This window comes from Carassius carassius, chromosome 2, assembly GCF_963082965.1.
Source record: "Carassius carassius chromosome 2, fCarCar2.1, whole genome shotgun sequence".
NCBI classification, from domain to species: domain Eukaryota; kingdom Metazoa; phylum Chordata; class Actinopteri; order Cypriniformes; family Cyprinidae; genus Carassius; species Carassius carassius.
The window spans coordinates 10,303,934-10,437,259 of record NC_081756.1 but is presented as its reverse complement, the minus strand read 5'-3'; the positions used below and the strand labels follow the sequence as shown (position 1 = coordinate 10,437,259).

The window sequence follows — 133,326 nt, the reverse complement described above, 5'->3', positions numbered from 1 at the left end:
GTGTATGCATTTCTCATTGCTGCCTAATTCAGATATTAAACCTAACTTACAAGACATGAGTTTGATAAAGGTAAATGCCACGGTAGTTTTGTATTGCTCTGAGAATCAAAAACAAACATGGTTCGACATTGGACAGTTTATTTCTAATATAAAAAAAAATTACGTTACATGACACAAAAGTTAATAGGTTCAAATTATGTCTTTTTTTATCATGCTTTGCTACATATGTTATATTATCGTTAAAATAAAACATTACGTTACATGACACAAAAGTTAAATGCATGACATAAAAGTGACTTAAACATGACATAAAAGTTCAAATTATGTCTTTGTTTATCATGTTTTGTTACATATTATGGATGATCAGAAGCTGATTTCTTCAACAGACCTGGTCTTCCTTCTGGTTGGGACTGTCTATCTTAGAAAGCAATGGCAGCTGGAGAGCAGCCATCTTTTGAATTTCTTTTTGAATTGATGCAGTACCAAAAAGTAATTGTGGCAACAGTAATTAAAAGAAGGAATGTTCTAACAATGGAAAGAATTACAAAAGTCATCATCTGTTCTGCTAAATCAGCACCTGAAATAGACAAAATTATGGATATAATGTAAACACACCATAAAAGTGATACATTTTTAAACAATTCTTTCTTGAAGAACATACCTATAATGTCCAGTTTGGTGTCATTCCAAAACAGCATCTCCCCACATGCAGCAACAGTGCAGTTGTAAGTCCCAGAATCAAAAAGTTTGAGGTCTTTCCTAGAGAAGCTGTAAATGCATCTATAGGCTCTAAAATCAGCTTTGGAGCTCAACTCACAATGACCCATACTCGTTCCATGTGCAGCAACGAATGTTTGGTGAGATTCTTCTGATTCCTTTATGATCCAGTACACACTGTTGTTCCCCACACATTTCTTATTTAGGACCGTGCAGTTAAGACTCACTGAATCTCCATGATGTGATGGAATTAAAGCAGGTTGTTTTATATCAGTCTGGCTTTTCAACCCTGCATGAAAAATTCCATTATTGAGTGAGTTTTATGTAAGATATATAATACTCATGTATATTTCATTCCAATATTGCACTTAAAATTAATAGCATAGCTTTACCACCACTATACACTCTTAAACATATGGTTCTTTTCCCTTCCACAAAAGGCTATTTAAAATTGAAAAGAGTTCTTTAGATTTACACCAAGAGAAAAAGGCTTCTTTTTTTTAAGTATTGTTCACTGAAAGGTTCTGTTGTGAACCCAAATATATATATATCTTTATTGCATTGCTGCCAAAACACCCTTTTGAAACCTAAAATAACTACATTTTATACTTCAAATGTTAAAAAGAACTCAATTACTCAAAATTATAATTACCTTCAACTATCAATTCTGTTCCTCCGACAAATTCCATTACATTGGAATAAGCACTTCCACAGTAGTATGTAGCAGAGTCTGAGAGCTGTATGTTTCTTATCACCAAATGATGCAAACCCTTGTCATTCAGCAAAGAGAAGCGTGAACTATTCTGGAAATCATGGTAAAACCGGGCTTTGTTTTCATACTTGTAAATGGTGGAGATGAGCCTGGGATTCTCTCCAAGTTTATGCTTGTACCATGAGAAGTGCATGGCCATTTGGCTTTGGTAAAAGCAAGACATATTAACGATTTCCCCCAGTTTGGCAAACACGGGTGGTTTATTCAGGTGTGATGCAGTAAGGCCTAAACAAAAATATTAAAAGTAATAAACAAAAATAGTTTAGCATAAATTAATGTAAATACAGTTTAGTTATGACATAAAAAAAACTCACTCACCGATTAGAAAGAGAAGCAAAGATCCAAAGTATATCATATCTGGATGGATTTATCCTAAAATAGAAAGAAACAGGTGAGCATTGACAAAATGAACATCACCAGAGATGCAATGACCGATGTGAGGAACCAGTAGGGTGTGTTTGTCAAAAAGTGCTGTATCATATATTTTTTCCCCCCACTGATCTTTTCTTTCAGAGATAATTTCACAATCTACTTTTAATTTTTCAGACAAATAATTGCACGTAAGTACAGCACCTACCATCAGTAAATACTAATATGCATGCAGTTTTTAAAATAAGTATTTTAGGGAAAAATATTTCTTAAAACATAGACATAAAGGCAATGTGCTAGTTGTGGTTTCTGCTGGTCATGTGGTAACTTGACCTTCTTAAGTTCTTAGTAAGTGTTTCTTGACTGCATACATAGCAGATAAAGGGAAATCAACATGTGATCATTAAACTGTGCAGTCATCAAAATTGCAGTCTTTTTGTGAAGAAAGCTGACAATAAATGTGTCGGAAATCTCTCTCGACAGGTGGGAGACTGGTATTGAAGGATGGACTGAACTCAATTCTGTGATGACCACAATAAAATCACAACAACATGTTCTAGACCATTAGCCTTGTGGCTTCACAGATACACATCACGTATTACTGTGTAGTATAATTTCTTTGGGTGAACTGACTTTAAATAACACAAAAAGACACTTGACAAAATTCCTTCTATCTTTTGAAATACCCGAAACATCATCACTTGAGTAATGCAAATTTCTGCATTGTACCTGCAATATATGACAGCTTCATAGGCTGTCACTGTTACTGTGAGGGGCTATATAATATGATAAAATTGAAGGTTTTAATATGCTAAATAACTCTGCTAAATAATATACAATTCAATTCTTTATTTACTGTGCAGAGAGGAGTGTTACACCACTTAAAAAATGAAACAGAAAAAAAAAAATATAATAATAATAAAAAGAAATTCTCATAACATTCATTTGTAATAATGCCTTTATCTAATCTGTGGTTTATTAGAGTACAATTTTATTTCATTTGAATACTGTAGATCTGAAGAAGAGTTCGATTTCTGCAAGAGACTGTTCTGAAAACATCTTTTATAACCTGAACTTTATTTTTGGTGGTATTATTGTTATACTCATCATCATTCCATTCATAATGCTCATTTTTAGATACAGGACAGAAACACACAGGTTACAGTACATCTTGTCACGATCATCAGCTTGAGTGCCCATGAACTCCAGTAGAGGGCAATCCACTCAGGACTCTGGCATCTTGTATTTCCATTCCCAGCTCCGTTTCCTATAATCCTGTGCCCAGGGCTAATCACCACTAGTTGTTCCCCATTACCACTCCCATATATATATATATATTGTGTTTGGACTCTCAATCATTGTGAAGTCTTGTTTAGTTCTCTTACGAGAGTTCTCTCGTACTGCGTCTTAGCTAAGACGCTACGGGAAAAGTCTCTTTTCACGAAATACTGAAGCAAAAAATTATCCTTAATTTTGAATTTTTGTAAAGCGCATTTGCAGCAGTACACAGCCATAGGCGAGACGGCTCGCTCGCTCATTGGCTGCTTCTGCAGCAAGTGCACAGCCTATCGAGCACAGGCTGATACAATATCAGACCAATTAGGACGCTTCGCGCCCATCACGCCACTTCCCGCCGAAACGGGTGTGGCCCAACCCTATAAAAGGAGCTCGAAAAGGCTGACTCACCTGATTTTTCATCTCTTCAGCGAAGCTCACGCATTGCTGGATCACGGAGGAAGCAAGCGCCGTCTGAGAGGCATATCAGCGGGACGAGCCATTCGGAAGCTGCTGGCCTCGCCGCCTTCTACTGCCGTTCCTGCTGCGCTGTCCGGCGCCCATATCCTTTAAATATCCTTATATCCTTGTGTGAGTTCGCTCTGCGACATACACTCTAAAAGAGCCCCGCTCAGCGAAGGAGATCGTCACGTCATCTGCGTCTCCTGCCTGGGTGAGGACCATGCAGCGCTCGCGCTCGCTGACGGCGGATGCCCTCATTTCGAGTTAATGCCTATGGTGACTCTGGGGACTCGCCGGGCGTTCTTCTCGAAGCCTGCATCATCCGCTGCGCCGCAGCGCCTTCCGGAACCGCCTCCAGCCCTGCCGAGCTCGCCAGTTCCCTCCGCTTCACCGGCCTCCCCTGCATCGCTTCCCGATGGTCAGCGTCCGCTGTCTGCCGCCGCGTCATCGGAGGAAGTGGATCTCAGGGCCGCGTCGGAGGAAGAGGACACATGCTCTCTGCTTGCTTCGGGCAGTGAGGGTTGGGCAAGCTCTGTGGATCTCGCGCCCTCTGCTCAGAGGCCCAGCAGACTGGCGGATATCGATAAGGAGCTGATGCGAGTGCTCTCGTTGGCCGCGGCGAGCCTCGGCCTCAAGTGGTCTGCTCCAGCGCCTCCTTCTCGTTCCCGGCTGGATGGTAGCTTTCTCCCGGATGAGCGTTTTTCTCCCAGCTCAAAGCACGCCCCCTTTCTTCCTGAGCTCCACGAAGAAATGGCGAAAGCTTGGAACGCTCCTTTCTCGGCGAGAGTTCGGTCATCTGTTTCGCCAGCATTCTCCACACTGGACGATGCTAAGAGCAGAGGCTACCTGTCACTTCCGCCGGTGGAACAGGCTATTGCAGCGCACCTTTGCCCGCCCTCTGCTGGATGGCGGACTAAGGCGGCGTTGCCATCCAAAGCCTGCCGCATGACGTCATCGCTGCTCGCACGGATCTTCTCTGCTGCTGGGCAGGCTGCGTCTGCGCTGCACACCATGGCCACTCTGCAGATCTTCCAGGGCGATCTCCTCCGCAAGCTGGATGAGATGGGGCCTGAAGCGATCTGTCTCGCGGATCTGAGGAGCGCTTCGGATCTCTCCCTCCGCGCTACTAAGTCCGCTGCACAGGCCATGGGACGGGTTATGGCTTCCGCTACGGTGGCTGAGAGGCATTTGTGGCTGACGCTCTCTGACATCAAGGAGTCTGAGCGCGCTGCATTCCTCGACGCGCCACTGACTCCTGCTGGCCTCTTCGGATCATCTGTCAGCGAGTTTGTGGAGAGATTCGCCGAGGACCAGAAAGCGTCGCAGGCGTTCAAGCACTTCTTGCCGAAGCGCTCCGGTCCTGCAGCTGGCCGCGATAGACCGGCCCCACAGAGCCCTCAGTCACGCCCACCGCCAACTGCATCATCGCGACAGCGTCAGCACCGCAGCTAGGGACCCCGTTTTCGCTCTTCCAGCCGTCGCCCCACACCGCGGGAGCCGCGGCAGAGGATTGCGGTGAAGCCAGAAGCCCCGAAAGCATCCTAGCACCGCTAGGAAAGCGCCGGTGTATGAGTTCCACTGCGGCCGAACTCTCGTCCAAGCGCACCGCTGTTACAGTTCCAAGAATTGTGACTGTCTCAGCGTCTTCTGCAATGCGCAAGCCTGCACGAGTGCCCGCTTGCCTGCAAACAAAAGCCGTTAGCACGGCTACCCAGATATTTCCCGAAAAGAGTGTTATTTCTGGTGTTCCGGCCACGGCCGATGGTGCTATAAAGGTTGTGACGATGCCCACTCCTCAGTGCCCATCTCCGCATATAAGCACAACCCTGCACACATGGCTCGCGCCTATAAGATCGACTCAGATCAGTCACGTGCACCACATAGTAAACGTGCCCACTCCTCAGTGCCCACAAACACTATGTCACACATGGCACGTGGTTTCTGTAAAAACGAAGCCCGTGCTCGTACGATCTGCCCAGGCAGACAGCGAGTCAAAAGCAGTAAATGTGCACATTTGCAACCCACAGCTACTCGCAGACATCATGAGTCCCATGGGACCCGCTCAGCCCTCCCTCGATCGGTTAAGCGCCGAGACGGGGTCGAGGAGGATCGATCTGCCGGCTGTGATCAGCGCGCTCCCCGCCTCAAATGCCACAGACGCTACGCCCATGTTGCAGCACACCGAAGCGCCGCCGTTGCCCAGGCAACAAAGCGCGCTTCGCTTCCAGCCCTTAGCCATTCATGCGGATGCATGGTCAGCGCTTACAGGGGTTTCGGATTGGGTGCTAGGCATTATAAAGAGAGGCTACTCGCTACAGTTTTCTCGACGCCCTCCGCGCTTTTTAGCGCGCTTCGAAACCACGGTAAAAACAGAAGTAGCACACCTACTTCGGGCCGAAATATCAAAACTGTTGAGCAAAGGGGCTATAGAGCCTGTGTCTCAAGCTCAAAGCGAGGGGGGGCTGTACAGCAGATATTTTCTGGTGCCCAAGAGAGACGGGGGTCTCAGGCCCATACTGGATCTAAGACAGCTGAACAGGGCATTGATGAAACGCAGTTTCAGAATGCTTACGACCAGGAAGCTCCTCGCGCATTTTCGCAGAGGAGACTGGTTCATGTCAATAGATCTGAAGGACGCGTATTTTCAAATAAAGATAGCGTCAAATCACAGGCGATATTTGAGATTCGCCTTCGAGGGCCAGGCATACCAGTTTACAGTCCTGCCGTTCGGCTTGTGAGGTGACGGAGGTTCTCTCCTTCCTGCAGGAGCTGTTGGATAAGGGCAGAGCCCCATCCACGCTCAAAGTCTATGTGGCGGCCATCGCAGCGTTTTCTGAAACGGCGCTGGGTCAGTCAATAGGAAGGAACGATTTGGTCATCCGCTTCCTTAGAGGAGCTAGGAGGCTGAATCCTCCCAGACCTCCGTCAGTCCCTGTATGGGACCTCGCAACGGTTTTGGAGGCCATGAAGGGTTCCCCCTTTGAGGCTATCCAATCAATTAGCCTCCAGCATCTGTCGTTCAAGACGGTATTCTTGTTGGCTCTCGCTTCAGTGAAGCATGTGGGTGACCTGCACACGCTCTCGGTGAGCCAGTCGTGCTTGGAGTTTGGGCCTAATGACTCTAAGGTCATACTCAAACCTAGGCACGGTTATGTGCCAAAGTCCCTCAACACGCCGTTTCGGACCCAGGTTATTGCCCTGTCTGCCCTGTCGGTGTCAGGAGAGGATGGAGACTCGAGTCTTCTTTGCCCTGTTAGGGTTTTAAGAGCTTATGTGTCTCGCTCTGCTGTTTTTCGACAGACTGAGCAGCTGTTTGTCTCGTTCAGTGGACGTTCCAAGGGAATGGCTGTTTCGAAACAGACTCTATCCAGATGGATAGTCGACGCCATAGCGTTAGCTTACGCTTCCAAGGGCCTTCAGTGCCCGCTGGGCATCAGAGCACACTCCACAAGAGGCGTCGCTTCGTCGTGGGCGTGGTCTACTGGGGTCTCCTTGCAGGATATTTGTATGGCGGCAGGTTGGGCCTCGCCGTCTACATTTATCAGGTTTTATAACCTGGAGGTTCCCGCCTTGCAAGCAAGGCTGCTGTCGGTGTAGCCGAATCAGGGCTCTGATGGGAATTCTGAGTTCGTGAGCGTTATGCGCTACCGACTGTTATATGGGCAGTATTGTGTAAGACCCGTATTGCCACATTGGTCAGGCCTTGCCTCGACTGTGTGATGGTTGTATTGCCGCATCTACGGGTGCCGCTAGATATGGGACGGAAGGCTTTCCCCCCCTCTCCTGTCCTGGGCTCTCTGTGAGTCCCTCTGGTGACTGTGCACTGTAAATCCTGGGCGTTGCTTCAGGTTTATTGGTGTGTGATCCCTGCGCGCACGGCGTTTTACATGGGGTTCCCGTAGCGTCTTAGCTAAGACGCAGTACGAGAGAACTCTCGTAAGAGAACGTACTCGGTTACTTACGAAACCTCGGTTCTCTCTAGAAGAGGGAACGAGTACTGCGTTCTCTGCCGTGCGTACGATTCACTCTGGTTCGCTTCGGCAATGAAATAAATCAGGTGAGTCAGCCTTTTCGAGCTCCTTTTATAGGGTTGGGCCACACCCGTTTCGGCGGGAAGTGGCGTGATGGGCGCGAAGCGTCCTAATTGGTCTGATATTGCATCAGCCTGTGCTCGATAGGCTGTGCACTTGCTGCAGAAGCAGCCAATGAGCGAGCGAGCCGTCTCGCCTATGGCTGTGTACTGCTGCAAATTAAGGATAATTTGTTGCTTCAGTATTTCGTGAAAAGAGACTTTTCCCGTAGCGTCTTAGCTATGACGCAGTACTCGTTCCCTCTTCTAGAGAGAACCGAGGTTACGTAAGTAACCGAGTACGTTCTGTCTGGCATTTCCGAGCATTTTCTCTGTGTTTGTTCCTTCCGTGTTTGATCTTGGATTGTGTATACCGACTGTGATTCTCTGCTGCCTGCCCCGACCTCTGCTTGTTTCTGTTGCTGATTTTGGACATCTCCTGACATACCTGATGCTGTTCTCTCATCTCTGCCTGTTTGACCATTCTTGAAAATAAAATACATACTGCATATGGATCCGAACGTCTCTGACTCATCGTTACACATCTATTAAATGCAAAATATTTTCTTTGGCAAATAACTGTGAAATAATTGTTAAAAAGTTAAACCTCCTTTCCCATTTCCTGTTTTTTTTTTTTTTTTTTTTTTTTTTTTTTTTTTTTTTTTACTTTCTTTTGCAGCAGATGCTGATAGCCTTGTAACACAACATGAGGTAAACTTATCATTCAAATAAAAATGAACATTCCCTAAACATGGGAAACAATTGCAAATCCAAAAAGCTTTTTTTTGTTGTTCTTTTCTTACAACACCTCTAAGGTCTGCAACATGTATATGAAGAATTTGTATTAGCAATACAATACCAGGCTTACTTTTTTACAAAAAAAAATATTTAAATACACAATCCTTTGCTGTTAAAGGAGTTATAATGAGAACATTCCTAAGCTATAAAAATAAATATCAGTGTTTTCAACTTTTATGTCTAACATTATTTAGGTGAAATAGAGTGGGTTTCTTGAGATTGTTATGCATATGGTCTGTGGGCCTGCTTCTCTTTTCTGTTTAGCTCATGTTGGTAAAAAGGACAGCAGGGTTGAAATCATTTTGTGAGAATCCAACTCTTGAGCAGAATATCGCTCTGTGTTGGGGAAATTTAATATGGTTCATTAAAAGTAAAATAAGGCAAAAAAATAAAATAAAATACAAACCAGAAACAATGTCAGCTAAAAATCTTTCATGACTACTGGACTCAGCTTCGCCCACGGTGAAAGCCGATCCGGCGATCAACAGCGTGAAGTTGATGTATTTCCTCAGCGACCAGCACGGATCAGCTCTAGGCAAGACAAAGCAGATATCGTCCTCTTTAGGAAGGCCAAAAAAACTATGGTCACAACAGACTGATGTTGTGTACAATGTTTTGAAAATGTGACTACAGATTGGACAAAAGGATGTTAGCAATTGAAAAAAACTGTAATTAGTGTTAGAACCAAAAAAAAAAAAAAAGAACCTGTATTTTCTGTAGCCTATTTCTTATCTAGGTTAACAAATGAAAAATAAATGGATGCAAAAGTTCATGGACGGAACAGAATGCTACTTTCTCAAAAAATATTTTTATCTCATTGTGTGGTACAAGCAACTATTAGGAAGGAAGCTGCATCCCATAGCAATGTCCTGTTATAGGATCAATGTCCATTTTCTAAAAGGCTTTGATGATGCACACCTCAGACAATTGAGAATGGAACTTATCATCGAAACATTTTCCGAATGATATATAGCAACTTATTATTGTGAATGATTACATTCACTGCATTGTATTTCAGTCCTGGAACATTTCTGATGATAACAAGTATTTAGCTGTATTACTGCAAAGCACTGAATTAATTTAGTCTGTGGTCTAAAACAATTCAATTTAAGGAAGGCGTTCAAATAAGCGGAGAATTCTACAGAAACCTGATTTAAAGGTGCTCTAAGTGATGCTGCGAGTCGTAACTTCTTGTTGACGTTCAAATTGTTGTCAAACAAAACGGAGGCTAGCTAGACCCTCCCTCCTCCTCATCCGTGCACTAACCCCCCAAACCCCACCCCCAAATCTTTCTTGTCGGTTATTGGCTGGAACAGTTTGTTATGTTTTGTGGTGCGGGTGAGACCAGGGGGGTATTCCAGAAAGCAGGTTATGTGACATACCTGGGTATGTTTAAGGGTAAGTTCGTGGATAACCTCAACGTTCGGTTCCAAAAACAGAGGTAACTTTCTGGGTATGTATGTAACCATAGCAACTGACTCTCTGAAGATAACCTGCTCGAGAGCAGGTTATGTTTCAGTGTAACTTCGTTTCAGAAGGTTGGTGAGCATGGCGTGCCCTTTTGACGAGGATCCTGTGGACGTAGAAGCACAAATTATACAAGGTTTTTTTCGTCGGGAGAGGGTTATAAGACCGCGTATTGATGTGTTTGCATACCCTAATGAATATTTAAACGAGCGTTATCGTTTTTCAAAAGATTCATTAGTTTATTTAACACGTCTTTTAAAACCGCATATCGCAAATGTGACAAACCGCGGCTCTGCTCTTAGCACAGAAAACGTACTCGGTTACTAATGTAACCTCGGTTCTCTCTAGAAGAGGGAATGAGTACTGCGTCTTAGCTAAGACGCTACGGGAAAAGTCTCTTTTCACGATACACTGAAGCAAAAAATTATCCTTAATTTTGAATTATTGTAAAGCGCATTTGCAGCAGCACACAGCCATAGGCGAGACGGCTCGCTCGCTCATTGGCTGCTCTGCGGCAACTGCATAAGCCTATCGAGCGCAGGCTGATGCAACATCAGACCATTCGCGCCCTCCATGCCACTTCCCGCCGAAACGGGTGTGGCCTAGCCCTATAAAGGGAGCTCCAAAAGGCTGACTCACCTGATTTATTTCATCGCCGAAGCGAACCAGAGTGAATCGTACGCACGGCAGAGAACGAAGTACTAGTTCCCTCTTCTAGAGAGAACCGAGGTTATGTTAGTAACCGAGTACGTTCTCTTACGAGAGTTCTCTCGTACTGCGTCTTAGCTAAGACGCTACGGGAACCCAATGTAAAGCGCCGTGCGTGCAGAGATCACACACCAATAAACCTGGAAGCGACGCCCAGGATTTACAGTGCACAATCACCCGAGGGACTCACAGAGAGTCCTAGAACAGGAGTGGGAGACCCTCCGTCCCATATCTAGCAGCGTCCGTAGACGCGGCAATATGACATCACATAATCAAGGCAAGGCCTGACCAATGTGGTAATGTTGGTCTTAAGCAATACTGCCCATATAACAGTCGGCAGCGCATAGCGCTTGCGATCTCAGAGTTCCAATCAGGACCCTGATTCAACTATACCGACAATAGCTTTGCTTGCAGGGCGGGAACCTCTAGGTTATAGAACCTGATAAATGTAGACGGCGAGGCCCATCCTGCCGCCATACATATATCCTGTAAGGAGATCCCACTAGACCACGACGAGGCGACGCCTCTTGTGGAGTGTGCTCTGACGCCCAGTGGGCACTGAAGGCCCCTGGAAGCGTAAGCTAACGCTATAGCGTCAACAATCCATCTGGATAGGCTCTGTCTCGAAACAGCCATTCCCTTGGAACGTTCACTGAACGAGACAAACAGCAGCTCAGTCTGTCTAAAGACAGCAGAGCGAGACACATAAGTTCTTAAAACCCTAACGGGGCAAAGAAGACTCGAGTCTCCATCTTCTTCTGACACCGACAGGGCAGACAGGGAAATAACCTGAGCCCGAAACGGTGTGTTGAGGGATTTCGAGGCTAATATTTGAGATATTTGAGGCTAATCATTTGGATAGGCTCGAAAGGGGAACCTTTCATGGCCTCCAAAACCGTCGAGAGGTCCCATACAGGGACTGACGGAGGTCTGGGAGGATTCAGCCTCCTAGCTCCTCTAAGGAAGCGGATGACCAAATCGTTCCTTCCTATTGACTGACCGAGCGTTGTCTCAGAAAACGCTGCGATAGCCGCCACGTAAACTTTGAGCGTGGAGGGGGCTCTGCCCTTATCCAACAGCTCCTGTAGGAAGGAGAGAACCTCCGTCACCTCACAACCAAGGGATGAACGTCCCCGAGCTGTGCACCAGCTGGAGAATACTGACCACTTCGAGGCATATAGCCGTCGAGTCGACGGAGCTCTAGCCTGAGTGATAGTATTTAGCACTCCCACTGAGAGATCAGCGGGTAACCGTTGAGCACCCACACATGGAGGGACCACAACTCCGGTTGAGGGTGCCAAATCGAGCCCCTGGCCTGCGAGAGGAGGTCCCTCCTCAATGGCACTGGCCACGGGGCAGTGTCTGCTAACTGCATCAAATCTGGAAACCATGGTTGGTTCTTCCAAAGTGGTGCTACAAGCAGTACTGAGCATCTTGTTTCCCTCACCCGTTCTATCACCTGCGGAAGGAGGGAGACGGGGGGAAAAGCATAGAGCGGGCAGCGTGGCCTCCTTTGTGACAGCGCGCTTTCGTTCTTGGAAAAGAAAGCGGGGCAGTGAGCGTTTTCGTGGGACGCGAAAAGGTCCACTTCCGCCCTGCCAAATCTCTCCCACAGCAGCTGGACTGTCTGTGGGTGTAGAGACCATTCGCCCGTGGGAATGTTGTTTCTGGACAGTCTGTCTGGACCCAGATTCTGTAGCCCAGGCACATGAACTGCTCTTAGCGAGCGCAAGTTGCGCTGCGCCCAAACCAGGAGGCGTTCCGCCAACCTGTACAGGTTTGGGGACCTGAGACCGCCCTGGCGATTTATGTAGGACACTACATAACACAGGATTTATGCGGTACTCGCGCTTTCAGCCAGAACTGCAAGGGGCGTATGCGGAGCAGGCCCAACTAAAGAACTGGCGATGCTGAGGCCATGAGAACTAGCATCTTCTGAAATTCTCTGAGCGAGAAGGTCGCGCCGCAGCGGAGAGAGCTCCCTGCACACTGAATGCCCGACGCGCGCTGTGGCGACAGCCGCGCCGTCATGGAGCGTGAGTCCAGAGCTATACCCAAAAACATCTGACTGGGGTTCAGCGAAATCTTCGTCCAGTTGACACTGAGACCAAGTTTCTCGAGGTGATCGAGTAAAATGGCCCTGTGTTCCACGAGCTCTGATCGTGATTGAGCCAGAATCAGCCAGTCGTCCAAATAGTTCAGCACTCGCATGCCTCTGAGTCTGAGAGGAGCGAGCGCTGCGTCCATGCACTTCGTAAACGTACGAGGAGCCATGGACAAGCCGAACGGCAGGACTGTATACTGGTATGTCTGGCCCTCGATGGCGAATCTCAAATATCGCCTGTGATGTGACGCTATCTATATTTGAAAATACGCGTCCTTCAGATCTATCGACATGAACCAGTCTCCTCTGCGAATATGCGCGAGGAGTCTCCTGGTTGTAAGCTTTTTGAAACTGCGTTTCGCCAATGCTTTGTTCAGCTGTCTTAGATCCAGTATGGGTCTGAAACCTCCGTCTTTCTTGGGCACTAGAAAGTATGTGCTGTACAGCCCCCCTTCGCTTTGAGCTTGAGATACAGGCTCCACAGCCCCTTTGCTCAACAGTTTTGATATTTCGGCTCGAAGTAGGTGTGCTACTTCTGTTTTGACCGTAGTTTCGACGCGCGCTAAAAAGCGCGGAGGGCGTCGAAAAAACTGTAGCGAGTAGCCTCTCTTTATAATGTCTAGCACCCAATCCGAAACACCTGGAAGCGCTGACCATGTGTCTGCATGAATGGCTAAGGGTTGGATGCGAAGCGCGCTCTGTTGGCTGGGCAACGGCAGCGCTTCGATGTGCTGCAACATGGGCGTTAAGCCTGTGACATTTGAGGCGGGGAGCGCGCTGATCACAGCGGGCAGATCGCTCGTCCTCGACCCCTCCACGGTGCTTAACCGAGTGAGGGAGGGCTGAGTGGGTCCCATGGGACTCGTGCTGTCTGTGAGTAATTGTGGGCTGTAAGCGTGCACATTTACTGCTTTTGACTCGCTGTCTGCCTGGTTTCGTTTTTACAGAAACCACATGACGTGTGTGACATACTGTTTGTGGGCACTGAGGAGTGGGCACGTTTACTATGTAGTGCGCCCGATCGACCTGAGTCGCTTTTATGGGCGCCAGCCCTGTGTGAAGGGCTGTGCTTATATGTGGAGATGGGCACTGAGCAGTGGGCATCGTCACTACATTTATAGCACCATTGGCCGTGGCCGGGACACCAGAAATTACACCTTTTTCGGGAAATATCTGGGTAGCCGTGATAACGGTTTTTGTGTGCAGGCAAGCAGGCAACTGTACAGGCTTGCGCCTTGCAAAAGACGCTGAGACAGTCACAATCCCTGGAACTGAAAGAGCGGCGCGCTTGGGTGAGGGTTCGGCCGCGGCGGGACTCGTACACCGGCGCTTACCTAGGAGTGCTAGGATGGCTTCGGGGCTTCCGGCCTCAACGTAATCGTCTGCCGTGGTCCCCGCGGCACGGGGCGACGGCCGGTAGAGCGAGAACGGGGTCTCGAGCTGTGTTGCTGACGCTGTTGCGATGAAGCAGCAGGAGGCGGGGGTGTGGCTGAGAACTTTGCGGGGCCGGTCTAGCACGACTCGCTGCAGAACCGGAGCGCTTCGGGAGGAAGTGCTTGAATGCTTGCGACCCTTTCTGGTCCTTGACGAATCTCTCAACGAACTCATTGACAGAAGATCCGAATAGGCCAGCGGGAGTCAGCGGGGCATCGAGGAACACAGTGCGTTCAGACTCTGCCATGTCTGAGAGCGTCAGCCATAGATGCCTCTCAGCCACCGTAGCGGAAGCCATAACTCGTCCCATGGCCTGTGCAGCAGATTTAGTAGCGCGAAGAGAGAGATCCGAAGCACTCCTCAAATCCGCGAGACAGATAGCCTCAGGTCCCATCTCGTCCAGCTTACGGAGGAGATCACCCTGGAATATCTGCAGCATGGCCATGGTGTGTAGTGCAGACGCAGCCTGCCCAGCAGCAGAAAAGATCCGCGCGAGCAGAGATGACGTCATGCGGCAGGCTTTAGATGGAAACACCGCTTGCGTTCGCCGTCCAGCAGAGGGCGGGCAAAGGTGCGTCGCTATCGCCTGTTCCACCGGCGGAAGTGACTGGTAGTTCCTGTGTTTAGCATCATCCAGTGTGGAGAATGCTAGTGAGACAGACGAACGAGTTCGCGCTGAATATGGAGCGTTCCAAGCCTTTGCCACCTCTTCGTGAAGCTCAGGAAGAAATGAGGCGGGCTTTGAGTTCGGAGAAGTACGCTCATCCGAAAGGAAACTACCATCCAGCCGGGAACGAGAGGGGGGCGCTGGTGCAGACCACTCGAGGCCGAGGCTCGTCGCGGCCAGCGTGAGCACTCGCATCAGCTCCTTCTCGATGTCAGCTCGTCTGCTGGGCTTCTGAGCAGAAGGCGCGAGATCCCCGGAGCTCGCCCAGCCCTCACTGCCCGAAGCTAGCAGAGAGCACGTGTCCTCTTCCCCCGACGCAGCCCTGAGATCGACTTCCTTGGAAGACGCGGCGGCAGACAGTGGGCTCTGAGCATTGGGAAGCGATGCAGGGGAGGCCGGTGAAGCAGGGCTATTTGTATGGCGCCGCAGCGCAGCGGAGAATGCAGGCTCAGAGAAAAATGCCAGGCGAGTCCTCAGAGTCACCATTGGCAACAGCTCGCAGTGAGGGCATCCGCCATCAGCGAGCGCGAGCGCGAGCGCTGCATGATCTTCACCCAGGCAGGAGACACAGATGACGTGACGGTCTCCCTCGCTGAGTGGGGCTCTGCACGAGCCGCAAGAAGGCATCTTTAAAAAGACGCAGCTCTTTTACGATAAAAGGAATAAAAGGAATTGAAAAGGATATGGGCGCCGGAGAGCGCAGCAGGAACGGCAGTGGAAGGCGGCGTTGGCCAGGAGCTTCAGGAGTGGCTCGTCCCGCTGAGATGCTTATCAGACGACGTGTTGCTTCTTCTCATGATCAACGATGCGTGAGCTTCGCTGAAGAGATGAAAAATCAGGTGAGTCAGCCTTTTCGAGCTACCTTTATAGGGCTAGGCTACACCCGTTTCGGCGGGAAGTGGCATGGAGGGCGCGAAGCCTATCATGCCTGCGCTCGATAGGCTTATGCAGTTGCCGCAGAGCAGCCAATGAGCGAGCGAGCCGTCTCGCCTATGGCTGTGTGCTGCTGCAAATGCGCTTTACAATAATTCAAATTAAGGATAATTTTTTGCTTCAGTGTATCGGGAAAAGAGACTTTTCCCGTAGCGTCTTAGCTAAGACGCAGTACGAGAGAACTCTCGTAAGAGAACATTCTGTGCATAGCACTTAGGTTTTTTGCGTCTGGCCATTTTTTGTACAGTGTGGGCGATTCAGAGCATGTGGGAAAGGCAACTGTGTGTAGAGCCGTTCGTACAGTGTGTCTTGCACTTAAACAGTTGTTACCCACGTTTGTACAGTTCCCTGGCCATAAACCTCTGCTTGTTATTAAAGACGAATTCCACAGAGTGGCAGGTTTGTCCTTTGTAGTAAAATATATGACGCATATTTAATATTTAGTCATATTATTAATATCTATACATGTATTCATTATGCACACACTTCATACTTCCATAACTTTCTGTTTCAGGGTTTCCAAATGTAATTGGGTGCATTGATGGCACTCACATTCCTATTAAAGCTCCATCAATAAATGAGGGAGACTATGTTAATAGGAAATCTATTCATAGTATCAATGTGCAGGTAACAACTTAATTTTTTCCCCTTCTTAAAATCATCAAAGTCATTACTTTTTCCACTAACTATAGGTAATATGTGAGGCAACCCAAATCATCACCAATGTCGAGGCAAAATGGCCAGGATCTGTGCATGATGCCAGAATTTTCCGCGAGTCATCATTATGCCAGACATTTCAGCAGGTTTTTCTATATTTGTGTTGTACACTTCAATCATTACAGGACAGTATAATGGTTACTTGCTGGGGGACAGAGGATACCCTTGTCTGCCCTATTTAATGACACCCTACCCTGAACCTGAGCCTGGACCACAGACACGGTTTAACCTGGCTCACAGCCGAACACGGGCCAAGGTGGAGATGATTATAGGGATCCTCAAATCTCGGTTTCAGTGTCTGCGTGGGCTCCGGGTTAGTCCAGAGAGGGCATGCGACATTATTGTGGCTTGTGTTGTGCTTCACAATATTGCCACTATAAGAGGAGAGAGCCACCCTCCTTGTATTGAGGAAGATGGCCCAGAGGAACACCGACAGATTTCAGAGGCCAACAGAGATGGAAGACTTTTGAGAGACAGGATTTGTCAAAATTACTTTTATTAGTTTTTTTTTGCACTGGTCTGCCAGGCAGTTTATTTCTATTATTTATTTCTAAAAAATGTGTGACATCACTTAGAGCACCTTTAAAATAGAGAAAAACTGAGAAAAACTGTAAAATCACTTACAGAGAAAGTTTGGTCCCATCAGTCTAATGACAGTCACGACTCATGCCGCTGTATGTATTTTATTTTTGTTCAGTTGTCACTCACAAACTTTACAACACATTGCATAACTTATTTCTTGGCACACTCGTTTTATGAGTTTTTAGCGCCACCTATTGTCGTGAGTGTATTATGTGGGTTGTTTTTGGTGAGGCGGCAGAATAACAATGCGCTACATATTTCTTTTCCCCTCATTTTTTCCACTTGACAGAAATCCTGGCATTTAATACAACGCTGGCATTTTATCCAGGTTTTTTATGATTGTAAATAAATCTTTTAAATTTAAACTGTATATGAGAAGGTGTAAAATAATAAATATTTTCTGCATACTTTATTTTACTTTCAAAGTGCATTAGCAAGCCTACTGTACAGACTTTGGATAGGTCCAATGCCCATCACTAAGTGTAACATCATATATAGTCCAGCAGATGTGCAACCTTTTTAGAAGATACATAATAGGTTGAATAGGCTTCTCAAAGCAAATGTGTAACAATCTAATTTAAATGCAATATAAAAATATAGATTACAGATAATGAGCTGATAATACAACAGATGGCCAAGCACGTATTGTAGATATTAATAGACGTCTTAATAAAAATACCAAAAAAAACTCCAAGCCTCCTTCCAAATATACAATAAAAGCCTACTACACTTCTAATTTATAAACACTGTACATGCATATACACACACACAAAACAATGTTACAATTAATGCACACAGAGGTATGCATTCACAAGAAGAAGAAAAAATAGTTAATGCTTCCATTTGCTAGACTAATTCATTTATAAAGTGGCAAACATTTTCAGAGCACTGAAGAAGAAAAAAATAAACACTAACTAAACAGTATAGTGCAGTGAGCATATTTTGTATTGCAGCTATATCACATACAGGTCTGACGATGACTGGTCTTTTTATTTGATAGGTCTACCATAGTTTGACTGTGCCAAAAGCCACTCCTCCTTATATAAAAAACATCTATATCGCCCACTTAATTTCCTCTTCAGCTCTGTTTCGACTCAGAAATGCAGTAATGTTACATATTTCAGTTGCGGCTTTATTGCTCTTTGAGACAGGTAAGAATTATTTTACACTGTGGACTATATATAATACTATAAGAAATATAATACTATAAGAAATATTTTAGAAATGTAAAATGAGGTGTTATAGAAATATGCAGACACTTATTTTTTTTTAATTAATGATATTAATTTTTGGTGTGCTATTGTTTTATTTTTCTTGTTTAATGGTTTTCAGGTTTTCTCAGAGTTATGTTTTTAACAGCAAGTACACAGACTCATCCAGGAGAGAGAGTCACTATGTGGTGTTCACACAATATCCATGTTTCTGGATATCTATACTGGTTCAAACAATCAGACGGTGCTGTACCCATTACTATTGTGCACATGTTATACACCGAAAGTCTTCAGAAGGTTGAGCCAAAATATTTCAACAATTTTACAAAAGATCACGTGGTTATGGATCTGTTCATCAAAGTCACCACCCTAACAATTAAGCAAGTGAAATTTTCTGATTCTGGCTTCTACTTTTGTGGTGCTACAGGTAATGATGTGAAATTTGGCAATGGAACCAGGCTTGAAGTAAAAGGTAATGTTTTTGAACCTCTCTCACTATACTCTAGTTTTTATTTAGTGTTTATATCTCTTTTTTCTCACTTTGTCATTAATAGCAAATGTTGAAAAACACCACAATTTAAATACAATTGTAAATCCCACAATGATAAATGACTTGCCAGCTGTTTTCATAACAGAAAAAAATTACACAGGAACCTCAAAAAAGGGTATGTTATTTTACTTTCAATATTAAAGTTAAAACTGCAGGTTTTTAATATATGAATGTTCTTGTTTAATCTCTAATCAAATTATGGATAAAATGTGATCTTTGTAGCATCACTTTAAATGTTTCATTAAAATGATATCCACTCCTTTACAGATCATGAGCAATCACCCGTGTCTGAGGAGTGTTCTAGAGACATCTATTTCAAACTGACCCTTCTATTTGGTGGAATAATTTCTTTTACATGCATCGTTTCTCTTATTTTGGGGATTATCAGGGAACACAGAAGACAGAAGCAAAAAAAAGGTAAACTCTTTTAACGTGGTTAAAAAGATCAAGTTAAATTACAAATGTGGAATAAATTATTATTATTATTAAATTAAAATTATTATTAAAAAAGTGGCTTTGTACATAATTTTTAAATCTCACATTATCTTCGGAGTAACTGCTTTTCTTTTTCTCTGCTTTGTGTCAGTCGCTGAAAGTCAAGCACAACAGAATGATGACAAGGTAAATTACACAGATTTATTTTTTCTCTAAGAGCTAAGAAAAACTATTAAAAAACTATCCAAGTTTCACTATAGACATGAAAACAAGTAAAGTTTTGTTTTATACCAGATCACACTTTTTTTTTGGTTATCATGAACAAAATATTGAATTACTTTATTACTTAATTACTGCTATATAAGGGTTTTTATGTGTGTGTGTGTGTGTGTGTGTGTGTGTGTGTGTGTGTGTGGTATCAACTGTTATCTTATGATTGTGATTGAACAATATTATTTCTCAGTTAACTTTGTTGGCTGCTAAGGATGTGAATAGTTGCATTTTCTACTTTTGAAGTAGAATATATTTTGGAGGCTCTAAAAAAAATAAATGTTGTTATATGAGCACCTGGATTCAAATCTTGCCAATACATTTTTGTACTTCTTTGCAGGAAAACGATTCAGTATATACTGCTGTGTATTTCTCAAAGCAAAGATCCAAAAGAGCAGGACGACATACTGAGGACCCAATTGCTGTGTACATTGATACAACTTGAAAAATAAAACAAACTCAAACAAATTATTAATTTATTACCTATGGTTTATTTTTAACAGCAAAATAGTAAACCTGTTTAAAGAAATGTAATTATTGAGGCGATCAGAGATCTGTCTTTTCTTTGCATTGTTATACATAATGGTGAAGTTTATTAAAATTGCATTGCAGTTTACTTTGACTCCTGAAATTAATTTAATCTGACTCTAGATCACAAAGACCTTAAAGTTATATTGCAAATAAACATCAGTTTTTTTTTTTAATATTGAATCTCAATTCGGATGCAGCTTAACACTGGCCTTTATATATTTTCATGGTCCCAAACATACCAGTTTTGATAATAAAATTAAAAATTGTTCTTGCTCATAACCAATAGTAGATCTGCTTAGTCACTTTCATACACTTCCGTCAAACGGTCATGAAGAAAGCTACAGAAAGCCCGACTGAATGTCACATCCTTCATTAAACCCTGGATCTTCAGAGAATTAAAATCAGGATAAAATCAAGTTTAATAATTTGTGGTCCAGGTAAAATGTCTGTCAATAATAGAATTTAAAAATTATCAATAAAAGACATGTTCAAAGATACAATAAAGTCAAAAATGCATTTTAGTTCTTTGTAAACCTGCTTTTGACCAGTTTATTCATAAAAGTACTATGGAGAAACGATGGGGTGATAAAGCAGTAAAAAAAACAAAAAAAAAATCACATTATCAATATCAGATCATTAATTATACTTCTTATTTTGAACTGGAAATACTATCCTTGGACTCGTCTGCTGATTGACAAGTTTGTCATACTCTGATGTAAGTGTAAGCCACACCCCCTCACATAAAAAAGCACATTGATTTCCTCATCTTAATTTCCTTTTTGTTTCTAGTCTGATTCAGTGCAGCAATGGTTGGTTTAATCATTTCAGCGCTGTTGATCTATGGCATTGGTAAGCATTACTTCACTATAATTACTCCAATTATACAAGATTAATGAATAATTAATTAAAAAATCTAGTAAATATTAGGTGTGAGACAGTTCTATATGCTTTAAAAGTGTTTTGGTACTTTTTGGGAGCATTTTATTGTATGTTATCAGAGTTTAAAATATAAATATTAAAACATTTTTATTCCTCTGTTGGTTTTAGGCTCGTTTACAGCTGTTAAATCATCTCAGATAGTCAATTTATCAGCTCAACCAGGAGAGAACGTCACTATTTGGTGTCAGCACACCTCAGTAACGGGAAAGAACGTGCACTGGCTCAAGCAAACAAACAATTCTGTACCTATTGCCATTGTATACATGATGATAAAATACCAGCTTAAGGAACTACATGCTAATTATTTAAATGATTTTCAACAAGATCATATTCTGATGACTCTGGACATCAAAAACACCTCCCTGAGAATTTTGAATGTGGATGTTTCTGATTCTGGTCTGTACTTCTGTGGTTGGGACAACTGGGTGATGACATTTGGTGATGGAACAAGTCTATACATCAACGGTAATCTGTCCTTATCAGTAACACTCTTGTAGTGGAATTTTTTGCTTCATGTCTAGCAGCAAAATGTTAAAAATACATAATACAAATACATGTGGATAAGTTTTAATATGCTAAATGACTCTTGACTTTTATTGTGCAGAGAGGAGTGTTACACCACTACGAAATGAAACATAAATAACAAATAAAGGTGTTTATTATCTGACTTCTTTAACATTCATTTGCATTAATGCGTTTTTCTAATATGGTGAAATTTGGTGATGGAACAAATCTAGACATTAAAGGGTTAGTTCACCCAATAATCAAAATTATGTTATTAATAACTCACCCTCATGTCGTTCCAAACCCGTGAGACCTCCATTTATCTTCGGAACACTGTTTAAGATATTTTAGATTTAGTCCGAGAGCTCTCAATCCCTCCATTGAAACTGTGTGAATGGTATACGGTCCATGTCCAGAAAGGTAAGAAAAAAGGGGGTCACTTAGAATTTTTGAAGCATCGAAAATACATTTTGGTCCAAAAATAGCAAAAACTACGACTTTAGTCAGAATTGTCTTCTCTTCCGTGTCTGTTGTGAGAGAGTTCGAAAAAAAACAGTTTGTGATATCCGGTTCGCGAATGAATCATTCTATGTAACCAGATCTTCTTGAACCAGTTCACAAAATCGAACTAAATCGTTTTAAACGGTTCGTGTCTCCAATACGCATTAATCCATAAATGACTTAAGCTGTTAACTTTTTTAATGTGGCTGACACTCCCTCTTATGGAGGGATTATTTGGTCAGATTATAAACCAAAAGTCTAAAACAAAGTCTTAAACTAAAACTAAAAATCTAAATTTGAAACAAAGTCCAAGCCGAAAATTAATTTGGTATTTAGGATTAGGCATTTTGTATTTAGGATAGGGTATTTTGTATTTAGGATTGGGCATTTTCTATTTTGGGGTTGGGCAGTTGGTCATTTAGCCATTTAGGATTTAGGATTGGGCATTTAATCATTTAGCAATTTAGGATTGAGGATTGGGGATTTGTGGATTTAGGATTGGGCATTTGAAGATTGAGGATTGGGCATTTGAGGATTGAGGATTGAGGGGTGTATGCAAATTAGGAGGCGTGGCCCAAATATTGGAGGCTGGGTTTGAAATGGAACGACTTGAGGGTGAGTTATTAATGACATAATTTTGATTTTTGGGTGAACTAACCCTTTAAAGGTAATCTGTAGACTATTGTAGAGGTATATTTTGCTTCATGTCTACAAGCAAAATGTAAAAAATACATAATACAAATACATGTGGATAAGTTTTAATATGCTAAATGACTCTTGACTTTTATTGTGCAGAGAGGAGTGTTACACCACTACGAAATGAAACAGAAATAACAAATAAAGGTGTTTATTATCTGACTTTCTTTAACATTCATTTGCATTAATGCGTTTTTCTAATCTGTGGTTGGTTAAAGTAAAATGTGATTTAATTTGAACAGATCTCAAGAAAAGCCCGATTTCTACAAGAGACTGTTCTGAAAACATCTTTTATAAACTGACCTTTATTTTTGGTGGTATTGTTGTTTTACTCATCATCATTCTGCTCACCATGCTCATTATTAAGATACAGGAGAGAAACACGCAGGAAAAGGGTAACATTCTATTTAATTCAAAAGATTTACTTGGCAAATGACTGTGAAATAATTGTAATAAATAAATTAAAAAGAAAAACTTTTTTTTTTTGTCTCTGTTTCTGGTGCCGCAGATGCTGATCGTCATGTAACACAACATCATGAGGTAAACTTTTCATTAATATAAAAATGTTCATTTTTAGCTTTTTTAGATGTCATCTAAGGTCTGCAACATGTATAGGAAGAGTATGTAAAATGGCAAAAAATACTTGAACAGCTGAAATTAAAGACTAGGCTGACTGGTGTGCAAAAATATTTGAATTCACTAATCTCTGCTATTTAAAGTTATAATGAGAACAGTTTTTATAAACTATAAAAAATATATTTTTTCTACTAACAGTGTTTTTCAATATTACTGTAATACACATTACATTCTTAAGTGAAATATAATGTGTTTTGATATTGTTTTGCATATGGTTTATGGGCCTGCTTCTATTTTCTGTTTAGCTCACCATGTCTTTAAAAAGGGCTGCGTGGTTGAAATACAACCATTGAGCAAAATATAGCTCTGTCTTAGGAAAATTAAATATGGTTTATTCTTAAAAGTAAAAATAAAGCAAAAAAGTAATAAAGTAAAGCTTGGGTATAAAGTATGTTGCATTCTGTATGTGTTGGGTAAAAACCAGCAACAACATCAGCAAGAAATAAAATATTCCACATGCCCAGACTATTTCTTAGCTATCCCCAACATCAGAATTAACAATGAACTGTAAATTCTAACACCAGAAAAAGTATTTGGATGCTAATAAGTCCATATTCATGAGTATACAGAGTATATTGTTTTTTGTTTTTTGAGTTTCTTTTTATGATTTACTTCTGTACATATTTGAATTCAATTTAGGGTGCTTTCACACTAGCATTTTTTTGTGTGCACCAGATTCAGCTGACATCAGAGTTGAGTTCAGTATGTTTGAATAATGTGAATGCTGTATTCCGAACTCAGGTGCACAAAGGGTTGTTTCAAGTGAATTCCAGTAAGGTTTGCTGCCAATTTGAACACAATCATACCGAATCGCAGAAGATAACCATTAATAATGACGTATTATTTGATAAATCGAACTCGGGTTCAGACCAGGCTATTAAAACAAGTGTGAAAGCACCCTAAATGTCATTACAGTCATTTTTCAATCTATTGCAGGAGCCTCATTCATCAGTCTATGCTGCTCTACAGTTCTCAAAACACCAGAAAAAAAACAGAAGAGCAGCCAGAAATACAGAGGATACAGATGTTGTGTATTCTGCTACTAGATAGTCCAACAATGGCACAAGGTCAAATATTGTACTGTAATGTTTAAAAGCCACATGTTCATAAAGACTCTAATATTGAAACACTATTACTAATGCCATACATTTAAAGTGTATGTGAGCTCTGCAATGTTTAGTATTTTCGATGCAATAGAATTTGTGAAGATCAAATGCATTCGAAAGTTCTAAGAAGTTTAATTTAGATCTGTTTATATTTCCTGTCATTAAGATAAAAGCAGGCCCTTTCTCAAGAGGAGGGGGTTGTGAATGATATCATTTCCCTGAAAGGAAGAAGCTGTTCAGTGTAGAATGAGACGTGCTGAAACGAACTTCAGTGGTCCAGATTACAAAGCTGCAAATATACACACTGAAACACAGATGTGCAAATTATTAAAATTATTATTAACTATGCAAACATTTGTCAACAATTTAGTACTGAGCAGCAGCAGTATAGCCTGATCATTATGAATATTGATATTACTCATGACAATTTAAAGAAAATGTTAATAAAACAATGTTTAAAATTGATTAAATGTGTGTGAACTATGTTTTAAAAAATCACATAAGGGCTTTCTTAAATGTCTGTGTGCCAGTGTGTGGACCTGTTAGCACCAGAGCATCACAGTTTGACTGTTTTCCACCAACCAGTCTGCCCCCAGCTCATCACTCACAGCCCTCACTGCAACTCAACCACACAAACACCACACTACATGCCTTTCACACTACGTTCTATAACCACAAACAAAATAACCCTTGTTTTTAAGTGAGGTGATAAGTCACAGATGACAATAACTTGAATAAAATAATATAATAATGAAACAAAATACATGCTGAATATTTATCCTTAAACAATCAACAATTATGCCTACACTTGCACACCTGAAGGTAACCAGGTGCGCAAGGAGAAAAATAAATTAATGCAAATTTACAACTAAAAGAAGAAAAATAAATCCTGCACACTATCCTCACTTGCAAATATATAAAAATATATTTAATCATACACCGAAACAAAACAAAACAAAACAGAAATGTCAGACATTACAATATGCTAAATGTGTGTGTGTGTGTGTGTGTGTGTGTGTGTGTGTGTGTGTGTGTGTGTGTGTGTGTGTGTGTGTGTGTGTGTGTGTGTGTGTGTGTGTGTGTGTGTGTGTGTGTGTGTGTGTGTGTGTGTGTGAAAATAAATAAATGCAACTTTCAAGAGTAGCATTTTCCAGGCCAGACTCATTAATAAAATCACCACTGTGCTCCACAGAAACTTGACATCTTTAATTCTAAGAAAGAATTTGACTCTTGACTCTCATTAATTGTTTAACTAATTAATGTTGTTCAGTTGCTTTGACACAATCTGTTTTGTTTAGTGCTATATAAATAAAGGTTGACTTGATCGTCATATGGTGATCTAATATAGTAATATGTCTTTTCTCTAGTATGGTGTTTCGAAGTCTCTCTGTCAATGCAATTTTGTCACAATGCAAAAATGCCCTGTTAAAGTGTGCAACTGCATGAATACCATGTTAGGTCCTTTCACACATTGACTAATGTTTTCAGAAACAGACTTAATGTCACTAAATACATATAAGACAATGAACTGATGATGAAGAGATGATGCACAGCGCTTAGGTTGCGGTTAACCTTTTGTTTCTGAAAGTAACAGAATAAACAAGCAGCCTTAAGCTTGCTTAGGTCTCTGTGGGTAAAAGTTTCCATACACTGTCCTATTGCAGTTAAACACAAGTGTCAAATTGAAGTGCAAACTATATATCTGGCTATATTTAGAGGTTCTCCTCCAGCTTTACCAAGCAACCGTCTAGAAATAGTGAATATTCAATAACTTTTTTTAATATAATGAATCACCATGATGTGTTTTTTTTTTTTCTGTTTTTTTTTTTTTGCATTTGGCAGAATATGCCTCATGCAAATAGGATATGTATTTTCACACACTAACAGCAGGCGTGAGTTTAAAAGTCACGCAATTTCATATTTCTCAAAGCAAAATTATTGCTAAAGCCCATTTGTAATATCAAATGTTAATATTTATTCAATCCCATAATGCACCGCATTAACAAATGTACAGCTGATGTACACTTAGTGGCTTGAGAATATCCATGATACACTGTGATTGAATTCCTCTCTCACTAGAAGATGGTGATTGCAGATGGGTCAACCATTCATCCATTATTCAAATGGCTTATCCAATGTGGGCACAGTGTAATATCATACAGGTATAAATGTATTTATTTATTGATTTTTAAATAGCTTAATTAAGGCGAGACACTGCAGGTGAATAGGGCAAAAAAAATAACTAATAGTAATCACCTTACTTACCCAGTTGATTGATTACACTGATTATTGCAAACATTTTTTGTATTATAAGTTTTCAAAAATGTTATGTTTAAATATGCAAATGAGGCATTATTTAATGAAATATGTGCTAATTTGCATAAATGTCTAGTACAAAAATCTGAACATTAGATGAAGTCAGTTTCAAATTTTTTGTTTAATTTTTTTGACAAATTAGAGTCAAATGTTTTTACAGAGGGAATTCTGGTTATCCATAATTCAGAAAATACTTTGAACAGCCAGAAAACAATATATTTTCACAATTTTGGGGGGAATAAAATGTTGTATATAATCAAGGAAAATATATATGAACAAATCCCTCTATAAAAACCTTCAGAATATAGACAGGAATAAAAATGTCAAGTTTGGTGTGTGTAAGTGCTACTGAAGTGGAGATTTACGGCTCAGTGTTGAAGAAAAAACTCATTTTGAGAAAACGGCCTTTAAAAATATGTATTTTAATTGAAATCTATTGACACAAACAGATAAAGTGCTATAAAAGAAACACTTAACAGTGTCTTTTGGATGTTTTCCTTCCACTAGTTTGAAAAAGCACTTTATGAAAAACCAAAAAGCCCAAAATCTCAAAATTGACAGGTGCTTGAAAAAACAGTGTTTTTGCCTGCAGTGTCTCACCTTAAGGTTTATGCTAGTTTCCATGAAAGAATTCAATATAAATATTTTCATTACTATAGGAGCTGTCTGTTTGCTAAGTTTCAAATGATTATTAAACAGCAAGCACAAACTATGCAAAACAGCAGCCCTTCTGACAAACTCAGTGTCTGAATATGCTTACAAGTTTTCATTCCCTCCTTAAACCAGACTATTAGTGCACTAATAGTGAATGAGGCTAAAGGTGGGTGATTTCAAACACAACACTTAATTACTATTGTTCAGGTGTGTTTAATTAGGGCTGGAGCTAAACTTTGCAGGACAGTGGCCCTCCAGGAACAGGTCTGGACCCCCTGACCTACAGTAATACTGTATATGTTATTAGACTGAGTGAACAACTACATCATCTCTTAAGTTTACAAAATATGCTTTTATTTGCATTAAAATAGTATTATTGATAATATTATTTTATTGCATTCAAATAAATTTGAGGGATTCTTATATTTTGAGGGAAACTGACAGATCAAAGCACTGGATGACAGTTGCTCTGTAGTGGCTTGACAGAAAGGAGGTGTTTCTCCAATGACTGCACATAGGGGGCACCAGTTCATAAATTGACATGTTTTACAGGATATTATTGTTAGTGCTTATGTGAGTGAACATGTTCTGATGGTTAAATAATAGTTTAGGCATCAAAAAGCATTCAAAGCGTGTCCAACAGCCACGGGAGACTTAATTATCTAGAACAGCTCATTACTGGTTGAGTTACTGTACAATATTTAAACATTCTCTGTATTTCTAGACTACATACTACAGTATATATAAACTTAATTTTGTGAGTATAATATTATTAAAACAATGACTGTTTATCAATAAGGTTGATTAAATAACACAGGACCTGTTTTATCTTATTTTAATTTTATTTATTTCATTCTGAACTTACTATGTAGCAAGGAAATACAGAAAATAAAAGTTTAAATACGACTGAAAATGAGAGTTCACAAGAATGAGAAATTGTCAGTTGATATTAGGAGACACCAGAACCAGATTCACATATCTTACAAACACTCCATAAGATGTTGCCAAATGCACAGAGGACCACAACTATGTTTAAAGTACTTCTGATATTTTTTCTACCCTTAAGGACAGGTGTGTTTGCTATAGAAGAGAGATTTGTTCTGCAAAGTTAATTCTCACCTTGAAATATTTCGGAAACTGTTATTCTTATGATACTGTTCTGATGATACTGTTTGTACTCTTTCTCTCTCAGGTTTCATCATATCTGCTGCTGTAGTTCAAAACAAAGTCCTGGAGACCTTCACTGCAGGCAAAACTATAACTTTAGAGTGCTTGATATTGTCAGGGACCAGGCAGATCCTGTCCCAGCCAATCCACAACGCTCAAACTCCCCAGAGAACTAATCACCCGCACCTGATCACCATCATCGTGGCACTATAAAACACTCACCCATGCACCAGTTCACCATCAAGCCTCCAACAGGAATCAACCTCACGATCTTGTCCTTAGCTTAAAGCAAGGGTACATTAGACCTTCTACCTCACCAGCTGCCGCCAGCGTCTTCTTTGTCCCTAAAAAAGATGGTGGGTTACGACCTTGCATAGATTACAGAGACCTAAAAAAATCACTGTGAAATTTAGTTATTAATTTACCCACTTACTCTGATTCCATCCTCCCTAGAACAACTCCGTGGCACCCGTATCTTCACCAAGCTAGATCTCAGGAGTGCTTACAACCTGATCAGAATCCGAGAGGGAGACGAATGGAAGATGGCTTTCATCAGCCCAGCTGGGCACTACGAATATCTGGTAATGCCATATGGTCTAGTAAATGCCCCCTCCGTGTTTCAAAGTTTCATGGACGAGGTCCTCCGAGAGTTCCTGAACCAGTTTGCCCTTGTTTACATCGACGGCATACTCATTTACTCTCGCAATGAAAGTAAACATCAGCATCACATTACCCAAGTGCTCCATCGACTCCGAGAGTTCTCCTTATTTGTAAAAGCAGAGAAATGTGTCTTTCACTAGCCCTCTGTTGAATTCCTAGGCTACCATATCAGTGCAAGAGGGGTAAAGATGGATGACCGTAAGACGGAAGCAATCACTCCCTGGCCTACTCCCAAGTCAGTAAAAGAACTCCATAGGTTTCTGGGCTTCGCAAACTTTTATCGTCGGTTTATTGATCAGTACAGTATGATTACCACCCCATTCACATCTCTACTCAAGGGTAAACCGAAGATACTCCAATGGACTCCAGAAGCCGAACAGGCCTTCCAGGCACTGAAGACCACCTTCACAAAGGCCCCTTTGCTGCAGTACCCAGATCCAGAAAAGAAATTTATTGTGGAAGTGGACGCCTCTACAACAGGAGTGGGATCCATCCTATCCCAGTAATCAGAACATGCTGCTAAACCCATGCCTTGTGCCTTCTTTCTCGAAGAAACTATCACCCGCCGAGAGAAACTATGACATTGGCAATCGAGAACAATGGAGGCACTGGTCGGAGGGAGCCCGGCAGCCTTTTCTTGTACTCATGGATCACAAGAACCTCCAGTACCTAAAAGAAGCGAAAAGACTCAACCCTCCCCACATGGAAAGAACCTATATGTGGATATATGCGCATATATGAAACCTATAGGCAGTGTATATGCACATATATGCTGCATATATGCACATATATGATAATATATATATATATGCTGCATATATGCGCATATATGCTGCATATATGCGTATATATACTGCATATATGCTGCATATATGCTGCATATATGCCGTATATATACGGCATATATGCGTATATATGCCACATATAGGCAAAATTTAGGTGCATATATGTGCATATACAGGAAATATAGGTATTGCTTCTTCATATCCACATATAAGCCCTATACAGTACATACAAGATATGTCTTCTATATAGCTAATGGCAGGATCTAGCTCATATCCCATTTTTGACTGTCATACACGATGCCTAGCTCATATTTTCTATTATCAAGGCAAAAACTAAGAATTAATGGAAAAAATTATGCAAGAACTTATGTATGTGCGAACAGGGGCGTCGGACTGGGGGTAAAACCAGTACTGATTACCAGGGCCCCAAAGGAAGAGAGGGCCCTTGAAAAGTCTGGAATATATATTTTCGGGATGGGGGGTGGGGGGGAGGGGGCATTAGGACTGGGGCCCGGGATCTTGTGCAGCGCCCCTTTGTGCGAACATGTGAAATTGGTATCACATGTAATTGGCATGTTACGGAATTTAACTATGGCAATATATTAACATGATATACAGAGCCGGACAGTAACGGAGTACATTTACTTGAGTACAGTACAATTTTGAGAGATCTGTACTTTACTCGAGTATCATTTTTGGGGAGTACTCATGACTTTACTCAAGTACATTTGAGAGGCAAATATTGTACTCTTTACTCCGCTACATTTCTATCCATAACCATAAGTACCCGGTACTTCTTCAGCCCCGTCCACACGGAGATCGACCCCCGATCTTTTTTTCCCTCGTCTCAAGAAATATCCGCGTCCACATGAAACCGATGTAGTATACATGCCAGACCAGCATGAGCCGCTGTAATTCTGCCACAGAGATACACTTAAAATGGAGAAGAAGACATGGATTTGCTGATAAACCTTGCGCGTGGTACACAAGCGAACATGGAACAATACATTTATTAATCCGTGTTAATGTTAGCGTTCAGTGTTTGTTCATGTTTTTGTTGCCGTTACGTGATGTAGTGGTGTTTGACTAGGGGCGAGACGTGGGCTGATGACGCCATATTTTCAGAAAATGTACGGATTCGCCGGCGAGACGAAATGCAAAAGCGGCGTTTTCAAATATATCCACTCTGGGACCCTGTTTCAAAACATCGGTTTCACTCTTCCAAAACGCCAGATCCGTGTGGACGAAAATGCCTATCCGCTAAAAAAATTTGTGCGCCGAAAAAAAAAAATCTCGGACACCCTATCAAACGTCATTGGATAGTGCAGGAAGGAAGAGGAGGAGGAGGCGGCGGCGGAGGAGGAGGATGATGATGATGAGGTGCGTCATGACAGACCTTCAAAGAATAATAAAGATGATTTTTTTTTCTGTTCAGTTTTTTGTCTTATTTTTGTTCTTGTACTATTTGATTGTTCTTGTAAATACATAATGTACATTTCTATATTTTGGACTTTTATTTATATTGCCTAGCAGGTTTTTTGTCTTATTTTTGTTCTTGTACTATTTGATTGATCTTGAGTAAATAAATAATGTACATTTCTACATTTTGGACTTTTATTTATGTTGCCTAGCAGCTATGGATTTTAATTTTACTATTATAGGTGAACATATAGGTGCATATATACGTGTGTACATGTGTAAATATATGTGTGCATATATGTACATATATATGTTCATATACATGTACATATATATATATATATGTGTGCATATATGTACATATATGTACATATAATATAGGAAAACGGCCAATTTTATATATGTCACATATATTAAAAACCTATATCAAAACCTATATTGAAACATATATGTTTATATAGGTTTTTTCCATGTGGGGATCACCAGGCCAGGTGGGCCCTATTCTTTACCGGGTTCCAATTTTAAATATCCTACCGCCCCGTTCCAAGAACACGAGAGCCAACACCTTATCCCGCCTTCACACACTAGAAGAAACCCCAGAAGAGTCAGAGACCATCTTGCCAACAAGATTATTTGTCAACCCGATTCAGTGGGATCTAGACGAATTACTCAGTGAACAATCCCGAAACAATCCATTCCACCCATGTGAGATCTACTTGTCAGAAGACCACCGTATGCCCCTCATCTCCGATGCTCACTCCTCTGTGGGAACCGGTCATCCAGGAATCAGTAAGACACTTTCCACTCTTCAGAAGTACTGGTGGCCGAGAATGCTGGAGGATATCAAGGAGTTCATCCAAGGATGTGCCCTCTGTGCCATGACCAAGGTACCTCAACAACTACCTACTGGAAAGCTTCTCCCCTTACAGATCACCTTTGTCTCCCATGTACTATCCTGACAGATATTTCAACAACATGAAAACCACTATTACTGGTTCAAGAAATCTCTGTGAGAAGCTCCTACATACATCCTCAGTCTCTATGCTGAGACCTCAACACCAACATTTTATGGATACTTCAAGAACAACAAAAGATTGTCAGTTCTAAATAGAGGAAATCTTTTTGCTCTAACCATAAAAGTTCCAAAGCCATCTGGAATCTATTACTGTGGTGCCCGTGACTATAATCTCATTACTTTAGTGGCTTGTTATTGTTGTACAGAGGAAAGAAAACCTAGCATAAAGCAGTCATATCGCATCTCCTGGAAAAAAATAAAATAATTCACTGAATATCTAAATAATGTAATAGTTCTCTTATTTCAGGATTACATATTAAGCAGTTTTTGTCTGCAATGGACTCAGGTACTTGAGTAAATGAGAATGAGTTTAACCCAGGAGACTCTGAATCTTCGTTGTTCAGTTTCTCACTGACAAATGTGTAGGAAATCACATTGTCTACTGGTTCAGACATAAAACAGGAGGAACACATCCAGGAATCATTTATAATCATGGAAACATGACTGATCAATATAAGAATAGCTGTGAGAAAGATTCACATTTACAGTCCTATATCTAAAATCTCCCCAAGAAGAATCTCGGTTTAACCAATGCTGGGACTTACTACTGTGCTGTGGCCTCGTGTGGGGAGATACTGTTTGGGAATGAAAGTAGGCTTGAAATTGGGGGTGAGAAAAATTCATACAGTATGATAGATCACATCATTTTTCAAAGGAAATTTAATTGCAGTTTAAATATTTAGAATGTTTTTTTAAATACCAGTTTCTGAGACCACCTGGACTGACTTAAAAGTCCCAGTGGTAGCAACAAATATCTTGTGGTTGGTGATCATCGCTATCCTTCTGTGTAAGAGAGTATAAAAACAACAAGAAACATTTTCTTGTAAGCCATTCACGTATCAAGAATATTCACCGAAGACCATATTGTATTATAATGTTTATCATTTGAGCATTACTGACACTGATTATGATGAAGATTAAATTAAATCTTAACTTTAAAAACAATTATTGTAAATTGATGAATTTTGATTTTAGAATTCATTGAAATATATTTGACAGAAGTTTGATTATGTTCGAGCACTCGCTGCAAAACATACATGTAAAAATGAATTAATGTTATTATTTTATATACTTTTAAAATGCAATCTTACTGAAACTGAAAAGGTTCATATTTCAACAAAACTTTGTTCGTCTCCTGCTAATGAGGAAAAATGTAAATAAACTATATTGCTGAATTTCTTTGTTTAATATATGTAGTTATGTATAGAGTACTTCGGTGTTGGTTTTAGGGTGTAGCAGAGGAATTAAGCTTCGAAGAAGAACATTTCCAAGGAAGAAACTCAAACAGACACAAGACTGAAAGAATATCAGACACGTTGTATATTCCACTGCCAGAGGTTTAGTGTCAAATAACAATTTTGTGATATTGTCTGCAATTAGATAATATTGTCCTATATGTGTTTATTAGTTATATTTGATATATCCAAGTGCTGTTATGAGAGTTAATAAAAAGAATGCCATTGTCTTATCTAAACCTTTGTCTTTTTATTTATAGTGATTTTATTAATATCCAGTTACAAACACTGGATGATTACTCAAGAAACACAAGGTCTCAAATATATTGGTGGGGGGAAAAAATTGTATATAAAAGGCCTTTTAATTTGCTGACAGCATTATTCTTATATTATTCAACTATTGATTTGTGAATCAAAACAATAAAGCAATATATAATATAATATTTTTGAGCCAAATTCGACCTATATATTAACACATATATACATAAATGTAAAATGTAAAAAGTTTAAGCTATCCTTACTCAAATTAAAGACTATAACATATAAGCCTGTCTGAACCAGCTGAAGATGATATTTCACTGGACTGTATGGTTTGTCTATTTAACACCCCTTGCTGTTGAGAATCGAAACTGCAAAGGTGAAGCATTTTGTCTCAAAGTCCAGTTCAAGAACTGAAATGTTTCCAGTCCAGCTTCGTGTATGCTAAATGTTAAGTCTGTGCTAGATGTCCTGCGATCGATTGGGCATGAGACAGACAACCTTTGGTGAACTTGAAAATCTGGTATTACTGATAAATGGAGGGTAGTTATGGACTTTTTTTTATTCATATTGATCAAAACAATAAATGATGGCAGAAGTTTATGATTTAATAATGTGATAATTTAACTCAACAATATAATCAAAAGCTATATCGCATGATATAGCGATTATGAACATTATAAATACTTGTATATTTAGAGCCCCATTCTATCTAACTTCTACTCACATTTGCGTCTGTCAGAGAGTTCATTAGTTTGCATTTCATCTATATTTTGGTTAAATCTGAAATTGTTTACCTGTTGTTGTGGAAGTCGTGGCCTAATGGTTAGAGAGTTTGACTCCTAATTCTAAAGTTGTTGGTTTGAGTCTTGGGCCGGCAATACCACGACTGAGATGCCCTTGAGCAAGATAACGAACCCCCAACTACTCCCCGGGAGCTGCAGCATAAATGGCTTCCCACTGCTCTGGGTGTGTGTTCACTGCTGTGTGTGTGCACTTTGGATGGGTTAAATGCAGAGCACGAATTCTGAGTATGGTTCACCATACTTGGCTATATGTCATGTCACTTTCACTTGTTAAGACACTTTCTAAGAAAGCTTAACCTGACTCTGAGGTTTTAGATTTTGTAGTATGGCCAGGTAGACTGTAGCTAAACTGATCAATTCCACAGTAACCTGAATTAATGCATGCAATAAATATGTACTTTACTTTTTATATTTTTAACCTCTTTTTCTTGTTGATCCTTTTTTTGTGCCTTGTTTTGGAGATTTTATGTTACAAATAACTAACAAAACATAGGCTAAGTAAGAAAGGCCTGTTGCAGTCTTCTCAGTTAAGATGACTAAATTATCATACATTACATGCATTATACTTAACCTGTGTGAGTATTAATTTAAGATTTTTTTTAATTCTTTGGCAAATTAAGTAATTTCTGACACAAACAATTCATAAAAACAGTCGGCAGCGTTACTCAGTATGATTTTGTAGGTGGTTATCATTTAATTTTCCATTTTTAATGTTTAGGTATGCTGTTGGGCATTTTTTGCATGTCAGCAGTAAGAGTTTGACCTGGACACTCCACAGCTCTCCAGTGCTTCACACCAGACGATGGGCACTTTAAAGTACTCTGGCTAAAATTTCAAATCAGTTCTGCTCCAGTCTTTATGGCTTTGACTGAATCAGACAAAACTGGCATTATGATTGGAGAACAATTTCAGGATCTTTTTCAAAGTTTAGATTAACTTTGAACCAGCTCAACTTTAACCTCTCAGTACTGAACACTGAGCAAGTACTACAGTTGGACGATTATAGTTTTTTGTTTGTTTGTTTGTTTGTTTCTTGCAAATGAAACAAGACTGATGTTTGAAGAGTTTTTCAGATTGACCATTCACTGGTCCGATGACAGAATCCAATGGCATGAGAGAAGGTATTCTGCACTGTAGGTCTTTTTCTCTGCACTTTTTTAAAAGTTGATCCAATTCAACAATGGGCAAACAACATATGTAGGTACAGATAACAGTAATATTTAATATATGTCTTTCAATATGTAAATTCAAATGATTCATTATAAAATTACAAAAAAAGCATATTTTGGCCAAAATCATGTTAATCTTGCGCTTACCAACAAAAAAGTGAAATTCTGCCTAATGGCCAGGATATTTTATAGTTGGGACCACTCCATCTTTCAGAATCGAACTGGGCTTTGTTTATAAAACATTCATCACCAAAATGACGAGAACAAACAAACACACATGCGAAACTCAGTTGCTGTCTGGAGAAACAAACTGCATCCACTGTTCACGTAAAGCTGGGTTCTTTCGGAAGCTGAACAAGGTTGTCTATCTCCAAATAATTCATTATAAAATTACAAAAAAAGCATATTTTGGCCTCAATCATGTTAATTTTGCGCTTACCAACAAAAAAGTGAAATTCTGCCTAATGGCCAGGATATTTTATAGTTGGGACCACTCCATCTTTCAGAATCGAACTGGGCTTTGTTTATAAAACATTCATCACCAAAATGACGAGAACAAACAAACACACATGCGAAACTCAGTTGCTGTCTGGGGAAACAAACTGCATCCACTGTTCACGTAAAGCTGGGTTCTTTCGGAAGCTGAACAAGGTTGTCTATCTCCAAATAATTCATTATAAAATTACAAAAAAAGCATATTTTGGCCTCAATCATGTTAATCTTGCGCTTACCAACAAAAAAGTGAAATTCTGCCTAATGGCCAGGATATTTTATAGTTGGGACCACTCCATCTTTCAGAATCGAACTGGGCTTTGTTTATAAAACATTCATCACCAAAATGACGAGAACAAACAAACACACATGCGAAACTCAGTTGCTGTCTGGGGAAACAAACTGCATCCACAGTTCATGTAAAGTTGGGTTCTTTCAGAAGCTGAACAAGGTTGTCTATCTCTCATAACCAAAAACACACATCTTCAGAGACATTCTTCTCAAGCACGCCCTGTGCAGCGCTGCTTAATGAAGCACGTTGATGAGCTTGCTCTTGCTCGCGCTCTGTTTCCTGTGTGCGTGCTCTTCCAGGAGAAGTAATTCAATTTAAAAAAACTTTTCAAAACTTATTCAAACTTGGAGGTTTTTTTGTAACTCTGGCCTGTAACTCTGGCCATGTTTAGCATGAGAATCCAACTCTTTAACAGTGTAAATAACGTCTCGGTTACGTATGGTAACATTCGTTCCCTGAAGGAGGGAACGGAAAGGCCACATCGGTGACCAACGAATATTGGATATCGCTTCGATAGACCAATCTACTTCGAGTGTAAACTAAATGAGCCAATGCACATTGGCATGCAAATATTGCATCCAGCTGCCGCTGATCACTGCGTGAGTATAAGAAGGCAGCAGGTGCAATGCATACCAGTTTTTCGCTGAGGAGCCGAGCCAGGGACCCGGAAGCTCAGCGGCGGTACAGCAACCATGGTGACGGGACGTGGCGTCTCCGTTCCCTCCTTCAGGGAACGAGGGTTACCATACGTAACCGAGACATTCCCTTTCAGTCGGTCACTCTCGACGCCACGTCGGTGACCGAGGAGAATGGGATCCCTATCAAAGCGCCATGGGTGCTGCCCCTTCCTGTGCCCTGTGCGAGCTGCCTGCGCCCCTATTAGGTGTAGGCCGGGGCTCAGAACAAGTAGCTCCACTCACCGTTGTCAAAGCACTACCTCACTGGGTGACATTGGATAACACTGGTAAAACGTACCCGGTCCGCTTGGAATCGGGATGCTGCGGAAGCCCCATCCTTCCCGAGGAGGTCTCGGAGGCAAATTCACATATAGCATCCATTCCCATACCCTCTTGATGGAGGCCAGTGCAAGCAGAAGCAGAGTTTTCAATGAAAGAAACTTTAGCTCAACTGCTGTAGTGATTTAAGCACTAGAGACAGGTCCCAAGAGGGTATACAGGGGGGCCGGGAAGGATTTAACCTCCTGGCCCCTCTAAGGAACCTGACGATGAGGTCATGCTTACCCAAAGACTTCCCATTCGCGGGGTCATGGTACGCAGCAATAGCAGCAACCTGGACTTTGAGGGTGGAGGGAGACAGCCTTCGCTCCAGCCCTTGCTGCAGAAAGGACAGCACGACCGCAATCGGGCATCTTCGGGGGTCTTCTCGGCGAGAAGAACATCACTCGACGAACAGGTTCCACTTCAAGGCGTAAGCATGTCTCGTAGACGGTGCTCTTGCCGCAGTGATGGTGTTCGCTACCTCTTGGGGTAGGTCACCTAGAACCTCCACGTCCCATCCAGGGACCAGACATGGAATTTCCAAAGGTCTGGACGCGGGTGCCAAATGGTGCTCCATCTCTGAGTCAGTAGATCCTTCCTCAGAGGAATTGGCCAAGGAGGGGCTGACGCAAGGAGTGCTAGTTCGGGGAACCAGGTCCGCGTGGGCCAATACAGCGCTACTAGCAAGACTTGCTCCTCGTCCTCCCAGACTTTGCACAGTGTCTGTGCGAGAAGGCTCACTGGGGGAAACACATACTTGCATAGGTCCCACAGCCAGCTGTGTGCCAGTACATCCGGGCTGAGAGTTCCCCTCGTTCAGGAAGTAGAACAACTGGCAGTGAGAGGTCTCTGGAGAAGCAAACAGGTCTACCTGAGCTGCTCCGAACCGCCTCCAAATCAGCTGGACAGTCAGGGGATAGAGTCGCCATTCTCCCAGGAGAATTGCTCGAGACAGCTCGTCGGCTGTATGACTGAGCAGGCCTGGAATGTGAACGGCACAAAGTGACCTCAGAACCTTCTGGCTCCAAAGGAGGAGGTGGCGGGTGACTTGGGACATGCGACGAGAGCGCAGATCACCTTGTCAGTTGATGTACGCAACGGTCGCAGTGTTGTCCATTCGGACCAGCACATGCTTGCCTCATAAGAGACCTTTGAGACAGTTCAAGGCAAGGTGCGCTGCTAACAACTCTAGGCAATTGATGTGCCACTGCAGCTGCACACCCGTCCAAACCCCTGAGACTGCATGCCCATTGTATGTGGCCTCCTAGCCGGTGGTTGAGGTATCCGTGTAAACCACAGCATGCCTGGAGATCTGCTCTAGGGGCACCCCTGCCCGGAGAAATGCAAGATCTGACCACGGAGTAACTTGGCCATCAGGCCGGTGTAACTTGGACCCGGTGAGTGCCACGCTTCCAGGCCCACCTCGGGACTCAGCCATAAAGTCAGTGCTGGAGCAGTCTCATATGTAATAGGCCGAGCGGTGTAAGTGCCACCGCGGCCGCCATATGCCCCAGGAGCCTCTGAAAGAGTTTCAGTGGGACCGCTGTCCTGCTCTTGAACGTATTCAAGCAGGCTAGCACCGACCACGCACGTTCCTCTGTGAGGTGTGCTGTCTGTTCGACCGAATCCAACTCCATACCGAGAAAAGAGATCCTCTGCAGCGGCGAGAGTTTGCTCTTTTCCCAGCTGACCTGAAGGCCCAACAGGCTCAGGTGCCGGAGCACCACATCCCTGTGCTCGCACAACTCAACTCAAAGCCACCTCAGCGTGCTCGACACCCACACACGTGAGGCAGCGATCGTGACCATCAACCGTTGCCAGGTAACGACCGCACCCAAAAACGCACGAGTAAAACGGCATCCTTATAAGGACGATCCGTTGTCTTTACAAAGACGCACCCATGAAGCTCTTTTATAGAAATTTGCTCTTTAGGAAATGCTCTTTTAGTGCTGAGGTGCACAGGGGAATTGGCAGCTTGCAACACGACAGGGGTAGTGCAGCCTGAAGTGTGCAATCCACTCAACACAGGAACGACCACCGCTGAAGTGCCATCTCGCCAACACACGAAGCTTCCGAGAGTGTGTTGAACTTGTAGTTCACAGCAGACACAGTTGAGCAGAGCGATACTAATGCTCGGCTCCAAAGCGAAAAGTTGGTATGCATTGCACCTGCTGCCTTCTTATACTTACGCAGTGATCAGCGGCAGCTGGATGCAATAATTGCATGCCAATGTGCATTGGCTTGTTTAGTTTACACTCGAAGTAGATTGGTCTATCGAAGCGATATCCCATATTTGTCGGTCACCGACGTGGCGTCGAGAGTGACCGACTGAAAGGGAACTCATAATGCATTAAATAGCTTTAGACCGCCCATTTTTAACCATCAGCCACACATCTGTTAGCTATCAACAGTGTGTCTGTTATGGTAAATGTTGGTCCTTTAGTGGTGCAAACATTCTGCACATATTTTAGAAGCATTATAGCATTTGTTATTTAAAGACTTCATGTCATCACTCCCTAATCTAGGTCCACCCACCATCCAGCCAAGTGTTTTTGTAGACGAAACAAGGGTGCTGGCTATGATTTTGCCAACCACTAGAGGGCTGTAGTGAGGGACGGTAATTACTAAAATGTGCTAATTATATATTTTAACTTGAAACTGCATATGAGAAGGCATATGTACTTCATACTTAATTTGACTTGCAAAGTGCATTAACAAGCCTATGTGGAGGCTTTGGATAGATCCAGTGCCCATCACTATGTGTAACATCAAATATATAGCCCAGCAGATGTGAAACCTATTTTAGAAAATACACAGTAGGTTTATCTAAACAAATATGTAAAAATTTAATTTAGATAAAAAATTAAAAAATACAGTAATGAACTGAAAATACAACATATGGCAATGCACGTATTGTAGATGTCTACATAAATCTACCCCCCAAAAATAAAAACTCCTAGTGCCCTTCCAAATATACAACAGCAGACTACTTCACATCACATTTAATATATACATCAATTTCACTTGTCCATTTATAAACACTGTACATGAGTACAAACACACAAATAGTGCAGGTACTGTATATCACTTATGGGTCTTACGATGACTGGCCTTTTCATTGATAGATCTACCATAGTTTGACTGTGCCAAAAGACACTCCTCCTTATATAAAAAAAATCTATATCGCCCACTTAATTTCCTCTTCAGCTCTGTTTCGACTCAGAAGTGCAGTAATGTTAAATATTTTAGCTGCAGCTTTATTGCTCTTTGAGATGGGTAAGAATTATTTTCCACTGTGAACTACAATACTATTATAAAAAAAAATACTTTATAAATTTAAAATGAAGTGTTACTGAAATGGGGAGACACTTATTTAAATTTAATTATATTTTGTATTGGTGTCCTATTGTTTTATTTTTCTTGTTTAATGGTTTTCAGGTTTTCTCAGAGTTATGTTTTTAACAGCAAGTACACAGACTCATCCAGGAGAGAGAGTCACTATGTGGTGTTCACACAATATCCATGTTTCTGGATATCTGTACTGGTTCAAACAATCAGACGGTGCTGTACCCATTACTATTGTGCACATGTTATACACCGAAAGTCTTCAGAAGGTTGAGCCAAAATATTTCAACAATTTCACAAAAGATCACGTGGTTATGGATCTGTTCATCAAAGTCACCACCCTAACAATTAAGCAAGTGAAATTTTCTGATTCTGGCTTCTACTTTTGTGGAACTACAGATTATGATATGAAATTTGGCAATGGAACCAGGCTTGAAGTAAAAGGTAATGTTTTTGAACCTCTCTCACTATACTCTAGTTTTTATTTACTGTTTATATCTTTTTTTTCTCGCTTTGTCATTAATAGCAAATGTTGAAAAACACCACAATTTAAATACAATTGTAAATCCCACAATGATAAATGACTTGCCAGCTGTTTTCATAACAGAAAAAAATTACACAGGAACCTCAAAAAACGGTATGTTATTTTACTTTCAATATTAAAGTTAAAACTGCAGGTTTTTAATATATGAATGTTCTTGTTTAATCTCTAATCAAATTATGGATAAAATGTGATCTTTGTAGCATCGCTTTAAATGTTTCATTAAAATGATATCCACTCCTTTACAGATCATGAGCAATCACCCGTGTCTGAGGAGTGTTCTAGAGACATCTATTTCAAACTGACCCTTCTATTTGGTGGAATAATTTCTTTTACATGCATCGTTTCTCTTATTTTGGGGATTATCAGGGAACACAGAAGACAGAAGCATAAAAAAGGTAAACTCTTTTTAACGTGGTTAAAAAGATCAAGTTATATCACAAATGTAGAATGAACATTATCAAAAAAGTGGCTTTGTACATAATTTTTTAATTTTACATTATCTTTGGGGCAACTGCTTTTCTTTTTCTCTGCTTTGTGTCAGTCGCTGAATGTCAAGCACAACAGCATGATGACAAGGTAAATTACACAGACTTATTTTTTCTTAAAAATGGAAACAGCATCAAAGCCTCCAGAATAAAAATAAATGTTGTTATATGACCACCTGGATTCAAATCTTGACATACCGGTATACATTTTTGTACTTCTTTGCAGGAAAACGATTCAGTATATACTGCTGTGTATTTCTCAAAGCAAAGATCCAAAAGAGCAGGACGACATACTGAGGACCCAATTGCTGTGTACACTGATACTACTTGAAAAATAAAACAAACTCAAACTTATTATTAATTTATTACCTATGGTTTATTTTTAACAGCAAAATAGTAAACCTGTTTAAAGAAATGTAATTATTGAAGCGATCAGAGATCTGTCTTTTCTTTGCATTGTTGTACATAATGGTGAAGTTTATTAAAATTGCATTGCAGTTTACTTCGACTCCTGATATTAATTTAATCGGACTCCAGATAAGATTACCTTACAGAAGACCTTAAATTTATATTGCAAAAAATCAAAAAACTGTTTTTTTTTTATATTGAATCTTGTAACAATAAAAACTCCATAATCATCGGGAAGGAGGCGGGAACCGGCAGACAATCAAAATGAAAGCTTTAATAATCAAAATAAACATAAAACAGCGCGACAGCCCCTCACGGTCGACTGCCACGCACAAATAAAATCTCCACCAAACAAGCAAACAAACAATTCTGTACCTATTGCCATTGTAAACAATGATGATAAAATACCAGCTTAAGGAACTACATGCTAATTATTTAAATTATCTTAAACAAGATCATATTCTGATGACTCTGGACATCAAAAACACCTCCCTGATCATTTTGAATGTGGATGTTTCTGATTCTGGTCTGTACTTCTGTGGTTGGGACAACTGGGTGATGACATTTGGTGATGGAACAAGTCTATACATCAACGGTAATCTGTCCTTATCAGTAACACTCTTGTAGTGGAATTTTTTGCTTCATGTCTAGCAGCAAAATGTAAAAAATACATAATACAAATACATGTGGATAAGTTTTAATATGCTAAATGACTCTTGACTTTTATTGTGCAGAGAGGAGTGTTACACCACTGCGAAATGAAACAGAAATAACAAATAAAGGTGTTTTTATCTGACTTTCTTTAACATCCATTTGCATTAATGCATATTTCTAATCTGAGGTTGGTTAAAGTAAAATGTGATTTAATTTGAACAGATCTCAAGAAGAGCCCGATTTCTACAAGAGACTGTTCTGAAAACATCTTTTATAAACTGACCTTTATTTTTGGTGGTATTGTTGTTTTACTCATCATCATTCTGCTCACCATGCTCATTATTAAGATACAGGAGAGAAACACGCAGGAAAAGGGTAACATTCTATTAAATTCAAAAGATTTGCATTGGCAAATGACTGTGAAATAATTGTAATAAATAAATAAAAAAGAAAAGCTTTTTTGTCTCTGTTTCTGGTGCCGCAGATGCTGATCGTCATGGAACACAACATCATGAGGTAAACTTTTCATTAAAATAAAAATGTACATTGCTTAAATATGGAAAACTTTCATTCAAATCAATTACAAAAAAAGCTTTTTTAGATGTCATCTAAGGTCTGCAACATGTATAGGAAGAGTATGTAAAATGGCAAACAATACTTGAACAGCTGAAATTAAAGACTATGCTGACTGGTGTGCAAAAAGATTTGAATTCACTAATCTCTGCTATTTAAAGTTATAATGAGAACAGTTTTTATAAACTATAAAAAAACAATTCTACTAACAGTGTTTTTCAATATTACTGTAATATACATAACATTCTTAAGTGAAATATAATGTGTTTTGAGATTGTTTTGCATATGGTTTATGGGCCTGCTTCTCTTTTCTGTTTAGCTCACCATGTCTTTAAAAAGGGCGGCTTGGTTGGAATTGTTTTGTGAAAATACAACCTTTGAGCAAAATATAGCTCTGTCTTAGGAAAATTAAATATGGTTAATTCTTAAAAGTAAAAAATAAAAAATAAAGTAATAAAATAAAGCTTGGGTGTAAAGTATGTTGCATGCTGTATGTGTGAGGTACAAACCAGCAACAACATCAGCTAGAAAAAAAAAATATTCCACACAGTCCCAACATCAGAAATTAGCAATGAATTGTAAATTCTAACACCAGAAAAAGTATTTGGATGCTAATAAGTCGATATGCATTTGTATACAGCCCTTGTTTTTTTTTGTATACAGCCATGGTTTTCTTCTGTACATACTTAAATTAAATTAAGGGTGCTTCCACACTAGCACTTGTGGTGTGCACCCAGGTCGACTGACATCAGAATTCGGTACGTTTGAATGATGTGAATGCTGTATTCCGAACTCGGTTGCACAAAGGGGTAGTCTGGGGTACGGTTCAAATGAATTCCAGTACGTTTGCTGCTGATATGAACGCAACATACCAAATCACAGAAGTTAACTGCTAATAATGACATATTATTTGATAAATCGAACTCGGGTTCAGACCAGGCTATCAAAACAAGTGTGAAAGCACCCTAAATGTAATTACAGTCATTTTTCAATCTGTTGCAGGAGCCTCATTCATCAGTCTATGCTGCTCTACAGTTCTCAAAACACCAGAAAAAAAACAGAAGAGCAGCCAGAAATACAGAGGATACAGATGTTGTGTATTCTGCTACTAGATAATCCAACAATGGCACAAGGTCAAATATTGTAGCCTACTATAATGTTTAAAAGCCATATGTTCATAAAGACTCTAATATTGAAACACTATTAGTAATGCCATACATTTAAAGTGTATGTGAGCTCTGCAATGTTCAGTATTTTCGACGCAATAGAATTTGTGAAGATCAAATTCATTTGAAAGTTTTAAGAAGTTTAATTTAGATCTGTTTATATTTCCTGTCATTAAGATAAAAGCAGGCCCTTTCTCAAGAGGAGGGGGTTGTGAATGATATCATTTCCTCTAAGGCCCTGACAGGAAGAAGCTGTTCAGTGTAGAATGAGACGTGCTGAAACGAACTTCAGCGGTCCAGATTACAAAGCTGCAAATATACACACTGAAACACAGATGTGCAAATTATTAAAATTATTATTAACTATGCAAACATTTGTCAACAATTTAGTACTGAGCAGCAGCAGTATAGCCTGATCATTATGAATATTGATATTACTCATGACAATTTAAAGAAAATGTTAATAAAACAATGTTTAAAATTGATTAAATGTGTGTGAACTATGTTTTAAAAAATCACATAAGGGCTTTCTTAAATGTCTGTGTGCCAGTGTGTGGACCTGTTAGCACCAGAGCATCACAGTTTGACTGTTTTCCACCAACCAGTCTGCCCCCAGCTCATCACTCACAGCCCTCACTGCAGCTCAACCACACAAACACCACACTACAAGCCTTTCACACTACTTTCCATAACCACAGACAAAATAACCCTTGTTTTTAAGTGAGGTGACAAGTCACAGATGACAATAACTTGAATAAAATAATATAATAGTAAAACAAAATACATGTTAAATATTTATCCTTAAACAATCAACAATTATGCCTACACTTGCACACCTGAAGGTAACCGATAGATTTATTAAATAAATTAATAAACTCCTGCACACTATCCTCACTTGCAAATATATAAAAAATAAATTTAATCACATATCACATACAATGAAACGAAACAAAAAAGAAATGTCAGAAATTACAATACCCAAATTCCCATATTTTTAATGCTTAATTTGTGAGTGTGTAAAAAAAAATACAATAACATTTTCAAGAGTAGCATTTTCCAGGCCAGGTTCATTAATAAATTCACAACTGTGCTCGACTGAAATTTGACATCTTTGCCTTTAACTGTCATTTTGCATTATTGACACACTGTTTTCCTAATTTAAGTTATTCAGTTGCTTTGACACAATCTGTTTTGTTTAAAGTGCTATATAAATAAAGGTTGACTTGATAGTCATATGGTGATCTAATATAGTAATATGTCTTTTCTCTAGTATGGTGTTTCGAAGTCTCTCTGTCAATGCAATTTTGTCACAATGCAAAATGCACTGTTGAAGTGTGCAACTGCATGAATTCCATGTTAGTTCCTTTCACACATTGACTAATGAAACAGACTTAATGCCACTAAATACATATAAGACAATGAACTGATGATGAAGAGATGATGCACAGCGCTTAGGTTGCGGTTAACCTTTTGTTTCTGAAAGTAACAGAATAAACAAGCAGCCTTAAGCTTGCTTAGGTCTCTGTGGGTAAAAGTTTCCATACATTGTCTTATTGCAGTGAAACCCAAGTGTCAAATTGAAGTGCAAACTATATATCTGGCTATATTTAGAAGTTCTCCTCCAGCTTTACCAAGCAACCATAGAAATAGTGAATATTCAATAACCTTTTTTAATATAATGAATCACCATGCATAACGTGTTTTTCTTTTCTTTTTTTTTTCTTTTTTTTTCTTGCATGTGGCAGAATGTGCCTCATGCAAATAGGATATGGTATTTTTAACAGCAGGCTTGAGTTTAAAAGGCACTCCTTATTTCATGTTTCTCAAAGCAAAATTCTTGCTAAAGCCCATTTGTAATTTAAAATGTTAATATTCATTCAATCCCATAATGCACTGCATTAACAAATGTACAGCCAATATACACTCAGCGGCTAGAGAATATCCATGATTCACTGTGATTGAATTCCTCTCTTGCGAGAAGAAGGTCCCTGCAGATGGGTCAACCATTCATCCATTATCCAAATGGCTTGTCCAATGTGGGCACAGCATAATATCATACAGGTATAAATTTATTTATTGATTTTTAAATAGCTTAATTAAGGTTTATGCTATAGTTTTCATGAAAGAATTCAATATAAATATTTTCATTACTATGATTCAAATGATTATTAAACAGCAAGCACAAACCTCTGCATGCAAAACAGCAGCCTTTCTGACGCATTCAGTGTCTGAATATGCTTACAAAATTTAATTCCCTCCTCCTTAACAATTACAGAATATGATCTTAAGTTTACAAAATATGCTTTCATTTGCATTAAAATTTTATTATTGATAGTATTTTTTTATTGCATTCAAATAAATTTGAGGGATTCTTATATTTTGAGGGAAACTGACAGATCAAAGCACTGGATGACAGTTGCTCTGTAGTGGTTTGACAGAAGTGAGGTGTTTTAAGCTTGTGTTTCTCCAATGACTGCACATAGGGGGCACCAGTTCATAAGTTGACATGTTTTACAGGATATTATTGTTAGTGCTCATGTGAGTGAACATGTTCTTAGGGTTATATAATAGTTTAGGCATCAAAAAGCATGCAAAGTGTGTCCAACAGCCACGGGAGACTTAATTATCTGGAACAGCTCATTACTGGTTGAGTTACTGTACAATATTTAAACATTCTCTGTATTTCTAGACTACATATTATATATAAACTTAATTTTGTGAGTATAATATTATTGAAACAATTACTGATTATCAGTAAGGTTGATAAAGGTTGATAAATTAACACTGGACCTGTTTTATTTATATTTTATTTTTATTTTATTTATTTCATTCTGAACTTACTGTGAAACAAGGAAATACAGAAGATAAAAGGTTAAAAAACGACTGAAAATGAGAGTTCACAAGAATTAGAAAATGCCAGTTGATCATTGAGACACCAGAACCAGATTCACAAAGGCTCCAATCATGAGCACAAGAAAAAAAGATAAGCCTCATCACATGCTACGTCTTCGGTCAAAAGGCCTGAACGGAAAATTGACAACAGCCAATCACACTTCATCTAAATTAGAAAGAAAAGTCTTGACTCCCCTAAACCCAAACATTTCAAACCCACACATCTTACAAACACTCCAAGATGTTGCCAAATGCACAGATGACCTCAACTATGTTTAAAGTACTTCTGATATTTTCTCTACCCTCAAGGACAGGTGTGTTTGCTATAGAAGAGAGATTTTTTTTTTCTGCAAAGTACATTATCACCTTATCAAATTTTTGGAAACTGTTATTCTTATGATACTGTTCTGAAGATACTGTTTTTACACTCTTAGAATAAAAGGTTAGAACCACAATAGGTTCTATCAGGCACTTCATTTATGGAACCCCTAAAATGTTCTATATAGAACCCTTTTTTAGGGTTAAATCAAAAGAACCCTTTGTAGCCAGAAAAAAAGGTTCTATATAGAACCCTTTAGGGGTTCCCATCATGGGATCATCCTTTAGATTTAATTTTTGTTTTATTTTCAGCTCATATAGCTGTTTTATCACTAAAAACCAAAATAATAAGCATAAACACATCAAGGTGTTGTGTGATATTTTTTGCTTTATCCATTCACACTTTTTATTATTAATAATAATTGAATAATTCAAAATAAATAAATACATAAGTAAAATGTGAATATTAAAAGTTTGTCATCAAATAGTATATTAATGACATTTCACCACCAAGTCATTACCCTTTACCTTAAATAAATGTCAAGTATTTACTCAATATTCTCCTATAAACCAAGTAGTCTAATTTTTTTGTAAACTGCAACTGTTGCCAATTCTGTAACTAAGATGGTGAACCACATGTTTCTGAAGACTAACTAGTAGTATTGTTCTTAAATGTATAAGCATTAAATGTTAATTTTACATTCAGATAAGCATTTAAACAATAAAAACAAAGGGTCCACGACAATTTCAGAATTGGGATGGGCTACATTGTGCTGACTGAAATTAAAGTGATGTCTTTTGGATGCTCCATAGCACTGAATAAAAAGTATACAGCAAACCTATACTTCTGGCATCTCTGTGTTATTGGTCAGTAACACATCCATTTTAATGCTTGACATCCTAAAATGGGGATCAGTAACTTCAGATTAGCTGATTGACAAGTTTACCCAAAGTTCAGCATGCCGATAAGGTGGTTGTAAAACTTTAAAAGTGCTCTCTGATAGAGAGATATCTACAACAACCAAATATAGTGTGTTTAGAATAATATATAATATAAACCAAAACGAATATTTTACTATAACTGCATACACCAAATACACACATTTATCCACAGAAAATAATTGCAAACATCTCCATCAGCTTCTCTCATTTGAATTCATGTTTATAACGTCTGTCTGATGGTGATTTGACCAAAACTTTGTTTCATCTCTTCCAACACATATAACGTTAGGTCCAATACAATCTACAGGGCAAAAAGAAATAATTATATATATATATATATATATATATATATATATATATATATATATATATATATATATATTAGGATTTAACATGAACTCTCGCCAGCATTATTGATCAATACACAACAGTTTTTTAATTAAGATACTTTAGGGCAGTGGTTCCCAACCTTTTACCTTTTTCAATTCGCGGACCACACAACCAAACACATATGTTTGTGCGGCCCACTGCAAAAAAATTAACTGACCCCGCTATTTGTAATGAACCAGAACTCGACAAGGGATCCATATGCAGGCTTTTTTGCAGAGACACATAGTCGTACAGGCAATGGCCAATACCAGCAATATCAGCAACGTAGGAAGGACAGAGAATCAAAATCCAGTAACAAGCAAGGGTCGTTGGGTAGGCAGCAAAGGTACGTAAAGGATATCAAACAGGATCGGCTACAGGAAATCAAACACAGGTAATAACGCTCAGAAATGACAGACACAGCAAATCAAGACTTCACGTTGAGCTGTAGTGATAGTCCAGCTTATATACAAGTCCTGATGATGAGCACCTGGCCAGCAGAGGGAATCACGGGGTTCGTCTCCGTGACAGAGCCCCCCCCTGCGAGCGACTCCTGGCACGAGGAGGCAAACGGCGTCGGGGTCTACCACGGGGTCGAGGGGCCAGTCTTTCAGGATGTAAGCGATGAAATTCATCGATGAGATTGGGGTCTAGAATATCCTCAGAATTTACCCAAGAGCGCTCCTCTGGACCGTACCCCTCCCAGTCGACCAGATACTGTAGGATTCTTCCCCGACGTCTGGAATCGAGTAACTCTTGAACTTGGTAAGCCTCCTCGCCCTCTATGGTGATGGGTTGAGGGGCCTGTGCACGGGACCTCCCCTCTCCCTCGTCTCTGGAACCAGCAGCGGGCTTGAGCAGGGATACATGAAAGGTGGGAGAAATACGGTATGTGTTAGGAAGGGCCAAACGGAAGGAAACTGGGGTTTTCTGTCTATTGATTTGGAATGGACCCACGTACCTTGGACTCAGTTTGCGGCAAGGAAGATCCCCTCAAAATAGGAACTGATTATGTACCCTAGGAATGTGGTGGAGGTCGTGTGGAATTCACATTTTTCCACCTTGGCGTATAACTGGTACTTAATGAGGCATTGAAGAACTGCTCGAACAGGTTGTACATGTTCAGGGAGTGTGTTTGAGTGGATCAGTATATCATCAATGTACACGATCACAGATATGTTCAGCATGTCTCTGAAGACCTCGTTAATAAACGACTGAAACACAGATGGACTATTGACCAGTCCAAACGGCATCACAAGATATTCATAGTGTCCAGTGGTGGTGGAGAAGGCAGTCTTCCATTCATCTCCCTCCCTAATGTGAATGAGATTGTATGTGCACCTCAGGTCCAGTTTGGTGTAGTACTGGGCAGTGCGAAGCTGTTCGAGGGCTGAAGGAACCAACGGAAGTGGGTATCTGAATTTCACCGTCATCTCGTTTAGTCCACGATAATCGATGCAAGGACGAAGACCACCATCCTTCTTTTTCAAGAAGAAGAACCCGGACGAAGCAGGGGATGTGGATGGTCTGATGAAACCCTTCTGGAATTCTTCCTTGATATAATCCTTCATGGCTTCGGACTCAGGTTGAGACAATGGGAAGACCCTTTGGGGGAGAATGCCCTGGCAGAAGATCGATGGCACAGTCAAATTTTCGGTGAGGAGGTAAGGTGTTGCCTTGTTCCTTACTGAAGGCCTCCATAAGATCAGCATATTCCTCTGGCAGATCGGGAATGGACTCTTGTGCTGGAGCGAGTGACACGGAACAGACAGGAATAGGTTTGACCTGAGAAAGACAGTTCTGTTGACAATAATTGCTCCACTTCACAACTTGACCCTCTCTCCAGGAAATCTGGGGGTTATGCAGACGTAGCCAGGGTAATCCAAGAATCCCGGGTGTGTGAGATGTGGGGAGAATGTAGAATTGAATCCTCTCCTTGTGAAGTAAACCAGCCGCCATCAAGATCTTGCGAGTGAGGTAAGTAATGGATCCAGAACCCAGTGGTCGACCATCTATTGTCTCCACTGAGAGAGAGGTAGAGCATGGAATCAGTCGAATGTTATACCCCTTAGCAAACTCCTCAGAAATGAAATTGCCCGCAGCCCCAGAATCGAGTAAAGCGGACGTTGCAGATTGTCAATGGAGATGGTCAGTTCGATGATACTATTAAGATCTCTGCCCTTGTCTCTGCATGCTAGCTCAGCTTGAAGATCATAATTCAGACCCTTGCGGAAGAGTACTTTTAACGTGTCGCTCACCCAGTTAGTTTGTGCCGCCAGAGTGCGAAATCGTAGGGCATAATCAGCCGCCGCCATTTTGCCTTGCGATAACTCCAATAGGCGATCTCCAGCTCCCTTTCCCTCCTTAGGATGATCGAATATGGCTCTGAACTGTTGTAGGAAATCCTGAAAGGAGGTGAATGCAGATCCATCGGAGCCCCATACAGCAGTAATCAATTCCAGTGCTTTCTCAGTCAGCAGTGAACAAACAAAGGCGATCCTCCCAGTATCAGTCGTATACAGCGTGGGTTGCTGTTCAACAAACAGTGAGCATTGTAAAAGAAATCCCTTACACTTGCTGGCGTCACCGTTGTATCTCTCCGGGAAAGCGAGACGGGGATTAACCTGGGACGGCGTCCCTGCAGCGTGGGCAATGGCTTTGACGAGTTCCTCTGTGATAGATGTCAGTCGATTCAGCTGAAACTGGTTAGCAGCGATCTGACTGGCTTGGGCCGCCATGGTGGTATGAAGACCTTCATAAGCCGCTGGATCTCGTGTTGGCGAAGTCTTCTGTAATGAACCAGAACTCGACAAGGGATCTATATGCAGGCTTTATTGCAGAGACTCGTAGTCGTACAGGCAATGGTCAATACCAGCAATATCAGCAACGTAGGAAGGACAGTGAATCAAAATCCAGTAACAAGCAAGGGTCGTTGGGTAGGCAGCAAAGGTACGTAAAGGATATCAAACAGGATCGGCAACAGGAAATCAAACACGGGTAATAACGCTCAGAAATGACAGACACAGCAAATAAAGACTTCATGTTGAGCTGTAGTGATAGTCCAGCTTATATACAAGTCCTGATGATGAGCACCTGTGATGGTGATCAGAGTCCAAGGACGGGGCTTGTGGGAAATGTAGTGTAGTCAGTGTAGATGAATGAGTGGATGCGTTTGTGTCAGTATTCAGGCGAGTTCGTCTCCGTGACACTATTATTGGGTTAATAACTTAGTACTCAGAAGCTACATTGTTAACTGTCTTTACTGAATGAACTGGCAATGAACAGAAAATAACTCGGGCTGGCACCGCTTGGCACAACTGCTGTTGTTCTGTAGCATATGCAGCAAAAATATCTAAGATAAAGCCTCTCCACGAGCTAGCACACTGACTCTCCTCTCTCTGCCTTCCAGAAAGCAGCCTGTGACCGGAAAGCCTTGCCACGAGCACTCCACCGAGTGAGAGCACCTTTGCACGCAGAATCACCGCCATCACCCCCGCAACCCTTCACTTTATAATAAAATTATAAATTATACACCCATCACTGAGTGAAACATCAAATATACTGTATAGTCCCGCAGATGGGTTTAGTCTACACAGGTTTATCTTAACAAATATGTAAAAATCTAATTTATATTTCAAAAAAATGGATTCCAATATTGACCTAAAAATACAACAGATGGCCAAGCAAGTATTGTACATATCCACAGGTATGTCTACATAAATCTACCCTCCAAAAGAATAAAAACTCCTAGTGCCCTTCCAAATGTACAACAGCAGCCTACTACACATTACATTTAATAAGTATCTCAATTTCACTTCTCCATTTATAAACACTGTACATGAGTACAAACAAACAAATAGTGCAGCTATATTACATACGGGTCTGACCCTGACTGGTCTTTTCATTGATAGGTCTACCATAGACTGTGCCAAAAGCCACTCCTCCTTATATAAAAAACATCTATAACATCTATAGTGCAGTCAGAAGTGCAAAAATGTTACATATTTCAGTTGTGTCTTTATAGCTCTTTGAGATGGGTAAGAATTATTTTCCATTGTGGACTACCATACTATAATATAAAGAAATAAATATTTTAGAAATTTAAAATGAGGTGTTATTGAAATGTGGAGACACTTATTTTAAATTAATGATATTGTTTTTAGGTGTGCCATTGTTTTATTTTTCTTGTTTAATGGTTTTCAGGTTTTCTCAGAGTTATGTTTTTAACAGCAAGTACACAGACTCATCCAGGAGAGAGAGTCACTATGTGGTGTTCACACAATATCCATGTTTCTGGATATCTATACTGGTTCAAACAATCAGACGGTGCTGTACCCATTACTATTGTGCACATGTTATACACCGAACTTCTTCATAAGGTTGAGCCAAATTATTTCAACAATTTTACAAAAGATCACCTGGTCATGGAGCTCTTCAGCAAAGTCACCACCCTAACAATTAAGCAAGTGAAATTTTCTGATTCTGGCTTCTACTTTTGTGGAACTACAGATTATGATATGAAATTTGGCAATGGAACCAGGCTTGAAGTAAAAGGTAATGTTTTTGAACCTCTCTCACTATACTCTAGTTTTTATTTACTGTTTATATCTCTTTTTTCTCCCTTTGCCATTAATAGCAAATGTTGAAAAACACCACAATTTAAATACAATTGTGAATCCCACAATGATAAATGACTTGCCAGCTGTTTTCATAACAGAAAAGAAAATTACACAGGAACCTCAAAAAAGGGTATGTTATTTTACTTTCAATATTAAAGTTAAAACTGCAGGTTTTTAATATATGAATGTTCTTGTTTAATCTCTAATCAAATTATGGAGGAAAATAAATACATAAAATGTTATCTTTGTAGCATCGCTTTAAAGGTTTCATTAAAATGATATCCACTCCTTTACAGATCATGAGCAATCACCCGTGTCTGAGGAGTGTTCTAGAGACATCTATTTCAAACTGACCCTTCTATTTGGTGGAATAATTTCTTTTACATGTATCATTTCTCTTATTTTGGGGATTATCAGGGAACACAGAAGACAGAAGCATAAAAAAGGTAAACTCTTTTCACATGGTTAAAAAGATCAAGTTAAATCACAAATACGGAATGAACATTACAAAAATGGCTTTGGACATAATTTTAAAATCTCGCATTATCTTCAGAGCAACTGATTTTCTTTTTCTCTGCTTTGTGTCAGTCGCTGAATGTCAAGCACAACAGCATGATTTTACAAGGTATTATTTTACACTAAGGGCTGAGAAAAACTATTTTAAAACAACCCCAGTTTCACCATAGACATGAAAACAAGCAAAGTTTTATTTTATACCAGACCACACTTTCTTTTCTGTCATAAAGAACAAAATATATAATCTTTATATAATCTTCTATGAGCCATTAATTACTGCTATATGAGGGGTTTTGTATAGATTTGTGTGTGTGTGTGTGTGTGTGTGTGTGTGTGTGTGTGTGTGTGTGTGTGTGTGTGTGTGTGTGTGTGGTATCAACTGTTATTTTATGATTCTGAATAAAAAATTTGATTTCTCAATTAACTCTATTGGCTGCTAAGACTGGAATAGCTGCATTTTCTACTTTCTAAAGTAGAATTTATTTTGGAGGATAAGAAAAGGAAAACAGTATCAAAGTTGTTATATTACCACCTTGATTCGAATCTTGACATATACATGTTTGTACTTCTTTGCAGGAAAATGATTCAGTAGAATATGCTGCTGTGTATTTCTCAAACCAAAGACCCAAAACAGCAGGACGACATACTGAAGACCCAATTGCTGTTTACACTGATACTATAGTATACTATAGGCTAGTATAGTATAATATAGTACAGCACTATAGTATAGAAAAAAATAAACCAAAGGTAATACATTGATATGTTTGAGTTTTACTTTTTAAGTACGCTTAATTATTTTATTACCTGTGGTTTATTTTTAACAGCTAAATAGTATACATGTTTAAATGAATGTAATTATTGAGGTGATCAGGATCTGTATTTTCTTTGCATTGCTGTACATAATGGTAAAGTTTATTAAACATTTTTTGCAGTTTACTTCGATTCCTGAAATTAATTTAATCTGACTCTAGATCACTCTAGATCAAGTCCTTGAATTTATATTCCAAATAAACATCAGTGTTTTATATTGAATCTCAATTTGGATGCATCTTAAAGTGTCACACTGGCCATTATAAAAGGATTTCATGGTCCCAAACATATCAGTTTTGACCAGTCACAGACTATTCTGTTAACTAATAATATTTAAAGTTTTTTTCTTGCTCATAACCAATAGCAGATCTGCTTAGTCACTTCCATACACTTCAAGTCAAATGGTTAGGCAGAAAGCTACAGTCCCGACTGAATGTCACATGATTCATTAAACCCTGGACCTTCAGAGAATTAAAATCAGCATTAAATCCAGTTTAATAATTTGTGGTCCAGGTTAAATGTCTGTCAATAATAGAATTCAGAAATTATCAATAAAAGACATGTTCAAAGAGACTATACATTAAATTCAAGCATGCGTTTTAGTTCTTTGTAAACCTGCTTTGGATCAATTTATTTTCAAAAGTACTATGGAGAATGGAGAAAAGATGGGGTGCTAAAACAGTCAAGAAATCATCACTCCATTATCAATATCTGATCAATAATGACACTCATTTTGAACTGGAAATACTATCCTTAGACTCGCCTGCTGATTGACAGGTTTGTCATACTTTGATGTAAGCTTAAGCCACACCCACTCACATTTCCTCATCTTAATTTCCTTTTTGTTTCTAGTCTGATTCAGTGCAGCAATGGTTCGTTTAATCATTTCAGCGCTGTTGATCTGTGGCATGGGTAAGCATTACATCACTATAATTACTTCAATTATACAAGATTAATGAATAATTAATTTAAAAAAATTGTAAATATTAGGTGTGAGATAGTTCTATATGCTTTAAAAGTGTTTTGGTACTTTTTGGGACCATTTTATTGTATGTTACCAGAGTTTCAAATATAAATATTAAAACATTGTTATTTTTCTTTTGGGTCTAGGCTTGTTTACAGCTGTTAAATCATCTCAGGTAGTCAATTTGTCAGCTCAGCCAGGAGAGAACATCACTATTTGGTGTCAGCACACCTCAGTAACGGGAAAAAACGTGCACTGGCTCAAGCAAACAAACAATTCTGTACCTATTGCCATTGTATACATGATGATAAACTACCAGCTTAAGGAACTACATGCTAATTATTTAAATTATTTTAAACAAGATCATATTCTGATGACTCTGGACATCAAAAACACCTCCCTGAGAATTTTGAATGTGGATGTTTCTGATTCTGGTCTGTACTTCTGTGGTTGGGACAACTGGGTGATGACATTTGGTGATGGAACAAATCTAGACATTAAAGGTAATCTGTCCTTATCAGTAACACTCTTGTAGTGGAATTTTTTGCTTCATGTCTAGCAGCAAAATATTAAAAATACATGATACAAATACATGTGGATAAGTTTTAATATGCTAAATGACTCTTGACTTTTATTGTGCAGAGAGGAGTGTTACACCACTGCAAAATGAAACAGAAATAACAAATAAAGGTGTTTAATATCTGACTTTCTGTAACACTCATAACATTCAAATACAATAATGCTTCTGAGGAACTACACAAAAGTTATTTAAATTGTTTTCTGAATGTTGGTTTGTTAAAGTGAAATGTGATTTAATTTGAACAGATCTCAAGAAGAGCCCGATTTCTACAAGAGACTGTTCTGAAAACATATTTTATAAACTGACCTTTATTTTTGGTGGTATTATTGTTATACTCATCATCATTCCGCTCATTATTAAGATAAAGAACAGAAATATGCAGGAAAAAGGTAACAGTGAATCTATTCATTCAGAAGATTTACATACATCGCTGTATGTATATCATTTGTATAAATAACTGTGCAGTGATATAATTGTAAAAAAAAAAAAAGAAGCTAAACCTATTGTTGTGTGTGTGTGTGTGTGTGTTTAATTTGCTGCAGATGCTGATCACCATGAAATACAACTTCATGAGGTAATGAGGGTAAATATCCATTCTCTTAATGTGTAAAAAATTTGAATCCATAAACAAAAACTTTTTTACATTGTTCTTTTACTTTTACTTAGTAGTCCTCTAAAATCTGCAACATGTATAGTATGTATTGGGAAGAAATTATGTACAATTGAAATTAAAGACCATGCTGACCAGTGTACAAAAAGATTTAAAAATGCAAATCTCTGCTATTCAAAGGAGTTTTGATGAGAAAAGTTATAAACCATAAAATAACTTTTCTAAAATCAGTGTTTTTAAATATGTTTTTCAACTAACATCCTTCAGGTGAAATATAGTATGTTAAATATTGTAAGATTCTTTTGCATACAGCCTGAGGGCTTTATCTGTTTAGCTCTTACCATGTCTTTAAAAAGGACAGCAGGGTTGAAATAATTTTGTGAGAATACAACTCTTGAGCAGAACAACGCTCTGTCATAGGGAAATTTAATATGGTTAATTATTAAAAATAAAAATAAGGCACACCAAAAAAAAAAAAATAATAATAATAATAATAATAATTTTATATATATAATGAAGTAAAGCTTCAGTATCTTGCATTCTGTATGTGTGGGGTACAAGCAACAATATCAGCTAGAAAAATAAAATAAAATTGAATAAAATAAAGTTAAATAAATCCACATTGCCTGACTATTTCCTAGCTGTCCCCAACATCAGAATTAGAAATGAATTAAATATTTTAACACCAGAGAATGTATCTGAATGCTAAGCCTTATATATAATTCTTTTTTCTTCATTCTTCATGCTAATTCTTCATGCTAATCTGGTTTTATTCTGTACATATTTGAATTTAATTTGTTTTTAAATGTAGGTTAAGTAATCTTTTAGTCTGTTGCAGGAGCCTCATTCATCAGTGTATGCTGCTCTACAGTTCTCAAAACACGAATCCAGAAGAGCAGTCAGAAATACAGAGGAGACAGATGTTGTGTATTCTGCTACTAGATAATCCAACAATGGCACAAGGTCAAATATTGTAGCCTACTGTAATGTTTAAAAGCCATATGTTCATAAAGACTCTAATATTGAAACACTATTACTAATGCCATACATTTAAAGTGTATTGTATGTGAGCTCTGCAATGTTTAGTATTTTTGATTCAAAAAAAGTTGTGAAGATCAAATGCATTTGAAAGTTCTAAGAAGTTTAATTTAGATCTGTTTATATTTCCTGTCATAAAAGCAGGCCCTTTCTCAAGAGGAGGGGGTTGTGAATGATATCATTTCCCTGAAAGGAAGAAGCTGTTCAGTGTAGAATGAGACGTGCTGAAGGGAACTTCAGCAGACCAGATTACAAAGCTGCAAATATACACACTGAAACACAGATGTGCAAATTATTAAAATGACTATAAACGGTACACACATTTGACAACAATTTAGTACTGAGCAGCAGCAGTATAGCCTGATCATTATGAATATTGATATTACTCATGACAATTTAAAGATAATGTTAATAAAACAATGTTTAAATCTGATTAAATGTGTATAAACTATGTTAAACGCTTTCTTAAATGTGTGTGTGCCAGTGTGTGGACCTGTTAGTTTGACTGTTTTCCACCAACCAGTCTGCCCCCAGCTCATCACTCACAGCCCTCACTGCAACTCAACCACACAAACACCACACTACATGCCTTTCACACTACTTTCCATAACCACAGACAAAATAACCCTTGTTTTTAAGTGAGGTGATAAGTCACATATGAAATAACTTCAATAAAAAATACAGTTGAGGGTATTATTATGAGACAGCAATGAAAAAAAAACTAAATTTTAAATTTAAACTGAATATTTTTAATGCTTATATATATATGTTGCTGTTGTATTCTTGATTCTTGATTGATATTGATTCTGATTGCAAACTAAACATGAATTTGGTGTAGTGTCAAGAGGTCAGATTAAAACAGATGTCCTTAAAAATGTTATTATTATTATTATGTATTAATAACCTGCCATGCTGAGTGAACCCCCCTACTGATGGCACTAATAATAATAAAAATGTCAAATTAAAACGGCACTAAATTCATAACTACACTATTTCAAATGTGATTTGTTGGCTTTCAGAGCATGTTTTTGTTCTGTGCAGCCGCTGCATTATCAACATTTTGATTCAAAACAACAACAACTACTAAAAAAAATGGCATTTCCAGGCAAAACTCATTAATAAAATCTAAATCTTTGCTCATGTTCAATGGCACTCATGTTTAATGTCACTTTTCTGCAGTTCAAAACATGTTACAGGCTCCTGGCCAGCATAAACACTGTAGAAATACTGAAAAAGGTCTGATCATTTTCTGCTGGGAAATTATCCGTTTAATTTACAGAAAATGTATTCAACTCAACACAATAAAATATCTAATTCAAAACATGGGTAAAACAGCTATGAAAAAAATTTTTTTACACACTTTTCTTAGCCTGAGGAAAAGAAACAATATTTTATATTAATAGTAAGGTTCTTGTGAAGTTTAGGTATTGGGTAGGATTAGGGATGTAAAATAAGGCATTAATATGTGCTTTATTAGTTCTAATAAATGGCTAATAGTCTAGTAATATGCTTACTAATAAACAACTACAACCCGAATTCTGGAAAAGTTGGGACGTTTTTTAAATTTTAATAAAATGAAAACTAAAAGACTTTCAAATCACATGAGCCAATATTTTATTCACAATAGAACATAGATAACATAGCAAATGTTTAAACTGAGAAAGTTTACAATTTTATGCACAAAATGAGCTCATTTCAATTTTGATTTCTGCTACAGGTCTCAAAATAGTTGGGACGGGGCATGTTTACCATGGTGTAGCATCTCCTTTTCTTTTCAAAACAGTTTGAAGACGTCTGGGCATTGAGGCTATGAGTTGCTGGAGTTTTGCTGTTGGAATTTGGTCCCATTCTTGCCTTATATAGATTTCCAGCTGCTGAAGAGTTCGTGGTCGTCTTTGACGTATTTTTCGTTTAATGATGCGCCAAATGTTCTCTATAGGTGAAAGATCTGGACTGCAGGCAGGCCAGGTTAGCACCCGGACTCTTCTACGACGAAGCCATGCTGTTGTTATAGCTGCAGTATGTGGTTTTGCATTGTCCTGCTGAAATAAACAAGGCCTTCCCTGAAATAGACGTTGTTTGGAGGGAAGCATATGTTGCTCTAAAACCTTTATATACCTTTCAGCATTCACAGAGCCTTCCAAAACATGCAAGCCGCCCATACCGTATGCACTTATGGGGAAGTCGTGGCCTAATGGTTAGAGAGTCGGACTCCCAATCGAAAGGTTGTGAGTTCGAGTCCCGGGCCGGCAGGAATTGTGGGTGGGGGGAGTGCATGTACAGTTATGGGGAAGTCGTGGCCTAATGGTTAGAGAGTCGGACTCCCAATCGAAAGGTTGTGAGTTCGAGTCCCGGGCCGGCAGGAATTGTGGGTGGGGGGAGTGCATGTACAGTTCTCTCTCCACCTTCAATACCACGACTTAGGTGCCCTTGAGCAAGGCATCGAACCCCCAACTGCTCCCCGGGCGCCGCAGCATAAATGGCTGCCATCACAGTGTGTGTGTGTGTGTGTGTTCACTGCTCTGTGTGTGTGCATTTCAGATGGGTTAAATGCAGAGCACAAATTCTGAGTATGGGTCACCATACTTGGCGGAATGTCACTTCACACTTATGCACCCCCATACCATCAGAGATGCTGGCTTTTGAACTGAACGCTGATAACATGCTGGAAGGTCTCCCTCCTCTTTAGCCCGGAGGACACGGCGTCTGTGATTTCCAACAAGAACGTCAAATCTGGACTCGTCTGACCATAAAACACTATTCCACTTTGAAATAGTCCATTTTACTGGACCATGTTCACATATGGCTTCCTTTTTGCATGATAGAGCTTTAGTTGGCATCTGCTGATGGCACGGCGGATTGTGTTTACCGACAGTGGTTTCTGAAAGTATTCCTGGGCCCATTTAGTAATGTCATTGACACAATCATGCTGATGAGTGATGCAGTGTCGTCTGAGAGCCCGAAGACCACGGGCATCCAATAAAGGTCTCCGGCCTTGTCCCTTACGCACAGAGATTTCTCCAGTTTCTCTCAATCTTTTGATGATGTTATGCACTGTAGATGATGAGATTTGCAAAGCCTTTGCAATTTGACGTTGAGGAACATTGTTTTTAAAGTTTTCCACAATTTTTTTACGCAGTCTTTCACAGATTGGAGAGCCTCTGCCCATATTTACTTCTGAGAGACTCTGCTTCTCTAAGACAAAGCTTTTATAGCTAATCATGTTACAGACCTGATATCAATTAACTTAATTAATCACTAGATGTTCTCCCAGCTGAATCTTTTCAAAACTGCTTGCTTTTTTAGCCATTTGTTGCCCCCGTGCCAACTTTTTTGAGACCTGTAGCAGGCATTAAATTTTAAATGAGCTAATTAAGTGGATAAAAGTGTAAAATTTCTCAGTTTAAACATTTGCTACATTATCTATGTTCTATCGTGAATAAAATATTGGCTCATGTGATTTGAAATTCCTTTAGTTTTCATTTTATTAAAATTTAAAAAACGTCCCAACTTTTCCGGAATTCGGGTTGTAGTTAAGAGACCCTAAAATAAAGTGTTACCATGTTTCTATACATAATTTTATTGCAGTGAAACGCAAGCATCAAAGTGAAGTGCAGACAGCTGTGATATGGAAACCCTCCATAAACAGTGATTATTCAAGTGAATTTTTTATATTATTTATTTATTGCAGTGGTTCAAAATGTGCTACATGCAAATAGGATATGGTACTTTAACATGCCAACACATAATTTACTTAGATGTTCTTTACCTGAAGGTGCAAGTTAAAAGAAGTTTAACAATTTGTGGGCCAGGTAAAATGTATCATGTGAATAAATAGAATTCAGAAATATTTCATATTTCTTAAAACAACGTTCTTGTTAAAGCCCATTTGTAATATCAAATGTTAATAACCATTTGCTTTCAACTAATGCTGCTGTTAAAACCAAAATCACATGACCTACAGCAGGGATGTCCAATCCTGCTGCTGGAGGGCAAGTATCCTACAGACATTAGCTCTGACCAACTTTAAACTTGCCTGAAAGTTTGTAGTTGCTGGATCCAAAAGCTGAAAGTTGTTGCCTTCGGAGAATGCATTCCAAGGTAGGAAGGCATCAATGCATGACCGAATCCAATGTTAGCTTCACTTCCTGTCTCCTGAGATGCCTTCATTTGATTTTTGAAGGCAGCATAGATGTATCCTTTGCTGCCTTCCATTCTGTGACAGTTGAGCTAAAAAAAATAATAATAAACATGGCACTGGTTGTAACATGTGACACAGTTGTGGTTTGTGGTCATGTGTATTTAACAAGTCAGCAACAAGTCAACAGCCTAAGCTTTCGAACACAGCCTGTGAATCTGAAGGCCTTGGCTGTGCCTGAAATTGCTCTTATACCCTTAAATTGGCCACTTTTTGAGGGAACAGCCATTTTTAGTGGTGTCCGAAACAAAAGTGGACATTTTCGAGTGCACTCATGCAATCCCATAATGCACAGCAATAGTGAGTGTACAACCGATGTAGCAAGATGATGTGACACTAAATACTGAGGTATTGACTGTTGGAAATTCAGCCTTGGGGAGCATAAGAACTTTCAAAAACATTTTAGAAATCTTACTAGTAGAGTAACAAGTAGAGTAAAATAACAATATAATATTTTTACAATTATATTATATTATATTATATAGTTTTGTATGTATTTGGCCATTTACGCACAATAACGCGCAGAATTAAATTAAATTCAATTTTATTTGTATATCGCTTTTTACGATACAAATCATTGCAATGTAACTTTACAGAAAATTCAGTTTCTACAATATTTAGTAGTAGCTTATCAGTGGTGACTGTCAGTTTATGTGCATATGGCAGAAATTTTCGGAAAAATTAATATAAGATGTAGTCAACCAGACAATGAACATTATTAACAGCAATTATGTTATTCCAGTGTTAGCATCATCTGAGGTCCTCTGAGGGGTTGGCATCATCTCTTCTCGGGTGTTCTGGAAAGACTTAAAAGCATGTGCAAATTATAAATTATACATTCTGTCATCTGTTATGTGTAGAATTACATGCAATACCCGCTATCATGTGCCGAAATAGTCTCCTCTGAAGCGAGCATCACTGTAGACACTTTGTAGACTAGTTCACAAAAAAATAAAAGTACGCATCTGAACTGGAGAATAACCGAGGCTTAAATGGGAAGCAAATCAGTGTTATATTACATCCCCTACTGTGTTATTCATATGTATGTCTGTCTGCACTATATTTGTACTTTCTTCTACACCGGAAGATCCTGTCATCAAGTCAAATTCCTTGTGTGTGTAAACATACTTGGTAATAAAGCTCTACTGATTCTGACTATACACCTCCCCTTTAGGAAAAGGCTGGACAGCCCCAAAGAAGGGTTTTCATTTTTTAACATATGTGTCAATGCCATCAGGATTATCTAGCATTTTTACCTTGTAATTAACCATGTTAACCTGTGAAATCCACTTCAGCATGACCTTGCCATAAACTTCTGTATACACCAATGTCATGGCTATTGGGCAATTTCATCGTGATGTTGCTTGCACTGCTCGCCTTTGCCTCCAAACTCTCTCTGCATTCACTCTCTTAATTTCCCCATCACTGGTCTATAAATGAGGAAAACAGTGAGCTATAACTCAAACATCCTGATTTTTTTATTACCAACCCCCTCAACTTTACTTGCTCTCTGCTTATATTGGAGTTCTCAACCTCATACCCGAGAACGTTGTCCCCTAGTGTTGAAGAGAAAAACTACAGTAACTGTACATTCAACATTGAACTGTAACACTATTACATAAAACTGTGTCACTACAAGATGGTTAATATGTAAAGTAACTGGCATCAGTTATCAGTACAGTCACTGGTGAGCTGAACAGTCAATTACAGAAAATTATGTTCTGGATAGTCAGAATTAAGGGCTAAACTTAAAAAAAAAAATAGGCCTACACACTGAACTATATCTTACTGGAATATGTTGATATTAAGTACACTGAAAAAAAATATATTAAAAAGGAACAGCAAGTAACAATGAATTAAATGTGAAATATTTAAGTAGAATGACTGAAATAGTATTTCTTTGTGAAACATAATCCAGTAATCTTTGTTCTATTTACAACTTTGAAAAGTCTTCTTTTTTTTCTTTCAGTGTACTTATTTGACAAACTCTCAAAGATACTTCTGTTCACATTTCTTTTTTATATGGAACTTGATATGAAACTTACTCTGATTTGGATACTCTTTTTCTTTTTATCTTTCTTTAAAACTGCAACAATTTTGTCTGTCTCACATCACCCAGTGTGAAGCATGTGTAAGTTTGTACTGCATGTGTGCACACATGAACAAATTATTACTCAAAACACCTCAGGCATATAAGAACACAACTGGAGTTGAAAACATTAACATTTATTTATTGATTAAGTGGTTATACATTTCATGATAAATATGGTCTTTTATTGTATTATTGGCAAAGATACTATGATTCAAATTGCATTTCTATACATAAATACAAAATCTGAGGTAGGGCCTCAAGGATTAATGACATTTAAAATAAATTATGCCTTTACATATATGTTTATTTTCCTCTTTTTATGCATTTTGTTTTTTTTTTCTGGCACAGGATTTAAAATCTAGATATTTTTCATATTTATACTCTACAATTCAACTCAAATGATCCGTTGGAGGTACATATCTGTATCCATAGGCAGATTTCCCTCATGTAAAACACACAGAAATATATGACATTACCCAAGTAATAAGACATTTTACCTATGCTCCGATAGGTCCACAGTAAAGTGCCAAATGACACGACATACATTACAATATAGACTGACCACATAATGACTGATTGGAAGCTACTCTGAATCATTATTCTGAAATACACATAATAGTTTATTACCAGAGGACATCTATAAGGCCAAAGGTTACCTGAAGATGTCATATAACATATTGACAAACATCAATAATGACCACTAAATGAAGGATGAGTGGCAGTATCTCAGTCTCCTAAATACACAGAATAATATATTTCATTTCTTCATATAGGCTATTTGTATACATATATGTCTTTTCTTTTAGAATATATATTCTTTTTTAAACTTTTTTTTTCAGAACCCTTTGAGAAGTTCTCCTTCTTTGGTTGCCTACTGCCCAGTGTCACCCTGTAGGTAGGAAGAGGTGGTAAACTCAGCTGCAGATGCTAAGTGAGGGACACATTTGGGAAAAAGGAGTGTAAAGGGGAAGCATACATGGACAAATAATCCACATCAACACAAACAGCACATGCAAGACTGTTACCTATTATTTTTTTCCCACAGAATTTTTGTTAAGTGAATGGCTTGTAACAATAGCTCTGGGACAGATGACAGCAACACAAGGACTAACAGAAACTCCATCCAGAACCTCAAATATTAGAACGATCGCAGCAGCCGTCTACTATTCCTGTGCTTTGTATACTGTTTGTTGTGCTACTTAACCCAGAGCTTCTATTTGAGTACAAATTAGCTCTTGTGTATACAGAAGAAACAATTGCAATGTACAGGAACCAAGCCCTATGAAAACCTAAAACTGACTGCCAGGCTGCATTTGACCACTTCTGGATGGTCGGATAAGTATAACTCTAAACATTAATTGCTGCATATTATTCCACGCATTCACACATACACACATATACTAAATAGATTAAATATGTATCAGAAAAAACATCTCTTTTGTGACACTAATATACTGAGAAATATCTTTTTTCCTTTTTCCGTTTTATAAATGCTTTATATTCAAGGTGATTAGTGTAGTATCTGCATATTACATGGCTTTTGAAACACATTACTCCCAGGCAAAGTCTCAGTGTTATTACTTGCATTGCGTGGGCAGTGTGGCTCTTTTCACATAATACTAACTAAACCATTTCCATAGTGTTAGTCATTTAAGTATTCATGTTGAACTAAAAAATATATATATATTATTATTATTTTGGCTTTTTTTTTCATTGTGGTGGTGAACAACCACTTATTTTATGTAATATTTAATCAAAGTGCTTTATGTAGTGCTTTGACTGATCAGCACAATTAACCAGAAATAAAAACTGCCTAAAGCAATACTACGAAAGCATATAATCTGTAACCATATTTACAGTCCATTAGAAATGGAACACTAATTATAAGATATGTAAGGATTCAAATTGTCATTATGGCATAATATATTGAAAGTGTGCATTTTAACAAATCTTATAAAGAATTGGTTAAATGTAGGGCTGCACGATAATGGTTTCTTTGCTCAAAATAAACATTTTTCATTTCACCAGAAAATGACACTTTCACATAAACGCAAATCAAGAGAAAGTCAACTCACACAGTTTGCTTGCAACAAACAGCACAAACGGCTGCTTGAAGGAAACCAGACTGGTTGTATTGCACTTTTTTTTAGCAGATTATCTCAGTAAAGATCTCTAAACTCCAACCTAAATGTTTGCAGGTGTTTTCAGCTCATCTGTACTTTTTCCTTAATGTAGAGAGAGCATGTACACATAGTTGGAAAGACTAAGTAAACCATGTATTGATTTATGAAAAAAAATATTAAAGTCTGGCAACAGCAGCCATGAACAGGATCATGTCACCAGTGCAAGATAATGGAAATGCTAAATTAAACGAAGGTTTTCAGGATAATAACCAGCAGGGAAAATATCACAGGCGATAATGCGTAATAAAATTTGAGAGAAGCAGAAATCGCAACCACAATTAAAATACGCTTCAGCATGCAGCCCTAGTTATATGAGAATCACATCAAGTTTCCACAAGCATCAAACATCTAATGAGGTTGATGGAAAGAAGTAATACCTGAGACCCTGTTTCATGAAGATGAACAGACAAACAGGTGCAAAACATAAAAAAAGGAGTGTGGTCCCCCAAGCACAGGATTTCAAACTGAAAAACATTTGTTTTGTTTTCTTCTACTCTACATATCCTCGGCAAGCAGTGGTTAAAAATACATTTCTAAAATATATACTTTTTATCAGACGACTGGTTTGCCACACATACCACACTCCTTGTTTTTTTCTCTACTTTTCTTTTGTGTACTCCACTATAACTGCGTACTGCATAAGAATAGGATTCACAAAGTCAATAAACAGATCACGACACAAACTCGAAAGCATACTCTAAATATTAGTATACATATATAACTGCTAGCTGGCCGTTGAGTACTACTCTAAACAATACTGAAAGGTAATATTACAGTTTTGCATGGCTAAGTTTTCTTTGAAGACAGGAATGGATCTATACTATTGGAGCTTACACTTTGAGTTTGGATTCTATAACACTGTAGAGATATTTCTGATGGGTTAGTAAAAGAGTAGGAGAGCTTATCATTCACAGAGACTGAAATGTGCTCACTTCCCTCCATAATGTAGTATGATTGGTTTAATTAAAACTATACTAAACACTATTCCATAAATAGAGGAAGTCTGAGGCACAAGGTATAGCTATGAGTGGACACAAGTGGAGAGCGATAGTACCATACCAGAAAAAAAGTTTTAGTTCACTGTGCACTACTCAGCAGTTTATCTCAGTATGTCTGCTACATTTAAGAGATGACAAGCAAATAGACAAGAAATATAAATGCTATTCTCCTTATTTCTTTTCTTTTTAACATCAGCAGTCACTTCAGAATGAAAACAATTAAAAACAACCACTGCATGATGAACAATCAGTCAAATATTGCCTCAACAGTTGCAACTGCATCACTATATTGCCTCTGAGAAAAAAGTTCAGGGATCAGTGTTTCAGAATGTGTGTGAAAGACCTCTACTCTCAGACTGACAATGAGTTATTATTCAGAAAACAACAAAATCATAGGGAGTTGTCTGTGCTTTCCACCTGAAAGACCCCTCTAATAGTGCCAGAAGAGGGGGAATATGGCTGAAAGAGAACACTATGGTAAAAAGGGGAGGTTGAATGGGGAAAGAGTTTGACGTGAGTGCTGGTCTCACCCTCAGAGGCCTTCAGGGGATCTCACACTCACAGGCAATTCAATTATTGATATTGGGTTGATAGCTGGAAATCTTTGGGGGGAAGTTTGAGGCCAAGAGAGTTGGTGCCCAGAGGGTCAGTCATGTTCTTGTAGCGTTCCCCGCGGTGTTTCATCAGGAATGGACCCCAGTCGGGCTGAGGAGAGCACACCAACTTCAAACGCTGTAGAGAACGAGAATGGTTGTCAAAATTGCATGCCGGGTGCAAAAAAATTCAATAAAAAAATAGAATTACTGAAAAAGTATCACTTTGATTGATTATTTTGTTGTTAACATTGTACATGTGCATAAAACATGTTGTTTTATATGGGATTTTGATAATTGTTTTATAATTATTATGCATCCAAAAATGGAGTTCTTATTGATTATAGTAACACTGTAAAAATAAAATTTTCATTAATTTAAATAAATATTAAACAAAATAATTGTTTAAATCCTTACACTTATTTTATTTCAGCAACATTTTTCATTTTTATTAATTTAAGCTTGGTGAACTTTAAAACAAAAAGATAAACCTGAAACTGAAATAAAATTAATAAACTATAAAGGCAATTACGATTAAAATATTAAATTAAAAAATAAGAACTAATTCAAAATAGTAGTAAAAACTATAATACTATTTTAGTAATACTAAAATAACGCTGTCTTTCATTCCACAGGACAAACAAAGAACTAATGATGGCATAAGGTGATTTAAATGCTAAAAAATGCTGGGGGTTTGAGAGAGAAGGAAAGTTTTTGAAAACACTTTTCCTAAATTTTAATAAACATGAACTTAATAATGTTTAGAACCCATTTATTTAATAAATAGCAGTACTGATACATTTTAAATAACCTTCAAATAGAAAACATTTCTCCTTTACCTCAGTTAACGATCCAGGGGCAAGGTACATCTTAATAGCAAACATGATGGGAATCCATATGACAGAACAGATGACCATAAGCCAGCCGAGAACCATAGACCAGGTCGGATAAGTGTAATCCTCATATGTCATCACCTTCCACTGGTACAGACTGAGTGCCAAAATAAACTAGAAAGAAAGAAGGAGGGAGAAAGAAGGTCAGTGGCAGTACTAGTACAGTTATGGTACAGATTAATGTGTGCATGCAATGTGAGTCACGGCTATCTGCAGGAATGGTCATCAAAGGAATAATGTGGGCATACTGTAAGAATGGTTGGTGTGACAAAGGCCCAGCAGATTCTCCAAAACTTGTTTGGCTGAAACCCAATCATCATCTCAATGTCCTCACAGAACCGCTGTAGGCCTGCTCCACAGATACAGGAAAGAAAGAAAGAAAGAAAGAAAGAAAGAAAGAAAGAAAGAAAGAAAGAAAGAAAGAAAGAAAGAAAGAAAGAAAGAAAGAAAGAAAGAAAGAAAAGATGTTGGTGGTTGACGTTGCATGGTGACGTTGCAAAACCTATACGAACTACTGTAATAACTTTAAAAAAGGACTAACATGCTTAGCCTGCCTTTTATCTTGAACCTATTCATTGCTGCCTGCTGGTTTATTTAATTATTTGTAATTTGCTTTTTTATTACCTAAAAAGTTTGATTCCTGCTGTGCACTAGAATAAATTACTGGAGCCCTTAGTCAACAAATAATCATAATTTCGTAAACTCACCATAAATGTATGAGATTCCAATCAGTTCGAATATGGCAATGATGACCAGAGAGTAAGAGGCTGCAAATGTGTCCACCAGCTGAAGCATGTACATTCCACTCTGTGAGGGCAAACACACACACATATGCACATTTAAACTTAAAATAAAACCTAATTTAAAACTCGCCCAGTTAATCACCTTAATTAAAAAACAAACAAACTAACAATCATTCTAGACATTTCCAATCATCTGCTTTCGGGAATTCCACTGCAGTCTATTTACTTTCCTGTTTAGTTGTTTTTGTTTTGTTTTTACCAGAGAGCTGCTTTAATAAGTGTCCTATGAATGTAAAGTTTTAGATGTTAGGAATAAGAGTACACGTCCTACCTCATTGATCATGGGGAAACCCAGCACAAAAAAGGACAGACAGCAAACCAAAGTGAACTGAGGCTTGTGTTTGCGCAGGTACTTGGGGAACTCATCAGAAACAGACGTCACTATAGTTTCTATGGTGGCAAACTAGAGAGGAATGAAAGTGTGAACGAGAGTGATTCAGGTATTTATTGTATCTTATCCTGTAATCAAAGAAAACACTGTAAATCATGCAATTTATGATTTCCATTACCATGGTATCCAGACCAAGTGTAAGCAGCATGAGGAAGAAGATGATGGCCCAGAACGGTGACAAGGGCAACCTAGTCAGAGCCTCTGGGTAGACCACAAAAGCAATCCCTGGACCTATACAAAAAGAGCACATTAACAGACCCAGACTAATGAATGTATTTTAGGACTGATGATAGTAAAAGCAATGATAATGTAATGAGTTGTGTGTATCGTTACTAAAAACAAAACAAAACAAAAACAGCAATCTGATCATAGTTAATCATAGTTAAGCAGCCAGAAACATGCATTCGTACAACGTACCTTCATCGGCCACACTCTCAATCGGGACTTTGAGCTCATGAGCCATGAAGCCAATAACTGAAAAAATGACAAAACCAGCAAAAATACTTGTGGCACTGTTAGTACACGTCACAATGAGAGTATCCCTGTAAAACAACAGACACACAATACATCATGTAATCTCAAATCATAAGTCATTATCATGAGACACAGATGTTATTTTGAGCAGAGGTGTCTATTGAATGTGCACAATGCCTAGCACAGATAATTTTGCAATTTTAGTTTTGAAAAACAATATTTATCCTCTTGATTAAAGAGACTCATTTGTACACGTTTGCGAATTCAAATATTATACTGCATTTATTTGATCAAAAATACAATAAAAATAGTAATATTGTGAATTATTTTTGCAATTACAAAAAAAAAATCTATTTTAATAGATTTTAAAGGGTAATTTATTCTCCAGTCTTCAGGGTCACATGATCCTTCAGAAATCATTTTTATATGCTTATTTGCTTATTTAACATTTATTAATCTCAGTTTTTAAAAAAAACTGCTTAATATTTTTGTGGAAAATGTGCACATTTGATACATTTGCACGTTTTACATTTCTTTGATGAATAGAAAGTTCAAAATAATAGCATTTACTTGATATACAAATTCGTTGTAACCTTACAAATGTCTTTGCTTTCACATTTGATCGATGTAATGCATCCTTTATGAATAAAAATTGCTTTCAAATAAAAAAAAAGAATTTTAACTAACATTTGCCCCTAACATTTGAACAGCAGTGTATTCTAAAGTGACAGCCCTGGTTACCTGTAACAGTTGTTATGAAACTTATTGTAGGACGACAGAGTTATAAGACCACCCCATGCTGCAGACAGAGAGAAGAAAATCTGTGTAGCAGCATCCTTCCACACCTAGAGTTAAATTGAAAGAGAGAAAAAAAACAAAGATAGATTGATGGAGAAAGAGAAATAAGATGGAGGACAATATATTAAATATTGTATAATCAAATATAATACATAAAAATACACCATTCTCTTTATTACCTTGGCATCATTGAGTTTTTCCCATTTGGGTGTTATGAAGTAAAGGATCCCAGAACCGGCTCCGGGTAGAGTGACCCCTCGGATCAACAGGATGACCAACACCACATAGGGGAAGGTGGCAGTGAAATACACCACCTGAAAAAAGACACATATACAATATACAATTAAAAACAGTTATCACTCAAAGAGAATACTACTCTTTAGTAATTTATCTAAGAAAAAAAAATCTAATCATTTGGCAATCTTCTGCTTATCTTACAGCCTTAGAAAGAATTATTAACCCATCTAATATTTATTGTGCCTAATCAGTAAACACACATTTACTTTGTGATATCAGCACTAGTTCCACTTATTTTCTGATCATTTACAGTTAAAGTTACCGTCTACACTCTTAAAAGGTCATTCAAAACAGGGGAATTTTCTAGAAGTCAGCTTTGCACCAGACCAGAGAGAGGCCTGCTGTACATTTCTCTTTTACCAGATACTGTAAAGAGAGGAGAAAGTAAGGAGAGAACAAATTCAACCTGTATTCTTACCTTCCCTGAGGACTTGATCCCTTTAGCCAAAGAGGCATAAACAATAAGCCAGGCCAGAAAAAGACAAGCAGCCAGGGGCCAACGGATGTCACCTGGGTATTCAATACCCTTCGAAATATGCAACACATTATACCTGTCAAGAAAGCAGAGTGATTAGCATCCATTTAATCTACAAAATTTCACATGCACCACCTCGAAATACATATTACTGGAAAAGCATACTTACTTGAAATATTCCTCACTAGGGCTGACATAGGTTTTATTGTCCGCTGTGACATTTAAGAGTTTACTTAAATTCCCAACAGCATTTGCAGATAAACAGAATGTAGTATTCTTCATTGATGTGATGTTTCTGTCCCTTAGTATACAGGTGTCTGGCCAGAAGAAACAATGAAAGAACTTGGAATGAACGTGAAAAAAAGTTCCTGTTTTCCATCGTCATTCACTGCCTAGTTGAAAAAAATTATTTAAACAAGTGCTCGAAATCAATCAAACGTCGTACAAATAAGCCTACACAATTTAAACACAAATCAACTGCAATACTGTACACAATTCTGATTCAGTCGGTAGTAGCGCTACTCAAACCGGCCACCAGGTGGCAGTGCATCTCACTGCGGCACTGCACCAACTCTTACAGTAAATTTGTCAAGCAAGCAGATTTTCTGCTGAATTCACCAAAAGCACGACATTGAGAAACGGGTTTTAAAACTAATTCAAACATAAACATTTCTGAGAATTAAAACAAATGGATCATACAACACCAGAGATTTTATTCACATTAGGTTTTAGGAAAAACTCGTTATGATAAGTAGCAAACATCATTTACTTCACCAATGGCACGTTTCAGTGTGACACAATAAACCTAAATTCAATAAAAACACAAAAGCTAGTCATGCTGCATGATGGTACTACAATAAAATAAAAAAAAATAACTTGGTTTTACAATTTCTGTAGCTGACCAAAAAAAATTAAATAAACAAATCTGTCAAGTCATCAAATAAGAACTTTTCGCATAATGAGAAGGAACAACGAGAGCAGGATGACACTGAATAACCTAAATTGAGCAGTAGGCTACTTAATTCCTGAAATACAGGTTGCGCATTGCGCATTTTAGTTAGAAAAAAGAAGGGGTGTTGGGGGTGGACTGACAGAGAGAGAGAGGAGAGAGAGAGAGAGAAATAGAGAGAGAGAGAGAGAGAGAGAGAGAGAGAGAGAGAGAGAGAGAGAGAGAGACTCATACTCACCCAAAAGCAGCATGTCTTTGTCTTTGCACTCGACGGTGTTCCATTCATTTTTACAGGTGGCCCATGGCAGTGTCCCCTTCAACGAAGCGAACAGGTAGTACAATGTCCAGCACATAATAATATTATAGTATATGGCTATCAAGACAGATATTATCAACATGGCAATCCCGCAACCTATAATAACAAAATGAAACCAGATAATAGAAATTACACTTAAAGCAGTCGGAAAGTCTATTACCATTTCACTGGAAACACTAATGTAACACAAACATTGCTCATAACAACGGAAGATCAATTAATAAAGTAACGTCGGTTTACCTTGTAGAGCTGGGATTGCTTTCCATACTGACACAGGGCCTTGGCTGGCGAACTGACCCAAAGACACCTCCAACAAAAATATAGGTATTCCGGCGAGGCATAACATGATTAGGTAAGGTATCAAAAATGCACCTATATAAAAAAAAATAAATAAAGAGAGAGAGAGAGAGAGAGAGAGAGAGAGAGAGAGAGAGAGAGAGAGAGAGAGAGAGAGAGAGAGAGAGAGAAACCTTTGACTCATGAGTAGTGCGTCTTTTAAAAAAATGAACAAACCTATTCAATTTGAACTTAAGATTTTTTTTTAATTAACATAATATGTTACAAAATATTATTTTATAATATTACAATTAGATAACGTAGGCTATAACAAACTTAAATATAATGATAAAATAAAATAATATATATACACTACTGTTAAGTAGTCCTATAAATATAAGGTCTATACCAAATAATAATTTTTTTCGTTGCCCTTATAATTCGTAGGCTACATTAAAATTAATTCCGTCTAATCTTAAACGAATTTTGAATTTCATAGCAGAAAATAAAATAGCCTCTAACAAAAGTTTATATGTGTGTATTTTTAAATTACATTCCGGATTTCTAAACTACTCGTTTTCGATTAAAAAAATCGATCTGTAGTAGAACAAAAATGTTTCCTAATATTTTCTATTATGCTGTCCCTTAATTATTTCTCACCTCCACCATTCTGAAAAGCAAGATATGGGAATCTCCACACGTTTCCCAAACCCACGGCATATCCCACCATGGACAGAATGAAATCCAGTTTGTTGGACCAGTTCCCCCGGGCCTTATTCTCATCTCCTCCATCATCATCATCATCATCATCCTGGAAGAACAGTCCACTATAAGAGTTTAGGATGATCGGACGCGGGCTGCATTCTCAGATATTACATTTTTAACTATTATGACAATCATCAAATTATGGGTCATTAAAATTATTGTTGTATTAATATGTCCTCACTAAAAATAAAAAATAAAAATCGAAATGCTCCCCCAACAACAGTGACCAGGGATTAAAGGGGTCGCTCTTGACTCTGATGAAACACCCCAAAGGGAATTGTACCATAAGCAGATTCTTATGTAACACATTATAACACATTATCCTGCAACACAACCAGCCATCAGAAACCAATCTCTGAGGACAATAAACCTCACAAAACACAGCTTGCATGCACAGCTCAGCAGATTCATTTCAAATAAAGCAAATGATCTGAGGGGTTTGTTTCATTAACAATGCAGTATCCTAATACGTATTCAGGTTCCTTCACACATGAAGGACATTTCACTGCTCGTGAAAACAGCTGTAATTATTGTGCTGTCAGAATAATCACCATAACGGTTCAAATCTTTCCAGACTGGAAACAGATTTTGTTTCGCTGCTCACTTTTGAGAGACTTAACGGACTGAAACATTTCTTTGACTTAGGTTACAGCACAAATGACAATAGCCGTCTTTGGTTTTTACTCTTGAAGAGCATTGAATAGAATATATAGCCGAAGCAAACCCGTTATCTTACACAGTAAAAACGGCGCAAATTAGGGGGAAGTACATACAAAAGGCTCGGGTTTTTCATATAAGTGCAAATATGTTTCAAAACGTTTCAGTAACGGTAAAATCCCGCAAAAAACTACAAGTTAGTCGCAGCGCATGTTTACCTGTCGCAAAAGACGCCAGCTAATAGATTTCGGCTGCGAGGTAACCATAGCAACAGAACGCCGCTCCAAATTACCGTACTGCTTATCACTTAGTGTACATTTCAATATCACAATAAAATAATATATATATTATTTTGCGGCGCCAAATGACAATTTCGGCCGAGAACCTCTAGAAACTCCAACCTTGATCATCATTTTTCAAATTTTTTTTTTTTTTTAATGATTATTCTTATTTTTACAAACGCAAGTGGGTTAAAGAGCCAAAGGTCTCACGAGCAAAATTTAAACTGTAAAGGTTGTAACGGACAAAGCTGCGGCTGGATGCCTTTAGTTTTACAATGCAGTAGCCTACACGACTCTTAAAACAGAATCTCCCAGTTTTTGTTTTTGCTCAAGACTCTCCCCATTTGAAAGCTTTACGCTTGGGGTTGATTGGCTGAACCGGAATGAAACGCTCATCAACCACTTACCCCGGTCACCGTGCCAGGCAGAACAGATGTAGTGCCATCTGTACCCAGGATGATGGTGGTCTGGCTCATGGAGGTCCAGTCACCGGTGGCGTTGTTATGCTCCGCCGCGGTCCTTACAGCACTTTGATTGTTAGACATGAAGTCCGACGTGGCTTTACCGGTCGAACCATCCATTTTACCGGCTGAATCCTTGCGTACGGCAGAATTAACGGGAGTAAACGTGGGTCCAGGTGCAGCGTTCTTAAACGTCCCGTATGCTTTATTGGCTTCCATTTCGCACGGTTTATTTTCCGAAGGACAAAAAGTTTTCCGTTCGTTTACAGGCGGCGGTTGGGGCACCGGGTTCCCGTTCTGCGGTTTGTTTGTAGTTGTAGCTCCAGCCGCTCCCCCAGACGGCTGGGGCGGGATAATGTTTGACGGTTGTCTCAACATTTCCCCTTGCTCAGAAAAATCCTGCAACGTTAAACACACATTAGTCAGGATCAGTATAATTAACGTAATAATTAAATGCTATTTAACGCCTACAGTCTGCCAACATTTTTACAGAAACCTACCCCTAGGCAAAAATGTTCACGCTTTCATAGCTATAACTTCTGCAGTGTATTTTATGCTAGAGCGTTTCTGGACATGTCTGCCCCACTTCTTTGATCTTCAGCTCACGGACGGTAGCTGTTTGCTTCTTGCGTTTACCATTAGAGAAAGATTCTTTAATTTTACGCCTCATTTACCTCCTGTCATTCAACCCCGGCACATCCCCTGGTTTTATGGGCAATAGACAAGCTGCCGGGCTCGGCCAAGGCTTTCCCCCCTGCGGCAGGCACCAGTCCCGGTGTATGTATGTAACGTTAGTGCAAACCCGGAACATTGCACCAACAATTAGCCTACATTGCACTATAGCAGAACACTGTCCTAAAACCCTTTTAAAAACATGCTAAAATACTCTGCTATCTACATATCGAAAGCATACCCGTCTGTCATTCTTTAAATATCACTACTAGTATGGTTATACATTTGTTTGTTTTTTGTAAGTTTTTTTTTTTTTTTTTTACATATTGTATAGGCTAATTAATATTGCCATTGAAAAGGCGTAAAAACGCCTGCCAGAAAGTTTCAGCACCGTGGATAGCGACATTGCGTTCATTAGTGAACTTACAAATAATACTATTTTGTTCCCTAGACTGTTCTAAATGATTTAACTGTTCACAGCAAAAACTTGCAAAGCGTAAAGTATTGCATGTGCTGTACTTACCATGTGTGCAGAGTCAACAAATGTGGGTTAATAGCAGAAAACAGCTGGAAAGACGGCAGGCAGCTTGAGTTTGGCTGCAAAGTGCAAAGCTTTCTATATCTCCGTGGGAAAACCGGGTTTGCGTCAGTGCATGGCAAGGTACCCTTCGCGTGACATTTTCTTGATAATAGGGCTTTGATAAATCATTGGGCTCCAATTCGGATTTTTAAAGGGGCAACAAGCGAAGACGTGAGCTCGCGACACACGAGGCAGCGCGAGACTACGTTTGGGGACGGACTGGCTCGTAACTGATTAATAAACTTGTCCCTCAGGACTATGTAAAGATGTTCATCTGACGCACGCAGAAGATTCTGCAGACGCAGGCGTCGTGAGGACTGCATAGATGACCGGCACCTATACATCAATCTAATGTCTTTTCATCATACCATTTTATTAAATATAGATAACAGGCCATTTTTGTGTTTTTAATTATATCTTATCACACTTAGGTTATTTACACGCAATACACAGATCAGCGTCTGGACATTTTTTTATTTAGATAAGGTCATGGAAATATGATTTCTGAACGAAGTTGCTTATATTTTACATGAACGACTGTCTACAACCAAGCAGTTGACTTTGAATTTGATGAAACCCCATTATAAAAACTTCATATTTTCTATAGTACGCTATTTGAGTAATTGCATATCTCATGGTTCATAGTTCACACGTCAAACGCACACGTATCCTTATGCGTCACCGGCACCCACATTGTTCAAGTGTGAAAAGTGGGCGAGGTTTTCAGAGGAGTGGAGGCACTCATTTGTTAAACTTTTACGCAAGACAAAGGAGTAACTTTCTATTTTTAGCCATGTAACCACAGTGCATTGAGCATCCAAGCATCATACCCCGGAGCAGCAATTGTTTTTAACAGAGAAGTACAGAATTGAACATAGAATCTTTATGAAATAATAATTATTAGTCAGAATACATAATAACTTGAATGAATAACTTGGACACACATTAGGCTATATATACCAAATAACAGATCACGCAGCCTGCATTTAAATCGATTCCCACTTGAATACTGAGCTGTTAAAGATTATGTAATGACAACATCTGATTAAAGTTAATATCAAGTGCCCAACCAGTTAATCAAGAAATGTAATAACGTCGGAAAGTTCCTCAGTCTCGATATCACTCTATGCATGCACGCTGCTGCAGTGACCATCATAAATCTGCGGCCGCCTGTGATAAGCCACTATACGGGTGCATTAGCTCTTCGCTCTGGGTTTAATTGCTTTGTCAACAGAGAATAATTGTAATTGATTTCTGCTTCTCTTTCCGTGTCACCTTTATTTGTTCTCTTTAAAGCACGTTGAAGAGAAACACTGTAAGCTTTAAGTTAGAAAGAACCAACAGTAAAAACACGTAGGCTAGTCTTTCAATGACCTACGGGTTTAACACTTAATGAATCAACGAATAATTCAATTTATCAGGATATTCATTTCAGTTTCAAATTAGGAACTGTCTTGTGTTGAATAAATTTGTTGTATTCGGGTATTTTCCGAAATTGTTTTGCTTTGCCATAAAAATGACATAGTGCACATATTGGGTCTGATAAGGAATGAACGTTAAAAGAAAGCAGGTCTCTCTACTTTCTTTCACCCTATAATTAATTGCTTAAGATAAGATTATGCATCAGCTGATGGTCATTTGTCTTGCTAGTATTTGTTGTTAAAAGAACATAAAACGTGAATATTAGAGGGCCTTAAACAAAAAGTCTCAATAATGATGATCAGTTTCGCTCCTTGCTATATGGACATTTTTTATTAATATTATTATTTAACACAATAGCATGAATAAATGCTGGTTTCATATTAGAATGAGGGAATTTATTTATTTTTTTTAATGAATTGGGACATTGCACACCTACTTGCTGCAGCGTGAACGCGGACTTAAGGGGGGAAGATTGCCCACAAGTGTGCATATTGGGAAATTCTACACACGGAAGTGAGCTGGTACTTAGTGCCTTATACTAAATCATACTTGAGGCAAAATTGTTCGTGACTTTTCTTAAACAGCATTTTTGATCGCAGACCCCAAATATTGCTCACTCAAACAAAGTCACGTCAAACATTTCCATTAGCAGATAGGCAGTGGATTTGTTAATGACTATATTCTAAAATTTTCAGCACAAAAGCAGTTTATTAAGCATGAGGCATCACAGATTGCCATTCAAACAACAAGCTTTTGTTTATCTTCCTGGATCCCACATATTTTAAGCTAACTAAGCTAATATTTGAGGCTCCCCCTAGTGGACAGGTCCTGATGTTACGCGGCTCGCTGAAAACTTTATTCTGATTGGTTAATCGTGGCAATCAGAGGTGACACATTTCTTCATGACAGCTGTCAATGGAACAGTGCTATAAAGGCAAGATCTTCTACAATATCGGCGTGCTTCATTTGTCTGCTATCACTTTGTGAATCGGTCTTTAATATTTCAAGCCTAATTTGTTAGACATACGTATGCAAATGACGTAATTGAGAGATGGAGTAAAAGTTTTTTTCTTTTAAACCGGTTTGTGGAAAAAATTGGTCTTTCCATATCTGACTGCCTTCATCTTGCATCTCTAACTTTTGTAAAACAAAAATGACTCGGGGGAATTTATGGTAAAAATAAAACCATTCTTATAAAATGTAAGGAAAGCTTTAACTTTATTCACTTAGTTTTTATTCAAACAAACAGGAAATTAGGGTTCTTCCAGGGCCTAATATATGAACATTAAGAGGTTTAAAACAAAGTCTGACATTCATTAGTTGCCCAAGTTGTTGACTTCTCTCTGTTAATAGTCACAGAGAGAACAACTTGTGTAAAAAACATTGACAGCATCAGCTCTATGTGCAACCCACGAATGAATGACGTTTGGTAGGAAAACTTTTTAATATATAGGTTTCAGTAATGAAATACTGGATTGCTCCAAGTATGTGTTTCCCCCCAGTAAAACAACTTCTTCACTGGAGGCTGTAGGTTTGCTTCTGGCCAGCGACACTGAGTGTGATCAGCAGAGCTCTGGGGTCCTTTCTGTTCTTATGCACTGCGATTTGACCTGGAAGTTCCTCTCCTGCACAAGGAGAAAAAGAGAGTGAAAAACAGGATTTGACACAAATCAGTCTTCATGGTGACATGCCTTCACACCAGCTTGAAAAACATATTTGAGCTTTCCTGGCATGCTTTATATACAAAAATAAATATTTACTTTTTACTACCATACAGCTCAGTCACAACTGACACTTTTCTGTCAAAACTCACAGCTGCGTAATAACAGAAGTGGAAATGCTCTCACTGAACAAAACTGAAACCAGGTGAGAAGAGAAGGATGCTATTAAAAAGCTAAGAGTGAATCAGGGGAGGATTACATGCTGCTTGGCTCCAGATGGCAGAGAAAGCTGCTGCTTGCTACAGCACGAGTACAGTAGAAATACAGGCGGCACATTTGATCAGGAAGGCCTGAAGACAATGACGATGATTACTCCAGATAATCACTTTGATTAACTTCACGTTTCACTGCCAGATGTAAATTAATATTTACCCATTTGGCAAACAAGCCCTCCGCCCCCTGCCATTTCATTCTTTGCTGCAGGTTGCATGAGATAAAAATATGCTGACTGCAGCATTTTGACACGAGGAGATGAGGAGAATTCAGATGTGACCGTCACAGCACAGTGCAGCTGTCACATAGGTTTTCTTCTACCTTTTACTGTCAAATGATCCCCTTAACACACTTTTCCTCCCCTGCCAAAAAGTTATTTTTGAATGCAAGTTCAAAACTGTTGACAGAACTAGAACTAGAAGGCAGAACTATAACTGGACAATTTCTAACGATTCCTAACCATACATGCTTATAATACACAGAACGGGCTTTTAGAAAGTGCTTGGCAAACAAGTCATGCACTATGTCAGAAATAGAAATCATCAAAATGTTTGTTCACTAGCGCAAAAGAGAACAAATAAAAAGCTGACCTGATTTTTTTTTCTTTTGTAAAACAATTGATCCAGCAAGAAATACTTTAATTAAAATCAGCTGTGCAGTGAAAGATTTGACAGATCATATATTGCCTCCCAAAAGTAAAAAGAACACAGAGTAGGTTTCGTGACCAGTATGAGCACAAGTGATAGAAAGATCTATTAAACTTCAGCGCCCTGCAAAACAAAATGGCTATGTGCATCACACAACTTTCCCAGTTACTGCCAATGGGCTTTAATACACAGAGGTCTGTGGAGAGAACCAAGAGACACAGAGAGTGAAATTACTTGACCCTACAATTCCTGGTTAAATCTCAAAGAAAAGCAGTTTGGGATGTAGTTACAGCAAGATTTTATTCTGACAGTAGAGGCGATAAAAAGATTGGCGATCTATGAGAAAGAAGCTGTTGGTGCACGTTAATTAAATAGAGGAGACAAGGCTGCCTCTAGAGCTGTCATACATCACAGTGCCATTTGCATTAAACATGCCAATGCAACCAAGGGTGACGGAGGCTGAAACGAGAAATGGATGAGACAACGTGAAACATCTTGTGTGTGACTGCTAATAAACACGCTGGTGCACAAATGTACAGAACAAGCATCATAGTCTACACAAACAGTTATTTAAAGGAATAATTCAACCAAATATAAAACTTTGCTAAACATTTACTCACCCTCAGACCATCCAAGACATGAGTTTGTTTCTTCATCTGAACAGATTTGGAGAAATTTATTAGCATCACTTGCTCACCTAAGGATCCTCTGCAGCGAATGGGTGCTGTCAAGAGTCCAAACAGCTGATAAAAACCTCACAATAATCCACATGACTCCAATCTATCAGTTAATGTCTTGTGAAGCAAAAAGCTGCATGTTGTAATAACATTTTTAACTTTCACCATTAGAAGTCCGCTATCCATAATATGGCTTTATCCAAGGATAAAGCCGTCTCATCTGAAGCAGGAGAAAAATATGCAAAGATTAGGCACTGTTTACAAGCAAATATCCCAAAACCGCTATTATGGATTATGGTATACAATATGGTATAGAAGTGAAAGTTAAACATTTAAAAAAGAAATGGCCTTATTGATGGATTTATTTATTACAAACATGCAGTTTTTCTCTCACATGACATTAATTGATGGAGTCGTGTTGATTACAGTGATTTTTTTTATCAGCAGTTTGGACTCTGACGGCACCCATTCACTGCAGAGTATCCATTGGTGAACAAGTGATTAAATGATATCTCAAATTGAAATTAATCTCAAATTTGTTTCAATGAAGAAACAAATTCATCTGCATCTTGGGTGGTCTGCTGGTGAGTTTATTTTCAGTAAATATTCATTACTTGGGTAAAGGTTTCCTTTAATTTAAAGGGAAAGGTCACTTGAAAATGAAATTTCTGTATTGTTTGCTAATGTCTCTGATCACCTGTATGACTTCATTTCTTATATGCAACACAAATTTTGTAGAACTGTTTTTGTCTAATATGTTTAATGATGCAATTGCATGAAAAAAAGGGGAAAAAAAGTTGTACAGATTAGGAACGGATTTGGAGTTAAACGTTGACAGAATTTTCACTTTTGACTGAACTATCCACTTAAAGACTATTTAGATTATTTTTGCAGCATGGACTTATAATTAAATATCAATGTATCTAATGTCCAATCACAGCAGTTTTCAGAAAAAGCCCTCCCAAACACCCCATCACAAGATACAAAAGCTGCATTATAAAACTTCTCTCTCACTCTGCAGCGCATAACCTCATAAATCTGTGGCCCCTGTAAAGGAGATGCATAAAAACAGGCCTTCGGAATCAGCAGCTCACCACGGTGCTCCCGTCTATCAAATAATCGCACCTCCCCCTAAAGGATCCTTGCTCTGACACCTCAAGGACCTTTTCACACTGCAGACGGACTGCACTTCCTCTGAGTTTAAACTACTTTAAAGCACTACAAATAGCATTGCATGGTTGATTCAATAAGCAGCCTTGTTCTTAAAGGTTATTACCAATATATCGGCTGTACAATACCTTATTTGGAAAACAGACGTGATGTGCAATGCACTTTCTACCCTCAAAATGTCCCAAGACCATTCAACACAGGGTGACCTCTTTTATATACGAGCTCAAATGTTGGCTGTGCATGAAAAATGAAGCTTTTTCTCATCTTTTCCTTTTAATGATCTGCAAAACCAACTAAATCATTACAAATGAAGGCTGCTTTAATTGATGCAACAACAGCATCTGAAAGCGTTTCTGAGGGTGTTTCGCATTTCCGTTGAATACTCTACCTCCCCTCTCATCACACTTCTGAAAAGTAATTACTAAACTAACACAAACAAGAGAAGAAGCTGAGAGGAATGCATTTCTCTTCTAACAACAGTATTTATTTTATGCAAATGACAGCTTGACACACAAAACACATTACTGTTATTGTTTAGAAAAGAAATCCAATTTAAATTCACAAGTTACAAATCATGTATTAAGTGAGAATAATGTAAAATGTAATTCTTAATTTCCTATTTTCGTAGGATACATTACAGGAAAGCACGGTGCTTATCTTGTAATTTTAATCAATAAAACTAAATCATGACATATCAAGTGCCAAATCAAGTTAAAAAGAACTTTTAGATGTGTGTTTCCTGTTTTGCATCATCTTACTCATCGTGTGCTTTCAGCTCACAGTAAGGGTAGTTTTGGCAGGTCATGATTAAATGCATTCATCTTTTTAAATAATAACTGTAATAAATCTATAAGATAAACTAACATCACTACTTTAACTAATAAATGCAACTGAAACATGAGTATAGACTGAACAAAGGCCATTTCTAATTTTTTCTTTTTTTTGTGGAAAACCAATATACTGTAATTTTTTTTCAGCATTCTTTGATGAATACATTCTATCAACTAATGTTCTTGCTGAATAAATCTATTAACCCCAAACATCTGAGCGGTAATGTACCATGGTACTGAATAATGACAAAATACCGTTTTATAATCAAATGTCACTCATATTGAACATACAATGTTAAACAAATTTGTACATGGTACTCCAAATTATACTACAGTATTATCATGGTACATGTCCCAAAACAGATTAAAACACTTGTTTCCCCCAAACATTTTTCTCTTATACCTATTTTCCCCATGTCTTTTCATTCACACACATATATGGTCTTGACAAAGCAAACAGAAGACAAAAACTCCAAACCCATATGGTGCTAATCCATAGGCAATAGGTCATTCGAAGAGCTAGGCTAGTGTGCATCTGAGTAAAATATAAACTACAAATAACCTATTCAAGGTTCTCCAAATCTCCAGTGTGAGGGACGCTGTTTATAGATTAGGCATTTTCTGGAGCTACTGCAAAATGGTCAAATATGCCAAACAATATAATCACACGACTGTGCCTTCTGATTATAATCTGACACTGGTATCAGCAACGCATAAGTAGTGTTAGCGGACCTTCAAGTGAACGGCACTCTTATCATTGAACGGCTTCTGCAGGGACTGTCCATGGTAATGCCCGTGGACAGCTACATTTAGGACACAGTCATTTATAATAATGTGCTGTATCAGAGGAACTGGCTAAAGCACCTTCATCCATCTGCGCATCAGATGACATTTCTCCGATTCCCATTACACTTCATCTGTTAGCACGGCCGGGACACTGTCTAGCCATCTACAGACAATACAGAGCCTTGATCTAAGTGTAGATGGTCTGCGTTGCTCTTATACCTAAACATGAGGCAATATGATTTTTAATAACTTTCAGGTTCTGATCCACTTCCCTCTCATTGTTTATTTGGTTTTTCACCATAATTTGCTTCTTTTAAACAACAGAGGATTGATATTCATGCAATTCTGCAATAGGCAGTTATGAATAAATAATATGAAGATAAAGCAATATTAAAATAAAATGACACAGAAATGGACATATAAATGAATCAGTTTTAATGAGGCTGTTTTAGGGTGTTTTCACACTCGAGTCCTCTTTACAAGAACCAAACCTCTTCATGTGGACAAAAAAAGCAATTATTATACTTTTTAACTACAATTAACTACAATTATTATATTTGTTTTATACAGAATTTGTACAATTAATATATATATATATATATATATATATATATATATATATATATATATATATATATATATATATATATATATAAAATGAAAGAAAAAGCTTTTTAAAATGTATGTGTATCATATCAAATTTACAAATATATCATAATACAATTTGTTTTACATTACAAACAAAATATGCAATGGATTAAACAAATAAATATTTAGTGAAAAGTGTTTAATTATACACACACACACACAAACACATAAAATGTGTTTTTGTATTATTGAGCTTATTTACATGATTAAACTTAAACAGTTTTTAATTAATTGAAAACAGAAAAAATACTTTTACAGTTACATTTTTTTATATTTAAGCTAATTGTTATCTAACAAAAATATGTTTGTACTCTTAAATGCTTTGTAAGCATATCTAAAAATGTGTTTAATGGTAAAAAATCTTTTGGGCTCACAATAAATAATTTTTAGAAAAAATCCTTTGGGCTCACTGTTAATAATTTAAATAAACTTACATCATAACTGATGTACACAAAATGTTTCTCCATTGCACTCCTAAATACTGTACTCACTGTATAGACACCCTCCTTTTCATATCCACTGCTTCTGTCATTCATATTATTCATATTTTATTACCCATTCATATTTATTATCAGCTGTACTGTTTATATATAAATAACCACTACCAATGCACTTCTGGTTAAATGCTAAACTGTACTGTAACGTGCAATGACAATAAAGTGGAATAATCTAACATAAAAGAAATCAATTGGTTATTGGTTCTATTTGAAAATACCATGTAATCAGATTGCACACAACCTCAACTGGTGATGAATGTAAAATAAAACCCAAAAAGAAGACTATTTTTGTTGTGTGCTGATCATGGCTTTATATACTGTGTTAGAACAACATAAAACATAGGGGTCACAAAAACAATGCCCCTAAATAAATCTATCTACTGACTTGATGTGTTGTATCTTCTCAAAACCCTGTAGGAATGATTCTCAAGACATATATCATCATATATATTTATCAACAGAAAGAACAAACTGCATGGTTTATGTGGACGAGCTCTAGAACTGCTCCATCATGTGTCTATCTCTCAATGACTGACGGATAACCTGTGTCACCGTCTAAGAATCAACTGTCAGGGTAAAGAAAGATAAGATACACCTACCTGTGGCACACATCTTTTTAGTGTTTTAAAGAAAGGTTATGGCTGCATATGTACTTGCCAGAACTCATCACAGTTTAAAGACAGACACAAGTACATGCAAACACTAGTGTGGAGACAGTTAAAACAAGTAGCAAGCATGTGTGAACAGGGTACAAACCGGTTTTGACAGGGATGGGGCTTTCTAGTAAGAACACCGTCTGTTTCCAGTGAGTCTTAGTGCAGTCTGGAGCAGTGGAGAACATGACCTAAAATTAAAACATAGCTGCATTAAAAACCTGTTTATGTTCAGATAAACAGGAAAATGCTGTTGCCCTGCTTGACTTATTTTGAAAAGTGATTGATTAGAAAGAATAGAGATTGCTTCTGTAAGTAAGAGGAAAACTTCATGACTAAAGAGGATTAATGCAAATAAATATTTACAAATAATATTGGGTTAGTTCTTTTATTTACATTTCAAAAAGATTTACACGTAAAAATCAAATGAGCTGTTTTATTCTACATAAGGAGGGTGACCGCCAAGATGAGATCACATGACCAAATAATACTCACTTCATCCCAGTAAGCCCCTAATTATCGGACACCTTTGGTTGCAGAAGAAATCAATTACTGGTGATAAACTTGTCTGCCCTTTTCAAAGTCACCACTAACTAAAACCGCTTGCTTTTGTGTGATGTTGCATCTATATTGAACCTTGTTTCTGCCATGGAATAAAAAAATTAAAAAGCTAATTGCGACTTTTTCCTCACAATCAAGATTTGTTCCTCTCGCAATTGCAAGATACATAAACTCAAAATTGTGGGATATTAACATATATATAAAAGTCATAATTGTGAGTTACAAAGTAACTATTACCTTTTCAACTTTTTATTCTGTGGCAGAAACAAATGAAGCAGAATTGCGAGACACTGCAATAGAATTCTATGAAAAAAAAAAATCTAAATTGTGAAAGTCAAACTCAGAGTTCTGAAATAAGTCAGTTTAGTGAAATATAAACTCGCAACTGCAAGAAAATGTCAGAATTGTTAGATTAGTAAAAAAAAAAAAGAATTACAAGATGTAAAGTCAGAATTCAGAGAAAGAAACATCTGCATGTGAGATGTAAATTTGCAGGTATGATTTTATAACTCGCGATTATGCAAAAACACGCAATTGTGAGGGAAAAAAAGACAGAATCGTGAGATAAAAAGTCACAATTACCTTTTTTATTTTTTATTCCGGAATAACAAAAATAAGCTTCCATACATACAGGCCTATAGAGGGCAGTATAAATTTAAATTTAAGAAATAATGCAAATGTAAAAAAAAAAAAAAAATACATTACAAGGTGACAATAGAGACTGATTTTAGGGAAACTCGAGAGAAATGGGAAAACATACTGTGACTTTATCTATAATCTTTAAGGCCTGACGATAACAAAATAATCTGTGATTACCACTAATGGCAGAGGTGGAAAGAGTACAAAAATATTCTACTCAAGTAAAAGTACCATTACATTAATGAAATTTTACTTAAGTACAAGTAAAAGTACCAGTCTAAAAATCTACTCAAGTAAAAGTAAAAAGTAGCTCATTTAAACTTTACTCAGAGTAAAAATTACTTAGTTACATTTTAACAGTGGGAGGGAGTCAAAATGGGACAGGCCAAGGGTGTCAAACTCAGTTCCTGGAGGGCCACAGTCCTGCACAGTTTTAGATTTAACCCTAATTAAACACACCTGATCCAGCTAATCTAATCATTTAGGTTTATTTGAAAACTACATGATATGTGTGCTGGAGCAGGGTTAGAACTAAACTCTGCAGGGCTACGACCCTCCAGGAACTGAGTTTGACACCCCTGGGATAGGTCTATTAATCTCAAACTAGTTGTTTTTAATTAAAGGAATCAGTTATTTAGAATAATAAAACATTTGGGCTGTTACCAGGCAAATCAGTATCAACAAACTCATCTTTTAATGCAGAGGAAATGCAGAAGATTCATTGGAAGTGGCATTTAGATATATTACACTGTTTAGTGCAGGACAAGAATGCATTTAACCTGCAGTTACCAATGCATGAATAATGTTTTGATATACAAGACATAAAATGTTGAATACTCATTTGAAATCATAAGAAATTAATTATTTAAAAAAATCAAAAGATACTTTAAATGTGAAATTAAAATGGCCAGTATGTGTCAGCAAGTCACTGTTAATAAGTGAGTCATTGCGATTGAACCGAATCATTTAAACGGTTGATTCATTCAGGAACGAAACACTGTCACGTTGCTCAGAGACGCAAAACTGTGCTTTGGTGGCTGTGTTTGGAATTATTTTCTGTTGTAGAAATAGAGCTAAAAAGGCAATATGGTGTCTAAAACGCAAGTCTCTTAATTAACTTGTTTACTGAACTGTTATATATATGTATGTATATATTCATGATGATTTTTGGAGGAAACGATGGCATTCTTTGTGTGAATTTGATTTAATATATGAAATTATATAAATATGTGAATTTTCTGCCCCTATATCTTCAATTTTGTGATCATTCTAAATGCATTTTAGGAGACTGAATCACACAGTGAAAGAACGCACTATAAATGCTCGCGCACATCATTAAAACAAAAATAGCACACTCCTCACCAAGGTCTTTTTAGCTAATTTTGCAAAACCTCTTGCTAAAATGTCAAAGCTTCATTTTAACCACCAATGCAACGATGCAATTATTTAGCTTACCTCTACATTCTTGCGAAGGGTTGATGTCTTGTCGAGATTTTATAAGCTGCTAGTTTGGTCTTCCTAGGCAAGTAAAGCTTACACTGCATAATAGAGCATACATATGGCCAGGGGTTCACTTCATTTCCTTCGAGTTCAACTTCAGAATATGACGGGGTTTCGTTTTCAGCGGTGTCTGCACCACTAACGCCTGTTTTGTCCGTCTGCATCTTTCTTGTGATTTTAGCGCCAGTTTGCCCTCCTGCCCATTATGCCATAGTTTCCATGGAGCATTTATTTTATTTTTATTTTTTTTACTCAGTAATTAATGTTTTAAAATGTAGCGAAGTACAATACTTCAAACAAAATATACTTAAGTAAAAGTAAAATTACAGATTTAAAAAATTACTTTAAAAAATATTAGTACACAAAAAAGCTACTCAATTACAGTAACGCGAGTAAATGTAATTCGTTACTTTCCGCCTCTGACTAATGGTAAACTGGAATGAAGATGACAGAGACAGAAAATGGGCTAAAATAAAATGCAAAAATAAGTTTCCCAGGTCAGAAAACAAACCAACTGCTCCTTTAAACCAAATCAAGTTCAAAGCAAACATAACTGATGTGGTTATCCACCACATCATTAACACAAACTCTGATGCTGTGTTCAAACATCAAAAACGGGACAAAAGACACAAGACCCCTCCACATTCTCCTGCTTAAATTCCCATTATCAGAACCCAGCGCACGATTGCTCTCTCAGTGGCTGACGGGTTTTATCTTATTTCATTGCCTGTTCCAGTTGGTCACTGGAGGAGGGCAAATGCTTATTTCAGCATTTAGGTTTGAGAGGCTGACGATTGCATTGCGATTGCCTCGGGCCTAAAAGACGGCAAGGCGTGACCGCAATTGCTCGCTGTTAAACAGCACAGCACTATTGCTTACCTTGTTTCCGCAGCTCTTGTCGAAGAAAATGTCAAAATAGCCCACGATGGCCTGGAATGAAATATGAGAGAGAGGTTAGAACATGACATTCTGGTAAACGCTCACACATGTTCAGGCCAGCAGGAAATAATTAGCAAAACAGGGTAAAGAGAGACATGTTGACAAGTGATTTTAAAAAAAGCATAGTGTTGTGGAAATGCTCCATATAAATAAAGATTTTTAAAAAAATTAATTAATAATATAGTGATGAATAATAATCCTTTTTTGTTTGTTTTCTGTGTAAATACACACAAAGTATAAAATACCCAATATTATGGAAATGAAAACTCCCCTTTTTTGTCCCAACCTGCCCCCGATGACAGTAGAGCAACTCTATCAATCTCAGGAGCATACTTGTAGTGGCAATGATGCCGAACTAATAGCTTTTAATCCTGACGCAGCTGACAACACGAGGGTCTGCTCGCTCACACAAAGAGCACAATCAATGAGAAGAGAAAGAGAGAGAGAGAGAGAGAGAGAGAGAGAGAGAGAATACACCGATAAAGAGAAAACGGGGCATGAAGAGAGAGGTAAGCAAGACAACAATAGAAAAAAGAAAAACAAAGGGGGTGATTAAATTTTTAAGTAAGATGTTTACTGGAGTTTCTCTTTTCTTTAACCAAACTGGGAGTGTTATTAGCTTTCACTTTTCTGAAAATGTTTTAATAAAAATCAGAACAAAATAAAATAAAATAAATCAGCCATTTACTTGACACCTTCCAAACTAAATATTGTTTATAAAGCATCCCTGTGCGTTAAATAAAATAAAACAAAATAAATAATATAAAAAAAAAAGCTCTTAAAAGAACTTATGAAACCATACATTATTTTAAAGTTGCTCCATTAAGTTAAATTATAAATCGATTTTCTGTCTCTGGCTGCTTTGGTAAATAAATGTAGAATCTGCATTGTATTATACAAGTCTAACACAATTCTCAAATCCAAGCAGATCACTTTTTATTGGAAATGACAGTTGAGATCAAGAGACGTCGCTGAAGATGTGACAGAAATAAAAAAAAAGTCAGGTCAGTGTAATTACAGTTTGTAGTGAACGTTATCAGACATTATGTGGAGCAATAATTACCAAACCAGGGCTAATTGCTTATTGGATTCGTTAGGAAGAGTGAATTTGCGAGTCATTTGGCACACCAGAGATGAACTTTGCTGTCACTGATGACAACAGCGCATAAATATGATGGATTGTAGACAAACATTGAAGAAAACGTTCTCTTTTGATGACTCCCATTGTTTCCAAGTACAATATTTCTCATATGCAACTGTTCGCAATAACAAATAGCAAATCACATTAATTCACTTGAAATGAGTAATTTATATTTTTTAAGTATTTATTTAGTCATGAAAGATGTGAATTGAGGAGGATTTCCCGGAATGAATGGCTGAGCTGTGCACACCTTCTCACAGATGGATACACACACACACACACACACACACACACACACACACACACACACACACACACACACACACACACACACACACACACAGAGAGAGAAAACAGAGCGCAGTCACCCTGTGAACTCCCAGGGGATACTGCAGTGATAATGTGAGCCATTCTGCCTGAAGTATCCCCGGGACCTTGTGGGGAGATATATAGCTCTGGCTTAATGCCCGTGTCTCTCTCTCCCTCCCCTACAAACCGAAGCAGAGCACCTAACTATTAATCCTCCTCTTCTTCTGTTAAAATAGCTTTAAGAGGACAAAGCCACAGCAACATAATCAAGGGTTTAGCAACACATCCACAAACAACTTCTCTTCAGCGTGATTCATTCATATGGGCTTTGTTTACAATACGCAATTTAACAAAACAGTATTAAAAAATAGAAATGCAAAACAGTGAAAGTTAACATTAATTTTTATATATATATGAATAGTATATTTTATGCATACAGTTTATAAATACAGTAATTTAAATTTTTTTGTATTTTAATATTTTATATATATAGTATATTATTTACTTTTTTATAGCTGTGTGTCCTTTTAAATAATTAAATACAAATGATTAAAGGATTATAATCAATTATATTATTATATGGTTATATTTTAATATAACCAATATATATTTTAATTCACTATTGTTGTATTAATCTTCCTAAACTTCTATATAATTATTAAACAGGAAGTGATGTATAATTGTTGCCTTATATTTCTCATAAATCTAAGAGTCAGTTATTTAAAACAAAAATCTCCAAACTCTTTCCTTTAAATGGGTTCATCATTTTTGTCAGTGCAAACTGCCCAAAAATGTCAACAGAATCATGGACCCGACAAAAGAGGACGTGCACTGAAAGCACGGGGGTCAGAGCCAAGTAACTCCCTGCCAGAAATAAAACACCCCGTTGACGTAGCCTACCAGGGTGGAGTGAAAGAGCAGACACAAAAGCCTGAGTTGCTTGGGGGGCAAGGGGACAAATGTTAAAAACGGAGGCTTTTTATTCTCATCAAAGTGTTCAGCCTTCACACCCGGGAAATGTCGGAGATAAGTGATGCGCGCAAACTGTTACCCGGCCCAGGAGGCGGCGCACGAGTCTACCTGGAGAACAGGTCGGGGGAAAATTAATAATTATCATCATCGCTAACCCCAACGGGGAGCAATTCATCATCAAGCCTTTTCCAGTGCTATCATGTCGGAGCAGAGCGTGGTGCAGCCAGATACAATTATGCGGCGAGCTGCGGAGGAGGGAGAGCTAATGTGCTTTTGATGGGGTTTATTCACGCATGCGAGGCGTCACACTCGACCACCTCGAGCTCTCTAACCCCCTCCTTCTCCACCCAGCGTCTCCCCTTATTCTGTGCACATCACACACCAGTGCCAACAAAACTCCTGTTCCTGTTATTCTGCTTTTCACTCAGAGTTTGACGTTCCACCGCACTGGAAGCAAATACACAGGGTTTAATTAGAGGGGAAGGACATTACTGCAGGAACACTCAAAGTGAACTGGAGTACAGAGTGATGCAGAAATACTGAAGAAAAGGGGCAGCCTATCATTAGTTAAAACCAGAGATGTATAGTAACGAAGTAGAACTACTTCACTACTGTACTTAAGTACTAAAAGGCGGTATCTGTACTTTACTAGAGTATTATTTTTTTCTCCTACTTCCACTTTTACTTCAGTACATATTTTCGATGAGTTTAATACTTTTACTCCGATATTTTTTTTGTGCTGCATCGTTACTCGTTACAATTATAAAAATGTAACGAATCATTCCATTACAAACAGAACTGTAGATGGCAGGTTTGATGAAGCTGGCACATCATTGAGCGAATCAAGCGATTAAGAAGACTGCGCGTGCTAACTGAACTGCTGTGAAGAGAGAGATGAACACCGAGCCGAGCCAGATAATGACTCGTTCACGAGTCAAGAACCGGTTGCATCGGTTTTCGGATCACCAGTAGTTCTTTCTGACAGTTCGATTCAATAAACCAGTTGAAGAAAACCGGTTCTTTTGCGCTCGACGTAATGGCGTCATTGGCATTGACTGCAAGCCTTCGGTTTACCCGCGCTCATAACATTAGCACAGAATCAGTTCAGAATCAATCACCAAAAGAATCAGTTCGGTTCAGATGCTCTGTGTGTCGGTTTGCTTTCACGCTGAATCACACATGCGCAGTATCATCAGCTCCTCGGTTCTCGAATCGGACACATCTGACAGAAACGGTTCTTGACCACTGATCTATAATATAAGTTATATATATATAGATCAGTGTTCTTGACTCATGAACGAGTCAGTCTGTTGTTCGTTATCTGGCTCGGCTCGGTGTTCATCTTCAGTTCTCTCTTCACAGCAGTTCAGTCAGTGTACTGTTTGAGTAAATGAATTACTCCGGGATATTGGTTTGTTTTAACTCAGAGGGAGTGTCAGCCACATTAAACAAGTTAACAGCTTAAGTCATTTGTGGATTAATGCATATTGGAGACACGAACCGTTTAAAACGATTCAGTTCGATTTGGTGAACTGGTTCAAAAAGATCCGGTTACATCGAATGATTCGTTTGCGAACCGGATATCATAAACTGCTTTGTTTTGAACTGTCTTACAACAGACACGGAAGAGAAGACAATGATGAATAAAGTCGTAGTTTTTGCTATTTTTTGGACCAAAATGTATTTTCGATGCTTCAAAAAATTTTAACTGACCCTCTGATGTTACATGGACTACTTTGATAATGTTTTTCTTACTTTTCTGGACATGGACAGTATACCATACACACAGCTGAAATGGAGGAACTGAGAGCTCTCGGACTAAATCTAAAATATCTTAAACTGTGTTACAAAAATAAACGGATGTCTTACGGGTTTGAAACAACATGAAGGGTAAGTTATTAATGACATAATTTTGCAAATTGGGCAAAGTAACCCTTTAATCTGTTTTTTGTTTACAAAAAGTTACAGTCAAATGAATTGTGATTGTCCTTTAGGTTAATCATTTGAAATAGTAAAAACAATATGTTCAAACTTTTGACTACTTTCTTTAATAACTACATAACACAATACTTGTACTTTTACTTTCAGTACTTGAGTAGTAAATTTTCAAATAGACTACTTGCAATACTTAAGTACAAAAATTTTTGAATACTTTAGTACTTCTACTTAAGTGTGGTGCTTAAAGAGCACTTCAACTTGCACTCTACATTTTTTTGATAGAGCACTTGTACTTTTACTCAAGTCTGGGTCTCTAGTACTTTATACATCTCTGGTTAAAACAGAACAAATATAGCCTTTCTTGATTCTCTTTTAGGACACTTCTTAAAAAGTAACTAAAAATAACTTAATGCTATTTCAGGGAATTTGTACAAAAATCCTGCCATTATATTCAACAGTGTTAATGAACAATGGAAGAACCACTGGTTATGGTGCTATATGACCCACATTTACAATTTCTGATCTAAAAATGTATAATAAAAACATTTGAACTAAAACAGATGTGAAATGTAGACCTACTTAAAATCCAGGACTGGATTAGCCATATGGGCAAATGCAATTCCTTCATCCAGCCTGGTAAAATCAACAATGATGTGACACCAAGAACAGCTTGGGTTTGTACACGACTGACATCACAGCTCTAGTTTGGCTCTGCTGGGACTAGCATTATTAAAAAACCCTCACATTAGAGTAATTATTAGTCTCCCTCACACAAAAAAAAACATTAAAAAACATTAATTCAACAGAATAATTGAGTGAGCAGTTGGGGATTCAGTGCCTTGCTCAAAGGTCTCACCTCAGACAATGAGACTTAAACCCACAAACTCGCTAACCATAAGGCAGCGACTGCCCATGAGCACATTACAATGCAAAACAAGTGTCACTTGGTATGGCAATGACATGGTTAACTTGATTTTATAGCCACTGTAGAAAAGTTTTCCAAAATGTATCAGGATCTTTCTCCCAAAATCTTTCTCACACATTTCTTTCATAAAAATTTTAAGCACTCCTGTACATACAGATCTGTGAAAATAAGTTGGCTTGGATATTTTATCATGCCAATAGACAAATACAGTAAGAATAGCTTGCAGTCAAAACTTTACTTCCCTGCTGATAAATTGCCATGCATACACAGTAACCAATTTTTGATTACCTTAGTGAATTTTTTATTATAAGAAAGTAAAAAACAGGCTTGATTAGATTCAGAGCTTAATAGTTACTTTAAATGAAAGCATTTGCTAAATTATGATTACTACTGCTTTACGACAACTACTGGAAGTCAAGAACTAAAAAAAAGAGTAACTTATATGTACAAAGGAAGTGGAATTTGCATAAAATTAACATATACTGTAAGACACTGATCATCTGAAACTCCATTGACTTGATTTCACCCAATGAATCCCAGCAGCTCCCCAGTCCAAGGATTTGGCTATATAGAGCTGTGCTACTGTCAACATTACCCCAGTGTTCATTCACTGGAAATGTCAAATCAGTCTCTGAAACCATCAGAAATGCAGAATGAGCACATTTCAGGATGTCACTGCACTTTTTAACAGAAATGGTATGCACGATGCACACAATGAATCATAACATATGGACACTGGAAGGGGTGAGTAATACAGTGATGTTTTTAATAACCAACGTTTTATTGCACAACCACCTACACTATTGTTTAAATGTTTGGGGTCCGTAAGATTTGTAAAATGTTTTTAAAAGTCTCTATTGCTGACCAAGGCTGCATTTATTTGACCAAAATACACTAAAATAAGTTATGATGAGTAATATTATTGCCATTTAAAATAACTGATTTCTACTCTAATATATTTTTTAAAATGTAATTTATTCCTGTTTTGGCAAAGCTGAACTTTCAGCAGTCATTACTTCAGTCTTCAATGTCACATAATCCTTCAGAAATCATTCTTATATGCTGATTTTGTGCTCGAGAAACTTTTATCCATATTAAAATCAGTTGTGCTGCTTATGATTTTGGGTAAACTGTGATACTTCTTGAATAGAAAGTTCAAAAGTACATCAAAAAAGCATTAATCTGAAACATACTTTTGCACCATCTAAACATCCTATCATAACTAAGCACATTTTTAAAAGTAATTCAGACTTGCTAATTACTACTAGTACTTAGAGTCCTTATAACTAACGTCTTGCTTTGTCTGCACTGACATTTTACAAATTAGTAGAAAACAAGCATTATCCCTCTTTATTTTCCCCCACACACTGTATGATCATTATCAGTATTGTTCTTCTCACAGCTTGATGTAACAGAGTGCCCTTAGGGCAAATCACCACTGACGCAAACATTACGCAAAACCATCTTCAGATGTGCTTCAACTGCAGTGCACTAGACGTGCCATGAACATTTTATACCTAATATACAACCTCTAGGCCCTCAATGTTAGCTGCGCTTTTCTAGCAAATATATTTTCTAAAGCATTACAGAAAAAAGCTCTTAAGAATGTTAATGCTGCTCTGCTTCCCACAACAAAGGCTGTTCGAGATCTAACAAAGCCAAAAAGCACCACAGAAACAGTCCAAATGACCATTTTAAAGGCAAAAGGCATTGGGTTTGGCTTATGTCAAATGACTGCATTGCACCAGCTCAATTAAGCTGAATTGACAATTGTATTCTACAATGAAGATGAATTTCAGTGACCATCGCCACAACGCTATCATGTAGTTTCAAAGGACTTGGAATATATACCACCAGTTCAAAAGTTTGGGGTTGGTACATTTTCTTTATGTTTTTGAATGTATTCTCTTATGCTCACTAAGTCTGCATTTACAGTAAACAGTAAGAGAGTTTACAGTAAAAACAGTTATTGTGAAATATCCAACAGTTAGTAAATTTATCTAAATGAATATGACACATTTAGGAGTGACACTTTTTTTCTAGAAGGAGGTGAAAGAGAAAGCAAGAGAGATACTGAGAGAGAGAGAGAGAGAGAGACTTAAGTCTCTGTGGACAACGGGAGTCGAGGACCAGTGCAACTGTAAGAACGAGCGTTATTTGTCTTCCACCGGCCGAGCACGAGAGCGCAGGGTAGCGCTGTTCATTTAATGCAAGGTTAGGCAGCCTGATGTGATGAATGGACTGTCAGCAGGAGAATAAGTCCATGCACTCAATCATGGGCACGACAGCATTTTCCCTTCATTTTTGGGGTGCTTCCATAATTACATGACAAAGCAGTGCAAAATAGGGTACTGAATCCCATCTATGACTATAAATTGAATTTTCCTCATTAAATTCAGAGATATTAAAAATCTGCAAATTGCTTGTACCTGCCTAATATCTAAAAATAGAAGTTTTTAAACAGGGAGGAAATTGGGATATGGTTCTCCATTACTGGAGAGCAGCAGAAAAATGAGATGATGTTTACAAATTCCATTAAATCCAGAGTAAATGAGAGAGGGGATGGGAGATAATAATAAAGTATTGATTAATCTATAAAAGTCATAACAAAGAAGCAGGAACAATAATGCTTGGACAAAACTGGGAGACAAAAGAAAAATTGCATTTGAAATTTCAGTTGCTTTTTTGTTCCGTCTCTCACCAAGTCTCACTCTTTTACTGACAAATACACACACATACCTTCTCTCGATAGAAAATACACCTGACAAGAATGGAATGGTGACCTTGCAAACAATAAAGCTAGAAAAAAGGATCATATTGTCTTGAAAGGAATTGTTCACACAGAAATGAATTTACTCACCCTCATGTTGTTCTAAACCTGTATGATGTTACTTTTTAACAAAGCACAAAAGAAGAAACTCTCAAGAATGCACTAAATCCACTAAAGCCAAAAAGCACTACAGAAATAGTACAAATGACCCTTTTAAAGGCAAAAGGCACTGGTTCTTGCATGTGTCATAAATGACGGCACTGCACCAGCTCGATTAAGTTGAATCGACAAATGTATTCTAGAATGGAGATAAACTTCAGTAACTATTGACACAACACTATTGTACAGCTTCAAAAGAATTGGAATATGCAGTCATGTCTTATAATATGGACACCCTTGGTAAATATGATCAAAGAAGGCTGTGAAAATTAATCTGCATTGTTAATCCTTTTGATCTTTTATTTAAAAAAAAAAAAATCACAAAAATCTAACCTTTCATTGGATAATAAGAATTTAAAATGGGGGGAAATATCTTTATGAAATAAATGTTTTTCTCTAATACACATTGGCCACAATCAAGGACACCCTTTTACTGAATTATTTTTTAAACCTCCATTTGCCAGTTTAACAGCTCAAAATGTTCTCCTATAATGCCTGATGAGGTTAGAGAACACCTGACAATAGATCAGTGACCATTCCTTCATCCAGAATCACTCCAGACCCTTAGATTCACAGCTTCTCTTCAGTACACTTCTCTCATTTTCCGTAGGGTTCAGGTCAGAGGACTGGAAGGGCTATAGCAGAAGCTTGGTTTTGTGCCCAGTGACCCATTTCTGTGTTGTTTTTGAGGTTTGTGTTTGGGTTATTGTACAGTTGGGAGATCCAAACACGGCCCATTATAAGATTTCTAACAGAGTCAGTCACTTTTTGATTTTTTATCTGTTGGTATTTGATAAAATCAAAGATGCCATGTATCATTTTTTTTAGCTTCATCTGATCATAGAAGCCAGTCCCATTTGAAGTTCCAGTCGTGTCTGAAAAATTAATATGCTGGAGTTTGTTTTTGGATGAGGTAGGAGAATTTTTCTTAAAACCCTCCAAAGCAACATGTGGTGATGTAGGTGATGTTAAGACAATTTTTAAAAATGTTTTCTGACCCTGAGACTCAACTTTTTTCTGCAATTCTCCAGCTGTGGTCCTTGGAGAGTCTTTATCCACTCAAACTGACCTAGACACACGTCCTCTTCCAGGCAGTTTCATAACATAAGTTTCATAACACAAGTCTTTACAGTCACTTTTGAACAGTTTAATGCAAACTTGTGTGATTTGTCAGAAGTCATACAATCTACTTATATGGAAGCTTTATTTCCTTTCTGGAGCTTGACAAACATGGCCACAATGGTAGCTATTCAATGGGTCAAGAGCTGCATGAACATTTTTCGAAATTTACCTTTTTTTTTTTTTTTACAGGATTAGAATGACATAAAATTGAGTAGAATATTCCTGCAATGCTCTTTAACTCTATTTGATCTTACACTTGGAGATCTTTGGTTGAACTTATGCCATGAAGTAATTAAAGTAAACTTTTCACTGTCTGCCGTTACCTTCACCTGTCTGTCCATCAAACCAGACTGATGTCTGAGCTCCCTCACCCATGCCAGACAATCAAATGGACAATCCATCTTCCTACTCCTAATTAATCTTCACACCTGACAACCTTGCTTAGCTCTGAAGATTGAAGTGTGTGTAAGACAGGCAATAATCATGGTTTGTTTGTGAGTTTGTTGGTAAATGGGTTTGTGTGTGTGGTGGAAGTTGGATCTACTCACTGTACAGAAGGTGCAGGCCGTTATCTTCAGGCTGAAGTCTACAGTGAACTCTAGCTCAGACACCGTCACAGTGCCACAGTCAACAGTCTAGAGAGGGGGGTCACAAAAAATATATCTGTCACATAAAAATATTACGGCCATGCCATTCCATTTTATATAACAAAGAAACCATAATGTCAACTTTGTCTTAAGCTGTTAATAACTTTTTGTATTATAGTGTTTCAACTTCAAGGAACAATTCACCCAAAAATGAAGAAAATGTACCCACCCTCAGGCCATCCTAAGATTTTGTTTCTCCATCGGAGCGATTTGGAGATATGCAGCATTACATCACTTGCTCACCAACGGATCCTTTGCAGTGAATAGGTGCCGTCAGAATGAGAGTCCAAACAGATCATGACTCCAGTTCATCAATTAACACTGTGCAGTGAAAAGCTGCATGTTTGTAAAAATTCAATCAATCTAAAATGTATAATTATAATTCCTCCAGTGAAAATGTCTATCCCCTTTGTCCTCTTACATCAAAATCCAACAACATACTTGTTTAGAACTGGTTTGGACTGTTTTTGCTTGTAAACAGTGCTTGATCTGAGAATATTTCTCTCTTGATTTATACAATATGACTTTTTTTTACTGGAGAAAGCATAAAACATCTTGATGGATTTGTTTTTTACAAACATGAACTGGAGTCGTGTGGATTTATCAGCTGTTTTGACTTTCATTCTGACGGCACCCATTCACTGCAGAGGACCCATTGTTGAGCCATTGTTAAGTGATGTAATGCTAAATTTCTCCAAATCTGTTCCAATGAAGAAACAAACTCATTTACATCTTGGCTGGCCTGAGGATGAGCAAATTTTCATTTTTGGGAGAGCTATTCCTTAAAGCGAATGAATGTGAACACAACAAACAAGGAAAAGACAGTGTGTTGCAAAAGATTTTTCAGGGTTTCAAGTGTCAAGATCTGTTCAAGACATTCAAGACATGTTCAGACATTCATTTTTGTTTAATATGAAAAAAATGATTATTAAATAATGTCATTTAAAATAATAACATATATCTGCATGATAATGTGATTAAAAAAAAACTTTAAATATAATAAAGCAGTGAATGTGACGTTTAAGTGGAAGACATGTCATTAAAGGTTGTAATAGAATTCCATGCTAGAGCGTGTTCATTTAATAGAACTCTGACCACCATTAAATGCTGTTATTGGGGTGGATCAGTGAGATAATGGAAGTAAGATGCACAGACAGGAAAAGATTGATTTGTGCATTGAATTTTCATTATTGCTAAAGTTTGAACCATTTTATGATCAAAGTCAGGGAATACAATAAAATGTACTTCCCATGGTTGAACATATGGATATTGGTCAAAAATGTGTCAGTTTTTCTGATAAGAAAAGGTATACTGGAAATTGAAGGGAAAAAAAAGAAAAAGAAAAAGAAAACAACTACACTGTGTTCAATGTAGTCAAAATATGGATGTACTATTTTATCACACTTCCCAATGCTAGTATACAGAGGCTCTCTTTATAAGTGTGCATTTCACAGTATTCGGAATCATTGGTGGCATCTTTCACTTAAATATTTTTTTAACAAAACTTTTGTAAGATGACACTAGCAGGTTTAAGGAAAAACTCCATTAAAAGCATTAAAAAAAAAGTTTGTAAGTGGACCCAAGGCCATGGCAGTGGTAAGTAATGAAGTTTACTAAAGAGGACGTTGAACAAGGATTAGAATAATAAATAAGCCATTCTGTCACAGAGGGTCTCTATGAAGCTTTACTTCCTCTCACACGTCTCTCTCGCTCTCTCATGATCTGTCACTCCCTTCTCTTCATCTTCTGCCTTGATCCTACCTTCGTTCTTTCCCTTCCCCCCGCAATCTCAAAACAAGGCAACAACACAGGAAATTGGCTTTCTGTCCAGCCCAGACTCAATTAATTAGGGATTCAGGTGATCTAATGATTTGTACCAAATCCAATAAGACAGAAGCCATTATATAGTTAAAACGAGGGGATTAGTAAAAGATGAGTTAAATGTGTAAGGATATTTCACCCAAAAATGAAAGCACCAGAGTATAAATCACAAATCACCACTTTTTAAAAAAACACTTTTGAAAAATGTCTGGTTGCTCACCAAGACTGCATTTATTTGATAAAGAAATAACTAAAAACAGTTACATTGGACAATATAATAATGATTTTAAAAAAGCTGTTTACTATTTGACTATATTTTAAAATGTAATTTATTCCTTTGATGGCAAAACTGAATTTACTTCATTCTTCATTGTCACATGCCCCTTCAGAAATCATTTTAGCATGCATTTGGTACTCAGGAAACATTTAATTATTATCAATGTTAAAAAAATTGATCTGGCTTAATATTTTTATGGAATCTGTGATACTTTTTTATTCCAGATTCTTCGATGAATAGAAAGTTCAAAAGAATAGTATTTATTTAAAATCGAAACACCCGTATTTTTATAGTATAAGTCGCATCAGTCCAAAAATACATCATGACGAGGAAAAAAACATATATAAGTCGCACTGGACTATAAGTCGCATTTATTTAGAACCAAGAGAAAACATTACCGTATACAGCCGCGAGAGGGCGCTCTATGCTGCTCAGTGTAGGCTACAGGAGCAATGAGCAGTATAGAGCGCCCCCTCGCGGCTGTAGGTGGTAATGTTTTCTCTTGGTTAATTTCTCTTGGTTCATTTCAAATTAATTTTGATAAATAAGTCGCACCTGACTATAAGTCGCAGGACCAGCCAATCTATGAAAAAAAGTGCCACTTATAGTCTGGAAAATACGGTAAATGTCTTTAATGTCACAATTTAAATCATTGTGAATTAAAGCATTAATTTCTTTTTTTTTTAAAGGAGAGTGTATGGAGCCCAATCCATCTAGACTACTATACTGTGATATTATTTAAAATGAATATACAAATTTACATATTGATTTACCACAGTTTTATCCAATTCAACTTGAGGAACCTCAGAAACACAAAAGACAGTGTGTTTTACCTGAAGACACACTTTAAAATCTTGATAGATGACACACTTCATTGATCCCCAAGGGGACATTCAGACTTAACTAATCATTTTGCTGATAATTCCTTTCAGACTTTTCTAGAAAGACCCCAATACAGTTTCTCCCCTTACCTTAATCACTGCAGGTTCTGAAATGACCGTCTCAGGCTTCAACACCTCCACGACCGCCTCTGGTATCACAGCCTTCTTCATACACCTCATCTTGAAGCCATACACATCGTCCCAGAATGCAATGCGGTCACTGTGTTTCTGAGTGTCCCCCACTGCAGCCAGGCTGATTTTGCAGCGGTCTGGATAGACTGAGAAGAAAGATAATAAATGAAAGTAAGTAAAAGACATAAACTGCAGGGCTAACATCTGATATATGTACAGTCAAACGAAGCCCTCATGAGTCAATACATCACATGACAAGAAAATGTTTCATTTAACAGACACTTTCATATCCAAAGTGACTCGCAGTACATATTTTACCACAGCCATGCTGAATTGAGCTACTGAATCGCACCTTCTGGGCTTTGAACCCACAACCTTTGGCTTACCGGTCCACAACTTCAACCACTAAGCCATGTCACATCCATTATAAGATTTATGTGCAGCTTTTCAGATCTCTTGTGCAGTGGTTGGCTCATATGATCTAGACATATCTGGGCCATTTTGCTCCCAGGGATGCTGGTTCGAGTCCATTAAACTCGAAATGACTCCAATTAAATGTCCTACATTTGTAAACTTTGACTGCATATTAACTTGTTGTCATTAAATATACCAGCTCTGAATGCCTGAACAAACTCACTGGAATGAATCAAAGATGGCAAAAGGAGGCATCCAAAACTATTTGGAAACAGCAGTTTGAATGCACCACAATTATGACAAGGCATAAGGAAGATTAATGCACTAATCAAACCACTTTAAGTACAATTTAACTGTAAATGTGTTCTAAACACTCAGATAAAAAGCCAACCAAACCAAAGACCATTTCAAGTAAAGCCGAAGCAGAACAACAAGAATAAAAACAAGAAAAAATATGACTAGTTTTTACAAAAATTGTTGTTTAATGTAATTGATAGCTACAGCATAAGAGACGCTGGTCACTGTGTGGGCATATTAGACCTCATCCTTTACACAAATGTGCTATAATGAGAACATCTATCATCAAATGGTAAACCACAGCCTTGACTGTCTCTTTCAGCAATGTTTCAGTCATTTCCAGCACTCGCGAATGTCCCTGTGTGATGATGTTAATGGTTACCAACCACATGCTTCTGGCAAAAAAACGAAATTCAGCTGATGGTCATAATCGTAAAAACTCTGCATTCATCAGTTCTTAATGTCTGTTTCGTTTAAGACACAAACTCAAAAGCTGCTGAGCTGCTGTTCAGATCAGACCATCAGTACCATTAACTCTGTTCTAGACAAGCTCCAAAAGAGAGAAATCCATGTTGGGACTATATCTCACCAACTTTGTCTGACCTTTAATCAAGGGTTAAGGGTGCACATTCATGCTCACAGACCATAATAAAGTGTGTGCCATCAAAAATCTCGTCTCCCATGTGACAGGATCTTGACTGGTGAGTTAATAGCCTCCAGCCTGTTCCTTAAAGCCTTCGCTGTGACCCTGTGAGTGTCACATAGGGTGAAAAACCACACACGTACACACCTGGAGTGGATTTGTCACCTCATTTTCTCTGATTAGTAGAGCTATGAGTGATTGTCTTGGGAGATGCAGGTGAGCGCTGATTGGGTGCTACACGGGACCGTCCCAGACCTGAGCGGGGAGCGGATACTAGGGAGAGAGAGAGAGAAGAGGGACGAGGGGGAGGCAGTGTCCCAAGATTCATAGCTTTGACATCTGCGTCCTTCTCGACTCGGTGCTCATGGCCCGTTTGTCAAGCACCCCCCTCCAGCTCCTCTTGAGGGCAGCCGTGAAGAGGGCAGTGGGAAGAAGGGGGGAAGAAAATGCATCCAGTGATGAGAGAGCGACAGCGCAGTCCACGTTTCGGATGAAGAGAAAGGTTAATAATATGAGGTATAAAGGAGAGATGAAAGAAGAGAGAGGGAGAAATGAGGTCATAGGGGCAGGGGTAAGTAATGTTGATCTGACACAGTGCAGACCTGCCACATGATTATATCAATCTGCTTCACACCAGTTATACATGGCTTCAGGCTTTCCGACTGAGCTGAAAAATAGAAATGCAGTGCCTCACTGGACCATTCTCTCCCGTTTTTGGCTATAATGATATATAATTTTTTTAAAATATTCAGCATTTCTTTTTCTGGAAAAATGTTGATGACTTATCCTACATGCAACCTATTTTTGACCAATAAAACACCCACTAGAATGACAATATCCCTCCCCCTAATACCAAATGCATATATGAAGTATAAATAGTTCATTGCTGTGACATAAATAAAGCAAATGGATTATTTTTTTCCTTCTTAAATTTCCAACTTAAATCGAAAATACGCTAACTCAGGAACGGAAAGCAGTCTCACATGCAATTTTTTGTGGTGGCAGCTGACCTTTTTTTTTGTGACAATAGTTTTAAAATACTTTGAAAATACTTGAAATAGTTTAAATACATTAAATGACATTTATAATACTTAAAGAATATTATAATTTTAAATAAAAATACATTTTCAAGTTACACTATAAATATATTTTAAAAATATTATGTAAGTATTGTTATTAATTAAAAAATGTTACATAAAATACCTTTAATTATATAGAAATAAACTTTTGTTGATACGTACAGTAAAACCACCCAATGATATAATGCCGTGAGATCAATGTGGTCTGATACACAAATGAATGACTACTACAGGCCACTTTTGAATAAATGTCAAAATGGCTTTTATTTCTCAAAATGTTTCCTTTTTCTTTAAAGAAATGTATACTTTTATTCAGCAAGGATGTATTACATTGATCAAAATTGACAGTAAAGCCATGTATACTATCACTAAAGATTTATATTTCAGATAAATAAATAAAAAATTGTATCAGGGTTTCCACAAAAATGTAAATGCTGAAAAGATTTGTGCTGCATAACAATAAAATTAAATCTTTCTTGAGCAGCAACTCAGCATATTAAAATGATTTCTGAAGGATTATTTGACGCTGGACTAAATTATATTTTAAAATACATTAAAAAGGAAAACAGCTATTTTACATTGTAACAATAATATATCAAGTTTACTGTATTTTGATCAAATAAAAACATATATCTTCATATCTAAATAAACACTAGTTATTAATTAATTTGGAGTTCCTTGAAAAGTACAAAAAGAACCATTAATAGAATAAAACAGAGACTGGAGTCATTACGTGGAATCATTATCATAACCAGAACAGTTAAATTCCCAACCCTACATATCATCAATACTATGATGCCATAAAGATCAGGAGAGAGTAACATCTCCTGTGTCAGGATCCTTGGCTTGAAGTTATAATTGATCCAGTCAGCATGTGCACAGTGCTGCATACCATGTACCTCCTCAGCATCTGTTCACTTAAACCTCCACAGTGGACAAGAAAATGACACAGAGCCACAATACACTTGCAGAATGTTTAACATCCACTTCCACACGGTCCACGACCTTCGGCGAACTTTAGTTTCCCGAACAATGAAAGAAAAATATGTTCGTTTTCTGGTATCTAGAAGGTGAGTGCTCAAGGACGGTTTAGTTATTCAGCAGCTGGTTTAATTTATGTTTTATTGACGCAAATCAATATGTAGTAAAAGGCAAAGCAGCATGCAGGGTGTGAGATAAGAGAGAACACCTGGAAAACATGCAGAGCATTATTCTGTAAACTACGCAAGTGTAAAAGGTGTTTCTACAAAACTGCCTTGGATAGAATGACGTGGTGGCGCGACTTCTACAAATACAAAAGGAGTCTAAACTGCACTCTATAATGAGTTGAATATATATATATATATATATATATATATATATATATATATATATATATATATATATATATATAAAAGTTTATTCTTTATATTTCAGTTTTATTTCTAGATAAGGAATGATCAGTTGGAAGTTAGAAATCATAAATAAATCAATGTTTCAAACCGAATACCATATCTAAAAAAAAAATGCATTCATGAATCATGGAGTTACAAAACAGATTTTTTTTTTTTAACACACAAAAAAATATGTGGCAAAAATACTATTTATTAAATGTCTGACAATCTAAACTAAAAAGAAAATTCTTAAACTTCCTGGTTAAAAATGTATATAGAAAACGTATCGATATACAGTACATTAATGGTTTGTTTTGATGCCACCTTTTTGAAACCAACAAACAAACACACAAGCGGACTCATCTTTATCATTTTGGACAGCCCCGATTCAGTCTGTATGGAATCCTCCTATTAAAATAAATGAAGTCTGTTTGATAGACCTTGGAAATAAAACCTAGGATGGGAGGGATGGGCTCACTGTGTCCCATCAGTAAAAAAAAACTAAAACAATTGGTAGGTCTGGCCAAGGAGCTCTCAGATACCCTTAATCTCATAACGAGAAGTTTAAAAAGCTGAAACGTGCACATGACTCACCCAAACCATCGTCAGCGAGGTACTTATCCCTTGCGTACAGCACAGAATCCAGCATCGACTCAAACAGCAGGAAATAGCCCTAGAAAATGACAAAATGGGGGTAAAACTCTTTAATATGTGAAGATACACATACAGAATGCCAGATATCACATTCAGGTTCATGTAATATTGTGACATTGAAACGCAGTGCATTTTAAAACTTAATGCTTGACTTGAATCAAACCTACAGTCATCAAATTATGCAGTTTGTTGAGATTTGGATGGATAATTAAATAAAATAAAAAAGTAAAATATGTGTGTGTGTGTGTGTGTGTGTGTGTATGTATATACACTGAACAAAATTATAAATGGAACACTTTTGTTTTTGCCTCCATTTTTCATGAGCTGAACTTAGATATTTAACAAAGGTCTCAATTCATTTTTGCACTAATTGTAATTATAAAGGCATTTGCTGATTTACAAACGTTTTGCTCTCATGAAGTCACATAGGCACTTCTGTGCTCAAAGGCTTAGGTCAACTGGACCAGCATCCTCAAAAGCCATGCTGTGACTCGCACTGGATCTCTCTGGGTCGTTTTTAAACAGACTTAGCATTAGAGTGATGGCTAAGCTTCTCCATGGTGTAATTTAGAACCCAATTTCACAGGTGTCTGCCTTCACTGCAGTAAAGAGAGAGAGACAGAGAGAGAGAGACAGAGAGAGACAGAGAGAGAGAGAGACAAAGAGAGAGAGAGAGAGACAGAGAGAGAGAGAGAGAGAGAGAGAGAGACAGAGAGAGAGAGACAGAGAGAGAGAGAGACAGAGAGAGAGAGAGAGAGAGAGAGAGAGGTGTACATATACAGTCGTGGCCAAAAGTTTTGAGAATTACATAACTATTGGAAAAGTTGCTGCTTAAGTTTTTATAATAGCAATTTGCATATACTCCAGAATGTTATGAAGAGTGATCAGATGAATTGCATAGTCCTTCTTTGCCATGAAAATTAACTTAATCCCAAAAAAACCTTTCCACTGCATTTCATTGCTGTCATTAAAGGACCTGCTGAGATCATTTCAGTAATCGTCTTGTTAACTCAGGTGAGAATGTTGACGAGCACAAGGCTGGAGATCATTATGTCAGGCTGATTGGGTTAGAATGGCAGACTTGACATGTTAAAAGGAGGGTGATGCTTGAAATCATTGTTCTTTCATTGTTAACCATGGTGACCTGCAAAGAAACGCGTGCAGCCACCATTACGTTGCATTGCATAAAAATGGCTTCACAGGCAAGGATATTGTGGCTTCTAAGATTGCACCTAAATCAACAATTTATAGGATCATCAAGAACTTCAAGGAAAGAGGTTCAATTCTTGTAAAGAAGGCTTCAGGGCATCCAAGAAAGTCCAGCAAGCGCCAGGATCGTCTCCTAAAGAGGATTCAGCTGCGGGATCGGAGTGCCACCAGTGCAGAGCTTGCTCAGGAATGGCAGCAGGCAGGTGTGAGCGCATCTGCACGCACAGTGAGGCCAAGACTTTTGGAAGATGGCCTGGTGTCAAGAAGGGCAGCAAAGAAGCCACTTCTCTCCAAAAAAACATCAGGGACAGATTGATCTTCTGCAGAAAGTATAGTGAATGGACTGCTGAGGACTGGGGCAAAGTCATATTCTCCGATGAAGCCCCTTTCCGACTGTTTGGGGCATCTGAAAAAAGGCTTGTCCAGAGAAGAAAAGGTGAGCGCTACCATCAGTCCTGTGTCATGCCAACAGTAAAGCATCCTGACACCATTCATTTGTGGGGTTGCTTCTCATCCAAGGGAGTGGGCTCACTCACAATTCTGCCGTATGTAATTCAAACGTATGAAGTGCTTGTAATTATATTTCAGTACATCACAGAAACCACTGAAACAAAGATCTAAAAGCAGTTTAGCAGCAAACCTTTTGAAAACTAATATTTATGTAATTCTCAAAACATTTGGCCACGACTGTACACACTACCATTAAAAATATTAGGGTCAGCAAGTTTTGTTATATATATATATATAAGAATTTATTACTTTATTCAGCAAGGATGCATTAAATGATCAAAAATGACAGTAAGGCCTTTTGAACTATCTATTTATAAAACAATTTAAAAAAAAGGTATAAAAATCTGCATCACAGGAATAACATTATTTTTTACATATTTTAAACTAGAAAATCAAATAATAATATTCTATGCAGCCTTGATGAGCTATCTATCATCTGTCTGTATGTCTATCTGTCTACCATCCATCAGTCTGTCTATCTATCAAGCTACTGTACTAGAATAATGTAACTATATATGTATAATCTATAATAAGAGCCATTATTTTTTTTTCATTATTTTAATTTCAGTGACCGTATAAAACAAATTTATATACCAGCAGTAAATGTTGCTGGGAACGCAATGTGACATTAAAAACATTACTGTAGCATTTTAACGGCACTGTTTTGAAAGAAGTTTCTATTTAAATATTGAAAAAAAGTAGTGAAAAGAGTCTCTGCCTTTAGTAGCACCCCAACACTGGTGTGTAATGTGGTAATCTTATATAAAAATAATTTCTTCCACCAAGCATTTGATCATTTATTATTAGCTAAAGAATTAATCAGAGCAATCACTAGCCTCTTTCATGGTGTGTGGATCCATTGTTTCCTGAAATATAGTCTAAACACTGCTTTCTGAAATTTTTATTTTTTATTTTTTAGAATACTTCTGTAAGCTGACATCCCACAACTTCTAGTCCAAGCAAAATGTAAGTATTCACAGGCACATTATCTGTGCATAACTAGGTAAAATCCCAAAGAGAGAAGATCCAAAAACACACACTGGTGGTAAAGAGAGAGAGTCACTGCAACATTAATGACTGAATCTGGCCAAAATACAGATCGATTCATTAAGCCATGTGGAGCTAGGGCAGAATTACATGAATGCAACTAATTAAATGCTAATGAAAATTGGACAGCAGCATTCATGCACATTAAACGAATTACCCCATAAACACACACACACACACACATACATGAACACTACTTCTTTTCCATTTGGAGCGGAGAATTCATTAAATGTAATATAATTACAGTTCACATTGCAATAGATTAAATGTGAGGACGACTGCAAAAAAGTGCTTCTCTAACAACATCAAAAACAAAACATTGAAACATGTTAATGAAGTCTAGGTTCTGTTTTAGAACATTTGATTGTAATTTGTTTCTTGTGAACATCGTAGAATAGTGTTAGTTTGGCCCAGAGTGGCCATCTCTGCTCTATAAACACCTGGCATCAGCAGTTTTTAACCTCTGCTAATGTCATGAGCTTTCAGCCAACAATCCTCTCAATTACAGTACAACAATATCAATCCAACTCCTAGGGGCTGTGTAATCTAGTTCTCACTCACTCAATCCCCCCCCCAAAAAAAATCCAAGGCCAGAAACACGGAACACATAAATGGTTCAAACTACACGTTATAATGAATTTAATGTCTGCATACTAATGCAATATACAGTAAATAAATACCAACGTCTTAATTTCCCTGCTATGTTTAACCTTTTCTCCACTGGGACAGAGTCGGAGAGACATTACAGGAAATGATGAGACCATATCACACAAAAAATATATAAAATTTGATTTAAAAAAAAATATATCAACCTTTACATCAATGTTAGAAACGTTGTTGTTGTTGTGCTGCCTTAATATTTTTGAGGAAACTTTCATACTTTCATCAATTCAGGATTCTTTCATCGATAGAAAGCTCAAAAGAACAGTATTTTATTAGAAATAATTACTTTTTTAGGATTAACCCAAGAAGGACATTTTCTCATAAATAACACTGTCCCTTAAAAATCATGTCGGATTAATGACAGCATAGCAGTGCGCATTCAGCTGAAAATCATCAGTTTATCATCATAATATTGCTCATTTATCAGTTATCATGTATAACATGATAATAATAATCAGCCTGAATTCCAATATTGGAGCATACCAAATTAGCAAAATGTGCAATCTTTTTGATGCTTATTGAAAAATCATATCAGCTCGGTTCAGCTTGAAGAGTACAGACAGCACAAGATGAATAAACCTAACAGTCTGTGCTTAAAAAGTTTCTACTTCTCCATCTAACAATGCGTTGTTTGCAGGCAACAATTAAAAGACATTAAGATAAATGACCATAACATACACTAAACGCAATTGTTAATAAAGCATAGTTTGTGGAATAAATCAAAACTCTAGGGGCAAAACTGTTTGCTCAGTGTGGATCGAGTGTGTCAGAGCCTGATTTGCATATGAATACAGACGAGTAGTAAATGTTCCATATTGTACATGCGTATTCAAATGAGGCAAGCCCCACGTTTCCACAATTAATTTTAGAAGGACAATGGATGCTTGAGAGCTTCATTGTTGATCGGTGACAAATCCAGGAAAACACTGTGGGATACACAATTTAAATGTTTCATGGTGTAACATAGAAAAAAAGGGAAACTATGATGGAGTCAAAATCTGAGAACATCAGGAAATGAAGAATCCTATTTCTCAAAAGCGGGTTTTCTTTGCAATTTACCTCATAAAAACATTAATTTCTCTGTACTGAATAGATATTGTTCAAACAGCAAGCACGTCTGGGTACTTCAGAGTATGTATGTTGGTTTGTGTGTGCGTGTGTGTGTGTGTGTGTGTGTGTGTGTGTGTGAGGCAGGCAGCTGTAGGCTGTGGACGGAGTGAATGATTGCAGCTGTCCTCTTCTGCGACAAGTAAGACTGCTATCAAGAGATAATAAGGCCCAAGATGGGATCTGCCATTAATTCAACTTGACCATCACCACACACAGCAGCTCATTGTTTCCCAAAGGTATAAATATCAAAACAGTTCATATCAACCTTAAGTTGAAAGTTCAAACTGCTATGTTAACTTCAACTGCAGATAAATAGTGACATAAATGTTTATCTATATAAACATCATTTAGGATGCAGGGACTATGTAAACATCTGATGAGCAAGGTAAAGGTTGTACAACACATCTGCAGTCTACCACATCGGAGTTGAGAAATGTTTACTCACCTCCATGCATTTACAAATCTGCGCAACATTTAGGTTCTGGGAGTAAAAACTCTGGAAGTAAAAACTGATTTTTAACAACAGACCTTTAAAAAAAGAGCTACTATGAGTGCAGAGGTTGTTAATCAATGGTATATGTTTTTGTTGAAGCCATCTTTTTTCATTATTTCTTTAGATAGAAAGACAGACAGACAGACAGCTATATATATAATCATATGTTTAAATTTAACCATATTTTTAATTTAATTCTCATTTACCGTTTCATGGGATTGTAGTTCTGTTCTTTCCTTCACTAAAGCTGTTTGTAAAGAAAAACATCGGAGTATTTTGACATAAGCCAAGAGGAGACTGGTTTTCCTTTGCTAAAGTAAGGAAACTTTGCTTCCTTTGTTTCTACATTTCCCAGAGGTACGCGCAAGCACGATGCATACGTCTTCCATCTTCTGCCTGGACGTCTTCCACGTCCCACAGTCAGCCGATGTTAGAAAAAAAACATGTTTACCATGTTTGAAATTTGGATATTTATATTACAAAAACACTTTGATTTGCTACGGGGGACTTTATTCACCCCCCTGGAGCCGTGTGAGGGATGTTTTATTACAGATGCACGCACTTTATTTCACGTCTTCTGAACTGTTGACAACAAACATCTGCTTGGAAGAGAAAGGAAAATTTTTAATACAACTCCCACTGGATTATTCTGAAAGAAGAAAGTCACATACACCTAGGAGGATGCTTCGAGGGTGAGTAGAAGACGGGCGAATTTTCATTCTCAGGTGAACGTATGTACACAGTCTTGCACCTTTGTCTTTTTGTCCGATTTTCAAATACTTTTGACAAATAAGCACTAATAAGCTCTCTCTCTTTCGTCAGTGTAAATCTAAAAAAGAAACAATATTATGAAATAACAAAATATTATAACATTTTAACATATAAAAATAACAATTGAAATAATGTATCCCATCGACTTTTTTATTGTATGGACAAAAAACACAGCCAATATCTTCTTTTATGTTCCACAGAGGAAAGAAAAATAAAGGTTTGGTTGGCATGAGTGTGAGTAAATAATGACAGAACTGTCTTTTTTGGAGCAGGGCTTGTATTATTCATTTCCATGACTTTCACACGAAAGCTGCTCTACAGTACACCACCATGACCTTATTACAGGAACGATCCTCCTGGAGCAGCCTGGGGTTAAGTGGCTTGCTCAAGGGCACTGTGGTGATAGCTCAATGTTTGCCTCTTGAGAGGTTCAAACCTGCAAACCTTCGTCCTCCAGCCCTGATCTTTAACTAATGCCAGAGAATTTAGAAGGCATCTACACAAGACCTTTGTCCACATCACTGAAGGACACATATCAGTTGCTTCCTTTATCTGCTCATATTTATGACATCTGGCTTAAAGAATTGTAAAGAAGTGTTAACAATAATGTTTTATTATATTATGTTTGTGTATTCTATTAGCATTAATATACTATGCGTGTGTACATATATGTTTTGTTTTAATTTTTCTTGTGTTCCTTTTTGTTAGTGTTTCTTTTTCATATTTTACATTTGTATTAATTTTATTTCACGTTAATTTTTACTAATTTTATTTTTTTATTTCAATTTTAAATGACATTTAGAAATGTATATATACAGTATATATTATTGTTTATTAAACTATAATATAGGGCAGAAGTCCTATGGACTATTTTTTATTTATTTTAAATGTTTTTGTTCTTTTTGGAGTCGTACAGTCCTAATCCCCATCAACATTCATTGTATGAAAAAAGCAGCTCAGACATTTTTCAAAACATCTCCTTTGGTGTTCTACAAGTAAAATGTTATATGGGGTTGGAAGGACAAATACTAGTGATAGAAGTTACATTTTTGGGTGAACTATCCCTTTAATGAGGGGTCCTTTTAACATCAGGCAACAATCATCAACAAGATCTTTTCAGCTATTTTGTAAGAATATTTAAAGAACTGTAAAACATGTTAAAGCTTCCCTCAACTGCCCAATCGTTTCGCCTCTTAGGTGTAACCGAGGACTGAAAAGCCATAGCATGATTTGATGGATCATCCTGTGACAACCTTTATTTGGCCTTCTTCTAATTCACTTCTCCTCTCCTCCACATAGCCAGTGACAGAAACCATCCCACTCTTTATTTTTGCCCCTTAATCTAATCCAGTCTGTTTGTTTTGATGGGAGTTAAATTACAGATCAATTGTGTGAGTTATGAAATGACATTACAGCGGCTCAGACCCGTCTCTCCCTGCCAGACAAACATCTCGTACTTCTGAAAATTACCCCCTCTGATTTATCGATTCGTTCTCGCTCTCGTTCTCGTGCTTACACGTACACATCCAAACTCAAGACAGCCGAAAAGTAGGAAAGTCAACCACCTGGGAAAAACTTTCTCTGACACTCAAGACAGAAAATAAAGAGGATGAGACATTTTGGACAACAGGTGCACAAATGTCAGTTTCCAAGAGTCAATTCCCACACTATTCTGTTCATTAACTGTAACATTTAACTGGAAAAGTGACAAAAGGTGTATTTATAAATATATATATATATATATATATATATATATATATATATATATATATATATATATATATATATATTTATAAATATATATATATATATATATATATATATATATATATTTATAAATATATATATATATATATATATATATATATATATATATATATATATATATATATATATATATATATATATATATATATTAATCAATGAAAACACACAGTGTTGCATTCTCAGTGCTGCTACAAAAGGCACTATTGAAGGCGTCAGGATCTTTATGATCACAATATTTAGGGTCTGCTTTGTCTTTCTGGTTATGGTGAAGCTACATAAAATCTTGCTGTTTTCTTTAATAGATATTGCCAAAGCAATATTTCTCATTATTTACAGTAGTTTAGCTTGATGTACTGTACTAATAAAAATATAAAAAAACAAAGATATATAACAGACAAAAACACAGAACAAAATAAGTAAAACTTTGATTAAAATTACATTGAAAACTGAAAAATCTAAAAGTAAAAACAAATTCTAAATATTCATAAAAATTGTAAGAGTATCTCAATTACAATAAAATGAGATCTAAAATAACACATAAAAAAATGGAGAAAAGTGAAAACTTTCCCTAGAGGCCGGGTGCTGAATTCTACACAAAATGCTACAAAAAAAAGGCTGTTCATGTAAAATATATAAATGACAAAAACAAACCATTGCAAAAAATGACTAAAATATAAAAGATTCTGAAAAAATATATTGTAGGTTTAACATGGTCAATAAGACAAGGTAAAAAATAGTTTTGAATGTTTGCTCCAAAAATCCTCCACAGTGCACTTTTAAACAGTCGTTATCTGTCGAATGTAATGTAATACATACATACATATACATATATATATATATATATATATATATATATACATATATATATATATATATACACATATATGTATATATAATGTATGTATATATAATGTGTGTGTATATATATATATATATATATATATATATATTTTATAGAGTACATATAGAGAGAGTTCATTTAACAAGGAAATACTGTTTCAATCTTTCAAAAAGTCATGTTTAATTTAGTGTTCCTTGCCATTTCTTTGTAATTATTTGCAAAATGTACTCACAATTTCTGAGTGAAAACTGTTGCAAAGTAAATCCTACACCTAATTTTTCACTGCTTATCTTGTACCTTACTTTTATGGTCTATTATGGAAGCTTTTATGGATCAATGTACAGCAATACTTTGCTCACGACCATTTGACCAGAATCAGCATCTAATCTCTTTGGATTGACAAGCACGTCAAAGTTAGATATCGGAGGTGGTGGACCAGGGTGACTGCTTTTTTCTGTGGACATGTATCTCCTACAACTCTGTGCAAGAAGGTAATTTTAAAACTATTGTTCCATAACATTTTGAGAAATGATTTTCAGAAGAAGCCTGTACGCTCCCCTGCTTTCACAGGGAAACGGTGGCAATGCACAAACACTTCAGACGTTTTCAGAATGAAATGGACGACATTGCACAGATGATGAAGGGCAGGATTTTTACACCATTTAGCAGGCCAGAGTTGTAATCGTAAAATAATGTGCTCCAGTGACCCAAATCTCAAGTTACTTTGTCAGAAGCATAGCATGCACACATACAAACATACTGTAAAATCATACACACGTTCGCCGCTGCCTAAGGCACTGAGTTTGTTGAATTATAGCCCCATCATGCAAATAAAAGGGGACAAAATAAAAAACATTTATTATTTCACGATTAACCTGCAAGCGATAAAAAAAAAAACTTCAGAGACAGCAGAAATTCACATGCAGGTTGAATTCGCATGGGACATTCTGGAAGTTTCCAAATTTAGAGAATAATTCTCCAATGTCCTTTTTTTCAGCCTGTGGCTAGGTGGCTCGAGTTATGACCTACTTTTCCCCTTTCCTACCAGACTACAAATTAAGGAAACTTCAACAAGGAGTGCAGCCCAATACAAGCTTTTATTGCCTTTCTCACTGTCAAATCCATAATACCAATTTCTCTGTCTTGCCAGGATAGAAATCAAAGCAATTATCCACAAGATTCCATGCATTAGTCATTTTAACACTATTATAAAGGGAATCAAGCACAGCACGAAACCTCCTCATTTTCAAGCAGTAGCAATAGGAATAAGATAAAAGGCACCAGTTTTAATATATTTATCACTAAGAATAATCCCAATAAACAATTCTTCAGCCAACTAAGAATTTAAATAATAATGTAGATTTTAACTGATGTACTGGCTAGTACACTGGCTATTTTACAATGGATGAGCAGTGTTTGATATCAAATTTAAAGGGACAGTCCACCAAAAAATGAATATGCTATCATCATTTACTCACCCTCAGGTTGATTCAAACCTGAAAAATAATTATTTAATCAGTGGAGCGTAAACAAAGATAATTTGAGAAATTTCAGTCTTTTTTTTCGTACAATGGAAGTCAATGGTATATAAAGTCATACAGGTATGAAACAACATGAGGGTGAGTAAATGATGACAGACTTTTCATGTTTGGATGAACTATCCCTTTAAGAGCCAGAACTATCGGTTTTACAATTAAATATTATTCACATTGATGGCATTTATGTATTTAGCACTTTTATTTTCAAAAGCGCTTGTTAGGTTGTTCACACAAGTGGAGAAACCTGTTTTTGAATGTTTTTGCTTGTAAACAGTACTTGATCTGTGCATATTTCTCTCCTGATTCAGATGAAATGGCTTTTTCACTGGAGAAAGCAATATTTTAGAAAGAGGACTCTTTGGTATTTTACCCAAAAGCAGCGGACTGAAGTAAAAAAATAAAAAACAATTAATTATGGATTTGTTTATTAAAAACACACAGCTTTTCACTTCATGACAATACTTGTGGATTATTGTGAAATTTTTATCGCTGTTTGGACTCATTCTGACTGCAGATGATTCATTGGTGAGCAAGTGATGTAATGGTACATTTCTCCAAATCTGATATGATGAAAAAAACTTACTCATTTACATCTAGGATGGCCTGAAGGTGAGTCAATTTTCAGCAAATTTACATTTTGGGGTGAACTATTCCTTTAATGTTTGTCTCTTAAAATTTTGCTTCTCATACTCATGGTCAGTCATATCTAAATAAATTAAGAGTGATGCCTGGCTTCTAAAATGAGCATGAAAGCTTTGCCATTCTGGATTATGCCTGCAATGTATCATTTATCAATCAACAATAAATCATTACATATTTTTTATTTTCCAACACCAGGGCAGGTTTTGAAAAAGGGAAATAAATGACTGAGCAAAAAAAAAAAAACTGACACATCCTACTCCTTAATGTCTAATTTTGGCTCAAACCCAGCTATAATTGTTGTAAATGCAGATTTTTAAAGGCAAAGCTAGCCATTTTGCTTCAATGAGCAGTGCATTCCATGTATAATGCATTTTTATTCTCTCTGGAAAGCATTTTAATATTTACAAACTAACAATGTACATCCACTCACCATCCACTCTGAAATGATGATGTCCACTTTTTCCACAGGAAGGTCAATTTCTTCTATTCTGCCCTTGATCAGTGTGATGGTGTCTTCAAGTTTATTTGATCTAGGGAAAGAAAACATTCAACTAAACTTTTTGTCTAACATTTAAATAGCAATAGTAGATGTTTTTGATTATATTAACTAAATTAAATGAAATGAATACAAAACTCATTATTTATTTTGCAAGTGTTCAAAATTATAAAAAAAATAAATGCAAGGAAAATGTAAATTATAAAATGCATGTTACTAGTGTTGAACAACTCTGCTGTGACTATGAATGATAATTACGCTCATTAGGCCTGGATTCAATCTCCTCAGAAAGACATCTGCTAATTAATCCAAATTACACACACCACAGAAGATTTACCAGGACAACAACACTAATGTCCCAATTTGATAGCACCTCCTCCCAAGACCTGTTGGACTAAGAGTCAGCAAACTACCATTCACCTTAGTGTTTGTGTGTATATGTGTAAACGTGCATGAACAACTACCCCCCCCCCACCCCCACCTTATTTAAATGATCGCTCCCATTTTGACCGGTAACCCTTAACATCAATCTCTCTAAATACTCCATTATCACGACAGCTAATGTTACTAGGGACAGAGTCATTACTCAAGCCTGCAGAGTGCATTTCTGCCCAACAGATACTTATCTCTGCACCTTCGCGCTATCACACTCTTCCAGAATCCCATTGTAGCGCTCCCTCTATCTGCCCCTCCTTCAGCAGACTGTCTTGAGCTAGGAAACACTAATCTCATTACTGGGTTAATTTAGAGGACAATGTCAGCTACAGGGGGAGAAAGAGGAGGAGGAGGGGGATTTGGGACACTTTAATACTTCCCTCCACTGGATGGTACTTGGTTTAGGGAATATGATCCAAGTATATTGATCCTCTGGGACTGATGATTGGATTTAAAGTGTGAAGTGATGATGACAGACTGGATTATCCACCAAATCACCACCATGACTGGTGTTAAATGGTGTAATCTAGGGAATAAGTACCTAAATTGTAGGGATCATGTAAGGATTATCTGGTTTTCTACTATAAATGCTCTTAAGATATTAATAAAGACACTCATGGAACAAAAAGCTGGGGCAACATTTCACACAAGTCCAAGATGAAATTTTTGCAATGCACCTGCATTACAGAAATAGCCTGTATTAAATATTCCAGAATGTAGGAAAAAATTTGCCGCAGGATTTACTTTGAAACAATTAGCACTCAGGAATTGCTAGTCAATTGTACCAAGAAACGATGAAATGAGAAACATACTGATTAAACATGACAGTTTTTAGACAGACTGAAAGTAGCATGTTCTTGTAAAAAAAAAATAAAAAAAAAAACACTCCAAAAGATTAGTTTTATTTACAACTTTTTTTACATTTTACAAACAATTACAAAGAAACCGCAGGTAGCACATGAAATTAAATATGAAATTTTGAATTAGAAAAACGAAAAGTGTCTTTGAAAAAAAAAAAAAATATATATATATATATTTTTTTTTTAAAGCGCACAACACTGGCTTACTCGCTAAACTCTGTCAAGTTGTTTCTATCATGACAAACTGCTTGTGATTTTTTACATTTTTCGTCACTGTAAAGTGCTTAAATATTCAATGTAAAAGTAAATAATACTTATAAGTCTGTGGAGAACTCTCCATTGTACATGCATTGCTATCAAAGTGTTTATTTAATTCCTTTAATATTGTTTTTTGATGTATATATTTAACATTCAATTAAAAAATTTTCATTCACACCTCTATAAAACTGAATAAAGCATCATGCAGGTCAGAAAACCACCTCTGTAAAACCCATAAACACTCAGGCGGCACGAAGGAGGCCTCGGCCCAACAGCGGCCCAGCGAGCTGTAAAATTAAACTTCATTTTCCTTTCATCCTCCTGCCTGCTTCGACTCCTCACACTTATGTATTAACAATAACCATAATCAAAAAAATCTCCCAGAGACACCACCTGTAGTGAACACATCTCAACTCCAACAAATAAAACTGTATTTTTGAAGTGCCCTCAGAGGTGATACATGAGGTAATTTTTATGGGCAGATAGGTCGTAAAGTAAGCAGATAGGACAGGCTGGAGACCATTTGTATGTTTAGTGTGCGTGTGAGATCCTGTGCCGGGATTGAAGTAGGGGAGATTGGAAGTCGACTGGGTGGATGTAAATGACAGGCCTTTAGGAACGTGACTGAAGCCCGTAAATACATTGAAGTCAACCACTGAGACAAATAGAAATAGAAAGAGGACTAGTTTTTTGATGAGATTGCAGGATAATGATAGAGCTCGCCAGCCTGGGTTTGGTGTGAGAGTGTTTCTCAGGCCAATTGACAAAACTGCCACTTCCCCTTTTAGGCCAATTATGCATTGTCACTGAAAATTTGACATTAATTTTTCTTGTAACTACATACCATGCAGAAAAAAAACCTAGTTGTTGAATGCTGCATTGGCAAAAAGGTACTTTTATTTGTATGACTTTTTTTATGTTTTGTTTTCTGTGATGTATTCCACATTGCTGCTGCAAATTCCACTGATGTATGTCGTGAAATGTTGTGAAAAAACTAACATTTAATGAATAAAAGTAAAAAAAATATTTCACGCAAATATAAAACTATAATGCTAAAATATTTTATTGTAGTCGGGACAGTAAAATTTTAGATAGAAACAGAAAAACTCTTATTATTGATCCCAGCAAATACCGGCGAAACTTACAGAGAAGAAGCTGGATTGTTTAATGGGAAGAAGTGTCTCAAAGCGGATGAAGTTGGGAAAAAAATAAAGCCAAAAAACACTTCGGAAGCAATAAAAGGACTTCAAGGTTTAGTTCAGCCAAAAATGAAAATTAAACCATAAATTACTCACCCTGAAGTCATCCTAGGTGTATATGACTTTCTTCTTTCAGATAAATTCAGTTGGAGTTTTAACAAATATAAGTTTTTTGCTGAACTAACCCTTTAACATTTACAGAGGAGATGTTCAAGAAACACCAAAGGAGAACACAAGATGGCAAGATGATTTTATTTTCCAAAAGGGAGCAACCTTTTTTTTTTTTTGACCAACTTTTTTATATTAACAAAACAACATCCATGGGAGCAACCACTTTTTAATAAAAACAAGTTAACGTATGGCAAGAGGGCCTTTCTAATATACTCAAGAACCTGTTAATTTCTTCAGCGCGATGTTGACTCACCTGACAATGTCCATGGCCTGGTAGATGATCTCAGACTGGTCGACAGCAATGACCTTCCTGGCTCCCGCTTTGGCAGCGAACATGGAGAGGATTCCTGTACCACATCCCACATCAAGCACCACCTGCGGGTTAAAGGAGCAGCGCGTAACCTTTCTGCACTATGCCAGCTTGTCTGTGCCATCTTAAGCGTGCAGAGGTATGATAATGGCACCGGAGGCATTTATCATGCTGACAGGGTCTAACCCTTATTTGCCGAAGTCCACTGGCTGGACCACGATGGCTGAGATAAGCCTCTTGTCGTCTACACCCACTTCACCTTTTTCTTTCCAGCTCAGTGCGTCACCTCGCTATCCATGTTCAGCTGTGGCCGGCTAAAGCTGATCTAGCCAATGTCAGTGCAAAATTAATGGTTTGTATATGAGCTTTGGTGCACTTTATGTGTGTGCACTGAAGCACCATTATCCTGTTATCAGCCCACTGCAGTTGACACATAAGAACCCCCCTTTAAAAAAAATACTGCAGCTTGGTATAATGCAAGGTTTTGTCATCGCAATTATTACTCTGTCATAGCTTTTTCTACAACACTTAAAAATGGCAAAGTGCCTGGGCTTCAGGAAGCCCATACTCACCTTGTCCTTGAAGACGTCCATGTTGTGGTACATGAAGTCTCGATAGCTCTCAGTGCGCACCTTGTCCTGTCGAAAAAAGAGACAACCAAAGTCCTAAGCAATGACACAGTGTAGCCATCGTACTTTCAATTAAGAAGACAGAGCGCTCCCATCCCAGCGAGGGAGAAATCGCTGAACACGATCCAATCATTCAGAGCAAAAATTTAATTTTAATGCCTTATCTACAGTTAAAGCTGACAGTCAAGGAGCAGGCTGGAAATCAAATTAACAATCGTTAAGCAGCATGAAATAAAAAATTTCAACAGAGTCAAGATTTAATTAGAAAGCAATTCAAGGATGTGTGACTGGTAATTAATTAATATATATATATATATATATATATATATATATATATATATATATATATATATATATATATTTATTTTTTGAGGGAAGGAGGCTGCTGTTGTTGGGAGTGGAGATGAAAAATGTAATGAAACTGGTCCTGACACGTCTTGCTTTGCCAGCAGAATTTCAGCCAGAAATGGCTAATTAACCTGCCAATCAGAATTAGTACCACCGAACATACATGATGCTGGAAGCTATTTACAATCCCAATGAGAGCCATTACATTTATATCGGGTTAAACCAGAACATGTAAAAATAGTAATTAAATATAAATAAGGGCCTGTTTTTTATGGTTAAACATTTAGCTTAACATTTTAAAGTTTTTTTTCCTGAACATTTTTCTAAACTACTGGTCAAAAGTCTCAAATAATTACATTTCTTCTTTAATGTTTCTGAAAAAAAGTCTGCATTTGTTTCATCAAAAATACAATAAAAACATAATATTGTGAAATATTTTAACATTTACATTTTTTTTCTATTTTAATATTTTCTCAAATGTAATTTATTCTTGTAATGGCAAATCTGAATTTTCAGCAGCCATTTCTTCAGTTTTCAGCATCTCTTATTCTTTCATAAACAATTCTAATATGCGGTTTTTGCTGTATGTTAAAACCATGATACAAAACCATTTAAAAGTTAGGAGAAGGAAAGAAAGAAAGAAAGAAAGAAAGAAAGAAAGAAAGAAAGAAAGAAAGAAAAATTTCTGTTTCTCCAGTAGGATCCGATTTGATTTTTTTCCACACTTTCATCCATTAAAAAACGCTTTCAAATTATGGCAGAAATTCCATTAGCATTCCTATAGGATTTGATGTGCTGAAGGGAAAACATATTTAAAATATGTGAATATTTCAAATCAAACTTATCAGAGATCACCTTCTGATGCAGATAAAAAAAATGATGAAGGAAAAGTTCACTTAACTTTCCTTACATGGAAAGTTTTGAATTATTTAAAGGGTTAAAGATCGTGAGTCGTGACGGTAAATGGCATCATTTTACGGTGGACAGTAAAAGCGTCAGCGCTTACGTTGCACCATACAGCTCGCCTCTACTCTGCAGAATTTCAACTCTGACGCAAACCGCTGTTTAATGCAAGTTGGAGGAGGCACCAATCACTGGCCCTCTCCAGGACATACTGCAGTATGAGAGCTGACGATCCAAACGCTCCTTACTTGAACCTCCCTTACTGCAGTTACAGCACTCAAACAATGACATCCTAATAATAAATCTGGAAAACTGCAATGTGGGAAAAGAAATAATGGTGAATAATGAAAATATGCTGCATGCATACAGCGAACCACTGCATCTTTTTTAAGGAGTTTGCACAAAGTGTGAGTTGCCTGTGACCTCCTTCCCAAGCAAATAAGGCTGCATGTATATGTTAAGATGGGGATAGACGTACCTTCAGCATCTCCTCATGGATGCTGTAATGCCCATAAGAGCTAAAGTAGGCCTCGTCTTCTTCTTCTCTCAACTCAGCAATGGCCCCTGAGCGTGAAGGGCCACGGCTTGTGTCTGCATTCAGCACTAAACCTTGTGCCAACAATCTGGGGCAATGCAAACAACACACACACATACACACACACATATATATATATATATATTAAGACAGAGGAAGGCTCGGTCAGTACACCAGCACACTTGCACGTGCATGTGAGTGCTAGCTCGAAATCTTAACCACTGCAGTGGAATTTTACCCCATCACTAACTTCTATTGCCCCGCCTCTTTTTTTGCACCTCTATCCACTTCATTGAGTCTTTTAAACTGAACTCTATGCTGCACCCTGCTGGACCCACTTATACATTACACATCTATTGGAGTTACAGAGCTTACTCTCAGAGTGAGCCATTCTTTAAAATTAATTGGGGACTGAAGGTAATTTTTGTTTATTTATTTATTTGTTTATTTTTAACTTTAAAAAATTGCTTATGGCCAGTGCCATTATTGCAATTGCTTGGTCAGGTCAGTTTAAACAATGATAATTTGGTTTTGGTTCTAACATAAAGGAAGATGTGAACTAAAGAGGGGGAAAAAAGTTTTGCAATGCATTTACTACGTTAACTGCCACTGATATTGGGTTCTGGATTTTGTTCTTTTCATTAACCTTTTAAATTTTGAACTGATTTTCATGCATCTTTGTGAGACCTTTCACATACAACTTCAGCTCTATGGGCAGAATTTTTGACATACCGTAACAACAGTTGACAATAATTAATTATATTAGGTTGGAAAAACAAAGGAGAATGTGTCTGTAGTCTGTGGGACAAGTGTATTGTATAATTTAAAAACTGAGATGTGAAATTCACATTGGTTATACTGTATGACACATTTCCAGGTCACAGTGCTTGCATTTAAAGTTGTATTTAAAGGGATAGTTCACCTAAAATGTTTTATTATTATTATTCATTTAAAACTTTCTTTCATCTGCAGAACACAAAATAATATATTTTGAAGAATATTTTGTTCAAAACAACACCGAATACCATTATCTTATAAAAAAAAAAAATAATAATAATAATCTTCTGTGTTCTGCCATACTTATGACAGACTTTACATTTTTTGGATGAACTCTCTCTTTAACCCATTCTTCCTTTATTTTTCTTAAATTAAAATTCCTTTAAAGGGGTAAAAGATATTTTTTTAAACCTATGCTGACTAAACCTATGACAAGAAGAAAACAGAAAAAAGTGCTGTGGCAAAAAAGCAAAACTTCAACATCCATAATGCACTGGGTTCAATCTAACTGTCTGTGAGCAGGGATACAAAGATGCATGAGTACAATCTGAAGTTTTCACCAGTGCCCTGGAACGGTTAAAACTCCACTGGATGACGTGTTTTTGAACTTCATACTAACAGGTGGGACATGTTTAAGATGGAATAAGCAACACTGTGAGAATAAATCACTCATAGAGTATAAATAATAACACTTATTTGCTCATACTTAGAGAAAAAGCACTGAAATCAAATGCATATGAAGAGTGAGGCTAATGTTATACTGACTTGAGTTTGTGCAGATCGTCCATGGCTCGGGCCAGGGCTTCCTCAGCTCTCTGAGCTCTGTCTTCAGCCTGTCTGGCTCTCTGAAGCAGAAGAGGCTCCTGATCACCAGCCGCGGGGCTCAACGACACATCTGAGGCTTCAGTCAACTCTTCAACATCTGACAAAATGTAAGCCAGTAGCACAAATGCTTTTCAAACACGTATGAAAGATTCCCATTTACACATGCAGTATGCTGCCATACCCTACAGTTCAAAAGTTCTTAAGTTAGTAAGATTTTTATTTTGTTTTAAAAAAAAATTCTCTCACAAAGAATGCATTAAATTCATCTTAAGTGACGGTAACGACATTTATAATGTTACAAAAGATTCTGATTTCAAATAAATCCTGTTCTCGTGAACTTTCTTTTCATCAAAGAGTCACAAAAAAAAAATCCACTGTTTTCATAAAACACTTAAGCATCACAAAATGTATCATAAGACATGTTTCTTAAGCAGAATGATTTCTGAAGGATCATGTGTGGTATATTAATATAGAAAACTATATTATCACCCAGCAATATATCGAAAGATGGTCATATAGTACATTCTACTTTACCTGCTTATGTAAAGCAATATATACCATATAGCAATTGGCTGTGTGAATTTTATATCGTTGCAAAATATAAACTGAAATATCGCACAGCTCTATAGTACATACAAAGCTGGATACATATTATATTATTTTATAAAAACTATATATTACATTTTAAAATATATTAAAATAGACAAAAGCAGAAATTTGTCACAATATACAAGACAAAAACAGTAATTCTCATACCTATCAACAGTAATGGGTCATCTGGTAAAGCTGGTTTCATGTATTGATCACTGTCCCATGGCAATGGACCATTTGAAGCAAGCTCCAAACTCTCTGCAGAACATTTCTACAAAACACACACAGCTTATTCTCTTCAGGCGTCAAGTCATCTTATCACAGATATACACTTGAAGTGTGTGTGTTAAGAAGATACTTACTGTAGTTCTAATGTAGTTTATCATCTTTATGTAGCCATAGTCATCAAGCCCTAGTGAGGAATGAAACCAGATGTATATTTAAAGACATCAGGCATCACTCAGCACACTGAGCAGTCTTAGGTTTCTAAAACTTACTGTGTTTGTGGACAAGACCTGGAATATCCACACCATGATCTTTCTTACAGTGTTGAACTGTTTCAGACACGGAGGTGAAAGTCCTGTTTAAAGTGAGACATACTTGACTACAAAACAAATCATCAGCTCATCTTTTCTAGTGAATGTCTTGAATTGTTAAACACACACAGACAAAACATTAGAGCCTTGATCCGTTTAGCTACTTTTAAATAAATATTCAAAATAGAAATATTCAAAGTGTTCAGGTTATTATTGCAAACTAAACATTTACAATAGTTCAAGTTTATAAAATTCTTACATCGTTTATGTCTATAGTAATAAAACTGAAATAAAATACTTAACCAAATACTTAACCAAACTAAAATTAAAATTAGAAATATTACACGCCAATTAGCAGAAATACGTTAAAGTACTGAAATTACTAAATGGAGATTAAAAATAAAAAGGTAAAACAAAATATATTCAACCTAAAAGAAATATTCAAAAAGGAAAAAAAGCACTAATAGCATAACAAAATTACTAAATAGAAAAAAATGTTTTATTGAAAACTACAAATACATGCTAATCCAAACATGACAGTATTTAAACAAAACTGAAATAATATTGGTTCACATGTCCATCATTCTGACATCCATGAGTTCAAAAAGAGTTTGTATTTGTGATGTATTTGATCTTCTGGTTTCTCCTCACTATTGTCACATTTAATCTGAATTGAATTGAACTGTTAAAATGTCTCCGTTTTGGATTAAACATCTAGCATTACACTAATACGGAGTAGATAAAAGATAGTAAGTAAATATTTTAAGACATTTTAATCATTTCTTCTGGCTATATAAAAGCAAATGATTTACATTTGGAAATAACATGCTACATTTTTTTCTCACACACAGTATAAATGGCTAACATGTAAATATACATCTGTCTATAATCATATTTGGAGGTTTCTGACAATAAATCGTTTGAAACGGTTTTCTTTTAGGAAGTATCATCATGAATGTTAGTTACCTGCTGTCACAGAGTAAACACGGGACTGTTATGTGTTCAGATCCCTCCTCCATTGACTGCCACTGTTCTTCATCACTGTCGGACAGCTCGGGCACATCATCACCTGCATCACAAGATACAGCTGCATAAGCCATAACTATTAAACACATCCAAACAACCGGTGAGAACTACTGACATGATTAACTGTACAAGAGTTGAACATTTTAAAATGCCGAACTCGAATTCCTCTAAGATTAATATGCACTATTCAAATCGTTACATAGCGCGGTTTAAACGAGTTAAAGCACGTATGTTCATTATATTTCATATATTCACGTGTACCTGTGTGCGCTGCCATGTTGTATTCTCTTGAGTTGAGTTTTCTCATCCGGGTCATTCTTATTTGGTGTACTTCCCCTCTGTCGCCATGTGAGGTCGCTGTTTCTTTATTAATCGCAGTAACCGTAAGCCTTAGTCTTTCAAATATTTAATATCTTTCTGTATCCTTTTTATATATTTGTACCTGTGTATCTTTGTTAGTAACAAAGCATCAAAAAGTCCTTTATGCAGATACAACACATTATCTTTATATTTGTAGTTTTACAATAACACACTACCTACAGTAAAAACTTTGGACTCCATTGACTTTATATTGTAGTTAATGTAAGGCTCACTATACTATATTCATATTGTATGGCTAGTGTGTAAATTAGTTTTGTCAGTTTTTGTTTGAAATTTCTCTAATTTCTCTTCTTTTGTTTGAAATTTCAATGTGAACGTGAACTCTTTCATTGCAGGTTAAAATAATTATGGAATCATAAAGTTGGACCCTAACATAATATATATTCTGCCAAGTTCAAAAATGTATATTCTGAATGCAGATGAACAGTATAGCTGCTGAAAAGTTTCTGTGTCATGATATGTCATACTGTTTAAACCTGCAAATAAATGCTTTTGTCTTTCAGATGTGACTAAAGAGGTGACTGTTTAACCGACTTTTCAGATATTACACACAAAATAATATATATTATATACATACAATAGTTGTGTTCAAGTATGGATATAATGTATTTTTTTTCCCTTACCAATATACAATTACATAAAAAAAAGCAACAGAGCTCAAAATGAAGCATATAGAAACAGCACACATCACCCTTAAATGCAGTTCTACATTCTGAGTGCTTTTAAAATACTTAATATGATGATAATTAAACTGCAGGCAAACAATATTTTGGCTTATCTTGCTGAAGAATCATGCCAAGGTTGCACTTAATTATAAAAAAGTGAGAATAAAAGTCTTTTTTATTCTTTGTCTCCAATTTTCCCAAGATTGTATATAGCCTTGTTTTCGAGAATTTCCACTTTCTGCTCTCCATCTGTCAGTGTGTCGACAACCATAGCTCTGGCCACTGCTGTGATGGGAATAGACATTGAAGGTAAAACAGAGGAGACTGCACAAAGAAATTTTCGGGCCACCCACTCAGCCGGCCTGCTCTCCTCTCGGTCCACTAAGAGCACCCTAGAAAAAAAGAAAAGAAAAAAAAATAATAAATCACATATGAACTACAGAAAATATGATGATTTAGAAATAACAGACATGCACAACATGCATACAAGATGTATGACCTCAAACTATACTTGCAACAGATTTTATTTAAGAAAAATAAAGCAACGGGACTCACGCTGGTCTATAAATGGAGAAACGCTCAAACCCTAGGTCTTCAATTTCTGCTTCAACCTGTCCCTGTTAATACAGCAGTGTTGGAATGGTCAAGGACTGGCTTGAATGACAACAAAATACAAGCTAGTCCTTCCATGCACTGTTAATCAAGTAAGTGATATAATCTAGGCACAGGTTTTATAATACCTTTGTTTTCAGATAGAGAAAGCTGCTGGTTTTGTCTGCACCTTTGGAGGATTCGAGATGAAAATGTGAGCAACCTCCTGCTTTGGCAAGTTCTGCAGACTTGAGTACGTAGTCATGATCCACCCGCACAAACCCTTCCTGTAGCCCGTAAAAAATGTATGCACAGAAAGCTGTCTTTTAGTATGCAATTAAAAGGAAATAATCATGAAATGTAAACTTGCACAAAGGGTTCTCCACAAACGCATCATAAAGTGATTTTCTTTTTAAATCGTCTTATTCATCAGCTGCTAAAGTGTTCTTTACTTTCATTGCCAATTAGAGTTTGTTAGCATTTATTTTGTCTCATCATGAAAAAACAATTATGCAAATAATATAAGACAAATATTTTCTTACATTTATAAATGTATTAAATGAATACAGACTATAATTGAATTTATCTATATCCTAAACTAAGGATCAGGAGAAAATCCCTCATGCATTTATACAGTCCACAATATGATCGCATCTGAACATACAGCTCCTGCTTTGGCTTTGGTTGTTCCTAGACAGCAGTATCCAACATCATGGCCCTGAAAAACCTCAGCATACTCATCAAGCTTCTCAAAATCAACCACCTTTTGCACCTGAAGCGAACAAGAGGGACAATAAACAGTCAGAATAAAAAAATAAAATCCTTGATATCATTCAAAGAAGTCTAAGTTGAATTGCATTAAACAACAAAATATCAAACCACCTAGCACGTGCAAACAAATGATGCTAGATTTTTTTTTATACGAGCCGGTTACTGCTTGTGCTGTCTTTCTTTAAAGGGATAGTTCACCTGACAATGACAATTCAGTCTATGGAAGTCAATAGGGTCAACTCTTTGTCTACCAAAATTCTTGAAAGTATCTTCTTTCGTGTTTTTTTTTCTTATTACAAAAAATAAATGCATAAAGGTTTAAGAAACTTCAGGATGAGAAAATGATGACTGAATTAAAAATTTTGGGTGCACTATCCATTAAAGGCACTTGAATAATTGTCCAAACACATGTGCAATGACATAACATGTAACACATTACCAGATTTTCATAAGCTTTATCCTCAAAGGTTAACTGCCTTCGTCCAATGAGAGTGATGCTGGAGAAGATGTTGCGCTCCACTATTTCTTTCAGTAGCGCCTTTCCAGTCTCACCTGAAGCGCCGAGAATGAAGCACGTTCTGTTCTTCTGCCGGTAATTCTCTTCCATTGCGTTCAGATCCATTCTGTAATGAAAAAAAAATTGGTTGCGTTCGCAACTGTTTGAATTTCGCAACAGCACCATGACAGTGCAGAATTTGCACAGGTGCACTATAATAAACAGGTGCATTTTTAGTAATAACTGCTTTAAAAGTTGTTCCTCAAAGCTGCGCTCGGCGGCTCAAAGCTCACTGAACCGTAGTCAAATCTCTTATCTTAATGGCAATATTTGTACACTAAATATAGGTCTGTAATTGTTGATGGCTATATTTCATACACGACATAATGTAAAGCCGCCCCAAAAAACTCTTTTGAAACATCCTTATACAGCCAAAGGGATTTGTCCATGCTATGCAATGCTGAAAAAAGTATCACGTGACAATACTGTCGGTTCTAGCAAGAAATATTAATAGCAACTTTACTAAATTGAATTAATAATTACACGAGACAGCTTCATCATGCATACATTTTTCCCCCTATTTATGTGTTCTTTTTTATTTTGTTCTTTATTTCAAATGGTCTAACCTGTAATGCTTTCGGTATTTTCTTTCTCAGTATTTGATTATGCTATTTATCTTAATACAATCAAGAGGGAAGATTGGCACAACATTGAGGTGTGGTCGTTCATGCTATGAGCAAAAAAAAAAAAATCGCGTACTGTAGAAAAAAAAGAAAACACTGTCAGCACAAGCAGGACATAGCAACAAAATTGCATAGTAGGATAGTAATAGAAGTGACAGTAGTGGTGCGTGTACTTCACCTTGGGATCTCGTCGATCTCTGAATTCTCAAGATAGTAAAAAACAGCGGCGAGCGCCGCGACGAAAACAGCGAAGAAGCTTAAGGTTTTACCCCAGTTACTCTCAAATACATTCATGCCAAGCTCGATAAACAGAGACGACTTTGGTAGTTGATTCGCTGGAGCTTCCTGTTACAGCGTCCTGTGTTTCACACTGCGCATGCGCACAACGCCTACATACAATGCAGCGAAAATTACAGCTGTTTGGAAAAGCATATGCACTTGTACTTGGTTTTACTGGCATCTGAAGCCTTCAGAACTTGAAAATATCGATACTAAAGTATTGTGGCAGAGCAAATGAACACCTCCCAAAAACAAGAGTGCCCAGAGTGCTGCTTATGTGATGGTGGTGCATGTTTGTGTTTCTGAGTTCATATGCATAATTTCATAGATATGTAGCTATACTTAACCACTGGTTCACCTAAAACTCTTACACTATCTGTAGTTAAATGGCATGGTTTGATATAGTGCTCAGGTAAATTTGATCTAAGTAAATGTTAAACTTTTGAAATTCAGAAAAAAAGAACCACATATTGACGAATCAATATATTCCTTAACCACATATATATTTTTTTAATAAAACAGCAAGAGAATACACAGTAAAGTTATGCAAATAATTGCATGGATAATTTATTTTAATGCTTTTACTTCTGTAAACAGGTTTTGGTTTTTAGGAATGTAAAGTAACATCATCAACTACAACAAAACTGACCATGTAAACTATTACAGCTATAAGGCATAAATAATATTAAGATATTATAAACGTTAACATAATGACTTTCTATAAAGCTGCTTTAAAAAAAGACACTTGT

The 133,326-nt window shown here is 37.5% G+C and overlaps 5 protein-coding genes, 2 long non-coding RNA genes, 1 pseudogene and 1 gene segment (V, D, J or C); 5 read left to right on the top strand and 4 right to left on the bottom strand.

Annotated features, from left to right (window-relative positions):
- Positions 1 to 320: 320 nt before the first annotated feature.
- LOC132096620 (uncharacterized) lies at positions 321 to 2,394 on the bottom strand. Its single transcript, XM_059502086.1, has 4 exons — positions 1,808 to 2,394; positions 1,370 to 1,714; positions 662 to 1,006; positions 321 to 577 (listed from the first exon to the last, which is right to left on the bottom strand). Exons 1-4 carry the CDS (start codon positions 1,842 to 1,844, stop codon positions 420 to 422), a joined length of 885 nt encoding a protein of 294 aa, XP_059358069.1. The 5' UTR covers positions 1,845 to 2,394; the 3' UTR covers positions 321 to 419.
- Positions 2,395 to 18,175: 15,781 nt separating this feature from the next.
- On the top strand, positions 18,176 to 18,802 carry LOC132096163 (Ig kappa chain V-V region T1-like). The segment is given in 3 exon segments: positions 18,176 to 18,225; positions 18,407 to 18,757; positions 18,792 to 18,802. Coding segments are annotated over 3 exon segments (405 nt in total).
- Positions 18,803 to 28,451: 9,649 nt separating this feature from the next.
- On the top strand, positions 28,452 to 33,450 carry LOC132096158 (uncharacterized; annotated as a pseudogene).
- Positions 33,451 to 40,996: 7,546 nt separating this feature from the next.
- On the top strand, positions 40,997 to 42,645 carry LOC132096600 (uncharacterized). The gene is made up of 6 exons (XM_059502059.1): positions 40,997 to 41,055; positions 41,218 to 41,568; positions 41,651 to 41,761; positions 41,914 to 42,063; positions 42,210 to 42,244; positions 42,380 to 42,645. Exons 1-6 carry the CDS (start codon positions 41,013 to 41,015, stop codon positions 42,482 to 42,484), a joined length of 795 nt encoding a protein of 264 aa, XP_059358042.1. The 5' UTR covers positions 40,997 to 41,012; the 3' UTR covers positions 42,485 to 42,645.
- An 11,466-nt stretch (positions 42,646 to 54,111) lies between these two features.
- LOC132096613 (uncharacterized) lies at positions 54,112 to 54,711 on the top strand. The gene is made up of 3 exons (XR_009422603.1): positions 54,112 to 54,224; positions 54,391 to 54,540; positions 54,683 to 54,711. It is a non-coding gene; the product is annotated as an uncharacterized LOC132096613 (long non-coding RNA).
- Positions 54,712 to 56,271: 1,560 nt separating this feature from the next.
- Positions 56,272 to 57,423, top strand: LOC132096608 (uncharacterized). The gene is made up of 4 exons (XR_009422602.1): positions 56,272 to 56,332; positions 56,531 to 56,887; positions 57,027 to 57,074; positions 57,210 to 57,423. It is a non-coding gene; the product is annotated as an uncharacterized LOC132096608 (long non-coding RNA).
- Positions 57,424 to 67,200: 9,777 nt separating this feature from the next.
- Positions 67,201 to 78,048, bottom strand: LOC132101986 (sodium- and chloride-dependent glycine transporter 2-like). 2 transcript variants are annotated; one of them, XM_059507198.1, is made up of 16 exons: positions 77,708 to 78,048; positions 76,459 to 76,911; positions 75,009 to 75,159; positions 74,313 to 74,444; positions 73,995 to 74,168; positions 72,977 to 73,124; positions 72,751 to 72,883; positions 72,215 to 72,349; positions 71,979 to 72,082; positions 71,181 to 71,305; positions 70,882 to 70,994; positions 70,644 to 70,775; positions 70,277 to 70,376; positions 69,818 to 69,918; positions 69,516 to 69,683; positions 67,201 to 68,815 (listed from the first exon to the last, which is right to left on the bottom strand). In XM_059507198.1, exons 1-16 carry the CDS (start codon positions 77,708 to 77,710, stop codon positions 68,657 to 68,659), a joined length of 2,331 nt encoding a protein of 776 aa, XP_059363181.1. In that variant the 5' UTR covers positions 77,711 to 78,048; the 3' UTR covers positions 67,201 to 68,656. The 2 variants fall into 2 exon arrangements, with proteins under 2 accessions (XP_059363181.1, XP_059363187.1); XM_059507204.1 differs by lacking the exon at positions 77,708 to 78,048 and having other exon boundaries at positions 76,459 to 77,081.
- Positions 78,049 to 80,387: 2,339 nt separating this feature from the next.
- On the bottom strand, positions 80,388 to 129,042 carry prmt3 (protein arginine methyltransferase 3). Its single transcript, XM_059507186.1, has 16 exons — positions 128,973 to 129,042; positions 128,652 to 128,754; positions 127,647 to 127,729; positions 127,512 to 127,561; positions 127,315 to 127,420; positions 126,499 to 126,655; positions 124,900 to 125,044; positions 123,114 to 123,179; positions 122,485 to 122,606; positions 119,243 to 119,342; positions 108,162 to 108,240; positions 103,720 to 103,907; positions 100,552 to 100,638; positions 90,608 to 90,658; positions 87,132 to 87,219; positions 80,388 to 80,811 (listed from the first exon to the last, which is right to left on the bottom strand). The coding sequence occupies exons 1-16, from the start codon at positions 129,025 to 129,027 to the stop codon at positions 80,702 to 80,704; spliced, it is 1,590 nt and encodes a 529-aa protein (XP_059363169.1). The 5' UTR covers positions 129,028 to 129,042; the 3' UTR covers positions 80,388 to 80,701.
- Positions 129,043 to 129,914: 872 nt separating this feature from the next.
- On the bottom strand, positions 129,915 to 133,058 carry LOC132101916 (oxidoreductase HTATIP2-like). Of its 2 annotated transcripts, none has more exons than XM_059507141.1 (6): positions 132,477 to 133,058; positions 131,559 to 131,742; positions 131,013 to 131,120; positions 130,498 to 130,635; positions 130,313 to 130,374; positions 129,915 to 130,149 (listed from the first exon to the last, which is right to left on the bottom strand). In XM_059507141.1, exons 1-6 carry the CDS (start codon positions 132,590 to 132,592, stop codon positions 129,933 to 129,935), a joined length of 825 nt encoding a protein of 274 aa, XP_059363124.1. In that variant the 5' UTR covers positions 132,593 to 133,058; the 3' UTR covers positions 129,915 to 129,932. The 2 variants fall into 2 exon arrangements, with proteins under 2 accessions (XP_059363124.1, XP_059363129.1); XM_059507146.1 differs by having other exon boundaries at positions 132,568 to 133,058.
- Positions 133,059 to 133,326: the final 268 nt, after the last annotated feature.

Coding starts and splice junctions, on each gene's coding strand:
- LOC132096620 (XM_059502086.1), bottom strand. CDS start 1,844: ATGATATACTTTGGATCTTTGCTTCTCTTTCTAATCG. Junction 1,715..1,807: donor TTTGCTTCTCTTTCTAATCG/GTGAGTGAGTTT, acceptor ATTTTTGTTTAG/GCCTTACTGCATCACACCTG. Junction 578..661: donor CACCAAACTGGACATTATAG/GTATGTTCTTCA, acceptor TGTCTATTTCAG/GTGCTGATTTAGCAGAACAG.
- LOC132096600 (XM_059502059.1), top strand. CDS start 41,013: ATGTTAAATATTTTAGCTGCAGCTTTATTGCTCTTTGAGATGG. Junction 42,064..42,209: donor AAGACAGAAGCATAAAAAAG/GTAAACTCTTTT, acceptor GCTTTGTGTCAG/TCGCTGAATGTCAAGCACAA. Junction 42,245..42,379: donor CACAACAGCATGATGACAAG/GTAAATTACACA, acceptor ACTTCTTTGCAG/GAAAACGATTCAGTATATAC.
- LOC132101986 (XM_059507198.1), bottom strand. Junction 73,125..73,994: donor CAAAGACATGCTGCTTTTGG/GTGAGTATGAGT, acceptor TCTTCTGGCCAG/ACACCTGTATACTAAGGGAC. Junction 68,816..69,515: donor CCCCTGGATCGTTAACTGAG/GTAAAGGAGAAA, acceptor CGTTCTCTACAG/CGTTTGAAGTTGGTGTGCTC.
- prmt3 (XM_059507186.1), bottom strand. CDS start 129,027: ATGACCCGGATGAGAAAACTCAACTCAAGAGAATACAACATGGCAGCG. Junction 122,607..123,113: donor TGGACGTCTTCAAGGACAAG/GTGAGTATGGGC, acceptor TTTAACCCGCAG/GTGGTGCTTGATGTGGGATG. Junction 103,908..108,161: donor CCTCGCTGACGATGGTTTGG/GTGAGTCATGTG, acceptor CTTTCTTCTCAG/TCTATCCAGACCGCTGCAAA.
- LOC132101916 (XM_059507141.1), bottom strand. CDS start 132,592: ATGAATGTATTTGAGAGTAACTGGGGTAAAACCTTAAGCTTCTTCGCT. Junction 131,121..131,558: donor ATAAAGCTTATGAAAATCTG/GTAATGTGTTAC, acceptor TGTTCGCTTCAG/GTGCAAAAGGTGGTTGATTT. Junction 130,375..130,497: donor TTCTCTATCTGAAAACAAAG/GTATTATAAAAC, acceptor CTGTATTAACAG/GGACAGGTTGAAGCAGAAAT.